Genomic DNA, 144,179 nt, shown 5'->3' with positions numbered 1-144,179 from the left:
CTGTTTCATACTTGCTTTTAGGAAGAAGATCCTCAAAATCAACTGATTAAATAAAAATTATCTTCTTGGATTCTCTTACCCTTGAAGGGCAAAATAGTTAATAAATGATCACCTTGAAGTGCTTCCCTAATTCTTTTGTATTCAATGGCATTCCCTTTTTCTAACTATAGGACTACTGTTCATAAACTTGGAAACTGACAATTCTGCTTTTTCCTGAGATTTCTAAGTTTCTATTTCATGCTTAATGCAGTCAGTGGCGAGACAGAGTACTGGATTTTGAGTATGATAGCCTTGTGATAATTACATTTTAGTGTTTGGATTTGACATTAATTAACTTCCCGGAGCTATAATACTTTATATAGATGGACACAGAGGAAACTGAAAGAATTTTACTAAAACTGTGGCTGACATTATGTTGAGAGTAAATAACTTTTATTCCAACCCTCAGAAAGAAATCATTTTATTCCATATCTTTAAAATGTGATTTTATTTATATTATTCACTCCGTATTTCTCACAGTGGGGCAATCTGGAAGAGGTCACCTTATGCAAGTGATCAAAGTGAGTATCATTTTTTAATGGGATAGGTAGAAATCATGTGACATATGGTTGGATGTAATGAAAACAACACTGAACCCACCCCCACCCCCACCCCCATGTCTGCCCTGTCAAATATTCCTAAGCTGAGTCTCATCATGAGGAAACATCATGACCAACGCAAATTGAGGGAGAGTCAACAAAATGCAATAGTACTTAGTGAAGATGAAAAGGGCATTAGTACAGTAAGATATTTTGAGAGAGAGGACACTTTCACATAACATTTATTACAGTAAATTGTTATAATTGTTCTATTTTATTACTGTTAATCTCTTATTATGCCTAATTTATAAATTACACTTGATCATGGGTATGTAGGATAGGAAAAAACATAGTACATGTAGGGTGAGATACTTTCTGTGGTTTCAAGCATCTTGTGGGGGACTTGAAATGTATTCCCAGTGGGTAAGGAAGGACTACTTACTATAATTTCACTGTAATCTGTAAAAATTTAAAACTATTTTTTTAAGTGCAGAGAACTGTTGCAGCTTGAAAGAAACTATATTACAACTAGATGCAACATTTTATTCTTGGCTGTGATATTAATGGGGTTAACTGGGTGAAGTTGACAAGGGTTTGAAGATTAGATGGCAGTAATATTCAATATTAATTTCCCAATTTTGTGTATATATTATGATTATATAAGAATGTTCTTTTGTGCCCTATATTAGATTCCAGATATAAGTGATATCATATGGTATTTGTCTTTCTCTTTCTGACTTACTTCACTTGGTATGAGTCTCTACTTCCATCCATGTTGCTGCAAATGGCATTATTTTGTTCTTTTTTATGAATCTAATATACAGCACAAATGAACCTTTCTACAGAAAAGAAAATCATGGACCTGGAGAGTAGACTTGTGGTTGCCAAGGGGGAAGGGGAAGGAGTGGGATGGATTGGGAGCTTGGGGTTAATAGATGCAAACCATTGCTTTTGGAATGGATTAGCAATGAGATTCTGCTGTGTGGCACTGGGAATTATGTCTAGTCACTTATGATGGAGCATGATAATGTGAGAAAAAAGAATGTATACATGTATGTGTAACTGAGTCACCATGCTGTACAGTGGAAAAAAATTGATATGGGGAAATAACAATTTTAAAAAGTTCTTGATTATGGGGAATTTATTCTCAAATAGCTCAAGGAAAAAAGTTCTTTTTATTGTAATTGCAACTCATAAGTTGAAGATAGTTTCAAAGTAAAACAATAAAAACAAAAATGTATACTGTGTAATATTGTATTAAAATGCATTTTGAGACATACTTAGATGATCACTTAACGTGGAATCTAAAAAAGCTGATTTCATAGAAATAACAATTAGAATTGGAATGACTAAGAGCTGGGGGGAATGTGGAGAGTTTGGACCAAAGGTACAAAGTTCTAGTTATAAGATGAGTATGTTCTGGGGAGCTAATGTACAGCCTGGGAATTACAGTTAGTGTTATTGTAGAATATACTTGTAAGTTGCTAAGAGAGTAGATCTTAAATGTCCTCAACACAGAAAAAAATGCCAGTTACTCCACATAATGGAGGTGTTAGCTAACACTAGGGTGGTCAGCATTTTGCATTATATAAGTATTTCAAATCAACATGGTGTACACCCCAAACTTACATAGTGCTAGATGCCAGTTCATTCTCAACATAGCTGAAAAAATGTCTTGTTTTTGTAAGCTTTGGGATCTTTCATTAAATGGACTTCATGCCCGTCTCTGTATACAAAAACAAAATATAAATAGAATAGGATAATTCTCCTGATAACATAGTTTATGCACAGTATTGCATTCTTTCATAGAGCAAATATTAATATAACTAAACATCATGGGATCAAATACAATATTGTGGGAACAAACACATCTACAGGTTCAGGGGGTATATGCATTTTTATAAACTTTGCAAATAGCTTCTTTCCCAATTGACTTTGCAAAGTCATTTGCCTAATCCTTTCCCATCTCTACTTAATTCTCTTTCCCTACCTTGTACCCCAATCCCCAGCCAGATTAAGTAGGGTTTAATGATGAAGGGTGACAGTTATTTCTGCTACATGAGAGCAAGCAGAATATTGACTTTAACTACATCACTGAGTAGTTTGAGAATAAAAATGAATAGGACACAATCCCTGTGCTAAAAGCCTGTCTGGTTATTGCCAACAATGTCAGCTAGAAATTTGCCTGGATTAGGAAGAGAAGTAAACATAAAGACCTTCCGTTATCTAGCATCCAGCAAAGGACACCCCAAATACTCAGGTGCTGTATCCTAATTTATAAAGAGGAACTGATTACCCCAAAATATAAAGGGAAATAAAAGAGCAATATATTAAATTGCAGAATGTTCTTCCCAGCTTGCCTCTGAACAGTTTGATCTTCAGCACATTTTCCTGGACTTTTTATCACTGCAGTTGTTAATGTAAGTGAAGTCAGTTTGTAGAAAACCTCTTTATCTAATCATGAGCTAATTACTTATAATTAGCAAATCACTTGCTAAAATTTTCCTTTCACATGTATCTGAGTGAAATCAAGAGGTAAATCAGGAGAAAGAAAAATCAATCACTATATTGATCTCCCTTAAATCTTAAAATCTTATCAGATAACATGCAGATTTTCACATTTGAAAAATTAGTTGAGCTCCTCAGTGCAATGTGTTCTCTAGAACAAAAGAGGGCTGTGGAATTAAGTAGACTCTGAGATCAGCACAGAGCCAACTCTACCTCCTGTGCCACATTGCAGCTCTTTCACCAAAGGGGCTGAATTTTGAATGTAGAATCGTGCAGGGACGGTGGCCCGAGACATAGGTCGCTGGTGTGACAACTTTGATACTAGTTTCAACAGCAGGTCATTAAGGAGCCCAGATTCTCTTGGAGCTGTATGTGCTCCTTAAATTATCTGCAGCATCAGTGAAGAGGAGTCTTACTTTAAATTAATACAGAAGAATGAAAATCTGTCTGAAGATACGGTGGTTGAATATTTAAATATACATTTCATACCTTTTTTTCATTTTGAAATATTACATTCATTTTGCAAATTTTCAGATCCAAAGTAAGACATATAGGGACATTGCATACCTCTTTTGTTTAAATTTAAATAGAAAGCAAAATGTATTTCACATGTGTGCACCTGTGTTTATTTACATACATAGAGAAGTGTTTTATACATACACATCCATCCAAAGGATGCACAGAATCACTTCCTTATTCTCATCTTTTCAAATGTTTTTGGGAGTTCCCATTGTGGCTCAGCGATAACAAAACTGACCGGTATTCATGAGGATGAGGGCTTGATCCCTGGCCTCGCTAAGTAGCTTAAGGATCCTGAGTTGCTGTGGCTGTGGTGTAGGCCAACCCCTACAGCTTTAATTTGACCCCTATCTTGTGAACTTCCATATGCTGTGGAACTTCCATGTGCCGCAGGTGAGGCCCTAAAAAGAAAAATAAGATGAAAAATGTTTTTAAAGCTTACACTCTAAATAGATTTTTTTTTTAGAACTTCAACTAGTTATTTTAGGTTCTTGTGTCAGACATTGTCATGACATCTATCATCATACATTTCCAAGCCGTTAGTATTCTATTTTTGAATATGGTAGCCTTATTTTTTATTACTATGATTAATCTTTGCTTCTTCTGTAGGGAAAAGAAATATGATGGTGCAGGGATATCACTTTTTTTGTGTGTCCATCTCTAAAATGATTATTTCCTGCCAGCACTTGGAATTGGAGAATGTCTCTGGTAAATAAACTTTCTGCGGGGGGTCTTCCTTCAGTAGTGTTTATCAGCTGCATGGTAATGAGACCATTTCTATGTAAATATAATCTCAGTATTTGATAGTGGTGAAGAAACCTTCTAGATTAAATGATTTTTTGTGGTTCCTTGATTAACATACTTTATGAAACCATTACCCTGTGCACTACCATTGCACATTTGGAAATAGCTCAGATTCAAGTCTTAGGTCTTTCTGAAGAAGTGTGACCTTCTTCCTGGGGAAAAATTAGGCATATACTCCAATGCCAAGACATTAAAGATATACTTTTTGATTCACAATTATTCATCTATTTAATATTCAACAGTTGGATGTAGTTAGCCTCTACTCGTGCAAGCTTTGCTCTGGGTGTGTATATTCCACCCCAGCTATGAGCAAGAAAAACAAGGTACCCAGGATCTCACAGAATATCTATTCTAATGGAGAAAGGAAGTCAGCCATGAAAACAAATGCTGTTATTTTAGTGACCCCAAAGAAGAGAAGAGGGTATGGGGCTTCTTTCACTGGGGTGATCAAGGGGGGGGGGGTCTTTCTGAGCTGATATATGCAGAGACCCTGTTGATCAGAAAAGGTAAACTGAGTGAAGATAAGGTGAGTGATCCAGGGAGACCGAAGAGCAAAAGCAGGGTCTGGATAGAGAATGAGAAGGGATGTTCAAGGTATCTGAGGGCCAGGGAGGCTGGAGCAGAGGATGGTAAGAACAGTGAGGACAGAGTGGGAGGCAGGGGTATAACCCTTAGGGCCATTGTGTAGGATTACTGGTGTTGCTAGACTTAGCAAGTAAAAATGTAAGAAACTGCTTATCTGAAATGAAAACAAAATTAGTATAAGTATATCCCATGCAATAGTTGGTATTTTATAATTGATATAGCAACTCTATTAAATAGAGTTCTGATATCAATTCCAAAGTAGAGAGAGTTCCCACTCCACTAAGCAGTTGTTCAGAGACCAACTGGGTGTCCTATGATTCAACTCATTTTGGTATTATCTACCCACAGATAACATCATATTCCACAGGTTAAGTTTCTGTCTTACAAGACTGCACTGCCACCTCCCAACCTCCCTCAGATGCCAGTCTCAGGTCAGATTGTTACTTTGCATCTGATGGAGAGACTGCAGTTCGGGAGCTCCCACCACCTTCTTCCTCAGACTTGAGATGTCAGTTGCAAGTCTAGGTTGTTACCTATACTTCTGACCAACTGGCTATAAAACAGAGGTTCCCAAGATCCCTTCCCTGGGCTCAATTAATTTGCCACAGTGGCTCACAGAACTCAGAGAAGATTTTTACTCACCAAATGATTGGTTTGTTATGAAAGCATACACCTTGGAAATAGCCAGGTAAAAGAGGTACATAGGGCGAGGCATGGGGAAGGATCACAGAAATTCCATGCTATCTCTAAACATGACTCTCTCCAAATTGCCACAAGTTCACCAACCTGGAGGCTCGCTGAACCCTGACCTTTCAGTTTTTATGGAGGCATCCTTACATAGTCATGACTGAGTAAATCATTGGCCCTCTCCCTTCTGCACTTAGGGGTTAGGGTGGAGGGAATAACTGAATGGGATTTAATCACATGGTTGATTCTCCTAGCAACCAGCCCTTTATTCTTAGAGGGGGTCCTCACATCATTAATATAAAAAGAAACACCTTTGTTACTCTCCATACTTTGGAATCCAAAGGTTTGGGGAGCTGTGAGTCCAGAACCATAGGCAGGGACCAAATACATGTTTTTCTTATAAATCACAGTATCACAGCTATTCTTATCATTATTGTCCAAGCTAGAATACTTGAATTACAGGGATGTTGTTAACAGCTAATCTAGAACAACAAGTAGAAACCGCATCTGACTTCAGCAGATCAGCACATGTGGTTATTGTACTTAAAAGAGTTTGTTTTTTTGTTTTTTTTTCTATTTTTAAAATTTTTCTGTGAGGCCATTGGAGAGTTTTATACGTAATTTAATTGGCTCTGATTCTTGTGTGGAGAGTTGATCATGCACAGAATAAAGATTACCCAACACCATTTAGTGGCAGATGGTGTGAGTAAAGCCTGTTGATGAATGGCAGTGGGGCAGAAGTAACAAGGATTCTTACTTGGTCATTGATAAGTTTGATTGGGATTGGTGTGTAAAAACTATTGACAAAAAAGTGCCAGTTTCTTAATGTAGAAGCTCTATTCTGTATCATAGCAAATACATTCAAATGCACACATATCTTGAAATATTTCTTTCTTTTTTTTCTATTTTGCTTTTTAGAGCTGAGATATGAAAATTCCTAGGCTAGGGGTCGAATCGGAGCTGCAGCTACTGACCTATGCCACAGCCACAGGAACACAGGATCCGAGCCGCGTCTGCAACCTACACCATAGCTCACAGCAACACTGGATCCTTAACCCACTGAGGGAGGCCCGGGATCAAATCCCACATCCTCATGGATACTAGTTGGGTTCTAAAACCGCTGAGCCACAACCAGAACTCCTTGAAACATTTCTATGTATAAGTAAACTTTTAATTAAATATATAAGTGCAATATTTTGTATTTGAGACACTTAAATACTAATATATATGCTATGTGTTTTTTGCTAGTTCTTTTTTCTCTGAAAGCATTTTTAGAGAGCAGTTTGTTGGTCCAGAGCATTAGAACCATAATATCTACTGTCAGAGCTGGAATTCCAGTTTGGCTGGTCACTTCCTCATCCTGTGCTTTTTTTTTTTTGCTTTTTGGGGCTGTACCCACAGCATATGGAAGTTCTCAGGCTAGGGGTTGAATCATAGCTGCAGCTGCCAGTCACAGCCAAGCATCATGGGATCCAAGACGCCTCTGAAACCTACACCACTTCTCATGGCAATGCTGGATTCTTAACCCACTGAGAGAAGCTAGGATCGAACTTGCATCCTCATGGATACTAGTCGGGTTTGTTACTGCTGAGCCACAATGGGAACTCCCCATCCTGTGCTCTTAACCATTGTTTGACTAAATTATCTCCTTGTGTTATTGAGTAAATGCATCTTTTTAAAATTTTTTGGCCACACCTATGGCATATGGAAATTCCCAGGGCAAGGGATCGAATATGAGCCACAGCTGTGAACTGTACCACCGCTGTGGCAACACCAGATCCTTAATTCCCTGGGGTATTATCCCTGATGCAGCATCAGGGGATAATATCAGATCCTTAACCTGATGCACCACAGTGGGAATTCTCTAGTGCATGATTTCAAAGTTTCTTTTCTTCACTTAGCCTATATTATAAATTTTGCCCAACATTTCATAATCCTTATATCAGGGGTGTGGTCCTTAGACCAGCATCACCTGAAAACTTGGTAGAAATACAAATTCTCAGCTCTCAACCCAGATCCACCAAATCACTTCCTCTGGAACTGGGGCCCACCCATGTGTGGTTCTGATGCGTGATCAAGTTTAAGAATCTGCTTTATATATTTTCAATAGTGATGAAGCATCATATATTAATGTACCATAGTTGTTAACATGTGCTCTTATTCCATTTTTATGTTATTATATATGGTGTTGGCGACAAGATTGTCCATATGCATATGGCTCTACTTTCCCATCATTCTCCAGAGTGGGATTATTAAGGTGGAGCTTAGGACCAGTTTTGTCACATTTCCTATTAAATTCCTTTCTAAAAACATGTGTTGATACTGCCACTCCTAAAATTTGTAGTGAGCAACTTTTCCTATTATAACCCAAACAACTTGAACTGTTATTCTTCTAAAATGGACCCTTTAACTGATAATCTCATAACTTCATTGTCAGATTATTTTGATTTGCATTTTTATTGATCAATTAATTTGTCAATTGACTGTTTTGTAGTTTTTAGCAATTGAATGAACTCTTTATATATATGTGTGTTTGTGTGTCTATGAGTCAATATCTGCATACGCTGCTTCTGATTTTCTTTTTCCTCTTCTTAAAATTTATATTCATAAATTCGATACAAAGTAAATTGGATTCTTTGAATAATAATAAAGTACCTTTATTTTAATAATAATAGAGTACATTTCACTTAGAAGGTACATGTGTGGTGGTTTCAAAATTCTCTGTTATGGAGTTCCCGTTGTGGCGCAGTGGTTAACGAATCCGACTAGGAACCATGAGGTTGCGGGTTTGATCCCTGGCCTTGCTCAGTGGGTTAAGGATCCGGCGTTGCCATGAGCTGTGGTGTAGGTCACAGACGTGGCTCAGATCCCACGTTGCTGTGGCTCTGGCATAGGCCGGTGGCTACAGCTCCGATTAGACCCCTAGCCTGGGAACCTCCATATGCTGCAGGAGCGGCCCAAGAAATGGCAAAAAGACAAAAAAAAAATTATCTGTTGTATCTTAAAAGGTAGGTTTTATGCCTGTAAATCAGGCTAAGCTAGGGCCAGCTGTGGTAACACATTTAACCAGAATCTCAGCATCTTCTCGTGTGACAAATATTTCTTGCTTATTCATATTACATGTTCAGCAAAGACCAACAAGATAGCTCTGCTGCTCATAGCATCAGAGCCCCCAGCTCATGGAAGCCCTACCATCTTATAGCTGAAGCATCATAATACAGGACCTCTGTGGAAGAGGAATAGCGTGTGGAGATAGCACCCTGAAATGCTCTGTTATTGCTACTTACAGATAGTCCTCTTGGCCAGTATTATTCATGTGGTTGTAATCAGCTGCAAAGGAGGATGGGAAATAGGGAAAACTCACATATTTGTTCATTTGTTTAGCAACAAATTGCTTTCATAACACGATGAGCAATCTATAATAACGCTCGGATAAACTGTTGTTGTTGTTGTTGTTGTTGTCTTTTTTAGGGCTACACCTGTGGTATATGGAGGATCCCAGGCTAGGGGTTGAATTTGAGCTGTAGCCGCTGGCCTACTCCACTGCTTCAGCAATACCAGATCTGAGCTGAGTCTGGAACCTATACCACAGCTCACCACAGCACAGGATTCTTAACCCACTGAGCAAGTCCAGGTTTTGAACCTGCATCCTCATGGATGCTAGTCAGAGTCATTTCCACTGAGCCATGATGGGAACTCCTATGATAAATATTCTGGGTGTTCATTCTTTTATTCATTCACTTGTTATGCCAGATAATGTTCAGACAGGAGACACTACTCTATTTCAGGTGTGATGAATTTCAGATAGGAATTGGCGGCTTATATGAATGTTAGAGGCTTTGAGGGAGTAAAGACTGAGGATGATGTGCAGAGATCTCAGCCTAAAGCTTTGAAGCAAATTGTTTGTACAGCTCACTGCTCTGGTTCTCCAGTCTCTGGGAAATATATACCAACTCCCTTGGTAGCATGAGGCTTGTTTTTCATGAGCTCATCAGGAAGCTTCTGTGAACTTTATTTTTTAAACTTATAGATACAAAAAGGGAGGGGTGCCAAGGGGGTGGGAAGGGATGGACTGGGGGTTGGGGACTGGCACACTGAGGTATATGGAATCATTGGCCAATGGATACCTGCTGTATAACACAGGGAACTCTACCCAGTATTCTGTGATCATCCATGTGAGAAAAGAATCTGAATGAGAACAGATGTGTGTCCATGTATACGTGAATCACTTTGTCATACAGCAGAAATTATTACAACCTTGTAAATCAGCTATACTTCAATAAAACTTCAAAAAGTGAAAAAAAAATCACAGTTGGAAAAAAAAAGGAAACTGCTGTGAAATATCTCTGCCTGCTTATCTGGCTACAGCTGCCCCAAAGGAGTAGAGATTTTTCCTTCCTTCACCTTCCAGATCTTAGAGTTGTGTTTGTTGATGGCCAATTCTAGTCTAGAACTTTGTGGGGCCAGGGATTGAGGATACAGTCCTTTTCATCTCCTTTGTGAAACAGAAGAGAACTGTGAAGGCTGATGGTGGTTCATTACCTATTAGAAATCAGATTAAAGTAGTCTGACAAAGCTGTGGGAAGGTGGTTATTGTGTACCAAGCTGACAACAGACAAGTTAGCACACGCATTCATTCGCAGTTGGCAACTAGAGGAAACCCCTAGGACTGAATGTCACATGTTCGTCCCTCTTTTTACTAAATACCTTTATGAGGCCATCAAGTTGACATTTGATGTCATTAACTTGAATAAAATACCTTCTAGCACTGGTTTGAAAAAGTCATCTTCTCTTAATCAGCTTTTCATAAATCCTGAAAACAAGGTCAGAAGTAAAACAGAAAAACTGTCCAGTCCTTACCTGAAATCTTAAAAAGCTAAAAAAAAAAAAAAACAACAAAAAAAAACTTTTTTATAAAGATAAGACTTAACACACATGAAGCAACTAGTATTTGGCATAGATGTTATATAACTGTCATGAAATGTCATACCTGAAGGCACAGAGAAACATCTGGATGAAGAGTTATCGTATTTACAGCTGCAAAGGATAGAAAAACACCTGCATTTTTAAACTGTAAATGGTAGAATAGGTATCTCTTGTTTGCATGCAGTTCACACAGGGAAACAGAAGCCATTCTTGGTATTTCAGGTCCAAAAGATATGAGATAGGGGTTAGGGACCAATATAAAATTTAGAAGGCTTGGGGAGTAAAGGTCAAAGATGCCACTACTGAAAGTCAGAATAGCCCACACAGAGATCTTGACCACGAGCTTCAAAGTAGGTGAGAGGCTGTCATGAATGTGCTAAAATAACCATTAATGAAGTAAACTAGTTGGGAATGCAGTAATGTAAATGAGCTATTAATAAGGTAAAATGCTAGCACTAAGCTGCCATAGAAAACCCACTGCAACAAAAATCATGGCATACTACTAATTTTTGAAAGTAGTCACATGAACTCCCAACCCACCCATTTTGTTAAATTATTTTATTACGGTGTTTAATATGGAATATTTCTAAGGCTGTCTCTTGGGTTGCCTATAATTGTCTCTGTATTTGGACATAACTAAACTCAGGGATCCAGGAATGGCTGCAGTTTTTCTCTGGCATGACAACTCAAGATGGCCAGTGACTTCATGGCCAAGTGTGTTAAGAAGGATTCTGAGGTGCAAGAATTCTGAGCTCAGCATGAAAGACTGCTTGGTTTCAGAGTTCCTGCTGTGGCACAGTGGGCTCAGCAGCATCTTTGCAGCACTGGGATGAAGGTTCATTCCCTGGCCTGGCACAGTGTGTTAAGGATCTGGCTTTGCCGCAGTGCAGCTGTGGCTTAGGTCACAACTGTGGCTCTGATCTGATCCCTGGCCTGGAAACTCCATAGGCTGCAGGGTGGCCAAAAAAGAAGAAAAAAGACTTCTTGGTTTGATGTATGATGGTTATCGTGATGTAGAAGTGGCTACTCTGACTTGCCTTCTACATATTTGCCGTCTGTGACTTCCCATTTGAATCCCCCTACCTTCCAAGTAGATATGATTCTTTCCTACTAGGCTCAATGTGACATGTTAATTTAATATTAGCGTTCCTATGTCTTTGATAGCCTGAACATTAATATGCCTTTGTGCCTGTTAAAGGCAGAATGCAATATAATGTCCAAGTGAAATAAGAGTTTTAACTAAGGAACAACCCCCCCACACACCTTGGCTAAAAAGGCAGCTGCAAGCCTTTCCATCTATGCTCACCTCCTACCACCCTTCTTGTAATAATGTAGCAACTATGTACCCCATGTCCAAGCCAGCTGCCCTGATAATATGTACCCAGCGTTGCTTATCAGTTCTACTTCTGTAACCTTGCTTGCTCAGTTTCTTAGGGAGGAACACTGTGCTTGGGGAAGGGGGGAGGTCCAAGATGCTTACATGGGAAAATCAAGACGTTGTAATGTATAAAAGTTGCTGAGAACAAAGACCTGGTGCCCAGATTGTGGAGGTGACTCTTCTGAGCCCGCATCGGTGCTAAATAAACCTTGCTTTTCCATATCTCAAAGTGCCATTTGTCTCCTTCCCTGCCATGGTTTTTTGCAGTTTCCACAACACAATAAACATAAGAGATCACTTTGTTTCTTAGATCTTGGAAATCTTATCTTGCACATATGACAGATTTTAGAGATAGCAACAGAGATTCCCCCCCCCCCGCCCCCCGTCATGGGGGCGGATCTTATCTGGATGGGTCTGGCCATTTGTGAGATTCAATCTTATCAAAGTGGAGCCATTTTTAAACCATATTATGAAAATTTAAGCTGGGATCTCTTACCCTCCCCATGCTGACATTCATTATCTGCTTAAATCACAGCAAGCCGCAAAACCAAAGGAGTTGATTGGAATTACTCAGTAAATAACATTTGATGAAAAGAAAATTAGGTGGTAAAGAGACCCTTGAGAAATTAGAAAATAGCCTTCTAGGCTTTCAACCTATTTATCACTGAAGAAGGCATTGCATAATACAGCAGGCCTAAGAACCAGCAGCAACCTGCTTCCAGGTCCCCAAAATACTGAATGAAATAGTTGAATAGTTCGGCTTGAGGAATTGTTCAATGTAGAGTTAAAATAAGCTTTGATTAAAGAAGAAAATAAAAGCTAATCTTCAAGTTTAACAGAAAGGCTTAAAAGATCCATTATAAGCAATATGAATTATTCAGGCTGGGGTTATTATGGCTTGCCTTTCTATACATAAGGCTTAAATGTCTGATCCCAAACCCAGTGCAAATAAATTGATTTATACCAGTGGAGCGATGCTTGCACAAGGAAAAAAAGATGAGCCTATTTTCCTTAGTGCCCTGGTTTGTTTTCTATAACACTATGTAGTGAACTTTGAGCCCCAGGCATTTTTGTTACTGGGTTAGGACAGGAGAGAAGAGATGTCATGCTACAGACTTTTGTTGGGGCCAATAAATTCTTCTGAAAATATCACCACTAAATCACTTCTACATACAACCAGAATGGAACAAACCAGTAAAATTGCACCTGTGTGCTCCTTCGAGTATGTAGCAGCATGGGTGAAAAATATTCTCTTTCCAGGCAATGATATTGAATTTTTTTTATTAGAGCAAATACCAACAGCCATCCTGTTACTTTTCTGCTACAAAACCCCATCTTTTCCAGGAAGATTTCACTAATTCTCCCCAGTATAGCTCCCTGTGTTCTCTAAGTTCTCATAACACTTGGTACATCCTTCTCTGTACTGTTCTGAGAGGCATCATGTAAGTAAACAAAGCACGAGCTTTGAAATCAATCCCACCTTCAGTTGGGTAAGTTACCTATGTCTCAGCATTTTTTTCCTTGTGTGTATAAAGGCTTTATGTGATAACAGGATTTTGCCATCATGGGATAATGGCAGTTGCCCAATATATGAGAATATTTTTCAATTAATTACATGAAGATCTTAGGAGCAGAGGACATGACTTGGTGTACATCCCACATGGGATACATCCAGCTATGGGATAGGCACATAGAAGATACTTTTTGAGTGAAGTATCTACACGGTTTGGATGTCCTTACAAGTAACTTATCTTTTTTTTTTTTTTTCAACTGTGTTTCCATATAACTTGAGGCATTCTTCTCTCAAATCCTTCTTTGCAGCATGTTTCAGAGTTTGTCTACAATGTCCTTTTGATTCTCACAAGTAGCTTCCTGAGGCCTTGTCCTTTTGTATCTGTCATATCTGACACACTGCCAATAAACAAGACTGGTCAGCTGAGTGGGAGAAGGGAGGATGGATAAATGAGGGGTTGGATAGTTAGAGGGAAAGCCTATAAGCCTAAGAAGTTCTAGTACTAAATGGAGCATGTATTTTTTTGTGCTAGTTTATCGTTTGTGCTCACTGCTCCTTTATACTTGTGCTACTGTTTTATTTATCCATTTATCAAACATTGACTGAATTCCAATGTTTGGGGTAACTTGTTAAGGATGGAGAGAAGAATCAGAGAGAAAGAGAAAGAGCTGGATTACTCAAGGATTCATAGTTTCCCAGGGAAGGTAGAATATGGGATACAACGTAATAGATTGTAAATTCAAATGATGTTATTCCACCTAAGAAATATTTACTGGGTTCTCAGGACTTCTCACTTGAGATGAAACTACTTACTGTCAACTCATGGTTCTCCACAATTTCTACCATGAATTCCTCTTCCACCTTGTTCTAGCCAGTTCCACTAACTCTCCTCCTCCAGAAACGTGGCTTCTTTGCCTCTTCCATCCTCTGTCTGAAAACTCTCCCCTATCATTCATCTCTACATAATGTCACCTTCTCCACATCCTTTAAAGGCCAGCCCCAAAGCTGCTTCTTCCTTGGATCATTCCCTGAGTTCCTCAACCTTTCTCTCCTTTAAATGGTTTAAGTACCATCTACTCTTTGTTGATAGTGGAAATGACAGTAGAAAAGATATTTAAGTTTTGCCAACTGAAATGAGTAGGATGCTTAAGTCAACAAGCAGGAAGGTGTGTGGGGAGGACTGTTTACCCACATGTAGTGGCTTTGACAAGATTCCTGGCTAACACTGGGGATTCTTGCTTGGAGCTCAGGAAAGGCCATGCCAGTGGCATTGGTTTGGGTCTCAAGAAGAGAGGTGGAAATGGACATTGGAAATGAATGGCATTGACAGGAAAGAATAAGCAGGAGACTGAGCACAGAGACTTGAGGAACACCTATTGGCTTAAAGGCTAAAAGGAGAGAAACCTCTGAAAGAAATTATAAGAAATTCCTCTGCAACATGGAATAGAAAATATCTTATAAAAAAAAAAAGGAGGAATTCAAGAAGCTGGGTTAATACTTAGCTGGATTAAGTGGAAAAGTGTGCAAAAAAAAAAAAAAAGAGAGAGAGGAGGGATTCCTGTTGTAGCACAGTGGAAACGAATCTGACTACTATCCATGAAGGTGCTGGTTCAATCCTTGGCCTCAGTCAGTGGGTCAGAAAGCCGGTGTTGATGTGAGCTGTGGTGTAGGTTGCAGACACGGATGGAATCCTGCATTACTGTAGCTGCGGCTTAGGCCAGCATCTGTAGCTCTGATTCAGCTCCTAGTCTGGGAACTTCCATATGCCACAAGTTTGGCCCTAAAAAGCAAAGAAAAAAAAAAGAGAGAGAGAGAGTCAAGAATAACTAATGCAGTGGTTCTCAGCCAAAGATGCTTTGGCCCCACAGGGGAGCAGTTTGCTGCTGCCATCTAGTGGGTGGAGGCCAGGGATGCTGCTAAAGACAATTCAAGGCATAGGACCTCCCCCCACAGCAAAGAATTACTGGTCCAATTCAACTGGCCCAATTACATTGAGAAATCCTGCTGTAAGTTGTTAGGCCTAAATAATTAAACTAAATATCAAAGAAAGCTAGGCTCAGATTAATTTGAGGTCAGTCTCAAGATTGGGAAACAGAAGAGAATAATTACAGTAATGACTAACTTTTACTAAGATGCATGCTACCTCGGATTCTAAGCAACACATCATATGATCCCATCTAGTTGTCAAAATAATGCTATGAGTGATGGGAACATAGATGGTTTGTAGTGCACAGAGGAGCTTGGATTCAACCAAGGTCTGAGGACTCTGAAGCTCAGAGCCCTAACTATGTCACAGATGCTTTCTAGATCCATGTTTCCAAGTAAAGCCAACCAAAAAAGGCAAAGCAATCAAAAGGTATATGCATATATGTATATGGAGTTCCCGTCAAGGCTCAGTGGTTAACAAATGCAACTAGGAACCATGAGGTTGCAGGTTCAATCCCTGGTCTCACTCAGTGGGTTAAGGATCCAGTTTAGCTGTGAGCTGTGGTGGAGGTTGCACATGCTGCTTGGATCCCTTGTTGCTGTTGCTGTGGCGTAGGCCAGCAGCTACAGCTCCTATTAGACCCCTAGCCTGGGAACCTCCATGTGCCATGGGAGCAGCCCTAGAAAAGACCAAAAAAAAAATAAAGGTATATGTATGTATATATATATAAACACACACATATCTACATATATCTACATACACGCATATATAGTATGTATATATATCTACACACACACATATATAATATTATATATTTTATATGTTTTTCCAAAGCAGGGGTCCACTAACATGGAACAGTAGTCTCCACTAAGTTGCTGCAGTGAAGGTGGTAGTGAAGGTGGTAGTGAAGGTGCAAAAAAAACAGTAAGAGTGGTGGGAGTCTCACCATCAAAGATATGGAAACCTGCATCTGGCTTTCCTACTTAAGGAGCAGATTCCAGACCTCCTCTTAGTGTCTATTTTTTTTTCTGGCCTCCCAGTTACCTGCCCATAGCCACCTGGATAATTTTTATATTTGGAAGAGAAATGACTAAGAACAAATAAGATGATTTCCCAGGAACTCAGATAGACAGCAGTGTGGGTGTGTGTTTTTGTTTGTTGATATGTTGTTCTTTGTTGAGGTGACCGCTGGGAATGGGTTGAGGGAGAGGGGAAGGCAGCGAGGTTAAGCATTAGACAGACAATGAAGGTCAGAGGACCATGCCTAATGTGTAACCCTCCTCCCGGATGGAAAACAAAGGCAAAAGGAATCCCTTTGGCCCGCAGTGATAAAGGGGGCAGCGTTTCTGTTGCTCTGCATTTCTACTGCTTCCCAGGCCTTTGGAACCATGTTTAGCAGGAAATGAAAGGAAACGTCAGGCAAGAAGGTAACATTGTACACACTCCATTGCTGCCACTACCCCATCTGCTTTCAGACTACTGACTTTTCCTTAATTATTTTACTCTTCCTTTGCTTTTCTCTACATGCTGTGAATGATGAGCAGTATTTGCCAGACAGGGCTCACTTTTAGACTCTGGATGAAACTCTCAGGACCATCCTCCACCGGTGATGGATTAGCTTTTTGCTCTCCCCGGCCGGCATGTAGCAGACACTGAATAAATAAGAAGTAAATCTAATAAGCCCACCTAACTCTATGCACTCCAAGGCTCAGATAGACTCTTTCTCCATGTTGCCTGTTAGATCTCCATTCAGATCTTACCCCCGATTCCCATCATACCTACAGCTTGTGCTGTGCATTCATTCAGGAAAAAAAAAAAAGTTTATGGAATACTCTAGATGTGCTTGTTACTGTGTTAGGAGCTGAGGATACAGCAATGACAGATAAAAATCTCTGCCCTCCTAGAGCTGAGTTTCCAACCTACCATATTTTCAAATGTGTTTCCAAACACTATTTGAATTTCTCTGTATTTATTTGCCTCTGCAAGTAGGCTGTAAACTTTTTTAAAGCATAGACTTAAATTCATCTGGGGGGTACCGTGTGCTTTGAATATTGTGTCTTCAGAACAGTCAGAGCTCATTAAATGTTTGTATCAGAATTCAGGAACAAAGGCATCTTCAAATACTGGCAGTATTATGTGCACAGGAAATCTGTCGTTGCTGTTGGTTGTCTGCTCTGAATGGAGGATAATTTCCACTAGTTAGCAAGTTAAAAGTACCCCCAAAGGGTGAGTTCATGAAATAAATAGTGTCATGTTTTTCTCTATATGCAGAAGAGACTTGTGGTTGCCAAGGGGTGGGGGGAGGGAGTGGGATGGATGGGGAGTTTGGGATTGATATATGCACACTATTCTACTTAGAATGGAGAAGCAATGAGGTCCTACTGTAGAGCAAAGGGAACTCTGTCCAATCCTTTGGGATAGACCATGATGGAAGGTAATATAAGAAAAGGAATGTATGTGTATGTATGACAGGGTCACTTTGCTGTACAGCAGAAATTGGCACAACATTGTGAATCAACTATACTTTAATAAAAAAATGTAAAAAAAAGCATCATTTCTAGTCTTAGAAAACACCATGGCTGGAGGGGGGAAATTGCAAGATGAGACTGGAGTCATTAGTTAATGGAGGATTAAGTTTGTGCCTGTCATTCATGTGTTTCATCTCGTGTAAACTCTAGAAGCTGGGTCTGTACCTGGAAAGTGGAAATTTGCCAGGTGAGCTGTGACATGAGTGTTACTCATGTCACATGGGATCATGTGTGGTACAAGTACAAGGTGCTGTGATTATTGTGGACAGTTGCTGTGTATTTAAGCAGAGCAAAGTGGTTTCATAATGGTTCAGGCAGCTTCTTGCACGAACTCCTCGTCTAAGAGCTGCTGTAATAGAAAAACAGAGAACCATTTGGAAAGCCCAAATCTCAGTGTGACCTTGTTAGTATCTATCTATGAAATATCACTTAGAAGGGTTTTGAGAAGAGCCACCACTACCATGAAAACCAAATTCTCCATCTCCAATTCTGCCTGCTAATATTTTAGATATGGCATTGTCCACCATTGTTTAATTAAAACAAAGCTTAAAAATGCAACTATCACTATGAAAAGTGATGCATTACCTCTAAGAGAAAAAAAGACTTATTTTGTTTTTTTTTTCTTTTTTTCACTTATTTTCGTTTCCCCAATACAATTTTTTTTCTACTGTACAGCATGGTGACTCAGTTACACATAACTTGTATACATTCTTTTTTCTCACGTTATCATGCTCCATCATAATTTATTTATTTTTTATTGTTTAATTGTTATTTCCCCATATCATCTACTGTACAGCATGGTGACCCAGTTACACATACATGTATACATATTTTCTCTCACATTATCATACTCCGTCATAAGTGACTAGACATAGTTCCCAGTGCTACACAGCAGGATCTCATTTCTAATCAATTCCAAAGGCAATAGTTTGCATCTATTAACCCCAAGCTCCCAATCCACCCCACTCCCTCCCCCTTGGCAACCACAAGTCTATTCTCCAAGTCTGTGATTTTCTTTTCTGTGGAAAGGTTCATTTGTGCCATATGTTAGATTCCAGATAGGTGATATCATATGGTATTTATCTTTCTCTTTCTGACTTATTTCACTCAGTATAAGAGTCTCTAGTTTCATCCATGTTGCTGCAAATGGCATTATTTTGTTCTTTTTTATGGCTGAGTAGTATTCCATTATGTATATGTACCACATCTTCCTAATCCAAATATCTGTCGATGGACATTTGGGTTGTTTACAGCTCTTGGCTATTGTGAATACTGCTGCATTGAACATGTGGGTGTATTTGTCTTTTTTAAGGAAATTTTTGTCAGGATATATGCCCAAGAGTGGGATTGCTAGGTCATATGGTATCTCTATGTATAGTTTTCTAATGTACCTCCATATTGTTCTCCATGGTGGTTGTACGAGCTTACATTCCCACTAACAGTGCAGGAGGGTTCCCTTTTCTCCACACCCCCTCCAGCATTTGTTATTTGTGGACTTATTAATGATGGCCATTCTGATTGGTGTGAGGTGGTATCTCATGGTAGTTTTGATTTGCATTTCTCTAATAATCAGGGATGTTGAAAAATAACTTATTTTGAAATCTCCTGCAGATAAGGCTTCATTTATTCCTGACCAGACCACCCTAGATAAATCCATGCTTTTGTCTTCTAGTTCCATTTGTATAAAAGGGAAAATATCTTAAATGCCAAATTCATGTCATGTCAGAGATTTCTTTTTAATTATTTGATAAGTATTTTCTGTCAAAAAAGAACCCATTAAATATATACCTAATGATGGAAGTTCTAAGGTTATATTTTTAGTCCCAAGTAGTATATTAAATGTAGAGTTTTGACAGATGACCATATAAAAGTTTTATATATGAATACTCTTTTTATTTGTATCTTACCTAGTTTTGCTTCAGGTATTCCCAATGAGTAACCTCTCTTTTTCCACTCCATTGACCCCATAAGAATATATTCAAATTTAATTTAGTTCCAAAATTGTTCTGGAATGCTGGTCCAGTGTTAGGTGCTGCGGAGGAATACCAACATAATTTGAGAATTCTGGTTGCTTTGAGAGAGATTTCTCTAGTGACTTAATAAACTGGAATCCAGAGCCATAAAATCTATCTTTCATCTTTGAACAACATGTTTTCAGTAGTAAAGAGGCAATACTGTGCCATCCATGTTGTTTGCATCAGATATGGTACCATGGACTTGGAAATACCAGGGATGAGAAGGAACCACAGATAGGGAGGAACAACTATAAGGTATAGGTCGATTTTCTAACCCTAGCGGGGTATGTGCCCCTAATCCCAGCATTGTTCAAGGGTCAACTGCATAATCTTGTCATGATAAAGAAATAATTGTGCTCAAAACTGATCTGAGGTTACAAAACAAGTTGCCTAACCTTTGCATTTGTGTATTCATATACTGATTTATTTTCAAATCGACCTGTTTTCACAAGTTGCCTCCTCTTAGTTCCTATTTCCTGCGGCAGTTTGCCCATATTTTGGTTTTTGGATTTATCATATTGTACTGTGATTGTTTGTTAAATAAATGTTTTAAATTACCCACACGCAAGAGGCTGTCTTTCTTCTTCCTGTTCATTTTTGCATCCACAGTACCTACTACTATATACTTGGCACAAAGGCAGATTCATTGCATTTTTATCGGATACATACTTCAAATGTCCTGAGTTCATATCTATCAATAAGAGTTCTGATCATAACTCACTTCTTTCTCACTACAAGGACAGATTCAGAATGCAAAGATCATTTTCCCACTTCTTAAATCAGGAGTAGGTTTTTGAATAAGAGTTGGTTGGTTTATGCCTATTGCCTAGAATTATTATAAGTGAAAATAGACTTTTCCCCTGACTTAGCTTCATACATTCAAAATGGAATGTCTATCGCACATCTATTTGATGTTTTCATTGTATTTTTTTCTCATCTCTTTCTCAGTGTCTCATATGTATAATAATAGGATTCCTTTTTTATTCTCCTTCCTGTGGTTGCCTTGAGCTCCGCTGACTTTAGGAGTACATTTGTATTCAGAGGTTCCAATTGTAAATAATTTCAACAGGATGAAGCTCTTTAATCCTATTTTATATCTAAAAGGCATGCTCAAGACTATCTTCTGCCATCTCTTGAGAATCCAATTTCCCAAGGTTATATTCCTGAGACAAATGGAAATTTTTCAAAACCTAGAGTTCAAAGTTAAGTATCAAAATCAAACAAAGCCCAGACAATCCAGGCTGAGACTGATTTGTGTGGCCATAAACAGCAACAAAATCTTCCAGTGGCTATTGCTATAACTATGATTATGGCTTAGCAAAGTCAAGTTTCTCTCCTCAGGCCCTAAGCATTTGGAGCTTTTTTCCTAAACAGAATTTTTCGAGAATGTTAACATCTATGATGAAAGCCACGAGAACGTGATAGTTGATATCTATGTAACTCCTAGGTAGCAAATGGTAGGACACAATTTGAGAATAAATAAATTCAGTTAGGAATCAAAATGTCATTACTGAGACAGCAAGCTAGCATCTAGGTGGAAACTCATTGAGTATAGTTAATGGAGGAAGCTTCTCATCACCTGCTGCTAATTTTTATGACCAACATGCCAAGGTCAAGGGGTCTTTTCTAAGCAATTTTTTTTTTTTGTCCATGAAATACAGAGATGAAGAAATAAACATGATTTTTTTTTTAAGTAAATGTAATGAAAATTCAAAAATAAGAGCATTCCCATTGTGGCTCAGCGATAATGAACCCAATGAGTATCCATGAGGTTGGAGGTTCAATTCCTGGCCTTGATCAGGGGTTTAAGATCTGGCATTCCTCTGAGCTGTGGTGTAGGTCGAAGACACAGCTTGGATCCCATGTGGCTGTGGCGTAGCAAAAAGAAAGAAAGCAAAAAAAGAAAGAAAAATAAAATTAAAAATTAAAAATAAATAAAGCAGGTAAAAGACCCTTAAGTGGCTGGTTTACTGAAGCTTCCAGTAATTCTAAAATCACTAATTGACCAAGACACTTTGTAATTCCTTACAAGCACCCTCACTATGTATTGGACTTTAGAAATACTTTTGGGGCAATTGGGTCTTTCTTCTTATATTTTTAGGAAGCATATGTGCATGACTGATCAGCATAACTGAAAGATCTAAATGCACTTTAGCACATTTCTGGGAGGCTATTAATCAATTTTCCTATATATCTATTTTTTATTGAGAGTTTCCAATATACAATGGTAATGAGTTAGTACAGATAGTTATTTCTGGGTCGTGTGGAAAACGAGAATTAAAATTGCCTGCCCTTCAGTATAATCAGTATAGATAAATGTAAGAATTACATGCCACAAGGAAGCAGCTTTCATTCTTGAAGTCTGGGATGAGATGTAAACCAAATACATACAAATCTAAAAACATTAACTTACTCTAGTCCTTTAGTCCCTTATCCAACCCTTAAACTATAAATACAATGGCAGGAAGGAAATAAAAATCCACATAAAATAAATATTTAATAAGGAAGTTTGGGAACATAAACAATAAGACTAAGAGGTTTTTTTCAGACGAGGTTGCTATAACACTCTGATTTCCAAATATGCAGATTCCCTTTCCTCAGGAGTTCGAAGCATCTATGTAATTAGGGATGGAAGAAAAGATGCCATTTCTGTAAGTCTCATCTAGACATAAAAAGACTGAGGAGCTATTTCTCTCTGAAAGGGTCTTGACTTTTAACTATGCCCTGTCCAGAGACTGATGGTCTTTGCTCAAAATGCATCCTGTGGAAAAGATTCTGCTGCCCTCTACTGTCATGCAAAGGAGGGGACACAGAGGAAGAGAAAACTTAAGCACCAGAGAATGAGAAATAATGGGAGCTTCTCAGCACTGGAAGGCCAGACAAGTCCATACCCCTTTCTGAGGGAAAAGACCCTTATAAAGATCCTTGGGCAACAAGCCGTCCATTCTTTCACCCTAACCAAAGGATGTGGTACAAATGAGGAGGGAGCCAAAGAACTTTTGAAAAGCCCAGGCTGGGGAATGAAGAGTCCGTCTAGATGAGCAAACTTTTTTTTAAGTTGGGCATTGTTCAAAAACTGGTGATGGGAGTTCCCGTCATGGCTCAGTGGTTAATGAATCCGACTAGGAACCATGAGGTTGCAGGTTCGATCCCTGGCCATGCTCAGTGGGTTAGGGATCTGGCATTGCCATGAGCTATGGTGTAGGCTGCAGATGCGGCTCAGATCCCGAGTTGCTGTGGCTGTGGCCTAGGCCAGCGGCTGCAGCTTCGATTGGACTCCAGCCTGTGAACCTCTGTATGCCACGGGTGTGGCCCTAGAAGAGACAAAAAGACAAAATAAACACATAAATAAAATATGTTTAAAGAGTTGGTGATAAGAAAACACAGAAAAAACGCATTCCACAATAATAAAGCAGAACAACAAGAGGGGACACAATACCATTTAACATAAAGAAAAAAAAAACAGAATAAGGGCATGTGGGGTGCCAGGTATACTAGCTACACAGAGTAGTGGGGGAATATTCCTCTCAAGAAGTCAAGGATGAGATGAAGAAGCAAACCAAGGGAATGTGTGGGCAAAGAACGTTCTAGGCTGTGGAGACAGCAACTGCAAAGGAACATGTTGGTGTATTTTATTTTATTTTATTTCATTTCATTTCATTTGCTTTTTTTAGGGCCACACCTGTGGCATATGGAGGTTCCCAGGCTAGGGGTCCAATCGGAGCTGTGGCAGCTAGCCAATACACGGCCACAGCAATGCAGGATCTGTGACCTACACCACAGCTCACAGCAACGCCGGATCCTTAACCCACTGAGCAAGGCCAGCGATCAAACCCGCAACCTCATGGTTCCTAGTCAGAATTGTTTCCACTGTGCCACGATGGGAACTCCTGTTGGGGTGTTTTAGGAAGAACAAGGCTGAAAACTGAAGTGTGGTACCAGGGAAAGTGAGAATGAGGCTAGAGGAGGTGGTAGAGTTCAGGTGTCAAGGGCAGCCCTAATGATCATAGGATGTGAGCCACATAAGCAATTTGCAAGTTTCTAGCAGCCACATTAAAAATAATTTTAAAAATAGACGAAATCAATTTTAATAATGTATTTTATTTAACCCAATATATCTAAAATACTATCATTTGAACACGCCATCAATATAAAAAATACTGAGATATTTTCCTTTTTTTTCTGTACAAAGTCCTTCAAATTTCCTGTAAAACTTACACTTATATCACACCTCCTTTGAACTAGCTACAGGTCAGATGCTCCCTAGTCAAGTGTAGCTAAGGCTCCATTGAAAAAAACTTTGTTTTATTCTAAGTGTATTTGAATGTTTAAATTCTTGTTGAATTTAAGATAATTTTCTTACATTTTGGCAGTGACTCCATGGTGATCACTAAAGGATTTCAGTAGAATTCAGTGGGGAATAAAAAAGCAGGATGCCTTGCAGCTGAAAGGAACTCTGAGCTGAACTTGAATCAGCAAGCTGGGTCTCTTTCAGTGATTTTACTTTGGGAACAAGGTGGACGGAATTAAGTCAAGCATGATCTTGAAATGTTTAGATAGGATGTTTTTTTAATTGAAATACAATTGACTTCAAAGTTTCAGGTGTACTGTGTAGTGATTTGACTTTTCACACATTACCAAAAGATCACTACAATAAGTCTAGGAACCATCTGACTCCTTACAAAGTTATTACATTGTTGTTGACCATATTCCTTATAATGTACATTACATCTCTATGGCTTATTATAAAACCAGAGTTTAGTACCTCCCAATTCCCTTCACCTATTCCACCCAAGCTCTCAAGTCCCCCCACAGCTCTGGCAATCACCTACTTATATCTCCAATTCTGTTTCCCTTTTTTGTTTGTTTTATTAGATTCCATACATATCACATGGTATTTGTCTTTCTCTTTCTGACTTATTTCACTCAGATGATATCCTCTATATATATCCATATTGTCACATATGGCAATGCTTCATTTTTAATAGCTGAATCATTATATATATAGGCCACATCTTCTTTATTTAATCTCTTGAGAGACACTTAAGTTGCTTCCATATCTTGGTCCTTATAAATAACATTGCAATGAACATTCGAGTGTATATGTCTTTTTTGTTGTTGTTTTGTTCTGTTTTCTTTTTTTTTTTTTTTTGGCTGCCCCCATGGCATATGGAGTTAACCACCCAGGGATCAGATCCAAGATGCAGTAGTGACCTAAGCTGCAGCTGTGGCAGTGACAGATCCTTAACCCACTGTGCTGGAGGGGCATTGAACCTGCATCCCACTGAGTCACAGCAGGAACTCCTGCATATGTCTTTTGAATTACTCATTTTGTTTTCTTCCCCCAGAATTCAAATGACTGGATCATATAGTAGTACTATTTTAAAATTTTAAGGAACCTCTATACCATTTTCCAGAGTGCCTGCACTAATTTGCAATCTTAGCAACAATGCACAAAATTTCCCTTTTCTTCATATTCTTAGCAGCACTTACATGCTATCTTTTTGATGGCCATTCTGACAGGCATGAAGTTGTATCTTATTGTAATTTTGACTTCCTTGATGATTAGTGATGTTGAGTATATTTTCAGGAGTCTTTTGACCATCTATCCATTTTCTTGGACAAAAAAAAATGTGTATTTAGAGCCCATGAACATTTAAAATGGGGTTGTTTATTTTTCTGATGTTGCATTATGTGAGTACTTTGTATATTTTGGATATTACCTTTTCAGCAGATACATTGTTTGACAATATCTTCTACCATTCAGTAGCCTACTTTTTCATTTATTGATGGTTTCCTTTACTGTGCAAACTATTTAGTTTGATGTAGTGCCATTTCTTTATTTTTTGCTTTTGTTCACCTTGCCCAACGAGGCAGATCTGAAAAAATATTGATAAGACCAATGTCAAAGACCATACTGCCTTTGTTTTCTTTTAGGAGTTTTAGGTTTCAGGGCTTACATTTAAGACTTTAATGCATTTTGCTTTATTTTGTATATAAGTGAAAGAAAGTAGTCCAGTTTCATTGTTTAGCAAGTAGCTGCCAGTTTTTCTAATACCATTTATCAGAAAGACTCTCTTTTCCCTCACTGTATATTCTTACCTCCTTTGTACTAGATTAATTGACCATGTACACATAGATTTATTTCTAGGCTCTGTACTCTATTCCATTAATATATATGTCTGTTTTTGTCCCTGTACCATTCTGTTTTGGTTACTATACCTCCAGCTTTATTTTTGTTTCTTAAGGTTACTTTGACCTTTCAGGGCCTTTTTTGGTTTCATAGGTAATTTATCTTTTTTTGGGGGGGGAGGGTGTGCCCATGGCACATGAAAATTCCCAGTCTAGGGGTCAAGTCAGAGCTGTAGTTGGTGGCCTATGCCACAGCCACAGAAACTGTGGCTGCATCTGAGCTGCATCTGCCATCTACACCACAGTTCATGGCAACACTGGATCCTTAACTCACCAAGCAGGGCCAGGGATCGAACTCACGTCCTCATGGATACTAGTCAGGTTCATTATCACTGAGCCATGATGGAGACTCTTGGTTTCATAGATACTTTAGAATTATTATTCTAATTCTGGGAGACATGGCTTTGGTATTTTGATCAATATTGAATTGAATAAGTAGATTGCCTTGGGTAGTATGGTCATTTTAATAATTTTCATTCTTCCAACCCATGAGTGTGGTATCTTTCCATTTGTTTGTGTCATGTTCAGTTTCTTTCATCAGTGTCTTATAGTTTTCAGAGTATAAGACTTAATTTCTTAGATGTATTCCTAGTATTTTATTCTTATTGATGCAATTGTAAATAGGATTTTCTTAATTCCTCTTTCTGATAGTTCATTATTAGTGTATAGAAATGCAGCCTTTTTCTTTATATTAATTTTGTATTCTGCAACATTACTGAATTCATTTATTAGTTCTACTAGGTTTTTGGTAGTATCTTTAGGATTGTCCGCATATAGTATCATGATATCCTCAAGCAGTGGCAGGTTTACTTCTTCCTTTCCAGTTAGGATTTATAAAATTTTTATTTTCTGAGGGATAGGATTTCCAATAATACTTTGAAAAGAAGTTGTGAGAGTGTATGTGTATGTCTTGGTCCTGATCTTAAAGGAATTGCTTTCAGCTTTTTACCACTGAGTATGAAGTTAGCCATAGGCTTGTCATATATGGCCTTCATTGGTTCAAGTATGTTCATTTTTATTGAGAATTTTTATCTAATTGATGTTGAATTTTTTTCAGTTTTCTTCTGCATTTATTGAGACAATCATATGATTTTTTTCTTTAGTTTGTTACTGTGGTATATCACATTGATTGACTTGTGGATACTGAAAAATTCTTGTATCCTTGGGATAAATCCCATTCGATCACAGTGTATGATCCTTTTAATGTATTGTTTAATTCAGTTTATTATTATTTTGTTGTGAATTTTTGCATCTATGCTCATCAGTGATACTGGCCTGTGATTATCTTGTTTTTTGATATCTTTGTCTGGTTTTGGTATCAGGGTGGTGGTGGCCCTTTAGAATATCTTTATTAAATCAATTGCTGATCTCTCTTCATTTGGTTGTTTTTCTGAGGTTTTTGTCTTGTTCCTTCATTTGGAACATATTCCTCTATCACTTCATTTTGCCTAATTTTCTATTGTTTCTATGTATTAGGGAGGTCTGTTATGTCTCCCAATCTTGGAGAAGTGACCTTGTACAGGAAACGTCCTATGGTACCCAGCAGCCTGGCCCTCTCTGGTCACCAGAGCTGTATGCTCTAAGGGTGCCCCTACGTGAGCTGCGTGCACCCTTGTGCTGTGGCAGGCTGATTATTGTATGTGTGCTAGAAGGCAAGGTTGGCCCCTTCCCCTGGCCCTGTTGGATGTAGTGCCCTGCTTTGTGCAATGGCTGTAGTCCTTCTAAAGAATGGGGCAGGGGAGTTCCCGTCGTGGCGCAGTGGTTAACGAATCCGACTAGGAACCATGAGGTTGCGGGTTCGGTCCCTGCCCTTGCTCAGTGGGTTAACGATCCGGCGTTGCCGTGAGCTGTGGTGTAGGTTGCAGACGCGGCTCGGATCCCGTGTTGCTGTGGCTCTGGCGTAGGCCGGTGGCTACAGCTCCGATTCAACCCCTAGCCTGGGAACCTCCATATGCCGCGGGAGCGGCCCAAGAAATAGCAACAACAACAACAACAAAAAGAATGGGGCAGGCCTCCCGTGCAGACCAGTAGCATTTGGCTGCTACAAGGCCATTGGTGTATAAGGCAGGCTCCCCATGTGGCTGGTTGCACAACCCTGCAGCACACAGCTGCTCCTGGCCTACTGGTGGGCAGGGCCAGGCCCCCACGTAGCTGGCCACATGGTCTGGTTGTGCACAGCTGATGCTGACTCAATTTAATAGGCTAGAGGGAGGATTTCAAACTGTAACATCCCAGCTCCGGGGTCATCACAGTAGAACAAACTCCCCCAAATGGCTGCTGCCAGCATCTCTGTCCCCGGGAGGAGTGTCAGTTAACTCCTGCCTTTTGGGGAAAAGGCTCTTTAAAATCAGCAAGTGGGTGTGACACAGGCTTCTTTCCAACAACTGCCTCTGTACTGGGACTTGAGGCTAGTGAGATTTTGTACACATCCTTTAAAAGCAAGGTTTCTGTTCCTCCAGCACCCTGGCTCTTCTCAATCTAAGTCCTGCTCATTTTCAAATCCAGGCATTCTGGGTCCTCAGCTTCACGGTGCAGTACCTCTGAGACTGGGGAGTCCAATATGGGGCTTGGACCCCTACTTTGTGGGAAAGATCTCTGTGGTTGTGGTATTCCTCCCATTTGTGTATGCCAGCCCCATGGTGTGGGTCCTGACTAGATCACATCTCTGCCACTCCTATCCGTCATGTTGTGGCTTCTTCTTTACATCTTTCATTGTGGAAAATCTTTTCTGCTAACCTTTAGGTTATTCTCTTAAATAGTTGTTCTGTAAGTAGTTCGTTTTGATCTGCTCTTAGAAGGAGAGGAGTTACAGTGTCTTCCTACCCCACTGTCTTGAGCTGACTTTCCAGGAGTCAGTTGTACATAGAGTTCAACAGAGGTTGTTTATGGATTATTGAGGGGAGAGGATCAGGCAAATGTTAAAGAGTGGGATACTGGCACACACACCCCTGCCTCAGCTTCAACCAGCCCAGTTCTAGCAGAGGGTGTGCAGTGTAATGGTGAGACGTTTATAGGCTGAATTCTGACTCCTAACTTGGCTACTTAATAGCTATGACTTCCAGTGGGCTTCTTAGTTTTTGTACCTGCCTCAGTTTGCTTATTTGCAGTGAAAGGTGGTTGCAAGGATGAAACGAGTTAATGTCAAAAGTTTAGAGCAGTGCTTGGTGTATAATAAATATTCAGTAATGATAGTTACCTGTGTGGGACATCTCTTGTCTATCACTGTAAAATGCTTTCAGCCCTGCCTTTTATCTCAACCCAACCACTAGTTGGTGACAGCTCTTTGCAGGCTTTGACAGGCTATAGTCAGGTACAGTGACACAGCTCTCCACTGGGACCACAGCCTTGTACCTTTTGCGTTTAATCCTTAGAAGCCATAGCATGGAATACCCTTTTCAACCTGCTTGACACTCACAATTTTCTCATCCCAGAAATGCAGAGTTAATCCATTGGACTATCTTTGACCTAGAAAAGACGAAAGGCAAAAGGGAAATATTTCTTTTTTTTTTCCCCATAGGTAGGCAATTCTGAATTATATTTTAAGAGATTTTTCAGAAGGTTCTGTGGAATTGAGCACCAGCTTCTGGCAGAGGAGGCCAAGTCCTTACATAAACTTCATTGCTTCCTCTTTTCCTCCTGCTTTACTGTCTGCTTGATTCCTGGGATATCATTTCCAAATAATCCTCATGCACTCGAGCCTTTGTCTTGGGCTCTGCACTCAGGAGAACTCAGAATAAGACAGTTATTTTTAATTTTCTTAGCTATGACTTTTAAAAAATACTTATCCAGTTATTTATATGATATCTCCATTTCCAGATGGCCTTGACTCTTGACTTGTCTTTGGGACTTTGACTCTCTCTTCCCTACTACCTCCAATCTCACTCCTTTTCTTGGTTCCTTCCCAGTGGAGTAGCACTATCTGCAAACTCTCTCTGTCCTGCAGAGACTTTCCCCCTCACACCACTGCCCAGTTTCTTGATAGAAGGGTCTGCCCCTACTATTTTCATTTGCTCATCTCTCATTCATCCATCTCATCTCTGGCACTAAATCCATGCTCACAACTGACTTGGCAAGTGACAGCTCCTGTCACTCAGAAGAAGTAAACTGCAACAGTTAATGCTGCAGCAGGGTGAGCTATTGGATAAACCAGAGTCCGTTATTCAGAGAGTTTTGTGAATAATGAAAATAAATACAATCCTATTTGTTAACATGAAATGAACTCTTCCAGGAACACTGCTAATTGATTTATATGCATTCTCATTTAACAGCCAAAACAAGTCCATGGGATAGGAATGATTATTCTTCCAATTTTGTAGCTGAGAAAATAGATTCAGAGAAGTTACTGTTTCAAAAAACATACAACTTATAGCCCATGCAGAGCCAGGACTTAAATCCAGATCTTTCTTCCTCAAAGTTTGACACTTACTCCACTAAGACCCTCTTAATTCCCAACCTTGAGCCTCGTTCTAATGCTAACTGTACTTCTCAGAACTTGTCTTTAGGAAATATAATTAGTTTCATTGGTTTAAAAAGCAGGAGCGAAAGTAATCTGTTAACATAGTGACACAAAGTAAATGAGAGGCTGTTTAAGGCTCTGAGTTGAGGAAAAATGGGGAATGCCTGTTAATGGGTATAAGGTTTTATTTGGGGTGTTAAAAATGTTCTAAAATTGATTATGGTGATTGCTGCACAGCTCTGTGAATATGCTTTTTAAAATGCGGTGAATTCTACACTTAAAAATGGGTGAATGATCAGTATCTGGATACTATCTCAATAAAGTTGTGATTTTTTTAAAAAAAAGATGGAGTTCCCATTGTGGCTTAAGTGGTTAGGAACTAAACTAGTATACATGAGGATGTAGGTTTGATCCCTGGCCTCACTCAGTGGGTAAATGATCCGACATTGCCACAAACTGTGGCCACAGATATGGCTCAGATCCCATGTGTAGGCTGGTAGCTGCAATTCCAATTTGACCCCTACCCTGGGAACTTCTATATACCACAGGTGTGGCCCTAAAAAGAATAAAAAATAAATTAAAAAAAAAGAGAGAGAGAGAGAATCCCATTAGAGTATTTACCTTTAAACAACCAGATACAGTACCTGTATAGGAACTGGTACTGGAAGGTAATGCCATTCATATTTCTCAAAGTCACAGCCATTTTCATAAAATGGTGCTTGGTTTTCATTTGCATGCACCTGTGGGATACAGGACTTGGGAATCCAAAAGGATTTGGTGATTTTATTCAGATCATTGCTGATCAGGTACACGGTCACTGAGACCCAGTAGTGAGGAAGTCTGCAAGTAGCTCTGGGTCTTTTCTGTTTCTTTAAAAGGAAAAGAAAGATCATTGCCATCTGAAAGAAAGGAACACTGGGTCGTATAGGTGCCTGCCTTGATTGATGTTAGTGGCCTTACTTTGGGGACCCCATCCAGGTGTTCTGGGGAATTTTGATGACCACTGTGCCTCCAGTAGATGCTCTTGTCCTAACTCCCCAAAATAGAGGGGACAAGAAAAAGAAGTGAAGGGCAATGCACTTCCATCACCAGTGTGCTGTTCATTCCTTCCAGGAGATGTTGACTGCAGGGAAGCCATACGGTGCAGAAAATGCCTTTCAGCTGTGAAATAAATTCACATTTTATGGCAAGATAAGAAAAATTTAAACATGAAAATTCTTGGCCCTTTGGTCTTCCCTCAGCCCCTGCTATGCTTTGTGTAATGTGCATTATGCATTAACAGACCTCCCCCATCAGCAGGAATACCTGCTCAGCCATAAACAGCAACATTCTCCCAGCAAGACAACTCCTTAAGAGATAACATTCCTTCCTGATCTTGTAAAGGGTTACATGACCCGTCACGATGATGCTTAGATCTGCATTATGTAAACTGTCAGTAATATGGCATTTAATGCACAGCCCTCTGTCACAAAAAAACTTAAACTGTTCTGTGACTTCTAATGGGTGGAACACTTCTCAGAGGCTTCTGAGATGCTCTTCCTGGGTTATAATTCTCAAGTTTGGCTCAAATAAAATATTCCAATTCTTTCTTGGGTCAACTGATTAATTTTTTGCCAACACAGCTTTTAAAAATTTAGACTCAAAATGAAACTTAGCTTACCTGAGGGAGGGACATCAGGCAAAAGAAAGACGACAAGCTTGGCAAGACCATTAATTATGGGCTTCCATTGGCTCTATTACTTCAGTATCTTGATTAATTTCTCCCTAAACATCAGAGCGGAAGCGAATTTCCTAATTCTCCCCACCTGTGACATTGTTAATGCATGATTGCTTAGGGGTGCCTCCTGTCCTAAAAAACCTCAACAGTTTTTCTTCTTAACCACAAAACTAGAGCTGATGCATGTAGGGTCACAAAGGGGCTTATATGGATCTTGTGTGAAGGAACTTTTTCTCAGCCTTTCCCTCACTTCCCCATCTTGTTAAGAGAATGCTGGAATTGTAGGTGGCTTTCTCTTTATGTTCAGTCCTAAGGAGACACCTTCTCTAGGAGGAAAGAGTGTCTTACAAATCTACATTATAAAAGACTGGAGAAAGCTGAGTTCTTCACTGTCTCTCAGTGAGTTAAGAACCCTACATGTTTTCTCTGGCTTGTCAAAAGCTTCTCCCCTCCCCACACTTTGCTTAATTATAACAAATGATAAACTCATATAAATACAAGTACATATTCTATGCAGATCCTAAAAGGATGTTCTTTATAAAGAGTCGTGGAATCAGTTTGTGCCTATAAAAATACAGTATTTTTTTTATCTCTGCATCTCATGGCACGTGGAAGTTCCTGGGCCAGGGATTGAATCCAAGCTGTAGCAGCGACCTATGCTACAGCTGCAGCATGGGCAGATCCTTTAACCCACTGCACCAGGTCAGGGGTCAAACCCACACCTCTGCAGCAACCTGAGCCATTGCAGTCAAGTTCTTAATCCACTGAGCCATGGCAGGAATTCCCAAAATTAAGAGTATTTTTTTTTTGTCTTTTTAGGGCCACACCTGTGGCATATGGTAGTTCCAAGGCTAGGGGTCAAATCAGAGCTGTAGCCACTTAACTACACTAGAGCCACAGCAGTGTACGATCCGATCCATGTCTGTGACCTACACCGCAGCTCACAGCAATGCCAGATCCTTAACCCACTGAGCAAGGCCAGAGATTGAACCCATGTCCTCATGGATGCTAATCGGATTCACCAACCTCTGAGCCATGACAGGAACTCAAAAAATAGAGTATTTTTTATGAAGAAGGTTCTATCAGTACCTAAGCTGTATTTACAGGGTCATGCCTTGATTTGTCTGATTTTTTCACCTGCCTGATTGAGAACCAAGAGAGTCTTTCAAAGAAGCCTTGGCCCAAAAATATCAGTCATATGAAACTGGACTTGGAGTTCCCATTGTGGCTCAATGGTTAAGAACTTGACATAGTATCCATGAGGAAGCAGGTTTCATACCTGGCCTTGCTCAGTGTGTTAAGGATCCGGCATTGCTACAAGCTGCAGCATAGATTGCAGATGAGGCTCAGATCTGGTGTTGCTGTGTCTGTGGTGTAGGCCAGCAGCTTCAGCTCTGATTTGACCCCTAGCCCAGGAACTTGCATATTCCCCAGGTGCAGCCATAAAAAGAAAGGGGGGTGGACAGAAAAAGAGATTAAGGGGAAACGGGGGAGGGAAAAGCTGGATACTCCAGGGAGAAATGGGGGTGGCACTAGGGCATGCAAGGTGCAGGAAGACCTGAGTGAGGGAAAAGGATACCAAAGAAGGGGAGAGTGTCTAGTACTTACTACAGAGGAACTCCTTAGCTTTGAAAGATACAAGTAAGGGGTTTGCCCTCCATAATTCTTTGAGGCATGAGTTTATTGTGTCTGCCTACTATGTTGAGACTCACCACCTGGGGCAAGAATTCTCCCTGGATATTCCCATTGAGAGAGAGGACTCCTTCTATCTGTCTTAAAAAGCAGTTGGTGGTGCATTTAGATAGTAAACAGAAGGTTTTAAAATCCTGAGGACAAAGTGTAAGGACAATGCATTTTACCTAAAGGGAAGTCAACTTTCTCCCTAATTAACAAGAATCTGATTTTCCAAATCATTAAGACTGGACAGGCCCAGTGACAGCTTGCTTTGTAAAGTGCTAACTCATTGATGAAACTTGAGGAATGAAGATGGAGTAAGTAGATGAAAGTATTTTTTGAAGAAGAATTTCAAATTTCTCATTACATAGGAATGTATGTAGTGTTCCCATTTGCTATGAGGAAAATAGAGAAAAGAGTTCTTGGGGAAAGAGAGAGAGAGGGCCTGAACCCCAATCCTTGACACACTTCTTAGTTTTGGGACTCTAGGCATGCCAGTTTACCTTGCTAATCTTCCTTTTTTTAATGGGTAATGAAGAAAAATATTTCAGCTGGCTTTCCCACAACACTATTACTGTATTTAATTATTACATGTATCTACTATATATAAATATTCTTATTATACATAAAAGAGAAAGGAAGAAAGAATAGCATCTCTGGATGCTATTATCCTTATTTTATAGATGAGCAAATTGATTTTCCTTAATTATCCTTATTTTATAGATGAGCAAATTGATTTTCAGAAAACTAGGGTTAGAACCCAGGCTGTCTACTTTCAAAGTCTCTTTCTTCCAGTGATCACTGGTTGATTTTATTAAATAGTAAAGTATTCTATGTGGCACAGTATAATTTAGATCTCCAGTTTTTCACTTGACAATTTCTTCTTTGTCTGATGGAAGTTTTGTGTTGTTCTTGTGCGGCTGTGGGGTGAGAGCACTGGACCCTAACCACTAGACCGCAAGGGCCAGCAGGCTTGATGTAGGTCACCAGTCCTTGTCCCGTTGGAGAAAAAAAAATTGGTAAAGAGACTGAGTAATGAGGCAAATAAAGTGTTAATAAAGAGAGAAGATATGTGCAGAGAAAGCACGGGCAGGCTTAGTGGATGGGGGTGGAGGGAGAGACAGAGAGAAAGAATAAGAGAGCACCATGTGCTTCTGAGGTTTTATAAATCACTCGTGTGGGGGCAGTCCTTCCAGGCTTCCTCTAGCCAACCATCTTGCTTTGTCTGGCCTTGAGTCCACATCGGGCCTGATTCAGGGCCCTCCCCTGTGTGCATTCACATCTTTTATCCAAGATCAATTCTAGTGCAAGAGTTTATGGGAAGTTGACAGGATTTACTGTGGTCTGGCACTCCTTCCCTTCTTTGATTTGAGGTACCTTTCTGTGCATATACAGTTCAGGAGCTCTCCTTGACTTCAAGAAGAAGAAATATGTGGTCTCTTTGTTTTTCATCCAAGCAGGACTCAGCTCCTCCTTGTTCCTGCTATAATCTTTATCCTAAAGTATCAGTCCTCAGGGGACAGATTCTAGTTGCTCTGCCTGGGACCCATCTATTTCCTGCCTCAGTGTTATAATGAGAAGTTTAGTTTCTTCAAACATCATTGTTCCAGTGTTGCTCTTGTGATAGAATTTTTCAATAACTATGTCTTAACATCTTACTGGAGTTTTTAAGGCTCTATACCATTTTTGTACAACTAGCTGAAGCATGAAAGATGAAAATCAAGTGGATTTTTGCCTTTATTGGAGCATCTCATAGTTTTTGTTTTTGTTTTTTGTCATTTTGCCATTTCTTGGGCCACTCCCGTGGCATATGGAGATTCCCAGGCTAGGGGTCGAATCGGAGCTGTAGCCACCGGCCTGTCAGAGCCACAGCAACGCAGGATCCGAGCCGCATCTGCAGTCTACATCACAGCTCACAGCAATGACGGATCCTTAACCCCCTGAGCAAGGCCAGGGATCGAACCCGCAACCTCATGATTCCTAGTCAGATTCGTTAACCACTGAGCCACGACGGGAACTCCTGGAACATCTCATAGTTAACCTTCGCTTCAGTAACTGAAAATATGCTAAATAAATGAATATCTTTCTTTGAACTCAACTTGGGTTTGTAGTGCAAAACAAACTATAGAATAATAGCATATTTATATGAACTAGTATAAAAATTTCTTTGCTCCTCTTTTCCTTATTCTTCTCAGAAAGACAAAAGAATATTTGGAGAGGAAAAAAAAAACAAACAAAAACAAAAACTTATTTGGCACTAAGTAACAACTTGCCTTCAATACGCATGTCTGAATGAAGTAAGCATGAAAAACCCCTGATAAAAAGGTTAAAAATTATTGTGTCAGTTGTTGGATGTTATCTATCAGCAGTTCAAGTTCAGTTAACAAGCAAAGTTCAAATTCCTTCCACAGCTAATTTAAGTATCTGATTAAAAAGTGAAAACATATTAAATTAAGATACTCTTAAGATGTAAAAGAAGGAAAAAAGGAGGGAAGTAGAAAAACTTTAAAGTTTTTTAACCAGGAAGAAGTGCATCAGTAATTTCTCTGTCAGGTAACACTTTCTCAAACTGACCTGAACACCAAAGATGAAATAGAAATTTCTTCATCAAACGAGAATGTGAAGGAGGGCTGACCTTTGATCAAGTGTCCGTTTGTAGTTTTGAAAAGGAAATTTGCATGGAAAAGAAAGTACGCTGGACACTTACTACATGAAAAGTTAAGCTGCAGCAATGTAAAGGGAGCCGGAGGTCAAACTTCTTAAACAGCCTGTCAGATAAAAGCTAAATTCCTTCCACTGTGCACGTGGAATTTTTTCCAAGCTGTAAAGGGTTTTTAAGGAGAACAGATGTAGTATTTTTGTTCTGGGCTTCAAGACAAAGTTCTTTGCATCTTTTCAGGCCTGCGTTTGAGCTACTAATTTTCCATCTTACACACATTATGGATTGGGATGGAGAAAAGCAAAATGGTAATATAAACAATATCGGCAACTATGTAATTTGCATTCAGTAATTATTGTGCAAGATAGTTATAAAGCTATCGGTTCCTTTTTAGTGTCTTCTTTAAAATGCTACCCAAAGACCAATAGCTATCTTTTAAGAGTTACCTGGAAAACATAAGATTATTTACATATATAAAATCATCGTGATACAGAAATATGATTATTTTTCTTATAATTCAGTGTATTTGACAGTTGGCAATAAACCTATTTGTAAAGAGATCCTTAGCTAAAGTGCTAATTCAAAATGGTGGAAATGATATACTGCAACCCCCCCCCCCAACTTCTCACCCTATGCATTTTTCATTCAATCGCAGTACAGTGTTTTAAAGACTGTATTTCGGGCACATGGTAGGCACTTAATACATACTTGTATAATGAAAGTATATCATATATAATATTAATAGTTATTTGGAAAAGGCAATCAAATGATGAGAGTTGTGGTTTTGTGTAGTAGAGCTCTTGACTGGATAGATTCATTTTTACTTTGAGGAGGCAAATAAGATTATGGATAAGTTCATGGGCTTGAGAATCTCCCATCTTAGTGCAAATCCAGGTAAATCTTACCAACTTGGACACCTTGGGTTAGTTTATTAATCTACCTGAACTTCCATTCCTTTCTTTTTAAAATGGAGATAATGGCATCTACCATGTAAGATAATATATATGAAGTGCTAAGACTTTGCACCTGTTCACTAAGTGACAGCTAAACAGCTTTTCAGTTTTACGAATGATTGCACATAAGTTCTCCACAAAGCTCCCATCCATAGCAAAACCATCTTCTGATGGATGCATGCATTTGTTTATATGTTTCCCATCCGTGTCAAAACCAGGAAGTCTTCTTTAGTTGGTGTTGCTTTTTGGTCCTCATTCCTGATGGTAAGTACCACAGCACTAAGCTTAGCTGGTATAGACAGGATGCCTGGATAGATGTTTCTATGTCTTTTGAGGTGACTTCTTCCAGTGAATTGACTGATACTGGTGCCAGTAGTCCTTAAGAGGGGGGTTTGAGTGGATTAACTCAAGGTCAATACCATCTTTTCTAAAAATCAAGAACTGAAATAAATAATTAGCTCCTGATTGTTGGTTTATTTTCACTATAGACTTCACTACACAAAACCCTTTTCCTTTCTTTAATGTTCTCTTCAAAGTACATAAGACACCTTAAAAGAATCTTTCGGCATGTGATAAACTGGTTTCTTCAAATAGCCTTAGGCTTTTCTCCTTTTTTTGTGTCTACTTGATCTAAGAAGTCAAAAAAGAAGAAAGCAGGGAAATGGAATCTGAAATTAGAGTTAGTGATCTAGGACTAAAGCTCTCCATTCATGAAACATTTATTTCATACTTATCCTTGGAAGCTTGTTAGCCAAGTGTTTTGAAAATCAGTGATCCATAATTTAGGAGTCCAGATGATCTGATCTTCAAAAGGCCAACATCTGGCAGAGAGGAATAGAGAAATGATTGAATGTGCTTCCTTGATTTTAACCAAGAGGGTGAAAAGCCTTGACATCTGGTCTTTGTCCAGAAATTCTGACCTTCTGTTGATGAACTTATAGTACATATTTGCAAAATAAGATCTCTTGTAATTTTCACAAAGATCCTCCAAATAATTTTCCATTGAAGAACATTTGCAAGGCCAGTATTTGTCACACCTGGTGAATGCTGCTTATTATGCCCAAATAGAAAAATTCTTAGAAAAACACTTTTCTGCAATCAGTAATTACTCTGAGCTCAGATATTAAATATTATTTTCTAGAAATTAATTCTGGATCAATGATTCTGAAGCATAAATATGCCAGTATCTCTCACTGCAAAAGAAATGGGAGGAAAGCAAAGTAAACTCTACACCATCAATATATTTGGCCTGACGTATCAGCTATAGGTTTTCTTAAAAATAGCATTATTGAGAGATAATTCACATATCAAAAAATTCACACTTTTAGAGTGTACAATTCAGTGGGTTTTTTAGTATATTCAGAATTATGCATTCTTTTATTTCAGGTAATTTTCATCAGCTCACAAAGATTCTTGTTATTTTCAGGATTGTTTTGGCTATTCTGGGTTCCTTCCATTTTTATATGAAATTTAGGGTCACCTTTCTGATCTCTTCAGAAGTGGCAGCTGGGATTTTGATAGGGCTTAGGATGAGTTTATAGATCAGTTTGGAGTATATTGCCATTGTAACCATGTTAAATCTTCTGATTCATAATTATGGGATAGCTTTTCTTTTATTCAGGTGCTCTTTAATTTTTTTCAAAACTATTTTATGGTTTAGGTGATAAATTTTAGGCTGTTTTTTTCTGTCTCTTTATGACCACACCCTCAGCATCTGGAAGTTCCCAGGGTAGGGGTCGAAAAGGAGCTGCAGCTGCTGGCCTATACCATAGCCACAGCAATGCCAGATCTGAGCTGCATCTGTAACCTATGCCACAGCTCATGGCAACACTGGATCCTTAACCTATTGAGTGGGGCCTGGGATCAAACTCATGCCCTCATGGATACTAGTTGAGTTTGTTACTGCTGAACCACAGTGTGAACTCCCTATACTTCCTTTGTATTTATTTATTGGTATTTTATTATTTTTGGTACAATTGTAAATGTAATTGTCTTAAATTTATTTCAGAAATGTTGATTACTACTGTATAGAAATATAATTGATTTTTAAATTGATCTTGTATCTGGTACCCTTTCTGAACTCACTTATTAGATCTAATCATTTTTAGTGGATTCCTAGAATTTTTAAATATGCAGATTATGTGATCTGTGAATAGAGATATTTGTACTTACTTTTTTCTAATATGAATGCTTTTATTTTTCTTGCTTATTTGCCCTGATTAAAACCTCTGTAACATTGAATAAAGGTGTGGAGTACATATCCTAGTCTTGTTCCAGATCTTAGAAGAAAAGCATTCTACTCTTTCCTATTTAGTATGATATCAGCAGTGGGGCTTCCGAAAATAATATTTAACAGGTTGGGGAAATTCCTGCCTATGCATAGTTTGTTGAATGTTTTACCATAAAAGGATGTTGGATTTTAGTCACATTCTTTCCTAGTTTCATTGAGACGATCATGTGGGTTTTGTATTTTATGCTCTTAGCATGGCATATTACATTGATTCTTTTAGATGTTGAATTTATTTTCTATGCCTGGAGGATAAATTGCACTTGTGTTGTGGAGTTCTATCAGTTTTTTTATAACCTTTTTTTATGTCTTGCTGGATTTGGTTTGCTAGTATTTTTTGAAGATTTTTGCATTCATAGATCATAAGGGATCTTGGTCTCCAGTTTTCTTCTCATGTCTTTGTCTGGTTTTGGTTATCAGAGTAATATTGACTACATAGAATAAGTTGGGATGCATTCCATCCTCTTCTACTTTCTAGAACAATTCATGAAATATTTATAATAATTCTTTATTAAATATTTGGTAAGATTTTACCAATGAGGCCATCTGAGCCTGGGCTTATCTTGCGGATTTTTTTGATTACTAATTCAGTCTCTTTGCTTGTTATATATCTATTCAGGCTTTCTATTTCTTGAGACAGTTTCAGCAGTTTGTGTTTCTCAGAGAATTTTCCCATTTCATCTAAGTTATCTGGTTTGTTGCTGCCTGAATATTCATAGTATTCCTTTATAATTTCTATTGTTCCTGTAAGAGTGGTAGTAACATAACTTTTTTATTCTTAGTTTAGTAATTTAGTAATTTTTCTCTTTTATTTGGTCAGTTTAGCTAAAGACTTTTGAATTTTTGTCCCTTCAAAGAGCCAACTTTCAGTTTTATTTTTTTTTATTCTCTAATTCATAAATGTCCACTGTAATCTTTATTAATTTTCCTCCCATGCTTGGGTTGGGTTTCGTGTGTGTTTTGCTTTGTTTTGTTTTAGGTTTTATGAAGGTGTGAAGTCAGATTATCATCATTTTTTACTTTATTATTATTATTTTTTTTTGTCTTTTTGCCATTTTCTTGGGCCGCGCCCATTGCACATGGAGGTTCCCAGGCTAGGAGTCGAATTGGAGCTGTAGCTGCCAGCCTACGCCAGAGCCACAGCAACGCGGGATCCGAGCCATGTCTGCGACCTACACCACAGCTCACGGCAACACCAGATCCTTAACCCACCGAGCAAGGCCAGGGATCAAACTGCAACCTCATGGTTCCTAGTCAGATTTGTTAACCACTGAGCCACAACAGGAACTCCTACTTTATTATTTCTTTATACTTATTGAATTATAGATTTACAGTGTTTCAGACATACAGCAAAGTGATTCAGTTACACATGTATTTTTTAGATTCTTTCCCATGTAATTATAGGATATTGAATATAGTTCCCTGTGCTATACAATAGGTCCTTGATGTTTATCTATTTTATATATAGCAGTATATTTTTTATATAGTGGTGTATCTCTTAATACCAAGTTACTAATTTATGTCTTCCTCTTCTTTCCCCTTCGATGACCATAGTTTGTTTTCTATGTCTGTTTTGTAAATGAGTTAGTTTCATTTGTATCATTTTTTTCCTAGATTCCACATATAAGTGATATCATAACTTTGTTTTACTTCATTCACTATGATGAGCTATTTGCATAGTTTGGAAATTAATCCCTTGTCAGTCACATTGTTTACAAATATTTTCCCTCATTGTGTAGCTTATTTTTTCATTTTGCTTATGGTTTCTTTGCTGTGCAGAAGCTTTTAAGTTTAATTATGTTTCATTTGTTTGTTTTTGCTTTTGTTTCCATTACTGTAGGAAATGGATTAAAAATACTGCTGTGGTTTATGTGAAAGAGTGCTTTGTTTATGTGAAAGAGTGCTTTGCTTATGTTTTTCTCTAGGAGTTTTGTAATATCTAGTCTTACATTTAGATTTTCAATCAATTTTGAGACTATTTTTGTATTAGAGAATGTTCTAATTTCATTCTTTTACATGAAGCTGTCCAGTTTTCCCAGCACCACTTACTGCAGAGACTGTCTTCTCCATCGTATATTCTTGCCTTCTTTGCTGTAGATTAATTGACCATAAATGTGTGGTTTTATTTCTGGGCTTTCTATCCTGTTCCATTGATCTGTTTTTGTGTCATTACCATGCTATTTTGATAACTGTAGTTTTGTAGTATATTCTGAAGCCAGGGGAATAACTCCTTCAGCTCCAGTCTTCTTTCTCAAGATTGTTTTTGCTATTTGGGATCTTTTGTGTTTCCTTACGAAATTTTTGTTTTAGTTCTAAGGTCATATTACTGATTCAAAGCTTTCTGCTTTTTAATGAAAGCAATTTAGACCTATAAATTTCCTTCTAAGCACCCCTTTAGCTGAATCTCATAAATTTTGATATGTTGTGGTTTTGTTTTTATTTTTCTCAAAGTTTTTTTTTTCTGCTTTTTAGGGCCACCCCTGCGGCATATGGAGGTTCCCAGGCTAGGGGCCTAATCAGAGCTGCAGCTGCCAGCCTACACCATAGCCACAGCACTGCAGGATCCGAGCCACATATGTGAGCTACACCACAGCTCACAGCAACACCGGATCCTTAGCCAAGTAAGGCTGGGGATCAAACCTGGGTCCTTGTGCTTTCTAGTCGGGTTCACTGACTGCTGAGCTACGATGGGAACTCCTCAAAGTGTATTTTCTAATTCCCTTTGAATTCTTTTTTGACCCATTGGTTTTTTAAGAGTTTGTTGTTTAATTTACATATATTTATAAACTTCCAAAATGTCCTTTATTAGTGATTTCTAATTTTATTGCATTGTGGCTAGAGAAAAAACTTTTAATCTTTTTTGATTTATTAAGATTTGTTTTATGGCATAACATATGGTTAATCCTAGAAAATGTTTCATGTGCATTCCACAAGAATGTATGTTCTCCTATTCTTGGATGCAGTATTCTATGGATGTTCATTAGTTCTAATTTGGTTTAGAGTGTTGGTCAAGTCTTCCTTTTCTGTGTTCATTTGCTGCCTAGTTGTTTTAACACTATTGAAAGTGAAATGGTGAAGTCTCCAAATGTTGCTGTAGAATTTTCTATTACTCCCATTAGTTCTGTCAGTTTTTGCTATCATGTATTTTGAGGCCCCGTTATTAGATGCATACATAGTTGTTATGTATTTCTGATGTAATGATCATTTTATTATTATAAGATATCTATCCCTACTAATATTTTTTGTCATAAAGTATTTATTATGACATTAACAACCACTATCTTGTCTATACTGTAGCCACAACAATGTTTGGTTACTGTCTGCTCAGTATATCTTTGTCTATCCTTTTGTTTTCAACCTTTTCAAGTCTTTGAATCTAGACTGCATATAATTGGATTATTTTTTTTTATCCACTCATCCAGTTTCTTCCTTTTGATTGGAAAGTTCAATTCATTTATACATGATAACATAATTGATGTGATCAGATTTATAATGGCATTTTGCAATTTATTCACTACATGTCATATATCCTTTTATATCCTTCTATTCCTTCAGTACCATCTTCTTTTGTATTAAATAGATACTTTATAGTGTACTAACTTCATTCCTTTTTTTTGCTTTATTATATATTTTGAGGGTTTTTAAGTGGTTTCCCTGAGAATTACAATGAACATCTTAACTCATAAAAATATAGTTTGGCTTAATACCAACCTAATTTTAATAGCATAGGAAATTTTGCTCATATATAGCTCCATTTCCTCCCTGTTCCTTTGTGCTGTTATTGCAATACAAGTTACATTTTCATACATTATAAGCCCATGAAGGTAGTGTTGCTTTATGCAGTTGTCTTTTTAAGTCAGGAGAAGGAAAGTGTTACAAATAAAAACTTAATCATGCTGTCTTTTATATTACCTTTTCTGGTTCTAGGTCTTCACATGGTTTCATATTCCTGGGCAATATCCTTTCAGCCTGAAATACTCCCTTTAGTATTCTTTGTAGGTAGAGTCTGCTACCAAATAATTGTGGCATTTAAAAAAAAAGTCTTAACTTATTCTTTGTTTTTGAAGGATAATTTTGTTAGATACAAAATTCTTAGTGGACAGATTTTTTTCTCTTAGCACTTCAAGAGAAATCCATCCCACTGCCATCTAGTCTCCATGGTATGACTAGACATGAAATCCATCCCACTGCCATCTAGTCTCCATGGTATGACTAGACATGAAATCCATCCCACTGCCATCTAGTCTCCATGGTATCCAATGAGAAATAAGCTGTTAATATTACTGAGGATATATTATATACTGTACACAATGGATCAATTTTTTCGTATTATTTACTTTTCCTTTTTCTTTTTATAGCCACACCTGTGATATATGAAAGTTCCTGGATCAGAATTGGAGCTGCATGGTAGTTCCTCTTGTGGCACAGTGGAAATGAATCCAACTAAGAACCATGAGGTTGCGGGTTCAATCCCTGATCTTGCTCAGTGGGTTAAGGATCTGGCATTGCTGTGAGCTGTGGTGTATTCACAGACCTGGCTTGGATCTCTCATTGCTGTGGCTGTGGTGTAGGCTGGCAGCTGTAGCTCCAATTATAGATTAATATTCTTAATGAAATTTGAGAAGTTTCCAGTGATTATTTATTCAAATATACTTTCTACTCATTTCTTTGTCTCCTTTTTTTCAGGGAGTCTCATTATGCATATATTGGTGCATGGGGTATCATGCTACAGGTCTCTGAGATCCTGAAAATTTTTCTTCATTCTTTTGTACTTCTCTTCCTGGACTAGATAATCTCAACTGACCTATCTTCAATTTTGCTCATGTTTTCTTTTGCCAACTCATATCTGTTGCTAAACCCCTTCTGTGAAATTTTCATTTGTTACTATACTTTCCAACTCCAGAATTTCTATTTGTTTATTTCAAATAATTTCTGTCTCCTTATTGGTAATCTCTATTTGGCAGACATCATACACAAACTTTCTTTTAGGTTTTTGAATATTGAGTTCTTAAATTCTTTGGATTGGCTTGTTTAAATTTTTTGTTTAGTATATCCAATATACTTCCTCAGGGGCAGTTTATAGTTACTGCTTCTTTCTCTCTGTATAGGCTGTATATTTTTTTGGTTCTTCATATGTCTCATTTTTTTATGAAAGACTGGATATTTAAAATATTGTAATGTTGCAACTCATAATCAGATTCCCTCTTTTCTGGATTTATTGTTGTTGATTTTGTTGGGGGTTTTTTGCTGTTTGTTTAGTGGCTTTATGAATAAATTTTGTAAAATTTATATTCTTCGTTATGTGGATCACTAAAATCCTAGCTCAGCGTAATAGACAGCTAATAATTAGGTAGAAATTTTTTCTTAAATTCTTTGAACAAATAAATCTCTCAGACTTTGATTTAAGGGTTCTCTGTGTTTCTTGGGGTGGGCCTTAAGTGCTCTAGCAGGCAGTTTGTAAGCCTGCTTTATGGTTTACTTCTTGTTTCTGCAGAGCCTCAAAATCAGCAGAGGGTGGGAAATTAGAGTCTTTTCATGTCTTTTCTGGACATATATACAGTCCTACACAATCTTCTAGACCCTCCTAAAATTAATTGGAATTTTTAAAATCCCCTTGGTACATCATATTTCTTTACTTTTCCTTTCAAGTTTTTTTGGTCCATCTTTTCTTTGTCCCAACTGATATTCTCACAAACAGCTGTGGTGTTAAACAGTCACTATTGCTTGCTTTCAACAAATGATACAGAGAAAAGACTCTTTTCACTGAGTAAGCTCTAAGCCTGGTCAAATAAATACAAGCCCCACAAATAAGTGTTCTTAGAAAGCTTCCAATCAAGTAAAAAATGGAAAACTCTCCAGGAATGAGGCTTCCATGGAACTCTAAAGTTATCCTATACTCTGCCTAGCTACTGATTCTCAAATCTACTCCAACTGTGAGACTGTTGGTTTTCAAGGCTATCATGGAGCTGGGGTAAGGAGGTGAAATTAGGGAGAGATAAAATTCTACAAAGATGGAGTTCCCACTGCAGCACAATGGGATATTCAGCATGTCTGCAGTACTGGGACACAGGTTTGATCCCTGGCCCAGCATAGTGGGTTAAAGGATCCAGCATTGCTGCACCTGTGGCATAAGTTGCAACTGAGGCTCAGATCTGATCCCTGGCCCAGGAACTTCATATGCTGTGGGGTGGCCAAAAAGGGAAAAAAACAATGCTACAAAGCTCACTCTTCTTAATGGATATTTCCATTCTTCTTGAATAAACTCCTTCAGATGTTGCAAGCCTTTTTGGTTAATTTCCAGAGTTCTGATCATTGATAATGACAATTTTTGCCATTGTTCTCATTGTTTTTATGGATGAGCAGATTTTCAGAAGCCCTTACTTTATGTCATTCTAGAAGTTCTTCACACAAGTTATTTTTAAATGAAGAATTGAATCACCTCATTCTATTTAGCATAATTATGCAGGTAAGTTGTCACGTTTTTACAGTCTCAATCCAGTTTGGCCAACAAATCCATTCATAGACCTAAAAAAGAAAGTGATTCATGAGGATCCAGGCCCTTCTCTGACAGAGTAAGATCAATTCTTGGATCAAGGAAGGATTTAGTTGTTAGTAGAAATCTTAGTGATCATTAATGACATTACAGCAGAAGAAGTTGCCTAAACAATTCCTAGTGCTTGACCTGCTGTCCCCATGGAAAAAGAAGTGTTCTTCAGCAAACGTAACTCAAGATAGCAATGTTTTCAACACCCAGATATTCAATCTTTGGTACATGTTGACTTTCTGTGCTGCATTTCTAATACAGAAGTCATCATACCTAGAAAAAAGGTATGACTAGCAACTCATAGTGCATTTGGCATCATTTTGAAGAGAATGCCTTTTGTCTTCATCTAAAGTACAAAGAAAGTGACTATGAGAAACTGTTCATTTGAATTGTTGTGGGGATATTTCTAAAGAAAATAAGGTGAAATTTTGAAAAGGTACAGGCACCCCAGTGTTCACTGAGCACTGTATACAATAGCCAAGACATGGAAGCAACCTCAATGTCCATCAACAGAGGAATGGATAAAGAAGACATGGAATATATATAATGTATACACACATACACATATACAATAGAATATTACTCAACCATAGAAAGAATGAAATAATACCTCTTGCAGCAACATGGATGGATCTAGAGATTATCATACTATATGAGGTGAGTCAGACAGAGAAAAAAAAAATATCATATGGCATCACTTATATGTAGAATCTAATTTTTAAAAATGATGCAAAAGGGAGTTACTGTCGTGGTGCATTGGAAACGAATCCAACTAGGAACCTTAAGCTTGTGGGGTTCAATCCCTGGCCTCACTCAGTGGGTTTAGGATATGGCATTGTTGTGGCTGTGGCTTAGGCCAGCAGCTACAGCTTGGATTAGACCCCTAGCCTGGGAACCTCCATATGCCACAGATGAGGCCCTAAAAGGACAAAAGACCAAAAAAAAAAAAAAGATACAAAAGAAATTATTTACAAAACAGAAACAGAGTCACAGATTTTGAAATTTTTTTTGGGGGGGGGCCTTTTTCTAGGGCCGTACCCATGGCATATGGAGGTTCCCAGGCTAGGGGTCCAGTCGGAGCTGTAGCTGCCGTCCTACACCAAAGGCACAGCAACACGGGATCCAAGCCACGTCTGCGACCTACACCACAGCTCATGGCAACGCAGGATCCTTAACCCACTGAGGGAGGCCAGAGATCAAACCCACACCTCATGGTTCCTAGTCGGATTTGTTAACCACTGAGCCATGACGGGAACTCCGAATTTTGAAATCAAATTTATAGTTATCAAAGGGGAAACGTCAGGAGCAGGGAGGGATAAACTAGCAATTTTGGATTAACATGTATACACACTACTGTATATGAAATAGATAACGAAAAAGGACCTACTGTGTAGCACAGGAAAATTGACTCAATTTTGTATAATGACCTATAGGAGATAACAATCTGAAAAAGAATGGATATATGTACATGTGTAACTGATTCCCTTGCTGTACATCTGAAACTAACACAGCATTGTAAGTTAGCCATACTCCAATGATTTTTTTTTTCAAAATATAAAGAAAATAAGATGAATATATCACTACTGAGACTTGTGTTTATGGATCAACTTTCAAGTTTGTCCAGTGTTTGGGAGATTTAGGTTTTCTCTAAGAGAAAAACATATTTTTAGATATTCTCAAGCAACCACAAGTTTCTTAAAGAACAGCCAGCACTTTTTTAAGTGGAACAGCAAGTAAATGACCTGAATGACTTTGAGGGGAAAGAGGGAGTAAGAAACAAAGTGGTAGCATTCACACTACAAAAAAAGTAAAATAGTTGGTTCTTTTAAAATGTGTGACAAAGACCTGAATAGCCCAAAAAGGGTTATAAATCATTGTGCACAGATCACTGTCACTGAAGAATTCTGTTGGTTGTAGAAATATGGAAATACCTGAAATAGAAACCTGAATATGTTTCCAAGTGGGGAGGTTGTGTAGCAGCTTTTAGAAGAGCAGAGCATTAAAAAAAGAAAAATAGAGCACTATTTTGGACTTTTTTTTTTTTAAAGAGAAAATAGCAAAGAAGGAACAGATTTGATTCAGCCAGTGCTAATCAGAGCTAAAGTAAAATGAGCCATTATAGAGGATGAGGGGGTGCCATCAGTGATATGAGATGCCCCAAACGTGAGGAACTAAGTGACCATGATACCCGGTTAGCCTTTGCTGACTTCTAATCCAGGATCCATTACAATTCTCTAATTATAGAACTCATTGCTAATGATTGAAGAAATACAACTGTTAGAGTTATTTGGAATATTGAAGTACAATACCATTTACCAAAAAGCATACTGAGTTCCTCAATACTTTGAACCTAAAACATAATTGCTGAGAAACAGGGTTACATTTTTATAAGTCCAGATGACTGTTCCTTTTCCTTCCACCCACTATTCCCTCCAGATTGCTAGGAATCTGCTCTCTTGTCTTTAACAGGATTGTTTTACACGTGTTCTTATTGTTTGTCTATTTCTTATTATTTCTACTCCATGTTTGATCCCTTTACTCATTTTAAATATGCTTGATTTACTGCCTCTATCATATTATACCTTTTCTGATGCTAATCCTTCTGGGGGTTTTGGTTGTTTTTTTGTTTGTTTGCTGAGTCTTGCTCATGCTAGATAATTGTCTCATTTTTTTTTAATGTTTGGGTTGTGTATTCATTTTATTTTTATATTTTATTTCTTTTTACAAAATTTACTTTATTATGGCATAGTTGATCTACAATGCTGTGCCAATTTCTGCTATATAGCAAAGTGACTTGACTTAGTCCTACATATATACACATATACACATTCCCTTCTTTATACAGGTTTTTTTTTTTTTGGTCTTTTTAGGGCCGCATCCATGGCACATGGAGGCTCCCAGGTGAGGGGTCAAATAGGAGCTTTAGCCACTGGCCTACACTACAGCAACACAGGATCCAAGCTGCTTCTGCAACCTACACCACAGCTCATAGCAACGCCAGATCTTTAACCCACTGAGCAAGGCCAGGGATCGAACCTGTATCCTTCTGGATGCTAGTCAGATTCATTTCTGCTGAGCCACAACAGGAACTCCCGTTCCCTTTTTTTATGTTATCTTCCATTATGGTCTATCCCAAGAGACTAAATAGAATTCCCTGTCTTATACAGTAGGACCTCATTGCTTATCCACTCCCTCCCTACCCCATGGAATCACAAGTCTGTTCTCTGCATCCTTGAGTCTGTTTCTGTTTTGTAGATATGTTTGTTTGTGCCACATCTTAGATTCCACATATAAGTGATATCATATGGTATTTGTATTCATTTTAAATAGAGCTTGTTTAGTGTAAGTAAATCCCATGGGTGTTGGGTAATTGAAGTGCCGCTTTCAGGATGGATTTTATGGTCCCTTACCAGGCAATCCAGGGGTACCAGTGGGCCATGCCAGTTTGTTACTTTCTCATTTGGGGAGAGGGCATCTGTTCTAGTTAAATAGTATACACTTTGACTAAGTTTATAAAAGGTATAAGTTCAGAGATCATTTCTTTTCCAGCTTTACTGAGATATAATTAAGAGATAACATGGTATAAGTTTGATACACACACACATTTATATATATATATATTAACACAATCAATGTCAACACATCCTTCACCTCACACAATTACCCCTTTGTCGTTGCTGCTGCTGTGGTAAAAGCCCCACTTGTAAAATTCTCTCCTGGCAGCTTTCAAGTACACAATATATTATCCATCACTATAATCATCATGCTCCACATTATATCCCTGGGCGAGTTTAGAATTTTTAGTTTTCCCAGGAAATGTTAATATAGCCTATTTCCAATCAAAGCCAAGACACAGAAATAATCTCTCTGATCACTTCCCTCGGCTACTGAGTGGAGATTATTTGTCTTGGTTGCACTGCAGTTAGACTCTAAGCACCCAGCTTTGTGGAGGGTCTTGGTTTTCTCTCCGCAGCCTATCAGCTCACAAAACATAGTTCCTATTTTTATGGCATCAAGAACCAAACTGAGAGCTGCTACCAGTTCAGAAAGCTTTCAGAATTGGAGAAAGGTCAGCTCACATGCCTGGTGCTCAGATTCTCTGAAATCTGTGTTGTTGTGGTGGTTGTTTGTTCTGTCACTTGGGGATTTGCCTTTCTTTCTTACAATATCGATCCCATACAAACTCTTAGTCTTAGTTCAGGCTGCTCTAACAAAATACCATAGACCTGATGGCCTAACCAACAGACATTTATTCCTCATAGTTCTGGAGGATGGGAAGTCCAAGATCAAGGTGCCACCAGATTCAGTATCTAGTGGGGGTCTTCTTCCTCGTGTGCAGACAGTGACTTTCTCACAGTGTCCTCACATGGTAGAGAGAAAGAACCTTAGCCTTTTCCTTTTTTATTAGGACATTAACCTCATTACAGGGACTCTATCTCATGACTTCATCTAAACTAATGATCCACCAAAGGTCCCACCTGCAGTTACCATCACATTAGGGATTAGGGCTCTAACAAACAAATTTGAAGTAGATGCAGACATTCAGTCCATAGCACAAATCAGATCATATTTTGTTTATTTAGACACACCAGCTGAATACACCATCTTGCCAGAACTTCCAGCTCCTGAGTTCCCACATTTTTCTTTTCATGCCAGTGGGCAGTATATTTTCAGATGAATGTCTTTAGTTTTAACTGGAGATTCCCACAGTATCCACATCCTTTGTGCAAGACTGAGGGGGAACACTAATCTTCTTCCCTCTTAGATGGTTCACTCCTACTTGAAAATCACATATTCAAGAAGTTCAGTGAGGCCACAGAATATAAAAGTTAATTGTATTTCTATCCCTTAGCAATGGACAATCCAAAAATGAAATTAAGAAAACATTTCCCTTTACAATAGCATAAAAATAACTAAAATTCTTAGAAATACATTTACTAAAAGGAATATAAAACTTATATACACTGAAAGGTATAAGATATCATTCAAAGAAATTAAGAAAGATCCAAAGAAGTAGAAATTACGTGCATCAGAAGGCTTTATATTGTTAAGATGATAATACTTCTATAGATCAGCAAATTCCCTATCAAAATCTTAACTGCTGTTTTCACAGAAATTGACCAGTTCATTCTAAAATTCATCTGAAATACAAAATGTAGCCAAACATCTCAAAAAGGAAAATCAAAGTTAGAAAACTCAGAGTTTTTAATCTCAAAACTTACTATATTATTCAAGACAATGTATTTTTTCATAATGATAGAAATAAAGATAAATGGAATAGAATTGAAGGTCTAGAAATAAACCCTTTCCTTTGTTGTCAATTGATTTTTCTTAAGGATACCAAGAAAAGTCAACGGGCAAAGGATAATCTTATCAGCAAAGTGTGCTTGGATATACAAAAGGATCAAGCAGAAACTCTTCCTAGCACCATAACCAAAATTTAAATTAAAAATGCATTATATGCCTAAATTTAAGAGCTAAAATTACAAAAAATTAAGGAAAAAAAGAGTAATTCTTTGTGACTCTTGAATCAAGTAGTGATTTCTTAGATGTGACAGGAAAAATATAAGAAACAAAAGGAAAAATTCACTTCATCAAAACTGAAAACTGGGCCTCAAAGGACACCATCTGAAAAGTGAAAATAAAACCCATGAAATGGAAAAAATATTTGCAAATCATATCTTATAAGGGACTTGTATCAAGAATATAAAAAGAGGGATTCCCATCATGGCTCAGCGGGTAAAAAACCCAACTATTATCCCTGAGGATGCGGTTTTGATCCCTGGCCTTGCTCAGTGGGTTAAGGATCCAGCATTGCCATGAGCTGTGGTGTAGATCGCAGACACAGCTCAGATCCCGTGTTACCATGGCTGTGGTGTAGGCCAGCAGCTGCAGCTCCAATTCGACCCCTAGCCTGGGAACCTCAAAATGCCACAGGTGCGGTCCTAAAAAGACAAAAAAAAAATGCTCAATATCATTAATCCTTCAGGAAATGCATATCAAAACCAGAATGATTTCACCTCATACTCACACAAATGTTTCAAAAAAGACAATAATGAGTATTGGTAGGGATGTGGAAAATTGGTACCCCTCTGACATTGTTGGCAGGATTATACAATGGTGCCACCACTTTGGGAAAGAGGTTGGCAGTTTATCGTAAAAAAGCATAGAGTTTCCACATGACCCAGCACTTGCATTTCTAGATAAATACCTAAGATAAATGAAAATAGTCACCTGCAGCTGAATGTTCATAGCAGCATTATTTATAACAGCCGAAAAGTAGAAACATGCCAAATTTTCATCATGGATGGTATGATAAATGAAATGTGGTCTGTGAACACAATGGAAAATCATTGAATCATTAAAGCAATTAGGTTTTGATATGTGCTACAATGTGGATGAACCTTTCACATTATGCTACGTCAAAGAAGCCAAATGCAAAGGCCACATTGTATGAGTTTATTTACACAGAGTCTGTGGAATAGGCAAATCCATATAGATTATAGACTGAAAGTAGATGACTGGTTGCCATGGACTTGGGGTGGTGGGGGGAGAGCAGAATGAGGAATGACTGCTAAAGGGTACCAAACTTCTATTAGAGATGATAAAAATTTCTGGAATTAGATAGTTATGATGACAACTCTATGCATATGCTAAAAACCGCTGAATTTTACACCTTAAAAGGACACATATTATGGCATGTGATTATTTTAAAAATTGCATTCCAACACTGTATATTTAAAAAATAAAGATGTAGATAAAAACAGCCAGCAAATCCACAATTTTAAAATTCTCCTGGGAACAATTTAAAGTTTTTCCTGCTTGCACTTTATTATGTGTATATTTTATTACTAATAATTCACATATATGTTTAACTTTTTATTCTGGTTTTCCTTTTCACTTTACATTAGTCCTAAGTGGGTATTTTTTTTTCATTTTGCTTTCTGGTTTTGATAAAAACCATTGGTGACAACCACGTAATTTCCACAAATGGGTATACCACATTTTACTTGACACTTCCTCTGTTTGCCATTTGATTTTTTTCATTTCCTTGCTATGATAAAAAGGCATCAATAAATCACTTTGTGTACATAGTTTTTTTTTGTATAGGGATTATTTCTTAGAATAGTTTTTGAAAATAAAGTTTAATGCTGTTTCAAAGGCTATGAACATTTTCTGATGCTTAGTGAGTTTTGCCAAATTTCCTTCCAAAAGTATTTTTCTGTCATTCCATTAGGTATTGTATAGCCAAGTAACTCTCCCTTACTGCTAATATATGCCCAGAGAATTTTCTGCAGACCTCACATGTGCAAATTCACCCCAGGCCTTCAAGAAATTGGCCATGTGCCACTGAAAGGATGTGAGCAAGCATGAAATTGGTTATGAACAGGTGCACTGCACGATTGATTATCCAAACCTTGGTGTCTTCTATAATTAATCATGGGCTCTTTACAAGAGTCATGTTGCAGAGAAACCTGCCTCTTACAGAGCCAGGAAGCCACGTGGTATCAGGCATTAAGAAAGGATGGTAGATAAAGATGAGCAGAGGCAGAGAAAATGGGTTGAAATGTGGTTGAAGAGCAAGTCAGTTCCTGTGGGCCTGGGAACTTCGCCTTATGGCAGTCCCCTGAACTGCTTTCTGGCTGAGCATTTAAATCATCAGACTATGAGCCTATTCTTTTTAAAGGGCTCTATAATCGCTGAGGGAACCAGTTTCCTGATCCAGGTCCCTTTAGACTTTGTAAGTCACCTTTGGGAAGCATCCGTGCCACCCTACCAAAGAGTTTTCCACAGGATGCTTTCAGAAAGTAGAGTGTGGTTACTGGTCTAAGTGTTCCATCTAGCCATGCATATCATATGGCAGCCCATAGGCTTCTTTCAGGCTCAGAAAGAATCTGTTTTCTTATTTCTTTCAATGCAGAATGTTGTCTAAGACCCAGTTCTAGGTGGTCCACCAAAAACAAATGGTGGTGTCGAATTGAACAACTGGCATCTTTTGCAACATGATCTCTCAGGGAAAGAAGCTTAAAGCAAATCACAACTGGCATAGCATTCTAATTTCTGACAGATGTATTAATCATAATCTTTCATTTCCACATACCCACACCCTCGCTGCACTCTTGCATACATAATTTATGTGCTTAGTTCATAGTGCACATTGGTGAAATCTACAGGGTGGATTTAGTTAGAATTTCAATTGATCTTTAAAGTTGTTATATTCTCATGTGTCTTTCATTCTCAGTCCAGAGTCTACATTTCTGCCATAAATGTGAAGATGTTTTGCCTGTGTCACTGCCTCCTTTGCCTTGGCGTTTGAAAGGTCTTTGCCCTTTATTGTTCTTATCATCATGGATTTTCTAGAAAAATACTTTTAATTCATCCATTAATCCCCTTTGTTTATGAACTGTCTTGTCCATCATTCTTCATGTTTTCAGAATCCACATTAAATCTACATCTTTGAATATATTCATTTGAATTTCTTCTCCAATAATCCTGTTCTAGAGCTTCTTTCTTTCACTTTGAACTTTTTCATATCCATCAACTAACATAGAATTCTTTTCAAACTCTAATACTAGTAATCACTTTAGTGATATTATGTTCCATGACATGTCAACTTATTTTTATTTATTTATTCAACATTTTAAAAATTATTTTTCTTTTTCTAATTTTCTTTTTTTAAAATTATAGTTGATTTACAGTGCTGTGCCAATTTTTCTTATACAGCAAAGTGACCCAGGCACACATATATACACTTTCCCTTTCTTATATTATCTTCCATCATGGTCTATCCCAAGAGACTGGATATAGTTCCCTATGCTTTTTGGTAGGACCTTATTGCTTATCCATTCTAAATGGAGTAGTTTGTATCTCCTAACCCCAAAATCAAAGTCCCTCCCACTCCTGCCCCATCCCCCATACTACCTACTGTGTTGCACTTTGCTGAGCACTAGGGAGCCAATGGTGAACAAAAAAGAAATTATATCCCTAGTTCATAGAATTTATAGTCTGGTAGGGGTGCCAGATAAGTAAGTAAGGATAAGATTTTTTTTTTGAAAATTGTAACTGCCATAAATAGTCTGAAGGAGAGGTATATGGTGGTAGGCAAGTTTGTAAGATGAGGATATAATCTGATTAGTAAAGTCAGGAAAGTGAGTTCCTGAGGAAGTGACACTGCGCTGGGACATGAAGGATAGATAGGGGTTACTCGTGTGAATAGGGGGGCGTGGAAAGATGAAAATTTTTCAGGCAGAGGGGACAGTATGTGTAAACCTTTTAATGGGAGCAGAAAGTATCTACAATTCTGAATAAAAGCTGTTGTGGCTGGAACACATGGAGGAGAGAAGAAGTCTGGTAGGAGATGAAGTGGGTGACAAAAACAGTGGCCATATTAATATTTGTCTTCATCCTGGGAGAAATGACATTAATTTCAATTGCCCCTGGCTTAAAGCAGCAAATGTTGATCATATATAACCATTAAAATCATTATCTCCGCAATCGATTGAGCAATATCCAACAGGAAGTCTGAATTCAAATATTTCTATGGCCTAATGCAATTACTGGTGTTATTCTTGCTTTTTGCATGTGATCTTTCTTGCACTTGATTGTGAACGTATTATTTTAAAATACCCAGTAATGTTTTCGGAAGCGCTATTTTCTCTACCTAATCATTTGTCCTAGCAGTGCCTGGCTCAGCACTTCATGCTTAGCCACCACTCAGTAAATGACTGCAGAATGGTGAGGGAGAGAAAGAGCCAGTTTGAGGTTGCCAGAGGCCCGTCTGTGAAGGAGTCATTGAGAGAGCCATGTTCTGATATTCACCCACAGATTCTTTCTGATAAAACAAAGAAAAAGAGAGGCGGTATGAGCATTCTTCCGAACTGATAGCTATTTCCCTCTGTGAATTATTACTACTCCTTTAATTGACTTCTGCCTTCTAAAATGACTCCCCTCTTTTCATACTGGGTTGGATGCTGACCAGTGTAATCAGAGTTGACTATCCACCTGCCTGTTGTGAAGATGCCTGCTGTCATAGGAATGGGAGAATGTGAAACATTAAACAGCCTTGCGATAGATTGTTCACTCCTGTGTTGGAAAATAATTGTTTCCCCAGAGTAGTAAAAGGCTTTATAATAGCTTGGCTAAAACCCAGGAACCTAGTTAGGTTCATTTCAGTTCTGCAAACCTTTGCAGAACAGTTTCAGTATGCAAGACACTATCCTATGTGAACCATCAAAGAGAAGATGGATATGCTGCAATTCCAGCCCTCACAAATTCCACACACAAATGTAATTATTATTCAAAGCAGACCTGATATTCCCACGTGTAGTAATCAGACACGCGGAAAGCTTTGGGAATGAATGTGAAAGAACTCTGTTTGTAGAGAAGGTTCAGAGTTGGTGTAGTCCCAAAGTACTTATATTTCGTCCTAATTTGTTCACTCAAGTACGCCTGAGTGCCAAATGCTGTGTTAGGTGCCAGGAATAGGAAGAAGGACCATTTCTTGCCCTTGCTGAGCTCACAGGCTAGTTATGAAAACATAAATAGATCACTGTCATAAAACATGGCAACTATAGCATAAGAGGTATACGTAATTCTAAGCAGACATAAAGGAAGAGGCCTGGAGCCCAGGGTAGACTTAGGGTCATTTTTCAATAGAGTTAGTAGAACTGGATCCTGAAGGATGAGTGGATAAGGGGTGGGTCGATAAGGACATGGAGAGTGTGGGAATAAAATGTCTAAAGACACAAAGAGGTAAAATGCGTCTTGTTTGAGGAATGAATAGTCATTCTGTAGCTTCTTTCAGCATGAGGAAATGCTGGATAAATTGCTTGTAGGAAGATTGTAAGCTGATTTAAGAAATTTGGACATTATCTTACAGGGCAACTATGAGTCATTGAAAACTTGAGTCAGTGTCATGATCAAATACACAATTTTAGAGGAGGCATATAAGAGAGGGATCTGGAGGCAGAGACCAAAATGGGAGGCAAATGCTCTGACCAAGCAAGAAGAGGTGAGGTCTGGGCTAGAGTAGAGTATCATTGTTGCCCACCTGTTCCAGTGTCCCATGCAGGCATTAGAGGAAAAGGTGTTCTGCTGCTTTTCTTTTTCTGAACTGGCTCCCATTATATACACAAGTAGAACATAGCATGTATTAGATTCTTGAGAAACTTGGTTAGTGTATTAAATTGGACTGAAATCTCTAAAGGAACCAGGATCAAACTCAACTAATTATGAGCACCAACAAGGTTTTCAGTTCTCATCAGCAAAAATGGGCATAATAATAGGACCTTCCTTATAGGGCTTGTCTGATGATGAAATGAGACGATGTCTACCAAGAATTGACCCTGTGCTTGACTCATAGACATATATTAATTGTTAGTTATCATTACCAGTTCAAAGGAGAGTTGATAAGCATCTAGTCTACACCATCAAATACTAAGCCTCATGAAGAGGACAGAGACCCTGCTCTCCTTAGTCTCACAGTCCACTTAGAGAAAGCAATGTATAAAATAATGATTGCAAGAATGGTACAAGTTGAAATAAAGAGTATGAGGAAGGCGTTAGAGGTTATAGAAAAGAATATTTACCCCTGACTAGAAGGAAAGAACCATTTTCATCTCATCACAAAGAATAAATGAAAAGGGTATTTCAAACAATTGCATAGAGCCTTTCTACTCAAAAGTTTCTCTGAACTAGCAACATCAGAATTAGCACCACTTGGCAACTTGATCTAAATGCAAAATCTTGTAGCCCACACTTACAGAATCTGCATCTCAGCAAAGTCCCCAGGCGACTCGGGTCCATTATAATGCTTGAGATGCAGTGTAAAGATGGAGAAGTGAAAATTATCATGAGTACAGCATGTGTTATTTGCTGAATCCAAATAACTCATTTTGAAAATACAACTGGTGGAAAATTAGCATTTTCCCTTACATAATTAACTTTTTGAACCAAATTACACTTCAATATGAACCTATATGTCTAAATAACCAATGGATCAGAGAAGAAGTTGCAAGGGAAATTAGAAAATACTTAAATGAATGAGAATGAAACATAACATATTAAACTTATGGGATGCAGGCAAGGGAGTTCTTAGAGGGAAGTTTATAGCTATAAATGCCTGAATTATAAGGAAAGAAACATTGCAAAATAATAACCTAACTTTCTGTATTAGGACACTATAGGGAAAAAAAGAACCAGCTAAAACTAGAGCAAGAAAAAATAAGGAAATAATGAAGGTAAGAGTAAAAATTAATAAAATAAATAATAGAAAATACTGAAACATCAATGAAATGAAAAATTGGTTCTTTGAAAAAAATCAACAAAATTGACAAGACTTTTGCTAGAATGACCAGGAGAAAAAGAGAAGTCTCAAATTACTGAAATCAAGAATGGTCAGAAAACTGTGAGGAACATTTTAGGTACACAAAATTTTTAAAATTTTGAATAAATGAATGAAAAATAAGATGCCAAAAAATATAATGAACACCATTATAATGCTAGAGTTTGAAAATGACCCTAAGTTAGCAGATGGATTTAAAAATTTGAAGTAAATGACAGAAAAATTCTGTGGAACAGGGTTATTGAAGAACTTCAAATAAATATATTCATTATGAGATGTAGATCCTAGTTCATGGGCAGAAGATTTAATATTGTTAGTATGGCAGTATACTCCAAATTGATCTTGACATTCAACAGAATTTTTATTAAAATGCTAGCTGGAGTTTTTATGGAAATTGGCCAACTCATCCTCAAGTTCATTTGGAAATGTAAAGGATTTAGAATAGTCAAAACTACCCTTAAAAAGAATAAAACTTTAGAAGTCATACTTTCCAGTTTCAAAACTCACTACAAAACTAGTAAATAAAGGAAACTCTTATATTTGTGGTCAATTGATTTTTGACAAGTGTACCAAGATAATTCAACAGGAAAATACATGTTTTTGCAAGAAAGGATTCTCCAGCAACTGCACATTCACATGCAAAATAATGAAGTTGGATCCCTTCCTCATACCATATGTAAAAATGAACTCAAAGTGGGTGCTAGACCAAAACATAAGAGCCAAAAACTATAACAATTGAAACTATTATAAGAAAACTTGGGAGTAAATCTTCATAACCTTGGATCAGATTATGGTTTCTTTGATAAGACATCAAATATGTAATTGACCAAAGAAAAGATAAACTGGACTTCATTAAAATTAAAAATTTCACTGCTTCAAAAGATACCATATAAAAAGTAAAAAGACAAAGAGAATTGTCTCAAAGAGAATAATAGAATATATTTACAAATAATATATATATATGCACAATTGGGGACTTGTTCAGAATATGCAAAGAACTCTTACAAATCAGCAATAAAGAAACAACTCAATCAAAAAAACGAACAAAGAATTTGGACATATATTTTTCAAAAGATATACAAATGTCCAATAAACACGTGAAAATATACTCAACATCACTATAAGGGAAATACAATCCAAAACCACAATAATATACTACATCACCCCTACTACCGTGGCTAAAGTTAAAAAAGTAGATAATAAGAAGTGTTGGTGAGTATATTGAGAAATTGGAGGCCTTGTATTTGCTGGTAGGAATATAAAGTGGTAGAGCACTTAGAAAACCAGTTTGGTAGTTGCTCAAAATTATGGATGGAGTGACCCTATAACTCAGCATTACCACTCCTGGATATAAACCCAAGAGAATTAAAACATACATGCAAACAAATACTTTTACATGAATGATCATAGCACCATTATTCATAATAGCCAAGAAGTAGAAACAATTCAAATGCTGATAAGTTGATAAGTAGCTAAATAAAATAGTTTGTCCATACAATGGAGTATTATTCAATAATATAGAGTAATGGAGTACTGACACATCATGGCCACTGATGCATCTTGATCAGTATCACTGATATTACATCATGGAAGAACCTTAAAAACATGATAAAGAACTTTTTAAAGAATAATATGAAGAAGACAATTTCAAAATACTACATACTGTATGATTTCATTTATATGAAATGTCCAGAATAGATAAATCTATGGGGAGGGAGTAGAGTAATGGTTACCTGGAGTTAGGGGAGACTAGAAGAAATGGGGAATGATTACTAATGGGTTTAAGGTTCCTTTAGGGGTGACAAAAATATTATAACATTGATTGTGATGATGGTTGCATAATGGTGACTATGCTAAACACCACTGAATTACTGTATGCATCAAATGAGCAACTTGTATGATATGTGAATCATAGCTCTATAAAGCTGTTTTTTTTTTTTTAAAGAAGTCCACATGAAATGGGCTCTTAATTTGATGTATGTGAACTTCTAGTCTAATTACCTGTCCAGTCTAGGCTCGTGGCTGCTATATTAAACAGTGAAGCTAGAGAGCAGTTTCAACACAGGAGGTTCATTTAGGCAGTGCTGGTCTGGAGCACACTTTAAAACTTTGAGAATATTTGCATTTTTTTCTGGGAAGAGGTCCATGGCTTCCAAAGAGGTTACATACTTATATGAACATAGCATTTTCTTAAATCACTCTGCTGAAGTAGCAAAATAAAAGGCATGTCTTATTAGTCTTGATACTAAAGCAAAATTCCATTTTATCTAAGGACCTGATTTGACTACCTATGGACAAATCCAGAGGAATAATTTTGCTAGCTCTGCATTGCTTTTACCTGAGAAATCAAAGGTTCCATCAAAACCTCCTTAAAGTATTATTTCTCTCTTCATTAAATCAGAATGTAGAAATGATCATGACCCAAAGCAGTAAAAATTAGGCCAGAGCCAGTACTTGGGAGGCTCAAATGGACACTGACCCACAAAGGAAAGTGAAAGCAAAGGTCACATTGAATTTGAACTGACATGAAAGTGGTGATAGTGATGAATGATGATGATGAGAAGAGGCACGAGGTGGAGGGCCTCCGCATGGAAATCTGAGGGGTCTCCTCAAGAGCATTCAGGAGGTCTAAGTGTCTGAGCACAGCAGCTCTTGGAAGCACCCTGCTTTGGGATGAAGTTGAATTCCAGGGGGAATCCCTCAGAGAAAGGTCATCCCAAATCCCATATAACTGTGGAGATGTAAAGGTTTGGTACCTGAAACTCTGATTTCATCCGGCTTCCAATGCCATCACCAGCTTGGCTGAAAAAAATTGAAAGTTGCCACCCCAGCTGTCCCTATGGCTGTTTGTTTCTAAAATATCAACACCTGGCACCCTGCAGTTGCTCTCTCACAAGAAGGAATTACTGCTTTGACTAAAAAGATGAAGCATAACAACAGTGAGCACATGGGACCCTGGTTGACAAATGGCTTGCGTCAGATTCTCTGGAGATGAATATGTAACCCCTCCTAAAGTGTTTGCATGGATGAATCCTCTTATGAGGAAACTTCTAGTCCAAGCTACAGTGGTAGCTATTGGAAAAAATCTCTGCTTAGGTCACCTGTAGCTTTTCTCTGTCAATGACAAGGAGCCCACATTACTGATGGTGACCTCCCATCCCTCTCAACCAAACCCGCAGGGCAACCCCAGACCCCTCAAGTCAAGTGAGCAGTCATACCTCATTTGTCAGGTCAAATGAGGTATACAGGTGGCATTAGGTGTCATATGTACATACACAGTAGAATCAATGATTGCTAACAATACCATTTAAAGGGGGGGGGGAAATGCTTTTTTCCCTTCAGCATAATATTCAGTTGATATTTCAAAGTTTTCAAGAAACCACAGTGTGCCTTCTTCTTCCTTCAGATTCTCCTAATTTTGTTACATGGCAGAGTAGTTAAAAGGATGAACTTTAAGACACAGATGTGAACCTGAGCTCTGCCACTCCTTAGCTGCATGAACTTGGGCATTAATTGTACTACTCAGAGCCTGTTTAGACACATAGATAGGTAGGTAAGTAGATAGATAGATAGATAGATAGATAGATAGATAGATAGATAGATAGATAGATAATTAATCAAGAAAATGGTGATAGAAATAGGTGCTATTTTAGAGGACAGCAAGAATCAAATCATATGATTTAAGTACAAACAACAACAGGGCATGGCACTGTGTCAGCTCCAGAGTTGACAGCTATTGCAAAGCCCCAAGAGTTGTGCTAATGAATTTCCACATATCACCTCATTTAATCTTAATTTTAATAGCAATAGATAAAATCAGAAAAAGGTAATTACTGAGCAAAGAATGTCTTATAAAATTAGTTTTGAAAGAAAAACTACATTAATATAGAAATTTATGTCTCAGTAATTTTTAGTTTTATAAGTTTTTATGTTCATTTTCATACTTGGAAGAAGTAAACTTTTCCCATCAAATATGGTCTCTAGTCCTGTTTGGTGAAATAAGCTCCAGGCAGAATTGATATGAAACCTTTGGTATTTGGCCTTTCACTATGTGAACTGACCATTTTGCTCAGCTCAAGCCCACTGACCACGGAGTTGGGAAATGATGCCATTAAATTGCAGAAGGCGCAAGCTCTAGAACAGGAAAAAAAAATAGGTCAGGGATAGCTTTAGGAAAGTTGTGGCTTTGGTGGCTTTTGGAGGTCAGAGGAGTATAAGATGAGGAAATATGATGAAAAGATAAATACATTTTAGGACTCAAACCTTATTTCAAATGAGAGATGTATTTATTTTCTTTACTCCTCTTTTAGTGATATAACTGAATCTTAAAACCATGAAGTTTGAACAACTGCCAGTAGAATAATCCAGTAAGCTTTATGATGAATTTTGCTTCAACACAGAGTTCCTTTGAAGATCCAAATTAATCTAAAACTCATTTATTAATAGCTAAGAATTAAATTACATTTGTTGCTGACCTCCTAGGAGTTGGTCCATAACTAGATTTCAGTTAAATGACAGGAGAGCTATTTAATAATCGTGACCTTAGGAGCTCTTCTCTTGAGTGGTACGATCATTATGGCAAAGAAATATACTGGGTTGTCTATAACATGCATACTGTAAGACTTCTGCTTCAGAGAGTCAAGTTGGAACTCAACTGCATCTTACTGATCCTTATGAGAAACGTGTTTTTGGTAGATGAGTTGCATCTACTCAGTTCCAGAGTAATTTCTGAAGCATATAATTTTCACTCAGTAACTTAGAAACTCTGACAAAGAGAATACTCAAAGGCCCTCCCCTCCTTAATATTATGGGTATGAAATAAGCTCAGAGAGGAAAGTAACTTGCCCAAAGACACACGATCTTTTTGTGGCTGAGCCGGTTCTACCAGTAAAGTCTTCTGATTCTTGATTCATTGCTCAGTTTAGTATATGAAATCGTTGCATAGAAAGTTTGGAGGGATTTTCTAATGCGCTATCTTTCTTTTAAGAAATATGTCCACATTGGCTTTCATCAGCAGGTTTATTTGAATCCTACTTCATCACTTCCCTTTGTGACCAACAGAGTGCTTTGTGAAAGTGACTTGATATATGTGTAGTTCAATATTAACTTGTCTGTAGAATAACTAAATATGTAATTTTGGTACTCCAGTTAGGGTTATTTGGTTAAAAGCAGCAGAAACTGGGCAATTTAGGCGCAAAGTGAATTTGTTGAGGTAACAATGAAGCACAATATTCAGAAGGGCACAAACCAGGGTCATTCTAGGTTCTGGAGATCCAGGTAGCAAAATTGAATCAACACCTTTTCCAAATGTTTATGTTGATGTTCATGTGCTTTTAGTTTGTTTTTTTTTGTTTTTATGTTTGTTTTGATGGCCACACATGTGGCATGTGGAAATTCCCAGGCTAGGGGCCGAATCAGAGCTGTAGCTGAGAGCCTACACCGCAAACACAGCAACACTGGATCCGAGCCACATCTGTGACCTATGCTGCAGCTTGTGGCAATGCTGGATTCTTAAACCACTGCGCAAGACCAAGGATCAAACCATATCCTCATGGACACTATGTTGAATTTTTAACCCGCTGAGCCACAACAGGAATTCCTGTTTGTTTTTTATTTTATCTTTTTTTGTCATTGCATTGCTGTGCTCAAGATTTGAATCCCCAAGAGGATGACTCCAAGTGGCATAACTCAGGCCACTGGTCTGCCCCTTGACATCCAAACAAGACTGTGAATCCTAGGAGAAGAAAAGATGAGATGTTTCAAAAGAGGTTCAGGGTGCTGTTAACAGTGGAAGGGCTAAAGGATGCTGGGCAGCAAAATCAGCAGCGCCACCTGGCTTCCCTTCATGGTGGTCATTCAGCCCTCTAGGTTCAGCATCTTTAGGTAATTCAGGAGTACAAGGGCTACAAGCTATGTCTTTTATGTCCTTTCCCACCATCCCCTCTTCTCTTTTCCTGGGCCACAAAAAGAATTTGCTAGGATCCATTATTTGACTGAGTTGGACTAAATCACTTCACTCAAACTGCTGAAGTAATGGGTGGCTCATAATCTCATGGAATATTAGAGCTGGGAGAGCTCCTTCATAGATAGTTGACATGAATATAGTAGAATCTGCAACACAATGTAAGCACAGCAGTTAGTATGCTAGCACCATCATGCAATAACCGGGAGAACTGAAGAGCACATATGCTCCACCCTTATTCATGGCAGCAGTAGTCACAGTAGCCAAGTATGGAAACAACCTTAAGTGTCTGTCAATGGATGAATGGACAAAGATGTGCATGTCTTTGTGTGTGTGTCTTTAATATTATTCAGCCATACAGCCATAAGAAAGAAAGAAATCCTGCCCTTTGGAACCACATAGATGGAACTTGAGGGCATGATGCTAAGTGAAATAAGTCAGACAGAGAAACACAAATACTGTTGATTCCAAAAAGCCTAACTTACAGAAACAGAGAGTAGAATGGGGGATACCAAGACCTGGGGGGGGGGTGTAAATGGGGAGATGTTGATTAAAAACTATAAACTTCCACTTAGAAGATGAATAAGTTCTGGAGATCTAATGCACAGCATTGCAATTATACTCAACCATGCTGTATTATATGTTTGAAAATTGCTAAGAGAGTAGATTCGAAATGTTCTCACCATGCACACACAAAAAGTAATGGTAAGTATGTAATATGATGGAGGGAAGTGTCAGTTAATACTGTGGTATAATCACATTGCAATATGTGAGTGTATCAAATCAATATCGTACACCTTAAACACCTCAAAATGTTGCATGTCAAATATATTTCAACAAACCTGAGATGGTGGGAAGCACATGTCCTAGAGCCAGATGCCTCACATTTGAGTCAGTTCTGCCACTAACCAGCTAAGTAATGTTAGGCAAGTTATTTAAACTCTACATGCCTCAGATACCTTATTTGTAAAACTGAGGTTAAATAATCATCAATTTTACAGTGTCACGAGGAGTAAAACAGTTTAATAAATGAAGAATTCTTAGAGCACACGGATGATGGCAGCTTATTGTTATTATCACCATTACCGTCATCGCAGATACTTTCAGTGTTGACATTTTGGTGAAGATGGGTTGCTTTTTTCAGCTTTCATGGCCCTTGTTGGAATGGTGGCAAATGATGGATTGTTACCAATCAAGACCAGGTGTAGGAAGCTAAGCACATTCAGGATTTGTGCTGAAAATTTGCTTTTCCTTCTTGTGTCTCTTAAGCACTTCCTAAAAAGTTTCCTTTGCAATTTTCACTTTCTTTATAAATACAAAACTTACAAGCAGACTCAGCTGAAGTCAAGGAGAGTCCGTCCGCATTCATTTCTTCCTAGGCATTTGAATCTGTATTTATAATGGCTACACATTTAATCACGGAATTGTTTGGTGATTATTCACTGCCCATTAATCAGTTTGCCCCCTTAAAAGGTGACAAATGGTGGTTTCTTTCAAGTTTCAAAGAGGCCGGTTTAATCTGGGCCTTCTGTTGCTTTGTTAGGGAAATCGAACGCCCAAAATTGTTCTTGAGCTTTCCCTGGTTGCTCAGAGGTCATGGGAAAGTAGATGTGAAAGCACCAGTGTGATTCATCATTGCCTGATGAAATTCTGTGCTCTCAGGGGCCCAGAGCTCTGACGGATGGTGCTCATATTCTCTGCCTCTCTGTGAAATGATCCACTCACAGGTCAATGCAGCAGTGTCTCTGAGCAGCAAAGGTAACACGTGGTCACACCTGGGATTACAGCTGTTCCCACCTGGTTTATAGAAGTTGGCTGGCCTTTTTAATTGCAATTTGGATCAGTCTGTTTCTGTAAAGCTTCTCCTCTCCTCGGGGTTTTACTTTTTCTGCATTAGCAGCACAGGCTAATATAATAGTGGAGATTAAACCTTGGAATCCATGTCAAAGCATAGACTCCTCTAAAGGAAAGTACATCAATGACCCAGTGAATATCTATGTCCTGCAGATGTGTATGTCCAGGGTAGGTTTTGCACAATGAATGAATGAACATTTACATGGTAAATGTTCTTTTTCTCTCAGAATTACTATTGGACACACTTGTCTTATTATTAGTGATCAAAATGGTGACTTCTATTTCCTTTGCTTTTTCTGGCTTAGGAGGGGGAGCCTTCCTTGAGCCCCAGAGAGGGAGGAAACTTTCATCTTAGACTCATAAAAATACCTGGAAAGTACTTGACAAGACTCTCTGGAAAATGTGTCCAGTTGGGACAACTGGAAAAATACCACTATGCTTCCAGAGAAAAGCCCCCTCTCCTCTAGAGTGTGTTTCATTCATTCATTCATGTATCCATTAATTCATTCAGCATTGGCTTACAATTTCTAGGTGTCCTCTCTGTACTATGCCCCTGGGAAATAAATCAGATTAGATCCTGGGCCCCTGTTGAGTTTGCCCAGAGACAGTTGGTGAGATAATAAAGAGGTTAGAGCCTCACTCTTCCCAGGGTGATCTCCTGGGAACCTGTTAGAAGTTCAGAATCTCAGCCCCACCTGGACCTACTGAGTGAGAGTCACCATTTTTACAAGATCCCCAGAAGATTCATATGTGCATTTAAATGCTGTCAGAGGCATGCGCAATCCTCGATGCAAAATCCTGCACAGGAAGACAGGGTAAAGGAGGGTTAGGGCATGAGCCTTCTGAACTCTGGGGGCTCTTTGCCACCTTGCCCTTTACACTCCCAGAGCCGTCCTGCTACCTGGTTAGCATTGTGTCCTCAGGACACTCAGCTGACAGTTACAAGGTGCTACGGGTGTGGGGCAAAGTAGGTGGGATTTGCAGGCTGCAGGCCCCAATGCCAAGGAGGGTAACTTGTACATAGCCCCTTTGGCTCCACATCATGTCTCTGAGACAAAAGAATATGCATTCTGTTCTCCTCACCCCTCATCTCTGCAGAGGGAAGGGGAAAACTTAGGTCATTGATCAAAGGCCTCTGAGTAGCAGCTGAAGCAAGGTTAATCTGATGGTATGTTTTTCTGCTTTTGCTCTTTTGATTCTAACTTTGAGAACCTGATGAAAGCTATGCATCTGTTTCCCCAACATCACATGGGGAAGATATAAGAATTTGTACATTACTTTGACTCACAGATCCCCTCAAGGCCAGACTCTGTCCACCCCTCTTCAAAGTTCATATTCCCCAGGTTAAGAACCTCTGACACAGAAATAGTAGACAAAATTATAATTGCATTTTCTATAACACATCGAAAGGTTTTGCTCCATGCCAAGAATTTCACTGAGGCGTTGACATGCATTATATTGCTTGCTCTTTGAAGCAGTACTATCTGGTAAGTCTTGACCATCACCATTTTACAGATGAGAAAACTGAGAGAGGGAGAGTTTTAACTTGTCTAAGGCCATACACCAATAAGTGTCAGAAGTCGAAACTAGATGCCTGCCTGTCTGACTCCAGCACCCATGCCCTTACCTCCTCCCCCTTCCCTTCCCCCTCCCCTCCCCCTCCTCCTCCTCCTCCCCAGAGTAAAATACTACCTTTAAAAATAAGGTGCCAAATGGACTTAATGCGACTAAGTTGTACACTTAAAATGGTTAAAATGGTAAATTTTATGTATATTTTATCACAGAAAATAATAAAAGAGGGCAATGACCAAGAATATATACCCCATGCAGAATAAGATGTTTAGAACGGCTCAGTGTTTACAAGTTCCTCTAGACTCTGATTCACCATCTCTTTTTCTAAAAAGTAATGAAATAACCAAAACAAAATTCAGGTGAACTTGCCCCTCATGACCCCATTTGGAAGTCCTAACTGCATGCTGCTTAAACCACAAAACTATCCAAAGTCCATCAAGGACTGTTTTCCACATAGACTTTCAACTGCTGGTTTCTCTCTAAAGTGCCACAGATTTGATATATTCTTACAAGACCCTGCAAAACACAGAACTTTTAAGAGATATCATCGTTCCTTAATTCTATCTTTAAGTACCAATATGAAAAATTGTGTCAACTAACAATCTTTAAGCATCATCTTCCTAGCGTTAAAAATCACCTGGAATAATGCTTCAAGAACACAAACTCTAACTGGTTCAAATCTTGCATCTCTTCTTTTTTTGTTCTGTGATCCAGGGTGGGTTTTAATCATTTTATGGCCTTGTTTCCTCATCTGTAAAATGGGGAAAATAGTAACATACACCTTCTGAGGTAGTTCTGAGGATTAAATGAGATGATATAAGTAAACGTTTTTGTAGAAGGCCTGGTTCATGCAGAACAAGCACTGAATAAATGCTGGTGTTGATGGTGACAGTGATGGTTAAATATTCTTCAGAGTCTAAAGATTCTCCTGTGTCACTTTGGTGTGGTGTCTCATGCCATACTATTTTTGATAATCTATTCCCATGACTGTGACTTTAGTAGTATCTTTTTTTTTGTAGGATTTTTTATTTTTCTATTATAGTTGATTTACAAAGTATCTTTTATTAATTTTAAATTTTTTTCTAAATGTTTATTTTATGGCTGCACCCGTGCATGTCAAGGTTCCAGGCCAGGGATTGAATCCCAGTCACAGCTGGAACCTATGCAGCAGCTGTGGTGATGCCAGATTTTTTAACCCATTGTACTGGGCGGGGGATTAAATCCACACCTCTGCAGCAACCCAAGGTACTGCATTCAAATTCTTAACCCCATGTGCCAAAGTGGGAACTCCTTCAGTAGTATCTTTATGATTGACAGAATAAACCTTTTTTCAGTCTTTGGAGGTATAATTGAACTACGACAAAAATGCACACATTTACAGTTGAATGACTTGATGAGTATTGACATGTGTATGTACCCATGCAACTATCACCACATGCAAGATAACAAACTTACCTATCACCCCCAAAAGTTTCCTTGTATTACCAAATAGAAGCTCATTCTGCCTGCCACATGACAGGTGAATAAATCCGAGATGAGTTGTTGCAGCAAGAAGGAATGACTCTATTTGGAAAGCCAACAGACTGAGAAGATAGCAGTCTAGTGTCTTGAAGAACCATCTCCCTTCAGTCAGAATTCAGGCTTCTTTTATACAATAAAGAGGAAGGGAGTGACTAGTTGTTGAAAACTTCTTGGTGCAGAAATCCTTTGTTTTTGTAGCTGTCCATGTAGGTTAGGTCCCGATGTTCTTGTAAACCTCCAACAAAACAGATGTTATTCTCAGTTCTGCAACTCTTTATCTGAAAATTTTATACTCTTAAAGGTCATAGCCTTAAAAAATAGGCTATCCTGTATATTTCAGGCTATAGCCATCATCCTTTTGCAAAAGGTGCAAAGCCAGGGTGACAAAGTACAAGGGACAGAGGACAAAGGTTAAAAGGCATATCTAATATGGAGTCAGATTGGTTCTTCCCTGTTACACTTGTACCTTTCTCATCACTCTCTCCCTTTCTCCACCATTGTTTCTCTCCAGGCAATCCCTTTGTCACAGAATCATACTGAGGCATATTGAGACATAGTGGGGGCACAGGGTGTGAAGGGGGTCTTGTATTTGATATTTGAGCATATCATTTTGCTCTCCTCTAAAATTTACTATATATTTAACTTCTCTTAAAAGTGGAAGAGATTTTTGATGCATAGATGTTCAGCACCAATGTAATGGCTTTTGAAGATAAGTCAGACATGCCAAACTTACCTCACTTTGAGCGCCACTGAGTTATCCTGTCAAATAAGGCAGATCCTACTGCCATTGTTTGCATTGCCTACTATGCTGACATAATCCTTTTCTTACCCAATACATTTTTGTTTCACTATTTGCAACACAATTTCATTTTAGAAGATCTTTTAGGCAACTTGTAAGCATTCAGGTCTTAGCTGAGATTCAAATGATAACCCTAAATGAGGTGTAACTTCTATAAATGAAATCAGTTCACTTAATACACAAAGGAAGATAACTGTGTCACAATTTTTCCTTGAAGGTTTCTTTTAACATTAGTTGTAAGCTACATCTCAATTTCTAAAATGTTAAATGTGAGAGGAAATAGTTGAATCTTAGAAAGCCAATAAATATGGTGACTATAAACAGTTGGGATTGTTCTTTAACTTTTGTATTGCTTAAATCATTTTATTCCTGTTGAATAAGAATAATTACAGATCTTGTGTGTTTGTGTTCCATGCAAGGCCTAGCCTAGAGCTCAAGTATGTACAGACACACAGAATTACATGACTCCATACCCAGAAAGGAGGTCAAATTTTATTTAGTCTGTTCCTCTCATATTTCTCATGTGGAGAGGCACGCAAAGGAGAAATATGTTGCCCGGGTTCACGTAGTCTTTCCAGAGTCAAGATTTGATTCCTGGTTACCTGGTGCTCTGTCTGGTGTTTGGTTTAGTAGAGTACGTCATGGCAGAGTGGGGGTGGGGTGGAAATGGACATTTAAAAATCTCCCCAGGTAATTCTTACATGCATTACAGTTTGGCTTGCTGTACATGAGACTGTCAAAATGTATACTCTTGATCTTTCCAATTTAAAAAATTGATGTGGTTGTAACAGGAACATGATTCTAATTACTTAGAATTTTTCTAAGTTGCTTAGTGGAATTATGGGCCACAACACTAGTATATGGACATAGGTCAATTACCTAGTGACTGAGGCTTATCATTACCCCGTATCCACACTTAAACTCAGCTTCCTCCTTCCCTCCTCCATCCCTCCCTCTCTTCTAGTCACTCATTCATCAGTCATTTATTAATTCCCATCTTTTATCAGGCACTGTTTTAGGATTTAGACACTCTTAATGAAGATTCAGTGCTGAATTAGACTGGCAAGTTTTCTGGCTTCTCGTGTGGAAGAGCCAAACTATAAACAAGTAAACAAATATTTAATTAAACAAATTGTGCTACAGTTGCAGACTTTAATAAAGATTATGAAGGAAAATAACAGGGAGTTGTATTTTCCTGAGGCCTGAAGGATGAGCACAAACCATAGGTATAGAATAATTCCTGATAGCATAATCTCGGTATTTAATTTGGACACAAATTGGATGTAATATCAATATTTAATCTTGATTCCTATCCCATGGTTTTGAAAACTGGAATTTATCTAGTGCTTTTATTCTGGATGTCATATTCCTGATGCCCAAAAGACTCTGAGCAAACATTTCACAGATGCCTTGGAAAGCAATGAAATGTCTTTGACCGGGCATTGCTCATGTACAGAATCCATTATGGTTTCCTCTGTAGTCCCACCCTAAGCACAGCCCTGACCCAGCCACTGTGAGTCTGGCAACTCTCCTCAAGTGCCTTAAGGAGCCCCTAAGTGTGTTGGTCGCCTTGACTTCATGATAGCGAATATGGCATTCAAGGATGGAGTTTAGAAGGTTTCAGCCTCTATCCCTTGTGGGGGTTGAGGATTTGCTATAATATTCATGTGCCTTTCATGGAGTTTCCTTGAGTTTCTTCCCAAGGAAGATGTTGTCTTTCACTTCAGCCTCCAAGCATTTTGCCTCACATATATTATCCTTTTAACCATAACCTTTGTCAATTGTGTTAATTTTGTTCTCAGGAAAATATTTGGATAGGTGAGTGTAAATAACAGTGGACCCTTGAACAACACGGGTTTGAACTGCAAGGGTCTGTTTAGGCATGGATTTTTTTTTCAAAGCATTTGTACAGTACTGTACCATCTATGGTTGGTTGACTCTGGAACTGCAGATATGGATATAGCAAAAGGGTCCAGTCACCAGGAAGGTATAATAAACATGAATGTAAATATGCCTAATAAGAGGTCATCAACTGGCAGGACATTGTAAGTCAACTCTATGCCAATAAAAAAAAAAAAAATTTAAAGAGAGCACCAAAACACGTGAAGCAAAAATAGAATTAAAGACAGAAATAGGCACATCTGCAGTTTGTAGTTGGATATTTTAACACTTCTCTTTTAGCAATTGATAAAACAACTACATCAAAAATCCAGTAGAGATGTATAAGGTCTGAGCATAATATTAACCCCTTGACCTATATGACATTTATAGAGCACATCACCCAGCTACAGCAGAATTTATATGCTTTTCAAGTGCACATGCTCACACGTGTACCAGGGCCATATGTGAGGTATAATTTAAGTCTTAAATATAAAAGTATTTCAATCATTCACTGTTTTGTGGCTTAACATATGATATTGGAGCATGTTCTGTGTGCATGTGAAAAGAACGTGTATTCTATTAATATTAATGTTAAATATCTATAGGTCTATTGGATCCAATGCATAGTTTAAGTCAAGTATTTCCTATTGATTTTCTTTGTAGATGATCTAAAGTATACTTTGTTCATTTTTGCAGTTCACTCTTTTCTGCTAGGTCCTCTTTCTGTTTATGCATTGGCATTTTCTTTATAAACCTTACCTGTTAAATCCAATATCCAAGTCATCTTGAAGTCTCCATAGATTATTTTTATTCTCTTGAGTGGATCATGTGTTCTCATTTTTTTTTAATCTGTTGAGTAGCTTTAGGTAGTATTGTAAATTAGATCCAGAGAGAATCTGCATTCTGTTATGTTCCTTTGAAGAGTATTGATTTTTTTTTCTTTTTTCCTTTTTGAAACAGGGTTGAACTTAACTGAACTCCAGTAAAGTCTGTCTCCTCTGCATTGGGTTATAGCTGAAATCCTCATGAATTCTTTTTGTAGCCTCATTTGGCTTCTTGGAGTCTGGCCTTATATGTACATAGTTCAGAGATCAGTCAGAGATTTGGGCAGAATTTATACATAGAAATTAGCCTCCTTCTCTGAATCTTTTCTTTTGGAATTTCCTCCAGCATTTTCTGGTACCCGTAGTTGCTCTGAAGTCTGTCCTATGGTTCTTCAAGCTAGTAAGGCTACAGGTATTCTATTTTAACTTTAACCACTCAGGAAAGCACAGAGTAAAGTTTGCCATTGGGCCAAAAGCTACAAAAGATCAAGAAATTCACCATCATTCCCTTCTTCCAAGTTGTGGTTTATTCCCAAAAATACGACCGTTTTTGGTCATTCTTCAGTGCCTCCAGATACTTGCTTTGATATCTATATTCATGCAGGAGTGTTGATCTATTAGAAGCTACTGGTCATTATTAGAATCAAAATCTGTGTTTACTCTTGATACCATTTAAAATTTTTCTTCTCTTATTAACTTATCACTGTTTTGAGAATCTATATGGCATATTTGCTTCTTCCCCATGTTGTGGCATATAGTTTTATGTTATTTCTCTAACTTTTACAATATTCCATGTAATAACTTCCAAACTTCCAACAGCCCAATGAAATAATGATATTTTCTCCAGTTAAAAGTTAGAAGTGGATATTTAGATAGTTTTTTTGGTTCAGATAATGTTTTAAGTGTACATAGCCTTACTCTTTTGACAAGCCAAAAAGTATAATCATGCCTATGACTTCTGATGGAAATAAATACCTTTTGGTATCAAGCAGTTGAGTTCCCAAAATCAGTGTAAAGAGTGGTATGAAACAAATGAACAACCTATGGAATGGGTAAAAATAGTTTCAAATGATTCAACTGACAAGGGCTTAATCTCTAAAATATACAAACAACTTATGCAACTCAACAGCAAAAAAGCCAACAACCCAATCAAAAAATGAGCAAAAGACCTGAATAGACATTTCTCCAAAGAAGATATGCAGATGGTCAACAATCACATGAAAAAATGCTCAACATCACTGATTATTAGAGAAATGCAAATCAAAGCTACTCTGAGATACCACCTCATACCAGTCAAAATGGCCATCATTAACAAGTCCACAAGTAACAAGTGCTGGAGAGGGTATGGAGGAAAGGGAACCCTCCTACAGTGTTGGTAGGATTGTAAATTGGTACAACCACTATGGAAAACAGTATGGAGGTACCTCAGAAAACTAAATATAGAACTACCATATGACCCAGCAATCCCACTCTTGGGCATATATCCAGACAAAACTCTTCTTGAAAAACACACATGCACCTGTATGTTCATTGCAACATTATTCACAATAGCCAAGACATGGAAACAACCTGAATATCCACTGACAGATGAATGGATTATGAAGGAGTGGTATATACTACAATGGAATACTACTCATCCATAAAAAAGAACAAAATAATGCCATTTACAGCAACATGGATGGAACTAGAAACTCTCATACTAAGTGAAGTAAGTCAGAAAGAGAAAGACAAATACCGTATAATATCACTTATATCTGGAATCTGATATATGGCACAAATGAACCTTTCCACAGAAAAGAAACTCATAGACTTGGAGAACAGACTTGTGGTTGCCAAGGGGGAGGGGAAGGGAGTGGGGAGGATTTGGAATTTGGGGTTAATAGATGCAAATTACAGCCTTTGGAATAGATAGGCAATGAGTTCCTGCTGTATCTAGTCACTTATAATGGAGCATGATGGAGGATAATGTGAGAAAAAGAATGTATATATGTATGTGTGACTGGGTCACTTTGCTGTACAGTAGAAAAAATGATAGAACACTGTAAACCAACTATAATTGAAAAAAATAAAAATCATTTTAAAAATAAATAAAACTATAACCAAAAAAAGAAAAGAAAGGAAAAGAAACACAAATGAAGATGGAGTTAATCTTTGAGTTCTGTCTCTTTGGGTTGTAAGTTTTGTGACCTCAGATAAGTGGTCCTGGGCCTCAGTTTTCTCATGTGCAAAATTAAGAAAAATTAATGGTTCTTACCACTAAGAATACTGTTGTTAAATGTTAGCTGTATATGTATTTTGTATTTGTGTAGCTTGATTACACTGATGAATGTGGTTTAGTAGGGAGAATTGAATTATGTGATGATCTGAGTTGAGAGTCTGTCACACACTGGAGATATGATATATGGTGTGATATGATGATATATTATTACTAAAAAATTAAAATAAATTGTTTCCTCCCATGCAGAATAATTTATCTGTCATTGGAGACCAAAAGGAAGAAAATTGCAAGCTCTTTAATATATTTTCTCTCACTGATTCAGGGCCAAATCCCTGGATGAAGAAGTTCTCTGTGTTGGGTCTGTGCTGTGGAGCCCAGAGTAATCCTTGGTCTTGGAAATTTAGATGTGACAAACTGAGCCTTTTTAGAAGCTAGAGAGTGCTATTGGGGTTATCACAGAAAACAAAGTACCTAGGGTTACCTTATGTGACTTCCTCCATCCCGATTAATATTTTAATAAGATATTTAAGTTCTAAATTAAATAACTAAATTGTGGCAGTTGTATAATACTAGTATACATTTCACATTCCCTCTTTTAAAAGGAAACAAAGAGAACAAAGATCAAGATCTCTTAGTTCTTGTAAATTAAAAATTTGGGGAAAATAGAGGACATTTTGCCAAAACACTAATAAAAATCTAACCTCCATTATAAAATAATTTCTGGAGTTCCCATCGTGGCTGAGTGGTTAACGAATCCAACTAGGAACCATGAGGTTGCAGGTTCGATCCCTAGCCTCGCTCAGTGGGTTAAGGATCCAGCGTTGCCGTGAGCTGTGGTGTAGGTCGCAGACAAGGCTTGGATCCCACGTTGCTGTGGCTCTGGCTTAGGTCGGCAACCACAGCTCCGATTGGACCCCTAGCCTGGGAACCTCCATGTGCCGTGGGGGCGGCCTTAGAAAAAAAAAAAGACAAAAGAAAATAAAATAATTTCTGATATTAACTTACACACTTATAACAGGCTGCAGATCCACTAAACAATCACTAATGTTATGTTATAATTATATTATTACCTGTTTTGTTTTAAATGGCCACACTGACAGTATATAGAAGTATCCAGGCCAGGGATTGAATCCAGGCTGCAGCTAGGACCTATACCACAGGTGCGGCAATGCTGGATCCTTTAGCCCACTGCACCTGCCAGGAATCAAATCTGTGCCTCTGCAGTGACCCAAAACACTTCACCCACTGCACCACAGTGGGAACTCCTGCTACCTGTTATTTTATAAAAGACTGTTAATAATCATATCATACATTTTTATTGTATTTTTCAAAGTACCTTCTTAAGTTAGTTCCTTCTTACAACCTTGAAAAGTAAATAGAACAGGTATTATTAGGACCGGAACTGGCACATAAGGTGACAGTTGATAGTGGTTTTTTTTCTCTCATCCATAAAGCAGACTCAGTAGCTGACCCAGGTCTGGGATAGCCTCCTTAAATTCAGGTACAATCAAATACTGTCTCCTGAAGAGATCTTTGGTGTCTACCTTTTTTGTAACTCTTTTAAAAATTTTATGTGATAGCATTCAGTTTTTCTTAAGAGAATGGTAATAAATGCTATGTAGAAAACACAAAAGAACACAAGAAAAAATAACTTGCCTATTATCCAAGATAAATTTTTTGCTTTCTAGGTGCATAAATATAGAGACATATAAATTTTATTTTACTGAACTGTAATATTATGTAATAATATCTTTTCACTGTATTAAGAAAATTTTATGATGTCACTAAAAGCTATAAAACATGACTCTTAATGTCTCTCTAATATTCCATCATGTGATTTATGTAATCTCTGTTGTCTTTTTAGTCTCTCCCTACCTTTCATGCTATTGTTGGTAATGTATTATTGAATATCTTTAATGCATATCTCTGATGCTTGCCTTAAAATAATTTTATAGAAGTCATCAGATTACCATATCAAGAAGTAGAGCATGAAAATTTAAATACTATCTTATATGAATTTACTAATAAACAAAGATTTGAAGAGTTCACTAGCTATAAGATCCAGGCCTTTCTAATCGTTTATAAAATCCATTGGCTGGAATGCTATCTTTCTGGCTATGTAATTCTCATGGCAGGGGGAAGGACTTACATGACATATCATTATACTTTATGTATACATTACAGATATAAATTAAAATGATTAAATTGAAACTAGATGTGTTCAGAATTTTTCCTAGCATTCCTTGAGACAGTAGGTGACACACATACCGAAACCAGGTTTGAGAATTGTTGGTCTAGGGCCCTAATAGCACCAGAGGATTTAGACTCATGACCTTGCTAAAAGATTTATAAAACTGTTTCACACTCTATTGCTCTTTTCAAACTACTGTCACATTTTGGTAAAGTATCAGAAGCAAGCATTAAACCCTCTGCTGCTTTATAAACCTGGTGCCAGTCCTCATAGCTTAGGCACTTCTGTTATCATTGGAATAGTTTAATATGATAAGAGTGCCAAAACCTCTAATGTGACTGGGTAATTTCACAGGATAGATGATGGACATTAAAAAATTATGGTGTTTATTTCACTTGAAACAAAAATGAGTGACTAACGGAGAGGTGAGAGATGGAAATGACATTGAAGTGGCCCATTTCTTCCCTAACAACAAGAGCTTGTTCTGTTTTCTGCAGGCTGAATAGTGTGTTGTTTGGGATTTTAGTTAAGCACAGAAGAAATGCTCTGACAATAGGTCAAGCCAAGAGCAAAAGATCATCATAAGTGATCATGATGCAGCTGACCTGAAAACCGAGCTAAAATCAGAGTCTCCAATACCACAAGGAATCCTGAGAGTTTTCTCCATTTCTAATTTCTTTGTATGATTTGTGTCTTAAGATGATACTATTGCTTTTTGTATTTCTACCACAAAGCAGAAAATGACCGCCAACATTATCTAGGTTTACATTTCTGCCATCCAAAAGACTAGACAAGGAGATGGCTTAATCCTTATTTTAAGTATTTTTTAAATGTGATTTTTATTTTTTCCATTATAGCTGGTTTACAGTGTTCTGACCCAGTCACACATACATATATACATTCTTTTTCTCAAATTCTCCTCCATCATGCTCTGTTATAAGTGACTAGATGTAGTTACCAATGCTACACAGCAGGATCTCATTGCTTATCCATTCCACAGCCAATAGTTCACATCTATTAACCCCAGATTCCCAGCCCATCCCACTCCCTCCCCATCTCCCTTGGCAACCACAAATATATTCTAAGATGAAATTTGCAGTAGCAACAAAAAGAATAAAATACTTAGTAATACAGTTAACAAAAGATGTATAAACTTCTCTGAAAGTAATTAAAGATCTAAATATACGGAAAGACATCTCATCTTCCTCCAAATCCTCGTAGATCTGAAGATGTAATATTTGTGAATATGGCAGTAGTCCCTAAATATACCTACACATTGAAGATAATCCTGTCAAGATCCCAGATGCCCCTTTGCAGAAATTAGTAAACTCATTCTAAAGTTCATAAGGAGATGCAACTGAATAGGTAAGGCCCAAACGGTCTTGAAACAGGAGAATAAGGTTAGAGGATTCCATTTCCTGATATTGAAATTTATTACAGAGCTACCGTAATCACAACAATATGGTACTGGCATAAAATAGACATGTAGGTCAATGGAATTCAATTGAGAATCCAGAAATAAACCCTTATACTTAGTCAGTTGACTTTCGGAGTTCCCGCTGTGGCTCAGTACTTAACGAATCCAACTAGTAACCATGAGGTTGTTGGTTTGATCCCCGGCCTTGCTCAGTGGGTTAAGGATCCGGTGTTGCTGTGAGCTGTGGTGTAGGTTGCAGATGTGGCTTGGATCCCGCATTGCTGTGACTCTGGCGTAGGCCGGTGGCTACAGCTCTGATTCGACCCCTAGCCTGGGAACCTCCATATGCCGTGGGAGTGACCCAAGAAAATGGCAAAAAGACCAAATAAATAAATAAATAAATATGTAGTCAGTTGACTTTCTACAAAAGTGTCAAAATGATTTGATAGGGAAAGAATAATATTTTCTGTAAGTGGTACTGAGACCCTCACATACAAAATAATAAAGTTGGACCCCAACATCAACACTACACACAAAAATTAACTCGAAGTGGATCTATAGGCATAAATGTAAGAGCTAAAACTATGAAACTTTTAAAAAAACATAAATAAAATACACATATGTTCATGACCTTGAGTTAGGCAGTGGTTTCTTCAAGAAACACAAAAAGCAGGAGTTCCCGTTGTGGCACAGCAGAAATGAATCTGACTAGGAACCATGAGGTTGCAGGTTCAGTCCTGGCCTCACTCAGTGGATTAAGGATCTGGCATTGCCATGAGCTGTGATGTAGGTCACAGATGTGGCTCAAATCTGGCATTGCTGTGGCTGTGGTGTGGGCTGGCAGCTGTAGCTCAGATTAGACCCCTAGCCTGTGAACCTCCATATGCCTTGGGTGTGGCCCTAAAAAGCAAAGAAAGAAAGAAAGAAAGAAACACAAAAAGCATAGTGACAAAAGAAAAAAAAACAGATAAATTGGACTAAAGCAAAAGTTAAACTCTTGTATGAAAAGAAAGAGAAACAACCTAATAAATGAAAAAATATATGTGCAAGTATTTATCTGATGAAAAAAGTGTATCAAAACTTGATAAATAGGAGTTCCCGTCGTGGCGCAGTGGTTAACGAATCCGACTAGGAACCATGAGGTTGCAGGTTCGGTCCCTGCCCTTGCTCAGTGGGTTAACGATCCGGCATTGCCGTGAGCTGTGGTGTAGGTTGCAGATGCGGCTCGGATCCTGTGTTGCTGTGGCTCTGGCGTAAGCCAGTGGCTACAGCTCCGATTAGACCCCTAGCCTGGGAACCTCCATATGCCACGGGAGTGGCCCAAAAAAATAGCAAAAAGACAAAAAAAAAAACTTGATAAATAACTATAATCTTAAAAAAGACACAATCAAAAATGGGAAATAAATTTATGTAGACATTTATCCGAAGAAAATAAACAAATGGCCAATAAGCAATTAAAAGGTGCTCAATATTACTAGTTCTTAGGGAAATGCAAATCAATACCACAGTAAGAAACCACTTCACACTCACTAGAATGGCTTAAATAAAAAAATATGGAGGAGTTCCCATTGTGGCTCAGTGGTAATGAACCTGACTAGTATCATAAGGATGTGGGTTCAATCCCTGGCCTCTCTGTGGGTTAAGGATCCAGCATTGCCATGAGCTGTGGTTTAGGTCAGAGATGTGACTTGGATCCTGAGTTGCCATGGCTGTGGTGTAGTCTGGCAGCTACAGCTCCTATTTGACCCCTAGACTGGGAACTTCAGTGTGCCATGGATTCTGCCCTAAAAAGACAAAAAAAGGTGGAAAATAACAAGTGTTGGTAAGGATATGGCAAAATTAGAACCCTCGTTCATGTGATAAGAGTGTGAAATAGTGCAGCCACTTTGGAAAACAGTTTGGCAGTTCCTCAAAACATAACAACCTAGCAATTCTACTCCTTAGATATAGACCTAAGACAACTAACTAAAAACATATGTGCACACAAAAATGTATATATAAATGTTTATAGCAAGCAGCATTATTCATAATAGCCCAAGAGTGGAAACAACCCAAGTGTCCATCGGCTTATGAATGGAAACAAAACATGGTATATCCATACAATTATTTATCTATAAAAGGAATGAAAATACTAACGCATGCTACATCATGGATGAATCTCAGAAACATAGTGCTAAGCAAAAAAAAAAAAAGTGGTCATAAAAGACAAATATTATATGATTACATTTTTTTTTTGTCTTTTGTCTTTTTTTTTTAGGGCCACACCCATGGCATATGGAGGTTCCCAGGCTAGGGGTTGAATCAGAGCTGTAGCTGCCAGCCTGCACCACAGACATGCATGATTGGAACTGTGTCTGCAACCTTCGCCACAGCTCATGGCAACACCGGATCCTTGACCCACTGAGCAAGGCCATGGATCAAACCCGCAACCTCATGGTTCCTAGTCAGATTCGTTTCTGCTGCACCACGATGGGAACTCCTATATGATTACATTTTTATGAAATATCCAGAATAGGCAGGTCTATAGAAACAGAAAGTAAAGAGCAACTTGGGGACAGGAGAGGAGGAGGAAGAAAGGGCAGTGACTGCCAATAGGTATGGGGTTTCTTTTTCAGGTGTTAAAAATGTGCTAATTTGTTTATGGTGATGGTCGTACACTCAGGGAATATACTCAGACATTGAAGAAAATGAAATTCCCCAAGAAAGGATTCTGAATGCTTGTACTATATCTCTACTCCTGGTTCCATCGACTGTGGCTAGAGGCAAGAAATCATGTTTGTGAATATAAGTATGTGGATGGAAGAATAGGGACGGGGAAGGGGCAGTTTTCGGAAAGGATCTGCCTGGCTGGATGGAGGAAACAGCAGCTAACACTTAACAGAGTATTCCCGCAAACAAAGCACCCTAGTAGATAAGTATGACACATAGGAATCCTTTTATTAAACATAGCTCCTTCTCTTTGATTTGGTCCTTGGGGAGGGTAGCTAGAACTTGCTTGGTAAGAACATGATTGAATATAAGAAGCAATACCTTATCTTACAGACATGCTTGACTCTGTATTTTTTTCTTTGTCTCTGAATAGACCTTTGAACCAAAGGTTGTTAGTAAAGAGGAACTGACATTCGCTTTATTTGCCTATCCTCTCCAAACACAAATACTCGTATGTGAAATGCCACCTGGAGACAGTGGCCATGGCCCATAAATTTAATTACTAACCTTTAATTCATTACTGGCAAAATCAGTTCTTAAAGCCTCTAAGCTAATCAGCCTTCTCTGACAATGCTAATCAATCGTTCAGCAGTCCACCTTTGGCTTAATTACTCTTGCACTACATTACATTTTCAAAATGTCAAGAAGCCTGTTCTGGAAAAGCAATAAATCATTCCTCCACGATATGAGTAGAAAGCCTGTTATTCCCTCACACTTGACCTTGCCTGCATGAAGTTGAAATTGATCATTTGTTGCAGAGGTACATTATAGAGAAAGGAGGTTCAATAAAAATCATAACACACATGCAAAAAAAAAAAAAAAAAAAAAAAAAACAGAGAAGTTTTCAGCACATTTTTCCTTCACCTAAAGTGAACCAGCTGCTGTCGGATGCTGTTTTTAAGTGTTTCCATGTCCACTATAGCACTTCCTGAAACAGATGAGCTCTGACACTTCTTACACTTACAAATTTCTGCCACCTAAGAAGCATAAAAACCACCATGTCAGCAGAAATCCAATTAACCTCCTGCTGTAGATTCAATTCCAAAAATGAATACTCATTTTCCTGAGATTTTTCTCCAAACTGAAAAAAAACACCATCCACAAACACTTCTCAGAAAATGAAAAGAAAGGCATAAAATAAGAGAAATCTCCATGTTGAGATTAAGTAGCAAATTGACAGCTGGACCTGGGTTTGTGTCCTGATCACACCACTCTCTGTACGCCTAAGGCTGGGCAAGGTATTTAACCTCTCCTTGTTTTCCTTTTTTCTGCCATGAGCATAGTAACTGGTTAATGCCTTTGAAGCAATGGTACTCAGTCAAAGACAGTTTTGACAGCAAGAGGGACATTTTGCAGTATCTGGAGACATATTGTCAAAACCAGCAGAAGGGTGCATCAAGTGAGTACTGGCCAAGGATGATGCTAAAAATTATACAGTGCACAGAACAGGCCTTATTACAAAGAAGTATCCAGCTCAAAATGCCAGTAGTGTAGGAGACGAGAAACTGCTCTCTAAGGTGATTAACACAGATCTTAATACCTAAGAAAATCTCAGTGAATCATGACTATTACAATTTTGGTTTGTTTGATTGAAGTAAAGCCCCTTAAGGAGTTCTCCTGTGGTGCAGCAGGTTAAGGATCTGGCGTTGTCACTGCTGTGGTCTGGATCACTGCTTTGACAGGGGTTTAGTCCCTGGCCTGGGAACTTTCACATGCAGTGAGTGGGGCCAAAAAAATAATAATGATGATGAGTAAAGCCCCTTTTATCACAAATGCAAATTTCTTCTTCTCTCTCCTTGGCCAATTGCTCCCTAATCTTGAAATGGAACAGTTACTGTATCTGGAGCTAACATTGGAATTATTTTCTCAGTAAATATATCAGAACTTTTTCTTTCTGTTAGTATCTGGTTTCTTTGAATAATCTCTTCTCAAAATGGTGATTACTTCTCAGTCTATCCACTGTGGATGAACATACAAATTATCTTTTAAAATCTCATTTAGCCTTTTAAGGGTACATTATTTTTCAACTCATAGAGTCTTGGCAGTAAATCATAGGATAATAAAAGTCTTAGACCTTATTGGGTCTAGTCTGACACATAACAGAGCTCACTTGGCTTTAAAATAATGACTCTCGGAGTTCCCGTTGTGGCTCAGTGGTTAACGAATCTGACTAGGAACCATGAGGTTGAGGGTTTGATCCCTGGCCTTGCTCAGTGGGTTAAGGATCCTGAGTTGCCGTGAGCTGTGGTGTAGGGTGCAGACATGGCTCAGATCCCGTGTTGCTGTGGCTGTGACATAGGCCAGCAACTACAGCTCTGATTTGACCCCTAGCCTCCATATGCCACGGCAGCAGCTCAAGAAATGGCAAAAAGACAAAAAAATAAAAAATAAAATAAAATAATGACTCTCTTACCCATGCTAGATCCATGGCTCTGTTCATGGGCTTTTTAGTTTAGTGGTGCTCGGGTTAAGGTGGATGCTAGAGAAGACAGAGTTGCCTTGGTTTCCCCTGTTCAGTGGTCTTACCTGATCACTACCAGTAAGTTTAGTCAGGGGACTGGATAGACCCCAGTTGCCATGCTGCTTCTGCTCTGTGTTTCAGGGCCTGCTTTTGTGTTCTGAAGTCACCAGTCTCCCTTGCCGAGTGGCCCCTGGCTACATTAGCCTACTATACACACTGACAGGGGAGAAAAGGAAACACCAGGGTGGGCTTCTCTCTCTCTCTCTCTCTTTTCCTTAAGAGCCATCTCCTCCATGGTTCCATCTCCAGGTAGGTTGGCTCCTGGATTCTGGTAACAAGCTTCTCTTCACATTGTCCCTCAGCCCTCAGGACAAGGTTCTTGGGTTGTCACACCATCCCATGTTCAGATCCAACATCTTTTTTGGCCAGTATCTTTTTTTTATAAGATAAGCTGATGTTTCCATAATAGATGTCCTTCAGTTTTGTACTTGTGTTATTTAAGAAAAGTCATTTCTGCCACAGAAAATGAAATAAAGAAACATGTGATAAAGAGAGATGAAATCAAGTATAGAAACAAGTATCGTGTGACTTGGGTTAGTCATAGAAAATGTAGGTAGAGCATATAGGTATGTTGAAGGATGGAGGGACCAAGTAAACATTAAATACCCATGAAGCATCAAATAGTGTCCCTACACCAATAACACATGAGGTCTTGGAGGTGCTCAATATCCATGATGTCTTTAGTTGGCCACCCATCATTGACGTGCAATTTGGCCCCTCATTTCCTCTATCCAAGAAGCCCTCAGGCTAACTGGTGAGCCAAATCTGTGGTCAGGTGTACTTCGCCCTGTAAGTGGTCAAGAAATTTTGTGGTGGCTGTTGGCACCCTCCTTCTGCCAAGTGCCTTGCTCACACCTCAGCTTTGGTCATCATGACCAATGGGGAAAGCTGATGTCACATAGCACATGACCAATGGGGAAGAAAGAAACCTGACCTAGAAACATGGCCTGTCTCTGGTGTGGCCCATCCATCCCATTTGTACCCCATTCTAAGTGTGTTAACCCATCTGCCTTCTTGCTTCATGGTGCATGTGGCTTCATGGTATAGGTGATTGCAGCATCTTAACTAGGTCTATGAACCCCTCTTTTCCAGGACTTTTGAGAGAATTCAAAAGTGTACCTGGACATCACTCTTCCATCAAGGCAGTTTCCTACACATCATTTTGAATCAGGCTGTCTGGAAGATCTTGATATGTTTCTAGTACCTGTATATTTACCTTAGGAATCATCTCCCCCAATCTGAATGAGGCATTTTCCATCGCCTTTCTAAAAGGTGAAATCTCAGAACACCTGAACTTGACTTGGGCTTTGTTTATCTTCTCCATTTAAGCACAGTGAGCCTCATCTAGTAGCGCTTTTGACAACATGGTCTAAAATTTCAAAAGTATCAACACAAACAGCATTAAAACCTGAAGCTATTCACCAAAATAACATACATGTCATGCCAAGCTGGCCAATAGTTTTCAAGTCTTGATAGGAGTCTTTATTGGTAAAATAAGATAGACATCCTAACTGATAACTAAAGAGACAAGTTCAATGAGATTAACATCACACCAAAAATGTGCACAAATGTGTAGTGACCTTATGTATAATTATCTCCTTTAATCCTTAAATAATTCCCAGAGATAGATATTATGACCCTTAGTGGAACATATGAGTCTTTGGAGGACCATAAAATTACTGGTCACAGTCACAGAATGGAGAAGTGGGCAGTTAGCAATTAGCAGCACCAACTATGGAGCCAGGCCTCTGGGTTCCATTCCCAGCCTTGCCACTTTCCAAGTAGGTGATCTTGGATGCCTCTTGATTTCTTGCTTTCTTCATTTTCAAAATGGAACTAATTACAGTTCCTACTCAGAGAGTTGTCATGAAAATGTGAAGAGTTTATCTTTTTAAAGAGCGTACAACAATTCCTATCCTAGAGTAAGAGCTAAAAAAAGCATTGATAAATTTTTTAAAACCCAGTCTGCTTTATCCCAAGTCCACTACACCCTGCTTCAGCAAATTCTAGAGACACTAGATTTACTTCTCACAGTATGGCTTGCAAATGTTTTAAGTAGGTTTCCTAGAACCAAAGCCTACAATGGCATTTCATAAAGAAGTGCAAGGCAGTGCTCTGGAGGAAACCTTTTAGGAAGAGAGGGAAGCAGATTAGGCTAAAGGTGTGGTTTCAGGTGAAATCTAACTTCAGACTGATTCTACTCTGCCCAGAAGCTCTGAAGCAGAAATTGCACCCATAGTGTGTTCCACCTTTTGGCAAGCAAGATTGGCTTTTGTTCCTCCATATTTGTGAGTGACTGGATATGACTGCAGAGAATTAGCATGGGCATAAACAATAGCCCAAGGGCAAACAATTCTTCAGAGACTTTATCGAAAGGTAACATAACTGACACATGAATACACCAAATCTGGTAAAAGGAATCCCAGGGAGCTTGGGTGAGTCACTTGCAATCTAGACTGCTCCCTTAAAGGAATCAGTAGTATTGGCATCATCTGTGAGTTTGTTGGAAAAGCAGGACCACTCTGGGACACATCCCAGACCTCCTGGATCAGAATCTGCATTTAACCAAGTTCCCTGGTTTTTTGCACATTAAGGACTGAGAAGCTCTGTTCTAAAGTTTATATATACATTGTGTGTGTGTGTGTGTGTTTAGTATCATCATCTATTCAAAAATCATCTCTACCAGAAAGTTTAAATTACTGTTATTCTAGTGTTTTAGAATTTGGCAAACCACAACTACAGGGTTCCCCTCGACAAGGCAGGTGAAGAAGGCAATAGATATAGTATCTTAAGAGCAAACAGGGAAACGAGAAGATGACTGGCTTTAACAGCCCACGGCTAAAGTTGGCAGAGTTTTCTAGAGTTGGAAAGTCTCCAGGGGTTCAATGGTCCATGTGAATAGAACATGTCCTGTTCCAGCAAAGTGCGTGCTCTCCAGGACCTGGTCTAGCCTGGCTTTGGGGCAACTGTCCATGAGCTTCCCAAATATTTGTATTCATTTTATTAGAGGCACAGTTCTCCCTGATACAGAGCCAGCTGAAAGCTCCAAAATGCCCTGGGAAGAGAGATCCAATTTAGAGTTATGATGGGTAGAACTTTACAGACAAAGCAGGTGGCCAATATTTTGGATCATTAATGTTTGTAAAGTTGGACTTGGGGATGTAGAATGACCATATTAAAAGAGATGGATTCATAAGCTTTCTGCATTTCTTGCCAAACCTTCATATTTTAGTAACTTTTAGTGGAACGAGCATTTGTCTTCTTATCTTCTAAACACCCAGAATGCCTCCACACTTCTTATAGTGATGTTTCTTGGTGCTTGTTGGAAACAGGTATGCACATGTGGAAGAGGTTATAAGTGCTCATCCATGTCCATTTCTCATTTTCTTCTTGGGTGCATGAAAGGATTATACTTCCCACATCCCTTTGGTCTAGATGGGGCCACATGACTAACTCTAGCCAATGAAATGCCAGTGGCAGTAATGGGTAAAACTTCCAGGCTGAAGCATGTAAGAATTGGTGTAATAAGCCACCTATTAACATGATAGTAGTTCAAGTTGAAGAGAGTCTAGTTGTCTGGATCATTGAACAGATGGAGTCTCCGCTTAACCTACTTGACTTCACATAAATTATGTTTGCTGAACCACTATTTCAAAGTTGATCTTTTGTAGAATCTTGCAGTTACCTTGATCAGTACAACATAAGCAATCAATATCATGGATTTTTTTTGGCTAAATTTATAGAGTCTAAAAGCATTGGATTTGAAGACAAGATTCATGTCTTTGCTCCAACACTTACTATCGCCAGTCTTAAGTAAAATTAGAATGAACTAAATAATCTCTAACATCTCTTCTTTTCAACTCCAGTATCCTATAATTCTTTGTAGGCCCATATCATGTTTTCTCCAGCTTGTCTAAAGCCTCTCCCCTCCCCACACTTTGCTTAATTATTGTAAATGATAAACTCATGTAAATGCAAGTAAACATACTATGCAGATCCTAAAAGGATATTCTTTATAAAGAGTTATGGAATCAATTCATACCTATAAAAATACATTTTCTTATGGCTGAACCCAAGCATATGGAAGTTCCCAGGCCAGGGATTGACCCTGAGCCACAGCTTCAACCTACACCACAGCTACAATATTTTTTATGAAGAAGGTTCTATCAGTACATATTCATGCCTTATATTTGTCTGGTTTTTTCATCTGTCTGATTGAGAACCGAGAGAGTCTTTCAAAGAAGCTGTCACGGTCACATCGAGGGATCTGCCCAAAAAACTCACTCATCTGAAACTGAGCTGTTTGTGCTACTGCTAAATAGATGAGTTTCCATTTGGGTTTTACCCCAGTCCAGACTCCAACTGGAATACTGGATACCATGGTAGACTGCACCTGCGAGATTTAATCTCTGAAATTTTAGGAGTTATATGATCCTTTGGGGCTGCGCTTTATGAGTGAGTTCTGTGTAGATTTCATAGGGAGCCCTCAAGTTGCTCCAGCCTCTTCTTTTGTTTTGAAGGCACAATGCTGTTGCTGGTGACATTCACTCTTCCCCTTCCCTCCACTGATCCACTCGTGGCCTTTTCTTTTTCTCTGGCTTTGGACATGTCATGTTTTATGCTACCGAGCTTGGACTGTAGTAAAGAGTGATACTTTTCATCCGCCTCTGATTAAAAGAAAGAACTCAGGAGTTCTCCTGTGGTACAGCAGGTTAAGGATCCAGTGTTGTCACTGCTGTGGCATGGATTTGATCCCAGCTTCTGCATACCATTGGTGTCCCCCTCTCCCACCCCACCCCCAAAAGAACCAAACTCTCCAGATTTGATTGAAAACCAAGCTTATTGTAGGTTTTTAAAACAATGAGCTCTGAATATTGATCTAAGGGGAAATACCAGAGGACTGGAGTGGAGGAAGGGAGAAAATTGGGGTGAGAAGGGCACATACGGAATAAGTGATTACTTCAGATGGTGCTTTGTTCTTTGTGAAATAAATTCATCCTCCCAACTTGGGCCATCTTTTCGGAGTTCTTCTGAAAACAAGGGTGTATTTTCTTTCTCACCACCTGTCTGCTTCAGGTTTGTCCTCTCTGGAGCTATTCCAGCTGCTGCTGCCTCCACTCCTGCTATTTCCAGGCAGCCATTGTGCTGGGCCCCTGGCTGCTGATCAGGACCAAATCAGAGGGAAAGTCTTTCTCTCTACACCTTCATGGGCTTTCCAGCTCAAGTGCACATTCTGGAACAACAGAGAATAAACTGCTTCCCATCTACCAAGAAATGCTCTTTTGCTACGGGGCAGGGAGAAAATAGATTTTTCTCATTTTTTCACAGTGGGCGAAATTCTATGAGGACAGGCTTTAAAATAGGAGACGGCAGAAAATATTGGTGGGGTGTTTGCCTGTTTTTAGTTTGCATTTGGTCCTTTTGTTTTTGTATTTCAAAACTAAACTGGAAACCTAGGTGTGTCTCTGTTCTTCCTTCTCAAGTATGTATAAATAATAATTATAATCACTTATGAAAATCAAAATTTTTTCATACAAATTCATACTGAAAGGAACATTACTTAAATTTTATTTGTATGTTTTGCAGTAATTTATTCTCCTATACTCCTAAATTCATCAAAAGGAATTCTAAATTCTACTGAAATCTTAAGAACTGAAGTTTAATATTATCTTTACTCTTTGGTTTCAAATGCACACTTGCCCTGATTTCTTCTTTTCTGATACTCAAAAGACTTTGAAGTTATCTTTCTATCCCTCCTGCTTTCTTCCAGCTGTTTGTCTACCAGTGAGTTTGCTGCTTTTCCTGTCCTTCTGTAGATATCTCCATTTTTTTTTCTTTTTTGAAATAAATTTTGTTCTGTCTGCTAGTTCCATATAGGCCTATTCCCCCCCCCCCTTTTTTTTTTACCTTTTTTAATACCCAATTTCTAAAAGAATCCAAATTGATTCTACTTTCTTTTACCCAGTGGTCAAGAACTATAGTAGTTTGTAGAATAACAAATAAAACATTGGCTTTCTTGTTTACAAAGAAATTAAAATATATGTTTCCTGTAAGGGTGACATTCTTCCCATGCCTTGGTAGCATCAGGGAAGGGAAATGTCATTCCACAAAACCATACTCACCATGATCTTATTCCTGGTAAAATACTGGTAATTTCACTTTATGGTACATGAAAGCAGACAAAATGTTTGATAATTTGCTTATCTAGATGGGGAAGTTGCCTCTCCTTGAACCTAGGTAGGTTCCATGACTGTTTTAACCAATAGAATTTGATGGAAGTTGGACCATGTAGCTTGAGTGTCCAATCCTGAAGAAACTGCATCTCCACATCCTCTTTCTCAGAATATTCCCTCTGGGAGACTTGCATCACTATGACAAAGCCTGATTCCTCTTGCCCATACTGGAGAAGTCCCAGCTAAGCTCAGCCTGCCTGCCAAGGCTCCAGGCATACACCATGAAGCCATCATGAACCACCCAACCACCCTTTCTGTCTACCTCAGTCAACATCACCAAGTGCAGAAGAACCATCTTGTCAATATATACCCAAATTCCTCACCCACAAAATTCTGGACAATGGTGAAATGGTGTTGTTTTGGAGTGATGTCTTACATAGAAGTTAAGAACTGGAGTGCCTTAAATGCTGCCTGATTTCATCATGGGCTAGTGGGCCTGGAAGGACCCTCAAAACATGGTTCCCTTCTTGGGCCAACATGGAGCCGGAGAAGCAGCTGATCACACTTCTTCCTGGCCATTTGTGCCAAAGAAAAATATCCTGCTTAGCCTGAAGCTACTCTACATAATTTGAACCCCAACCTATAGACTCAGTGTGTAAGAAATTTAAATTTCTTTTTCTCAAACACCCTCTGCTTCAAGTTTTTATTCCACTTGACATGTGTCATCAAAAAATCCTTCCTTTTCACTGGGATCAGCAAACCATGGTTTGTGGCCTACCTGTTTTTGTTTGTCCTGTACCCTTAGAATATATATATATATATATTAAGGGTTTTTTTTTAAACAATACACAAAGAATATGCATCAGAAACAAAACATTGCATGCAAAGTCTAAACTATTTGGTATCTGAGTCTTTACAGAAATAGTTTGTCAGTGCTTAGTAAAGGTAAAGAGTTGGAGTAGCTACCACTCCACAGTTGCCATCTTTTTATGCTTAGAACCTCTGCACTATTTACTCTCCTGTTAGATAGCAGACATCAGCCAACACACAATTTACTGCTGTTTCCATCTAAAAGCTTCCTTTAGGTCCTGGAGTTCTCCCTGCTGTTTCCATCCACAAAGGGCAATTTTTATTTATTTATTTATTTATTTTTTGCTACTCCTGCTCCATGCATGGAAACTCTTTGGATACTGTCCAAAGCCCTCTGACAATTTATTCCTTCTCAGGTCCACAAATATTATTCATAGAAACCCCATGTAGTTTTATCAAATGCTCCCTACCTAGACTGTGCATTTCTTCTCTAGGATATGCTGCTAACACAATGCCCTGGCCAGGAAAGGGGACATGGGTCCCCTCCACTCACATATCCCTCAGTCCTCTGTGCCAGTCCTGTTTTCTCTCCCCAGGATTCACCCCAGATGAGAAACAGAAGAGGCCAGGACATATGCATTATTTATTGAGCTTCCACTAAATGGCTTGCACTGTGCTGAGCCCTGTGATATACCAGTGAACAAAATAAGATCCCTCTGTCATCAAAAAGAGGAGGCAGACAATAAATAATAGAAGAAAATAGGCAAATTTTCTATTTACTAAAAGCAGGAGTTCCTGTTGTGGCTCAGCAGGTCAAGAATCTGACTATTATTCATGAAGATATGGGTTCTATCCCTGGCCTGCTCAGTCAAGCTGTGGTGTAGGTAGCACATGCAGCTCAGATCTAGCATTTCTTTGGCATAGGCCGGCAGCTGCAACTCCAGTTCGACTTCTAGCCTGGGAACTTCCATATACCACAGGCATGGCCCTAAAAATAAATAAATAGATAGATAGATAGATAGATAGATAGATAGATAGATAGATAAAATAGTGCTAAAGTATATACTAAAAGTGCAAAAGAACAAATAGAAGACAGTAAGAGGGTTGAAGATGGATAGCCTCAGGGAAGACCTTATGGAAGAGAAATACCTGAAGGAGGGCACTACCTGAGCCACATAGATATCCGTGAGTATTCAGAGGTGGTGAAGGAAGCAGTATGCCTGACCTGTTCAAGCAACATGCAGGGGGCTAGTGTGCATCGAAAGGAGTGTGATGAAAGGGAGAAGGATATGTGTGTGGAGTCTTATAATCCTTGTTAAATTCTTTCTGGTTTTGACTTTGAGTACCTTGGGAGCCTTGACAGGTGGGAGTGGGGCAAGAGTAAATGCACCTACACTTGTTGGGAGGCTATTGCAATAATCTAAGCATGACTTTATAATAGCTTGAATTTAAATTGACAACATGGAGGAGTTCCCATTGTAACTCAGTGGGTTAATGATCCAGCTTGTCTCTGAGGAGGCACCAGTTCAATTGTGGAGCAGCACAGAGGGTTAATGATCCAACATTGCTATAGCTGTGGCGTACGTTGCAGCCAGGCTCGGATTCGATTCCTGGCCTGGGACCTTCCATATGCTGCAGGGGTGGCTGAAAAAGAACAAAATAAAAAATAAAGTAACAGCATGGAGAAGGATAAAATGCGTTAATGCTCACCACTTCCAAGATTCCATCATTTCACCTTCAAAGTTTTTCTCCTCAGCCCAAAGATTATTTTATAGATTAATGATTTAAATTTTGCTATTAAATGCAATCTCCTAGGTCTTGGACTGTTGCCCTTCCCTTGAAGACCCAGGTGTTGACATCTCATAACCTGGGAAGATTTGCCTTTTTCTCTGCCTTCCAGGAAACAAATCCCTTCCCTGCATCTATGAGTTTAGAATAGCCTCAATGCAACTTGATTAATGAAAGAAGGCAGGAACAAATGCAAAGCAGGAAAGATGAGGAGAATTCCACCAATTACTGTTTCAGAAATAGTACAGTCCCACTCTCACTTTGTTACATGACAGATAAGATTGTTCCAAGACATGCTTGTTGTGAGGGAATGTACATTATAAAATCATTTCACTTTGATGGAGCCACTTGTCTTTGGTGGTCTTTGGCTGGCCTCAGGAGACCACAGGATAATGTAAGCCCATTTAGATGGGAGAGAACCTTCCAGTACCCTGGTGAATGAGAATATGGGATCCAGAGTTAGGAATAAGTATAGGTTAACCAATCTCTCCCTGATTTCTATCTTTTTTTAAATTCCAAAGTCCCATTCTCTCTTCCCCATCCTTCTAATGGTCTTGCCTTCTTAAGGACTCTGTGAGCCCAAATCTGCTGTGTAACTGAACTCATTTACTCCAGGTCATATGGATATTAAGCAGCAGAGGGAAGCTTCAGGGAAAACTCTCACTGAGTCTTCACTTTGAGGCATTAATACTGTATCCCACTGTCATCAGCACTTTGACCATGATGTGCTTAAATATTGTATTTGTCCTTTTAGAACTCACTGACTTCATGAGTCTAAAACGTATATGTCTCACCAAATTTAGGACAGGTTGAGGTATTATTTCTTCAGATATTTTCCTGCTTCATTCTTTCAACCTTCTTTTGGGACCCCAGTTATATACGTGTTACTTATTTGGCTGTTGTTGGACAGATCCCTAAGGGGTCTGCTCACATTTTTAATCCTCAGATTGAAGACTTCCTATTTATCTATCCTCCCATGGGTTGGCTTTTCTTTTATCTCCAATCCATTGTGAAGGCTGTTAAGAATACAGTTTATTTTATTTATTTTTCAATTCTAGGCCCTTTCAGTTCTAGTTCTTTTTCAGTTCTAGGATTTCCCTTGGGTCATTTTTAATGGTTTTTATTTTGATGCTGATGTTTCTTATCTTTTTTTAATCACAGAAGGCCTGTTTTCCTTTCTGTCTTTGAGTAGAGCTATTGGAGATGCTTTAAAATCCTTGTCTGCTATTTCAGTAAATGGTTCATCTTTTGGTCTTAGTTGATATTCTTTTCTCCTGAGTGTGAGTCACACTTACCCATTTCTTACAGACCTATTGTTGTCAAGACAAAGAAGGGAGGCAGTGGGCTGGGCTGGGAGTTTGAGGATAGCAGATGCAAACTATTTCATTTAGAATGGATAAATAACAAGGTCCTACTGTATAGCACAGGGAATGCTATCCAATCTCCTTGGATATATATCTGAGTCACTTTGCTGTACAGCAGAAATTAGCACAACCTTGTAAGCCAACTATAATTTTTAAAAAATAAATAAAAATAAAATAAAGAATTAAAAAAGAAAAAGAACAAAGGAAATTTGTATTGTATCCTGAGTATTGAGAATGATTATATCAAAGAGGCTCTGGATTCTGTTATGTTCCTTTGAAAATTTTGATGATTTTTGTAATCAGGAAGTTAACTTTGCTGAAATCAAACTAAATTTTACTCCCCTGCCATGAACATTAGCTTGAAATCTTTTCAATGTTAGCCTTAGCTTGATTACTTGCAGTTGTCCCATGCATATGTGACATGGCAGTCAGCCACAGACTGGGTCGGGACTTATACACAAAATTTGGGGCTCTGATTTCTCCCCTCACTTTGCAGTCACTCTACATCCTGAACCTGACTTATTTTCAAGCCACTTCATTGCAAAGGATTCTCTTGAGTTTTCATTGACTCGAGTAACAGAGTAGGCACTGCCCTAAGGCTAAGGCTAAAAGCCGTCAAAATGGAAAATTCACCAAAATGGAAAAAAAAATTTTTTTTAGGGTCCATTCCTCTACATTGTCTGTTTTCTTCCAGTGTTCTCCTGTGCCTTTAGATAATAATTTCCTTTTGTTTCTCTAGAGTTTGTAGGTGGTATTTCCAAGAATGTTAGTCAAATAAGAATTACTCAAACATTACTAAAAATAGAAACTTCTCCATTTTTTGGTAAGTCTCCAGTTATTCATCTCTCTTCCATTATTTGAGAGCCCATTGTGAGGCTATATTTTGTCCATCACTATTTCTGATACCAGGAGTGTTGAACTTAGTACGTGGTCCCTGGACTGGCAGCATTAGTATCACATGGGAATGTTAGTGCAAGTCTCTGTGCCCAATACACAATGAGGGATGTGAACATTGGGAGTTTAGAGCCAATAAAGGTTTACTGCATAGCCATGCCAGGGGCCAGGTGGTATATGCCCCCCAAATATCCCAAATTCCTTGAACCAAATTGCAAAGCATTTTTAAAGGCAAGGTGAGGGAGGGGCATGGTTGATTGTTGCAAACTTCTTGGTACAGACATCCTTTGCTTTTTTAGCTCTCCAGAGAGGTCAGATCACCATGTTTCCTGTAAACCACCAACTAGGTACATGTTATACTTCATAGAGGAGCTAAAGCATAGGACATGAGGGAAAGCCCTGTCCTGGGAAGGCCCCATAGGGTTCTGCTGGATTAAAGGAACTTGTTAGAAATGTAGAGTCTCCAATATGTACTGAACCAATGTCTGCAATGTAACAATACCCCAGGTGATTCCTAAGTATGTTAAATCTGATCAGCACTGGCATAGAGCACACTGAGGGCCACATCATGGGCACTTGGCAAACTCTAATGGAAAGAGGATTTCAGCTGGCATCTTTACCTCAACATTTATGATGAAATGGGGTGTATTTGCCTTGAGAAATCATTTTCCTCTCACATTTTAATAACAACATCTGGTTTTGTATATTTCCCTCCTAGAAAAAGCTCTTCCTAAACTGATGGGAGATTTGTTTGGCAAATATGAGTCTGAATAGTACAGGAGAGGTATTTTAAAGGGCCATCAAAAAATAGAAGCTATCGCCAATGTCACCACTGCATTTATAGGAGAACCAGCATCATGTGTGGTTGTAGTTAAAATCAGGAATTTTATCAATTACATCTTCTGTCTACTTTTTAAAAAAGCTTTTCCCCCAAGCCTCCAGGGTATAGATGAAAATCTCCCTCAAAAAAGAATTTCCTACCCCCATCCCATGCATAAATTCATCCAGATGAAAGCATTCTTCTTTATTGGCAAGCAAAACTGATAATAATTATGGGACCTGGCAAAGTAGATCCTGTCATAAAAATATTTCTGATAAATGTTTATAGTTTAGAAAACTAAAAAATAATTTTCAAATATAGAATATAGAAAAATCTTGACACAAACCAGATAATTTATTCCCTTTACATTTAAAAATAATTCTACTTGATTAAAATTGTTTTCAGTCATCTTCAGCTAATGGTAAGTCAATGTAAATTTATATGCATTGTATTTTCTAAAGGAAAATCATGATTTAAAAGCATGCAAATGGAAAACAATGCTAGTGAACAAAAGAACTGTCAAATAGTAAAAAGTTATAAATAAAGCAGTAAAAAAAGGATCATCAAGAATTTGTAACACATACTAGAGAAAGAACAAAAACTTGTTTGTGCACCGAGACAGTGATATTTATTCTTCCTAGATATATGAAAATAATTTCAAAATTCTTACCCTTAACAAAATTAATCTAACATCTCTCTTTGCATGTGATCAGAAATTCTTACTACTGCATAGTAGGTGAAAACTAAACAGTTTTTTTTTTTTCCCCCATTCTGGGCATACGATGTTCTTAGGTAAACGCCGATTTGTGAAAACAACACTTCCAAATAAGAATAGAACAAGACGTTTAATAATATACTCTTTTAAAAGTGTGATTTTCATTTGAATGCCAAAATAAATTCCCTTCTTGAAAAATCAATGATGTCGCTATCAATATTTAAAATCAGCTGATAATGATAGCTATGAATTCTCAAATCAAGGAAAATCAGCAGTGGAATTACTACAGAAGTGAAGAAATAGGCATCAACATTAAGAAGACATTTTCCAGTTTTCAATTGTTGAGTGTTAGGATTGGCGAAGAATAGCAGTTATCTCATTGGACTAATTTGGTGCAAGCTTCAGCCTGATCCCAGTGGACCAAGGGCTCTGCATCCCTTCCCCAGGCTCCAGCCGAATCACTGCTGATCAAGGTGAGAATCCACCTCTGTGCAATCTGCTTCAATGAATGATCATCACAAGCATGATTTCTAGGACCAAACACACCCTGGTTTCAATCCTGGCTCTACTATGTCCTCATGCTGTGATCTTTGGCAATTGAATTAAGTTCTAAGCCTCTGTTTCTTCATCGTTAGGATGAAGAGGTGTTATCGTCTCCCTTATGTCATAAGACTGTTTAAAAAATGAAATGAGACAATTCATGGAATGTCATTATTATAGTATGTGACAGAGAGTTCCTTCACTTCTTCCTTCTCCTTATTCTGTTCTCACCATAAATGGATTTTCAGGGTGTAAAGTCTGCTGAGTGGATGAAATGTGGTGCCATCCACGATTCTGAACTAGTTAAGGTCTAGAGCAGCACTGTCCAACAGATTCCACTTGATGGTGGACATGTTCTAATCTGTGCTGCTCAATATGGCAGCTGCTAACCAACCACCTGTGACTAAGGGGCACTTGGAATGTGGCTAGTGAAACTGAGGTGCTAAACTACGTTTTATTTAATGTTAAATACACATTTAACTAGCCACATGGGCTTAGTGGCTATTGTATTGGACAGTGAAAATCTGGAGCAAAGACCACAAGCTTAAGTGTATCCAGGGAGCAGATAGGTGACAGAAATCATTGAGTTGAGTTGATGATAGGGTGCAATGGGCCTTGTAGAAATTGTAAACATGTACCTCGTCTAAAGGCATCAGCCAGTACAAGTCTCAGCCAGTGCTTCTGGGTATGTCCAGCTTTTCTAATATTTTAGGAGAAGCCAGAAATGCAAGTTTTTATGCAAAGTCTTCCCATTCTTTAATGTATCAACTAATTTTAAAATTCAGGGAGCATTCCAGGGCAAAAAAAAATATTCACTAATATTCATGTAGGCCATGAAACATCAGTCTGCAGCCTATTGTTTTGAGTCCTAAAATCCTGGCAAAGTCTCCCAATTAGACTGTCCAAAGGAAGAGCAGGGAACATCAGCCTTGTTACATGTCAGATAGATGTGCAGATAATAGGACTTCTTGGGAACCCCACTGATGATGTCTTTATTGCCTACATCAAACCTTCGGAAGCTACCTCAATTCTGGGTCCTCCATTCCATGTGACTTATGTGCTGAAAGAAGTTAGTCTAAGAAAGAAGAATGTTGTAAAGACATTGGTGTTTTCTGGTCCAGCTCAGCTCCAACACTTGGTGTCCATTGGTATAAGCATCTCACCCAAAGAGGACAGTGACAGGGACAGAAACCGGATCTCACTTTCATGTTCTAAATTATTAGGATTCTGGCAAGCCCCAACTGATGGAAAAATGAAAAAGATTCTGTCCTGCTTGAGCATGAAGTTCTCTGGCATCTGATAATTCTGTGAAGCCAACAAAGTTTTGCCCCAGTGTATTCATTCATTCCTTCATTTATCATACAAATATTTGTTAAGTAGTTCTTATGTTTGAATCACCACAGCTACTTCATTGCCCACCACTCAGGTGTGAAACATTATAGAATCAGCTTTCAGCTTAGTCCTCAGGTAGCCCAAGACATAAAAGAAACACAAACCCGGGTTGAGAGCATTATCTTTGGCCTCAGGCCCAGGATTTAGATTGTCCACTATCTTTGTGGGCTTGAGACTTTTCTTTTTTTCTTGTCTTTCTTTTTTGGCCGCACTTGAAGCATGTGAAAGTTCCCAGAACAGGGACTGAATCCAAGCCACAGCTGCAACCTATGCCACAGCTGTAGCAGTGCTGGATTTTTAACCCACTGTGCCTGGCCAGAGATCGAACCCACGCTTCTGCAGTGACCCAAGCCACTGCAGTCAGATTCTTAACCCACAGCTGGAACTTCAAGACTTTTTTTTTTTATTAGGGCATTGAAATTTTATTTCACTAAATTTCTCTTAAGATCCCATGATGTCTGTTCTATTTTTTTAATTGAAGCGTAGTTATGTTGTGTCTAGTATACAAATATATTTCATATAATTTTTCATATTCTTTTCAACTATAGCTTATTACAAGATACTGCATATAGTTCCCTGTGCTGTACAGTAGGACCTTGTTGTTTATTTTATACACTGTAGCTGAGTAAGAAACTTTTTCATTCTTAGTACCTCTTCTACAGAATAGGCAAAGTACAAGTATCTTATAAATTGGTGAGATTAGATGACAAAAGCATGTCAAGGGCTTAGCATAACTATAGCAAGCTCTCAATAAAAATACATTTATAGATAATGGATTACAGCTCTGCTCTGTACAGTAGCATACCAAAGGGAGGGTTCAGCGGGGGTTATCTGTCCCAGCCAAGAGAATTATTTTATCATTTCTTCAGCATCAGCTGGTTCAGGCTGATAATTAAAAGCAGACTGACTTTATGTCAGTTTTACTATTGTTTTAAAAAACCTTTATATTTGTGGTACTCCAATATTATCTGCTCCCAGGGGAAGTGCTGCTACGGCCTTCCCTCCCCCTACCCCATACACCCCTAGCTTCATATTAATCCCTTCTGTAGACTTGCTCTCTGAATATCTTTTTTTAAATTTAATTATAGTTGATTTATAGTGTCATGTTAATTTCTGCTATAGAGCAAAGTGACCCAGATATATATATATATATACACACACACACACATTCTTTTTCTCAGACTATCTTCCGTCATGGTCTATCTCAAATAATTGAATATAGTTCCCTGTGCTATGCAGTAGGACTTCATTGCTTATCCATTCTAAATGGAATAGTTTGCATCTACTAACCCCAATATCTTAAATACTGGTTTTAGTTCCCCTTGGAATCATAGGTGAGTTGTGTATATACTGGTGAGTTTAAAACAGATTCCATGCAAACAAATATTGTGCACTTATGACACAGGGTGACCAACTTGTACCAGTTTGAGCATTGAAAGCCCCATGTTCCCTCAGTCCTGTGCAACTAGGGGACAGCTGGTTACCCTTGACATGCCAGGTGTTAATATGGCAAAAAAGGTAAGAAACCAGGTTGTAATACCAGGAGTTTGAAAATATCAATTGGTGTTACACAGTGGAGAATGAACAGTTGACCCTTGAATAGCAGGAGTTTGAAAGGTGCAGATCCATTTATACACAGATACTTTTCAACAAATAAATGCAGTGCCACAGAGATCCAGAGTCGATTGACCTCTAGACTTCACAACTGCGGAGGCAGAGGAACTGCAGATGCCAGGGGAACTGCGCATGTACTGAGGGTAGACTATAAATTATAATGATATTTTTGACTTAGGATGATTTGAGCCCTTAACCTCTGCATGGTTTACAGGTCAACTGTACTTACCAAAGACACACACACACACACACACACTCTCACACACACATTTAAGAGTTTGGCTAACACAAGCCTTTCCCACATCCCTGCCTTTGGCATTACGTAAATGTCTGCTTCCATGAGCCGATTGCCTCCATGTGCCCACACTGATTTAACCTAACCAAGAAGTACAGTTAGTAACCAGCTCTTCATGCCCTTTCTTGTCTCCTGTGTTTTGATGTGCCTGCTCAGGGAATGTTCAACACACTCTAAAGGAGGCCACACAGACATGCAGCCCGGGCCAAACCGATTGTTGCATAATTGATAATAGGCCTTTTGTATTCACGTTCTATTTAGATTATTGTACGAAGCAGGTGACAGGTGTTCAGGGAACATTACCCAAGCTGCCCGTTGCTGAGAACATCCTGAGACCAGCTGGGGCAGGGAGCCCAGAGGAAATCCCCAGAGTAATTTCATAGTTCACAGGGCTTAGGGTTTGTGCGGATTACAACGAAGAATTAAAGTGATATTGACCACCCACTTAAGGAGGGCCTTTATATGCATTTCCCTTGATATTTCTACACTTATTATTTTTATTCCCAAGGAAACTGCCTTGGGGTGACCTAGATGAAAACTTTTTTTCTTCAAAATGTTGTATGTTGCCACTTATCACAAGAAACAGTGAGACAGAAAGAATCTAATAAGGGAGAATCTTGCTTTGAAACACACAGTATTGGGTCTGCCAGTTTGGGGTTGATGGAGGTTGCTAATTTCTCTTTTCAAAAGATTTGTACCAGAGTCAGATGTTTAAGGAAAATTGTAGATTGCAACTTTCAGGACTAGAAGTTGGTTCTCAAACAAATCTAGGCAGAACACTTCCCTTGATTTCTCTTTCTCAGAATTCATACTCTAGGTTCACAGCTAAATTTTTCAGTTAATAGAGCCACTACCTTGCTCTTTGTTCTAAGATTTACTTTCAATTGGCCTGCTCTTTTGAGTGTTTCACCCATTTTCTCAGGCAGTTTAGTTATTCAGAACAAGTTTGGGTCAGAATTCATGCATTGGCTCATTCCCCAAACATTTTCTAAGCCTGCCTACAACACACTATGTGAGATGAAATTCATTTAATATCTGCCCCACAGATTCTTCTGTAGTATCTGCTATGTAACAAGTACGAAGAAAGGCAATGAAAACATGTTCTCTCCATGCAGCTTGCTTTTCAGAAGGGCAGACAGTGCCATGTGGTGAAGCTTGCTGTGGACAAAAATAGGGTGGAATAAGGAAAAGGAGAGAAGTGCTGGAGTATGGGAGTGAAAGAGACTCCTTGAGCAAAAACTGGAACATGCTGAGTGAACTTGCCAAGTGGACATTTGGAAACAGAATGTTCCTGGCAGGGGAAACAGGCTGTGCAAAGGCCCTGTGGCAGAGGATACTTGGGAGGCTTGAAGATAATGTAAGGACTTGAACTTCACTCTGTGTGAAATGGGAAGTCTTTATAGTGTTTTGAATAAAGGGGTATGGGGATCCAAGCCAGGTTTTAACAAGATCACCCTGATTGCTGTCTGAAAAACAGTAAAGACCAAGAATAGATGTAGGAAGACTTCTTAAAAGGCTGTTGGAATTTATTCTGGAAAGAGGAGGTAATACACAAAAGTCAACAAGCATGTGACGGTTGGGGAAAGAGATCTTTGCAGCATTGTATTTAAAATGAGGCATAGTGGAATAAGAAGCAACCTGAGGAAAGGGTGATTAATTACCTCCATTAAGGAAGACTTCCTGGAGGAGGTGTCTGTAAAAAGATTTATTTTTCTTCTTTATTTTTCCTTTTTATGGCCACACTGGCAGCATATGAAAGTTACTGCGCCAGGGGTCAGATTGAAGCTGTAGCTTCTGGCCTTATGCCACAGCCACAGCAACACCAGATCTGAGCCATATCTGTGCCCTATGCCACAGCTTGCAGCAACGCCGGATCCTGAGCAAGGCCCAGGATTGAACCCACATCTTCACAGAGATAAGGTCAGGTCCTTAATCCACTGAGCCAAAACGGGAACTCCTCTTTCATTCTTTAAGACCTCCTTCTTTCTCTTACTTCTTCCTGCTGTCTATCTTCCCATATGCCTGTCTCTCTTTGCCTTCCTTTTGATAATAGCTTTTTTCATGCCTTAGTAATTGTTAATCATTAGCTAAAAGCTAATCTTTACAGTACCTTCCTTTTACAACCCTTAAATCTGCTCTAACTTCATTTTTCTCACCTCAGGCAAATAGAATTCAGTACATTGAATACTATTTTAAAGAAGGTTTTTGATATTCAAAATATGACACTTTATTAAACTGATTAAAATATTATTTGAAATGAAGGGGTTGGGAGCAGAGAGAGAAGGTGAGATGAAATTAGACTGGCAGAATTTCCGTAATGGCTGGAGCTGGGTGGTGACAGATAGGGAGGTTTAGCATGCCATTCTCTCTACTTCTGTGAAGCTTGAAGTTTTCTCTGGTAAAATATTTAAAAACCTCATTAGATCATCCTCATGACAAATTACCCTTTGTGATATTAAATGTTTGGTAACTTTTAGAAATGGTTATCTTTGAAAGTCTTTGAACTGAGCTCTGAAGAGAAGGTTTTTAAGAGTAAACATTTCGGGAAGTAACTGTTTTAAAAGTAGAAGCAGACTCGTGCAGATTTTCCTGTTGTACCTCTTGATGTACCAGTGTATCAGTGTACCAGCCTTCGTTTTACCCTCTTAGTTCCATAGTATTGGCTTTCACTTTGCTTTTTTTTTAAGGGCCCACCCACAGCATATGGAAGTTCTCATATGTCGAATGGGACCTACAGCTGCTGGCCTATACCACAGCCACAGCAATGCTGGATTGCCCAACTGAGGGCAGGGATGATACTAGTCAGGCTTGTTTCCACTGCACCACAATGGCAACTTCCTGGTTTTCACCTTGATAATGTGTATCAAACAGAGGTCATTTGAAACAGCTGGCATGGTTTGAATCAGTTTTAGTATAAGGAAGACCTTTGTCATCCAGACTTAGAACGTGGTGTAGGTGTGTAACCAGTATCTGTGGAAGTGATTGCTGAAGCAATTTATATCCAACTGTGTATTCACAACCAGAATTAATTTACTAATGCTTAAAAAAAAAAACACTAGAGGGCAGCCTTCACATTGAGAAAGAATGGCAATGTACAGCAGGTGACTAGAAGTCGTCATACTGACATCTCTAAGTAGCCTTTTAAATTGAGAGAAAATTATGTTAGAATAACCCACACATATTTTATTTAACGTTTACTAATAGTGTAGCTCAAAAATATTAAAATCATTTAGATATGCCTTATGTATGTATATATGTATTTACCTTTACATAGAATGTATGGTAAGGATTATATCAAAAATTTGATTTTTTTAGAACTTAATCTAATGAGATACCCTTTAAAAATCTTGAAAACATAACTTAGGAGATAGGACATTGAAATTCAAACTTAAATTGTTTAATTAAACTCCTTGCAAATGGACGCTCCAAAACCCAGAGCAGTTTAATTGCTCCGCAGGGACTGGCTGCTTTTTCTACCTCATTGGAACTTATTTTCCTTCCCAGATAATGACTATAATGAATACACAACCATGGATTCCTCAGATTCTAGATAATCAGCCTTTTACCAGTTGTTTTCCTGCTACTGGATTCTTTTTTCTCTCCAAACACCCCATTTGAAATTGTATTTATTCATGATGCATTTTCTTCTCTTTGTACAGACAACATCTACCGGCAGAACCTTTACTGTTCTGCTAAAGCTGAGATAGCATATTAGAGTCATTCAAAGTAATTTCTCACTCTCTTCTAAAACTATTTCCCTAATAATATCCCTCAAAGGAAAAAAAAAAATGTGTTTCTATTCTATAGTTACAGATCAGACTGAAAAAGAACACTTTTAAAAGCAATAAATGTAAATTAGAATAAGAAAAAACAGGAATAATACAGTAGTTACTTTAATTCATCAAAAGGACACCTTTAAAATTTAAGGCAAACTTTGGCTCGGGGAAAGCCTACGTAAAGCAGGTAAAAAGACAAAGCTACAGACTGAGAGACATCTAACAACGGACTGATATCTAGAATACAAGAAGATCTCTCAAAACTCAAGAGTATAAGAAAATGAACAGTCCAGTTAGAAAATGGGTAAATATGTGAACAGACATTTCACCAAAGAGGATATACAGATAGCAGATGAAAAGATGTACATCATCATCAGCCATTAGAGACAATACAAATTAAAATCAATGAGTTATCACTACAAACCTATCAGAATACCAAATGCCATGGAGCATGAGGAGAAACTGATCACTCACCTACTGCTAGTGGGAATGTAAAATTGAACACTACTTCTAGTAAACGGTTTGACAGTTTCATGTATAACTAAACATGCAGTTACCTTGTGGCCCAAAAATTACACTCTTAGGCATTTAAGCTGGAAAAAAAATTAAAATTTACTCTTATGTACTGAACATGTGTATTGACCAAAATTCCTAAGTTGAAACACTACTCCCAAATGTGATGGTATTAGGAAGCAGGGCCTTGGGGCAGGGGGTAATTTGGATTAAATGAGGTCATGAAGTCTGAGCTGTCATGAATGGAATCAGTGCTCACCCATCTCTGCTCTTTGTCATGTGATGACATGGCAAGAAGACAGCAGTCTGCCACCTAGAAGAAAGCCCTCACCAGAACTCAATCATGTTGGCAACTTGATCTCTGACTTCCAGCTTCCAAACTGTGAGAAATGAATTTCTGCTTTTTACAAACCACTCAGTCTGTGGTACTCTGCTGTTACACAGCAGCCCCAAAAGGACTAAGACACCTATCTCCACACAAAAGAAGATATGTGAATTTTCTCAGCAACTTGATTTGCAATTGCCCCAAACTGGAAACAGCAATGGCCCAGATGTCCCTCAACAGATGGATGGTGAAATAGCCTGTGGTACATACATACCAGGAAATACTACTCAGCAGTAAGTTGAAACAAACTATCCAAATGGCAGCAACTTGGGTGAATCTTCAGGGAGTTATTCTAAGTAGAAGAGGGGGGAATCAGTCCCAAAAGATTACACATTGATGATTCCATTTATATAACATTTCTAAAGTAACAAAAGCTTAAAAATTGAGAATATTTTAGTTGTTGCTTAGGGGATTAGGAACCACAAGAGGAAAGGAAGAAGGTAGAAGGAAGTTGAGTATAATCATTAAAGGGTGACTTGAAGGATACTTGTAATGATAAAATTGTTCAATGCTTTGAATGTGGTGGTGTAGACGCAAGCCTACACAGGTGATAAACTGTATAGAACTAAATGCACACATGGAGACAGAAACAAGTCCAAGTGAAACTGAAGAAATCTGAGTATGATTGGTAGATTGTCTCTATGTCAGTGTCTTGGTTGTGCTATTAAAATATAGTTTTACAAAACATTAACACAGGGGGAATCAGGTAAAGGGTACATGGAACTGGTTTCTCTGTATTATTTGTTTAAACCAAATATAAATCTTCAATTATCTCAAACTAAAATTTCCCTTTCTTCCTTCCTTTCTTTCTTCTTCTTCTCCCCCCCTCCCCTTTTTTCAGGGCTGCACTGGAAACATATGGAAGTTCCTGGGCCAAGGATTGAATCAGAGCTGCAACTGCAGCCTACTCCACAGCCACAGCACACCTACACCACAGCTTTCAGCAACACTGGATCCTTAACCCACTGAGTGAGGCCAGGGATCAAACCTACATCCTAACTGAGACAACATCGGGTCCTTAACCCACTGAGCCACAACGGGAACTCCTCAAACTAAAATTTCAATTAAAAGAATATGTGAAACAATGGTTAAAGAATTCAGGCAATACAATTGCTCAATCCATGGAAATTTATGTATTCAGGCTCTACCTTTTTTTTTTTTTTCCTCATTTGTTTGGACTAAATTTTCTAGGAAAATATCAGTAAAGTGTTTTTTTCTAAGTCCTAGCACTATGGCTAATGAGTCGGTCAAAATAATATGAGACAACAGTTCTCTTAGGCAAAAGGGGGAAAAAAAGTGATTTCTAAAGTAGATTGGCTATGTGAACAATTGCCACAAAAATTACAGTATTGGAGAGAAGAATGGTAATACTGGGAAAGCACAAATCTTTCCTCATTTCTCATGCTTTCAACATATTTTGCCAGGTTGTGTAGGTTAAACATGAAATGAGGTCCTTAATCTGTGTGTTTGTTCTGTTCATGTGGCATCATTGGTAATAAAAATCTTTTTTTCTTACCACCCTATACATACTAAGTTCTTCTCTGATTCTTATCACACTGTTATCGGGTCTGTCACTGCCACATGTCCTGGGGCCTTCACTTGTCTGGAGGCCTGACTTCTCCAACCTGAGTCCAATAACATAAACTATTGTGTGAACACCTAACAGCAAAGAAAACAGTAAAGATGTCCACACCTGCCACCTCACCCACAAAACCCAGAATCTCCTCTGATCACCAGATGACCAGTGGAAACATTTTCATCCATGGCTTCTGGCAAAGCATTATTTTCCAGGAATCAGCTGACCTTTGAGGTTGACCTAAGTGAAGGGGAGATTAGGTGAAGGAGTCAGGGTAGGATAAGCTCTGCTGTGGAAACAACCACCAAAACTTACAGTGATGAGATATACTCTACATGGATTCCAATTGCATAGACACACACCCCACTCCCATCACCACACACTCATGAGTACTTGTGGAAATGGAGAAAATGGAACAATGTCTAAAATCTAGCTTGACGGTCTTGTGCCACTCGCAGTTCCCTGGAATGATACTGTCCTATAGTTATATGTGACATCACCCTAGGAGAGGCTGGATGAAGGGTTCAGGGATGCTCTATACTATTTCTGCAAATTTCTGGAAGTCCACAATGATCTCAAAATAGAACATGCATGCATTTCTTTCTCACCCACACCACCTGTCCATCTTTGAGGCAACTAAGGGCTCTTCCCTGCATTGTGGGTTCAGGCAGACAGAGCAGCTCCCATCTGGAACATTGCCAAGGGAAAGAGATTTTGGGAGCCCTGGCATGTCAGTGTCCCAGCCCTGAAGTGACACACAGGGAAGTTTCTAGGTCATGTGGTCAGACATAGCAGTCATGCAGATGGCAGAGGGGAGGGAAGGTGTGGGGTCAATGAAATCTGTCCAAGTGCTCGGAAAGTGGAAGCCTGGGAGTTCCCATTGCGACTCAGTGGTAACGAACCCGACTGGTATCCATGAGGACATGGCTTCAATCCCTGGCCTTACTCAGTGGGTTAAGGATCTGGCAGTTGCTGTGAGCTGTGGTGTAGGTCACAGACAAGGCTCAGATCCCGGGTTGCTGTGGCTGTGGTGTAGGCCGGCAGCTTCAGCTCCAATTCAGCCCCTAGCCTGGGAACCTCCATATGCCGAGGGTGGGGTCCTAAAAAGAAAAAAAAATAAAGAAAGAAAGTGGAAACCTGGAAATACTTGGGAATTTGTGAGTGACTCTCACACTGAAGCAAGCAATTAGCTGCAAAACAAGCTGTCTCTCGTGTTCTAAATACAAATTCAGGGCTTCTAACCTAAGACTGAGGAAGGATCTATTCACCTTACTGAAGAATAAATGTTTTTCCCCTTAGGTAAATTCAGGCTCTGAGACTTATTATGTTATGTGATGTTGAGCTCATTACACCACCTCTAAGCTTTGGTTGGTTCGTTTGAGAAATGGGTTTGTTGAGAAGATTAAAGGAGGTGATGTATGCAAAATGTTCTGTGTGGAGTGTATATGGAGGCACTGGGATAGCAAATACAAAACACATGTTAGCATTACTGGTACCCTTACTATTTCTGCTGCTACTGTTTTGTTGTTATTCAATGTCTTCACTATTATTAACCCTTCCAAGAACTATTAGGGCTCAATCTATCAAGGCTATATGTTGAAGGAGAAATAGAGGGTGGGCATGCCGGAAGTTAAAGTGCATTTAACTATTGATAATTCCATTGAACACTTACTCCTATTGGATCTTGATTATCATCTCACCCATCCAGTCCAGTCTTGGAAGTGCTGTGAACCTAAGCATATCATTAAAATTATAAGGGAGAGTACAAAACGCCAGTTTAAGAGGAAAGACTCTGGCTTCTGACTACCTGGGTTTGCATCCACTGCCATCATTTACTAGCTGTGTGATGTTCAGCAATTCACTTAACCTCTCTGTGCCTCCATTTCGTCATCCAGAGAACTGGCTGTTGTAGGATTCATTTCAGTTTATATTTTGTGCAAAATACCAGAAAAACTGTGTCAGTCACAGAAGACATGCAGTGTCCTTCTCCTCTCACAAACCAAATAGGCAAATATTATGAAAACATAAACTTGCTCATATGCAATGGGATAGTGGTGTTTATGCCCCCCACCCCCAAATTTAAGAACTCCAATTTTAGGCAGAGGGATGAGCAAAGATGTATAACTCATTGAGTAAAAAGAAGCTCCTTTTATAACTTTGTGCGTGTGATCTGCTTTATTGTGATATTCATTTTATTTTTTTATTGTAGTTGTCTTACAGTGTTGTGCCAATTTCTGCTATATAGCATAGTGACCAGGCATACAAATATATACGTTCTTTTTCTCATGTTATCTTCCATCATTGCCTGTCCCAAGAGATTAGATATATTTCCGTGTGCTGTACAGTAGGACCTCACTGCCTATCCATGCCAAAGCTATAGTTTACATCTACCAACCCCAAACCCTAGGGTTCACTCTGGGTGGTTAATATTTTCAGATTTAACACTGTCTCCTTCTTTGGTTGATGATGTGATTCCTTCCTATGAGGCAGCAATGACCATCCTTATTGCAGAAGAGGGACCTCTCTTTCCTTGACATTGTGCAGAATAAGTCTTATCATTAGCTGGTAATGCCCCAGAGACTTGTTAACTTTCCCATGGCTGCTGGCGAAGTCAGGGACTAATCCCAGAACCTTTTCTAAGGATGACATTGAAAAAACTATACCCCCTGTGCTCTTGCTCCATTTCACCAAAGGGTAAGATGAAAACCTATCTAATCTGTCTGAAGCGCCAATCTAATCTGCCTTATTAACTTTGTTTATGGAGAAAAATGGTTTGTAACATTATATATTATAAACTCAACTCATGAAGCTGATGTAAAATGTTCCTGAAATTGCAAGTACTGACCAATGTCTTTTTCTCCCTAATCAGATAAACTTGAGACACACAAAACACATCATTTGTTATCAAAGATTAATAGAAATAAACATGGTCAGACTGTTTATCCCACCATATCTACTGCCTAGAAATATTTTGTAATAAAGCATATTTTAATTCACAATTATGATCTTTATTTCTGGTTAACATAGAGATTTTGGTCATGCTCCCTTGTGTCTTTTTTTAATTTATTATGTTTATTGAAGTACTATCGATTTTCAATGTGTTCATTTCTGCTGTTCAGCAAAGTAATTCAGATATATATACATATCTTTTTTTAAAAAATACTCTTTTAAAAAAACACTCCTTTTTAGAAATATATTCTTTAAAAAAATAATAGTCTTTTCTATGATGGTTGATCACAGAACATGGAATGCAGTTCTCTGTGCTATACTGTAGAATCTTGTTGATTATCTTCTCCATGTGTTAGAACTTACATCTGCTAACCCCAACCTCTTACTCCTTCTCTCTCCCAAACACCCCCCCAGCCCTTGGCAACTACAAGTCTGTTCTCTATGTCTGTGAGTCTGTTTCTGTTTTGCAGATAGACTCATTTTTGTCATATTTTATATTCCACATATAAGTGAAATCATATGGGTTTTTGTCTTTCTCTTTCTGATTAACTTCATTTAGTATGAGAATATCTAGTTGCATCCATATTTCTATAATTGCATTTTTCCATTCTTTTTTTATGGCCGACTAGTATTCCATTGTATATATGTACCATGTCTTCTTAATGCATTAATCTGTTGGACATTTAGGTTGTTTCTATGTCTTGCTATTGTAAATAGTGTTGCTATGATATGAACATAGGGCGCATATATATTTTTGAATTATAATTTTGTTCGGATATATGCCCAGGAGTGGGATTGCTGAATCCCAGTCTATCCTTAGTTTTCTGAGGAACCTCCATACTCTTTTCCATAGTAGTTGTACCAACTTACATTCCCACCAACGGTGTAGGAGGGTTCCCTTTTCTCCACATCCTCTTCAGCATTTGTAATTTGTAGACTTTTTAATGATGGCCATTCTGACCAGTGTGAAGTGGTATCTCTTTATAGTTTTGATTTGCATTCTTTAATAATTAATGATGTTGACCAATTTTTTTCATGTGCTTGTTGATCACTTGTATTTCTTCTTGGAGTAATGTCTACTTCAGCCTTCTGCCCATTTTCCAGTTTGGGGTTGTTCATTTTGTTGTTGTTGGTTTGTATGAGCAGTTTGGATATTTTGGAAATTAAGTCTTTGTTGGTTACATTATTTGCAAATATTTTCTCCCATTCTATAGTTTGTATTTTTGTTTTGCTTATGGTTTCTACTGTACAAAACTTGTAAGTTTCATTAGGTACAATATATTATCATTTGTGGTTTTTTTGTTTGTTTGTTTGTTTTGCTTTGGAAGACTGACCTAGGAAAATTTAGTACAGTTTGTATCAGATAATGTTTTGCCTGTGATCTCTATTGGAAGTTTTATGGTGTCATATCCTATGTTTAAGTCTTTAAGTCATTTGAGTTTATTTTTGTGCAGAGTGAGTGGGTATATTTTTAATTGACTGATTTACATGTGGCTATCCAACCTTTCAACAACACTTGTTGAAGAGACTTTTTTTCCCATTGTATATTCTTGCCTCCTTTGTCAGAGATTAATTGACCATAGGTGTGCAGGTTTATTTCTGGACTCTCTGGTATGTTCCATTTATCTGTATGTCTGTTTTTCTGCCAGTGCCACACTGTTTTGATTACTGTAGCTTTGTATTATTGTCTTAAGTACAGAAGAGTTATGCCTCCTGATAAAGTGTATTCTTAAGTATTTTGCAGGAATGCAGAAAAAAATTAATAGCAGTAATTCTTACTTTACAACCTGAATATTTAGAGAAACAAAAACATTCTTAGGATAATTTGAAGCCCTCTTCTTTTTTTAATTTTTATTACAGTTGATTTACAATGTTCTGTCACTTTCTGCTGTACAGCAAAGTGACCCAATCATGCATACATATACGTTTTTTATTCAGAGAGTCTTCTATCATGTTCTATCCCAAGAGACTGGATATAGTTCCCTGTGCTATATAGCAGGACCTCATTGCTTACCTATTATGTCTTTTTTTTTTTCTGTCTTTTCTAGGGCTGCACCCACAGCATATGGAGGTTCCCAGGCTAGGGGTCTAATCGGAGCTGTAGCCACCAGTCTATGCCAGAGCCACAGCAACACTGGATCCAAGCTATGTCTGCAACCTACACCACAGCTTACAGCAATGCCAGATCCTTAACCCACTGAGTGAGGCCAGGGATCGAACCCTCAACCTCATGGTTCCTAGTCGGATTCATTAACCACTGAGCCAGGACAGGAACTCCATATACATTCTAAATGTAATAGTTTGCATCTACTTACCCCAGTCCATCCCTCTCCCAAATCCCTCCCCCTTGGCAACCACAAGACTGTTCTCCATGTCTGTGAGTCTGTTTCCATTTTGTAGATAAGTTCATATGTGTCATATTTTAGATTCCACACATAAGTGATATCATATAATATTTGTCTTTCTCTTTCTGACTTCATGTAATATGAGAATCTCTAGTTACATCCATGTTGCTGCAAAAGGCATTATTTTGCCCTTTTTAATGGTTGAGTAGTATTCCATTGTATATATGTACCACTCATCTGTTGATGGATATTTTGGTCATTTCCCTGTCTTGGCTATTGTGAATAGTGCTGTAATGAACATAGGGGTGCATGTATCTTTTTGAATGAATGTTTTGTCTGGATACATGCCTAGGAGTGGGATTGCTGGATCATATGGTAGTTCTATATTTAGCTTTCTGAGGAACCTACATACTGTTTTCCATAGTTGAAGCCCTCTTCTTATTTGCCTCCAGACAACTGCAGATATTGTAAGAAATCAGGATGTTGGAAGATAAATTGCTCTGCACTTAGGAGAATGGAAACTTTTAGAAGTGAAACTTCCAGTAGTCTTGAGGCTCAGATGTGTTGCTTATTTTGGCACTTTAAATATTCATGTAGTCAAGTACATCACATAGCCTCAATTACGTTTCCCATACCTCATATTGTTTCTTAACCTCTAACCTAATTTCTCTCTGAGTAACATCTATGCATCTGAACTACCTGGGGAGCTTGTTAAAGATGCAGGTTCCTAGGTCCCACCCAGACCCACTGAATCAGGTCTCTGGGCTTGGGACCCAGGAAATGACATTTTTAACCAGACTTCCATGTAGTTTTGGAATTACTACAGGCCTGCCAAATCAAATCTTTAATAATATATTTATAACTATGGTTTAAATACGATAAAACCACATTTATGTAATAGATTGATTTGTACTATATTGCTTTTTAAATATTTTTCTTTTAACTATTTCAGGTGTTGATAAGTCTCCACAAACATTCTCTTTTATTTGTAATTCCTTTTTAGGGTTACATACTTTAATTTATGGAATACATAAATATAACTGATTAATAGAGGGATAAATATCTAACTTAAAAATTCCCCATAGTACAAATAGTAAATATTTTTCAAAAGACAAAAAAGAAAAGTCAGGTTTTTGTGACACCCGTGAAGAGTATACATTTTTTCAATACAAGGGACCAAAGGGGAGGTGTGATTTTTAATTTTACTTATTTTCTAAATCTCTATTTTGCTTTACCTAAGATATTTTCTCTAATGGGTAGCATAGCAGTTTTGAAAATATTGAAGTGTTAAGTAGGTTCCTTAACATTAAAATGCCCATGTCCATAAAAGGAGAGAAAGGCAAATATCATCCGTAATTTTCTTCTTAATAACAGCTTGAGCCTGATGAAAGAGTCATCCAGTGCTTTCCAGAGCCTTTTCTAAGAACACTGGCCCCATGTGATGCACCTCGAGGGAGGGGTTCCATTTTTCCAAATATATTTGTGAATGGCTCCAGGCTCTCTCTCCTGTGCCGCCCCAGTGCTTCAAAAAGTGCATTTTCACATTAAAGGCTCAGAGGAGTCCTGCGGGAAAGGAACTTGGTTGACTTTGATCAGCAAAGCATTGTTCAAGCTTATTTGGCCTTGGACCCTCCCTCTCATCTTACTTTAAATAACTTTTATAATTTCTCCAGCAATTCCTCAGAACAGGCACACATGGAGCTCTAATAAACCACCCTGAAGCTCTCTGTTGGGTCATTGCTATGGGGTATCATTTCATTCCTGTACCTGGCAGTTGGATGTTTACCCTCCCCCTTCATCTGAGCCATGGGTCATGTAAACCCAGGACATGTAAACCCCTCCCCCCGATTCCCACCGCCAGAGAGCAAGCTCAGCCCAGACCCCAGTGAACACCAACACAGCCTGGCATCAGCAGAACAAGATGTCAGCATGGTGCTTCCAGACTGATGGCTAGTCTCCCTTTAAGGATCCCCTGCAGAGGTGATTTCCCAGGTTCCTTTCCTCAAAGATGTTATCTCACCTATCTCGTAAATCAGAGATTTCTTTCTCCTTGTGTTCCCTGTAATCTGTAGTCGCCTAGGGCAGTACCTTCCAAGGCCCCATATTTGCAGTTCTGGAATGGCTAAGTTATGAAATACCACACATTGAGATCCTTTCAACATTGCAGTGTAAAATAATATTTCTTCTTACGTGATCAAGCTGCTCTATGATCCAACAGCAAAAGACTTTCCCTTACTGACACCCCTCTGAGTTTCTGGTTGTCAGCACAGCTCATTCACCACCACCCCTAGTGCCTAGGACAGTAATGGAGGCCACAATGACACACAGTGGGTGCTTGATGAATACTTGTAGGAAGAGTAAATTGGGCAGAAAGCTCAGTAATGACCACAGGTAAAGGAGCCTTGGTATAGAGCCTCTCTGAGATCAACCCACCCAAATCACGAGGCCTCTGTCCAAATGAATGAAATGGGTTCTTGGTCCATCAGTCACTAAAGGCAAACCACCAGGCAGAATAAGGGATTTCACAGAAGAAATACAATCCAGCTTAGAGAAATGTGCACTGAGCTGCCTGCCCAGAGTTCAAAGTCTGTTTGCACGTGAACTCTGGGTCATGCCCATGTCCAATGTTGGGATCCAGCTATATGGAACTTGCCAGACAAACTCAGAAAGGAGCCCCCCGCATTTTTTTTTTTTTGAATCTAGGCTTTTCAGCTTCCTCCAAGAGGACTCTTCTCATAGTAGAATGGAAAGTGGCACAACCAAATGAATAACAGACCCAGTCGCACAGGGACTCAAAGAGCTCGGGTAGGGCATGTTGACCTTTCCTCCAGTGATGTCCTGGAGGTGCCCTCTGAGTGCACATTCAGATCTTAAACAGAGGGGGGCTGTGAATAAATTCTGAGAGTATTTTTTCCCTAAGTTTTGGGTCACATTTGTAGTTGAGAATCCCTCTTGGGGGCCTCCCTCACGCAAACGGAGCATCACAAATGGGACACCTGCACAGTGTGGTCTCAGCAGGGTACTCCATTTGCAGCAGAACAGGGATAGAGCCTGGTTCCCTGAGACGCAGTCCAGACTCCTTGTGGATCCTGGATTCAGGGAGCCAGCACCTGTAAGCTCCCTGATCAGATCAGTCAAGACTAGTGCTTGAAGCTACTCAGATACTAAAGGGGTGAAAGTGTTCCCTCAAATGCTTATGGGCAGAATTTGGGGGACCCTGGAGGTCCTTTGTGTGAACATGTGAGGGCCAGAGGATAAGGGGGTCTGTATTGCAAAATCAGAAGTTGAATATGGGATGACAGAACCACTAGAGCCAGTGAGCTTGGGCTTTTAGGACCTACTCCTCTGAGACATCTTGGGCCTGTCCACACAGATTAGGAAACAAGCATTTTATCTTTTTTTTTTAATTTCATTTCATTTTATTTCATATTTTTTGCTTTTTAGGGCCAATCTTAGGAATAAACCAGTCACTTATTAAAGATGAGGGTCCTCGGGTAGTATGAGAGGTGGTGAACCTGCAGCTCAAACAGCTTGTATGCAAAAGCTCAGGGGTGACAGAGGACATAGTAAATTCAGAAACAGACTCACAAACTTTGAAAAACTTAGGTTACCAAAGGGAACAGGTTGGGGGGAGGAAGGGGTGGACTGCGGGTTTGGGATGGAAATGTTCTAAAATTAGGTTGTAATGATGGTCGTTTAACTATAAATATAATAAAATTCATTGGATTATTAAAAAATTTAAAAAACAATTCAGAAATCTGACCTATTAAGATGATTTAGGTGAAGAGAAAGAAAAGAGCATAGCAATGGGAATCCCGAGACTGGGGATATATTAACAGTGACTTTGAATAAGTCACTTCTTTCTAGCCTCATGTCTTCGTGTGTAATACAAAAGGATTGGTGTAGAGGACAGTGGGGAGTCAATGGTCATAAAGCCCCTGCCTCAGTGATGCTGGCTCAAAGGTCCTCTGGGGACTCTTGCTGGAAGGGTCAGGACAGTCACCTTGGTCTCAGCCTCTGGAGCCACTCCATGCTCCCGCAGTCATGTGGGAGGAAGGCACTGCGGAGGCACTGGAAACATTCTTGGGACTCGGAGCCACTGAAGTCGCCACCAAGTCCTGTTATCACAGGGAGACATTTGTATAGTCCTCATTCTTTGATAGTCTGTGTCTGAAACTTTGTTAAACCTGGAGAAGGGCAAATACTTGGGTGTGATTGCCTGGCATACAGAAAGAACTTCCATTGTTTAATGAATGGAAAACAAATACTGATTGGTACTTGTTAAAATTATGGTATACAGAATAAGGAACAATGTTTACCAAGGTTCTTAGACTTCTCCTGCATGTGGTTGGTACTTGAGGGATGATTTTTGGCTTGATTTAAATGAATACATTATATGTATGTATGTATGTGTGTGTGTGTATTAGTCATAATATTACATGTTTGTTTCATGGGACTTATTATTTTATTCCCCCCCCCAAAAAAAAAACTAGGTAGAGGCCAAGTTCTTGAGATGTTCCCACATGTACATGATTCTCTTCTGATATGAAACATTATCTGTTGCTGTGGTCAAACAAATGAGAGTCAAGGTAAATCCATATCATCACATCAAAACATGTTGTAATCAAAGTCACAGACATAACACGTGCTTTATCTTCATCTGCTAAGGTCTTGGTGCCGTTTAATATAACTGTTATGAATATTGGCACACACTGCTTAAGGTCAAATAGAATGAGTATTGATTAGTCCACAAATGATAAACGTACTAATTGATTTCATTTTCAAAGGAAGCTACTCTCTGGGTTAAATAAACATGAGATAAGAGCCCCTTGCAGAGCTGTAACCCATAGTCTTCTAAACTGCGCATGAACCATTTAAAATACATTGGTAGGTAAGACGGCATAAATGAAACAAAGTTGAATTTGGGAAGGTTGCAGTGTGGTTTCATGAAAACACGTCAAGCTGTTCAGCTGACATTGACACCTGGTATAGATGTCCCACTGCCATCAGTCAGGCTGTGTGTCATTTCATCTCCACTCACCCAAACGGGAGGTGTGACCCAAGAAAGATTTGTAAGGTGGGGAGAATTCAGGTAAGAATTCCAGTGCAAGAGAATTTGAAAGCAGCCAGCGTGAGAGTTGTCCAAAGAACCAAAAATCAGTGAAGGCCATGTGCATTATTTTGACCAGGTTTGTAACATGAATGTCAGCACCCACTTTTCAGTTTGATACTACTATTCATCTCTGGATGGATGATGTCTTCTAATCCTCAACTGCCTGTCTGATAGCAGCTCCAGAAATCACCACAAGGGGGAGCATTGACTGGTGAGTCAAACCACAGTAGTGGGTATCAGGTGAATCCCAGTCTGGTGTCTTGGCGGCAAGACACAAAGCTGACCCTTCACGACCAAACTTCCGGCTATTAACATGCTCAGTGGGTACACAGGTTTCGAGGTATCCCTCCCACTCTGGAGGGACAAATACCTACCACCTTTTAGAATCCAAACCAGCATCTTTTGCCACAAGTCCCTCCCAGGGGTCTGGAAATTTCTCAAATGAAATGTTTTCTTATGTCCCCTTTCATGAGCATTAAAGTGTGCAGCATTGCCTCCTAGAAGAGACTGCATTAAAGGCCAGCAAGCCTTCTTAGAAAGAGGCATATCTGTCCTTTGAACCTTAGAGATAATTTCCCTTCCAGATGCTGACTGTGGTGACTCCCCAAGCTCATTTCTTCTAGAGCAAGAACACTGAACAATTTTTAAAACCTTTCCCAGGTATTTGCCACAATCCATTCTAGAAATCCTAAATCAAAAACTCTGTTTTCTCCTTTATGCTTCGTGTGAGAGTAGCACATTTCTGCCTCAAATAAGTTTAGGGTCTGGTCTGATATTTCCACTTACTTGTTTGTTTGTTTGTTTTTTAATTAGGGTATAGCTGATTTATAGTGTTGAATCAGATTGTGCTGTGCATCATAGTGACCCAGCCATGCATTCTTTTTCTCATATTATCTTCCATTATGGTCTATCCCAAAAGACTGGGTATAGTTCCCTGTGCTGTACAGTAGGACCTCATTGCTTATCCATTCTGCATGTAGTAGTTTGCATCTGTCAACCCCAAACTCCCAAGAATATATACTGAAGGAAAGATATTTTCTTCAATAAGTGGTGCTGGGAAAACTGGACAGCTACATGTGATAGAATGAAATTATAACATTCTCTAACAACATACAGAAAAATAAACCCAGACTGGATTAAAGACTTAAATGTAAGGATGGATATTAAAAAACACCTAGAGGAAACCAAAACATAGGCGTAACACTCTTTGACATAAATCCACTAGATTCTTGAAGGTGACTGACCAAAGAAGGAAGAGAAAGGAAAACAATCCATGAGCAACTCCAAATCATTAGCAGGTGCTCCACTGTAATGTCTGTGCCTTCTCCTACAAATCTCTATGAATATTAATTCCTATCATTCGTATGCAAGGATCACCCAAATTTAATGTGCTGTTTGCTGTGGCCGTCACATAACTGGCTGTGTGTACGCTGGCATTTAGAAAGAACTGCAGCTTTTACATGTTAATAGAGCATTTTTCTTACAGCTTTTTGAATTTTAATTTTTGACTGAGGTCTCAGGTCCTTGGTGATAAGACCAATACAGTTCATTTTTGTGTAGAAGCTTACACTGATCTTGACAGTTCACTTTTCCTAAGCCAGACAAAGCAAAAGAAGAGTTTCTGAAAGCCTATCAGTGTGTAATGTCCAAGCTTCGGAAACAAGGATAATTTAAGGATCTTGTTAGACCCCCACTGAGATTCACTTTTATGGCTATTAGTACAGACACTTTGGAGTAAATAATTTAACCAAATGACCTAGGAATCTAAGAGATTCAATAGCCTAAGCTGGGGATTAATCAAAGGAAAAAGGTCCTAACTTTAATGTTGAAACCTCCCTTCCCAAAATCTTCTAAGGAAGAGCATTGTCCCCTGAGGAATAGCAGGGGATAGTGATCATTTCGGTCTCTGACACTCTTGGTAACATGCTACCTTTGCATACATGATAACTTTTGTTTTTCAAAGCAAACCAGAGAAATGGGCCAGGGATCAGTTACTCTTCTTTACAAACAAGGACCATTTAGAGGTCGTGCTTAAGGTCACCCAGATAACTGGCAGAATGGGTACTGACACCCAGAACTTTCCATGTGAAAATTTAGTGCTTCTTCCTTACCCTTACCCCCATCACAACTTTCCAAGAGGCAGAAAATAGCCTCATTAAATTGTGAGGCCTTTCAAGAATCCCTGTACTTGCAGACAAATAGCATCTTCCATATCGGGCCGCCTACTTCCTTGCAAAAGGAGTTCATAAAATGGGCTTTTTCTCTTCACTTTTACTGTCAGCTGTGAGACATAAAACTTGAAAATGCCTTAAAGGAATAAGCTAGAATTCTGATGCTGTGAGCCTTTGAAATACCCCATTGTCTCTGAGGAGAGGGACAATCCAGGCTTTGTCCTGCTGCACATTTTTCCTCAATCCCTGGTCCTGGAAGGCCCCCTTTCCTCAGAAGAGCTGTTGTGTTTTCCCTACCACAACATCACTGTGACATATCTCGCACTTAAGACGGCAGCCTACTCAGGCCCATTCATGGATTCCTCTGGAAATTAATGTCAGCTCACCACCACCCCCTCAAAAAAAAGGAAGAAAAAAAAAAAAAAAGGCTCTGGCTTTGTCACAAGAGTTATTGGAAATGGAACTTGTGAAAAACCCTTACTATGCAATGTGAATCCAGACAATAATGTTTTGTAACAGTTCTGTTTGATGTGTACTGACGGGAATTAATCATTTTAGTTAACAGAATTGCTCTTTGTTATGTAAACTTTGCAAAGTCCGCCTCCTCTGACCTCTTGCACTGGGGAATCCACTGTTCAAAACTGTCATCTTTCTGTGGGCAATGGGATCTTTCTGGCAACTTATGGAACCAAATTACACTTGACCTTAAAGTGCACACTGCCACTGGGTTGGCGGCCAAGCCAAGCGAAGACGAAGATACTGTTAAAATATGTCTACACACAAGTCCCATTCCCCAAGAATCAAGTGGAATGAGTATCTGTGGTTTCATTTCTCCTTTTTATTCGTTGGTATCTCACATAGGCTACCTCTATCAAAAATGACCACAACCCTAAAAGGACACCATTTCTAGATTAATGCACTTTTATTCATGTTTTTAAAAATTATAGTTGATTTACAGTGGAGTGCCAGTTTCTACTGCACAGCAAAGTGACCCAGTCATATATATATACACACATTCTTTTCTCCTATCACCTTCCATATTTTTCTATCCCAAGAGATTGGATATTGTTGCCTCTGCTAGATTAATTCACTTCTCTTCACTTTAGATACATGTTGTTGGTGTATGTATAAATTTAGTCCATTGAAGAAGATAATTTGCCCTGGTTTGTGTGTTTTTAGACTAGATATGTAAGAAGCAAATATATACCACATTTTCTTAATCCATTCATCTGTCAATGGACATTTAGATTGTTTCTTTGTCTTAGCTATTGTGAATAGTGCTGCAATAAACATGGGGTGGGTACATGTATCTTTTTGAATGAAAGTTTTGTCTGGATATATGCCCAGGAGTGGGATTGCTGGGACATATGGTAGTTCTATATTTAGTTTTCTGAGGACAATGGAATACTACTCAGCCATAAGAAAGAACAAAATAATGCCATTTGCAGCAACATGAATGCAACTAGAGAGTCTCATACTAAGTGAATTAAGTCAGAAATAGACAAAAGCCATAAAATATTACTTATATGTGGACTCTAAAATATGGCACAAATGAACTTATCTACAGAATAGAAACAGACTCACAGACATGGAGAGTGACTTGTGCATAACCATCTCAAAAGCCTACCAAGACTCCCATCACAGCTGAAAGACTTTGTCTCCTAAACTGCCAGCCTCCTTGGCTTGGTTGTGAAAGATTCAGTACCTTTGTTTCCCCCAAGTATGTACCCAATAAGCCAACTGATAGCCCCACATTGTTTAGCTCTAAATCTTCCAGGAGTGACAAGGGCAATAACAATACATGAGTAGAGCACAGGGAGAAAGCAAGCAGGAAAGAAAGCAGGCATTCAGAGTAAAAAAAGATCTGAGGGCAAGCCCCACCTCTGCTACTTACATACCACCTGTGTGACGTGGGGTGGGTTTTCAAACATCTCAGGATGTATTTCCTCTCCTGTAGAGTAAGAATGATGGGTGGTGGAAATGAAATGCCTTAGTGCATACTAAAGCAGGAGTTCAGCATGTGGCACATGGTAGGTATTTGACAAATGGAAGCTGCTAAAATTACCATTGTTACAGCAACTACTAAAATAAAGTCCCTTTTCCACATAGTGAAAATTAGGAAATCATGCCAGGAAATTCTGGATTTTTTTCCTCTATCCTGCCCCAGGTTTTAAGATAAATAAATCTTATAGATCCACTTGGGAATGCCTGTTACCTACCATCCATAAGAAACACATGTGAGAATTAAATCATGTGCTTTTTAAAAGAAAAGGATAACCTAGTGGAAAGGTATAGAAGCAAAGCATTCAGTCTCTAAGACTCCTTTCTTTGGGGTAATAGAAAACACCCTTACTGGTTTCACTCAAGCTTTTATCTGCCATCTGAGTGGAACAAGATTAAAGTTCTGACCTGTACATTTAGCACAGTTGATAATACCCTGACTGTAAAAAAAAGAAAGGAAAAAAAAAAAAAGTGTGGTAGTGTGACGTTTGTCAAGCACACGGTTTTCCTTGTAACCCTACCTGGATCTTCAGTGTTCACCATCCTTATCAGAAGCTGATAGGAAAAACAGCACGCTTGTGTGTGCCAGCTGCAGGGGTGTACGGTGGCCCTTCCAAGAAAAGGACATGGCAGGCATAGTCCTTTGAAAACTTATCTGCCAGGCTATCTGCAAGCCCATCAAATGTTCGCTGGTAAATAGGTAATCTGAACTGGTAGATTCCTGCAGACTGGGAGTGCCTGAGGTTCTCTTGCCATGGAGGGAGAGAAGAGTTTGCCCATTTCAAAGTGTGGATGCTGGGCCTCCTGGCCGCTGAACAGCCTCTCATGAGAAAACAGGGAAGATTTTGCACCGGTAATGGAAAACCTGGGCCCGTGGGTAGGGGGCCCTGCCATGTCTCCCTTGCCAGGACAGCTGAGCCCAGGCCGAACAGGTCAGAGTGCCATTGGGGCCTCCCCAGAGGAGAGCTTCACCACCACCCCCCACCCCGCCTTCTCTTCTGAAGGAAACATTCAACATTTATGATGATGTGGAGGTTTTTCTAACTCTGTTGGCCATAGCAATGTGTAAACAGCTGTGTTTGAAACATATGCGTGGGAAAGAAAACTTCAAAATTGAGTTGATTTTCACTGCTTTTCATCACCTGTATTAGTTCATTTGTTAACACTGGGAAGTAGAAAACCAGTGGTCTATAATCTCACTACCCCAGGATACCTTTTGACATTCTTGAAACCCTTATTCCAGCCCAACACACAGACAGGAAAGCAAACACTCTGGAGATAGACAGCTTGATGAATTTTCACAAACTGAACACATCTTTGGTATTGGCACCAGCCCTCCCAGCTTCCAGATCAAGATGAAACACCCCAACCTCTCCTTAGCCCCTTCTAGGAAGTTACCCACCTCCAAAGACAAACGTCATTTGGACTTTCATGGCAGAGATTAGCTTTACTGTGCCATTTTTTTCCATTTAATTAAAACAAATAATTAAGTGTATAAGATCAGAAAACTTTTTAAGTACAGAAACATAAACTGGAAAGCAAAACCCTCTCTCTCTCCTGTTTTCTCTGAACTTCCCCAAATAGATTGTTGGTTTTGTGGTTTGTTTTGTTTTTGATTTATTTCAGGAAAAAATGTTTATACCCTTTGACATAATTATTTCCTCTCCTCCCTCCTCTCCTCCTCTTCCCCCTTTCTCCTTCTTTATCTTTTAATTTATACCCAGCAGATGATACATACATATTGTCCTCTTGTTTCTTACCTTCCTTGTAGCATTTTTTTCTTCCAGAAAGGATGTTTGTTCAGATGTCATATTACTATGTTAAAAGTGCTTTGGCAGTCAGGAAGAAAAGGGAGGAGGGTGAGAAAGATATTTTGTAGCTGATAACCAAATAAATTCTATTCTTGATTAGCAGGAGGGAGGGTGGTACAAAAGCCTTTTTCCTTTCTGTAAAATGGTACTTTGGGTCTCCTGTGGTCATCTCTGCTTCCTCTCCAGACTTCTGAGTGCTTCTATAACAGAGCTCAAAAAGAAAGCCCCCAGCACATGAGAGGAGCCTGCCAGGCTTATGCCCCAGGAAACTCAGCCCCCATTAGAAGTGGCCAAGTGACAACTAGTAGAAAAGCCCTTTCTAAACTATTGTGTTTGTTGGTCTATTTCATTATTACTTAATTTTATTTTAAATTTTTATTTCATTTTCTTTGTATCCAGTTGAAAAGTGAAAGCTTTTTTCTGCTTCTGCTTCTGCTTCTAAAACAAAATACCTAGAGCTCACCTACCATTCGTTCAGCGAGCTGGCTTTGCTTTGTTTTTCTTGGGACAGAGGAAATTGCCGTCGAGGGAGACATTTTCCAGTAGTGCAACTTTAAGCCTGCAACTTTATTTTTTATTAAAATAGATCTTTCCAATAGGTGGCACTAATGTGTTTAGCTAGAGTTAATACATCCCCAGTGGGGGGAATGGTACCGGTTAAAATAGCTATTCTTACCACTTCTCATCAAGTTTCTCTTACACTCTTAAAGGGTGTCTTAACTTCTCAGCACCTCAAACCAGGACATGCCTCTCAGAAACTGGCTCTTGACTCTTGATGAGGAATAAAAGATGACAGAAAGAGAAGAGATTGCCCATGAAGAGTATTCCTTTTTTCCTTTAGTTCCTTTGAGGGAATATGAATACCTGAAATTCAAAATCTAGGCGTGAAAATTTCCATTCCTAGATAACTCAACCCTAAGGAAGCAGCCAAAGTCTAACAGGCCTACAAGTCACCTACTTGAAATGCTGGCTTGACATGAATGTCAGGAGGAAGCCAAGAAAACAAATAAATAAATTTAAAAGCTTTTGCACAGCAAAGGAGACCATCAACAAAAAGAAGAGAGAAGGGGTTGTTCTCTGTTGAAGGTCAGCTTATATTATGCCCTCAAGAGGACTTTAATTTTCACCATTCTTCAGCAGTATTCCAAATGGAAAATGAGAATTATCTTTGTGTGTCACAGAATCTGGGATAATTCAAGATGAAACCATCTGTGTATTGATTATAATCCCAGTTCCTTCTTTTCTCTACCAGTATCATCACAGCAGAGTCAGCTACGCTCTTTTCTTATGAATCCATCTGTAAAATGGAATTGGATAGAATAACTTCTTTATTGCTTAAGGTTGAAAAAAAGCCAGACAGTTTTAAAGCACAAGGCTTGAGTTGTCAATGCAGTTTTATTTTTCATTCTGTTTTTCATACTTAAACCAATGGACAACTAAACATCAAATAATTCATTTTTCATAAGCATCACTGTGTTTGGAAGGAAAGGTAAAATATAAATTCAAGATAACTTTATAAAACTTTAACTCATCATAAGAGTGATTGCTGAGAATTATAGCAAAATTGGAAAATTAGGAAAAGTGGAAATGAGTGAGGAAGACCTTTGGCTCTAGGGGAGATACACACAGTTGCTCTGAGCCTTAAAACTTCTGAAGAGTGTGATTAGCATTTTTTAAAAGGTTCCTGTTAGAGTGTAGCAAATCACTAAAATAGGACTGCTTCAGATTTCAGAAACCAAGGAGCACAATCAGCACCTTATACATTCACTTAAGTTGTTGAGAAGTTTACACTGGATAGAATATTCAACTAGATAAACTCCTAAGGTCCTTTCCAGAATTGATTCTCTGTTGTTATACATTAGTTCAACAACTATGTTTGAATACCTCCTACACAAAGGACACTGTGCTGGGTACTAGATATGCAATGATGAGAAAAAAAAGCAGGCAAGACAGGCATTAAGCAATAAGTCAGGTAATTCATGACTTGATTACGAACATAATAAGGACTGTGAGGTTGTCGTGAGGGAGCAGACAGGGTATCTGCTAGTGAGAGCCAGGAAGCTGACCTTTGAACACTAAAAGAATGTTCTTACAAATGTAAGAAAGGGGATGGAGAGGAGGGAGGTGTGCAAAGGTCCTGTGGCAGGAAGGGGCCCCATGTCATCTGAAAAGAGAGCACTGTGATGATAGTCGGGAGAGGTGTCACAGATGGGCCAGAGGGTTGTCAAGGGCCTCTGGATTAGGAGCAGCCTCTTCAGACTAACAGTGTAGTTTTTTTCCAGAATATGGTGGGATTCCATTGAATTTTTCTTTCAAAGTGAGTTTGTTTTTTAAATTGAAAGAAAGTTGATTTACAAGATTATGTTTCAGGCATACAATACAGTGATTCAATATTTTTATAGATGGTACTCCATTTAAAGTTATTAAAAAGAGCTTCCTTTGTGGCTCAGCAGGTTAAAGACCCCACCTTTTCTCTGTGAGGATGCAGGTTCAATCCCTGGTCTCGCTCAGTGGATTAAGGATCTGGTGTTACCAGAAGCTGTGGCATAGGTTGCAGATGCAGCTTGGATCTGGTGGTGCTGTGGCTGTGACGTAGGACTGTAGCTGCAACTGCAATTTACCCCTAGCCTGGGAATTTCCATATGCTGCAGGCCATAAAGAAAAAATAAATAAATTTATTACAAAATATTATCTATATTTCCCTGTGCTGTATGATATATCCTTGTTGCTTATTAATTTTATACATAGCAGTTTGTATCTCTTAATCCCATACCCCTTTCTTACCCCTCCTCTGCCATTTCTCTCCCTACTGGTAACCACTAGTTTGTCCTCTGTATCTTTATTCTGTTTGTTTTGCTATATACATTTGTTTACTTTTTTTATTTCATATATACATGATAATATAGAGTATCCTTCTCTAACTTATTTCACTAAGCATAATACCCTCAAGGTTCATCCACATTATCGCAAATGGCAGAACTTTGTTCTTTTTTATGGCTGGTAATATTCCATTGTATATATGTACCACATCTTATTTACCTATTTATCCGTTGATGGGCACTTAGGTTATTTCCATGTGTTGGATATTACAATTAATGCTGGTGTGAACATTGCAGTGCATATGTCTTTTCCAATTAGTGTTTTCTATTTAGATTAGAACATTTATTTCCTAACACCACATACAAAAATAAACTGAAAATGGATAAAAGACCTAAATATAAGACTTGAAACCATAAAACTTCTAGAAGAGAACAGAGAGAGAACACTCTTTGACATAAATCATAGCAATAATTTTTTGGATCTATCTCCTACTACAAGAAATAAAAGCAAAAATAAACAAGTGAGATTTAAGTAAATGGAATAGCTTTTGCACAGCAGTGGAGACTGTCAACAAAAATAAAAGAACCTAATGAATGGTACAAAATATTTGCAAATGATATGACAAAAAATGGGTTGATATTCAAAATATATAAATAGCTAATACAATTCAATATCAAAAACCCAAATAAACCTAAGCCCATCTGTTTAGGCAGATGACTTGAATAAACATTTTTCCGAAGAAGACACACAGGGAGTTCTCTGGTGGCTCAGTGGGTTAAAGATCCAGCATTGTCCCTGTTGTGGTGTGGGTTCACTCCCTGGCCTGGGAATTTCTGCATGCCAGGGGTGTAGCCAAAGAAGAAAAAAAGGAAGAGGAAGACATACAGATGGCCAATAGGCACATGAAAAGATGCTCAGCAGCACTGATCACCACAGAAATGCAGGTCAAAATCACAATGAGATATCACCTCTCCCACCTGTCATACTGGCTGTTATCAAAAAAAATACAAGTCACAAACACTGGAGAGGATATGGAGAAAGGGGCACAGTTTTACATGGTTGGTGGGAATGTAAATTGGTACAGTTATTGTAGAAAACAATATGAAGCTTTCTCAAAAAAAATAAAAATAGAACTACCATACAATCCAGCAATTTCATTCCTGAGTATATATCCAAAGAAAACATGCACCCCATGTTCACAGCAGCATTATTTACAGTATATATTGAGTTTAGGGCCACACCCGTGGCATATGGAAGATCCCAGGATAGGGGTAGAATCAGAGCTATGTCTGCCAGCCTACACCACAGTCACAGCAACGTGGGATCCGAGCCGCTTCTGTGACCTACACCACAGCTCATGGCAACACTGGATGATCCCCAGTCCACTGAGCGAGGCCAGGGATTGAACCCACATCCTCATGGATACTAGTCAGATCATTTCCTCTATGCCACAATGGGAACTCCCCATTGAGTTTTAAGCAGGGCATGCCTGCCAGATTGGATTTCCATGTCGAGGCTGAATTACATGATGATGGGAGTGGTTATGTATAGAGCCTGGGTCTGCTGAAATAGTTCAGGTATGACATGATGGTGGCAGCAGCAGATGTGGAGAAAGATACTCAAAAGTAACATCAATAACACTTGATGCACATGGCTGGAGGGGGAAGGTAGTAGAAAGGGTGACCTCCAGGCCAAATGTATCAAAGCAGTTTGTTGATGTATATATTAAATTTCAGGGAAGGTGACTTTTTTCACTCAACAGACATATTAAGCCCCTGTTACATTTTAGGCCCTGTTCTAGGCCAAGGAATACAACAGTGAGCAGAGCTGACCAATTCCCAAAGCACCTATGAAACTATGTTATAAAAAAATTTAGACCAGGTGTCAGTTAACTGCAGCCATGGCCAAATCCCGCCTGCTGCCCGTTTTGTAGTAACAGTTTCTTAATACACAGCCATGCCTTTTCATTCACGGGTTGTCTGTGGCCGCGTTCACCCAGCAATGGCAGAGGTAAGCAGCTGCAACAGAGACAGCTTGACCTACAAAGCTAAGGGTGTTTGCTATCCAGCTCTTAACAGCAAGCTTGCCAGCCCCTAATTTAGATGAACCATGTATTGATCCTCCCTTTCCCTAAGATTTTCTTTGTAACCTTGAGAAAACTAGTTAACCTCTCTGACTCAGTTTTCTCAGATGTAAAGAAACTACGCTATCCAGGTAAACAAACAGAAAATACCAGTGGTGGTTTGGATGAGATAATTTATGATCTGATAAAAGGAGTCTAGATCCATCTATGAGAGTGTGCTGTTTTGATTCTCATCTTCTTTTGCCTGGTCCCTGACCTCCTTTTCCAACCTGATCTAGCTCCAACTTCTGAAAGCATTTTCTGCTCCAGCCAAACTGAAAACTTTCAAGTCCACACCCTGTTCTCTTTTTCTTTAACTCTTTTTCTTTAAGTTTACTCAAATCCAGCCTTGCAAAAGTAGCACCTTATTAATATAATCTTATAAAATGAGTCAACCAGATGGCTCTCTTCTGTTTGAATATACATTCTGCTAGGGTGTCCCCCCCTTAACATCCTATACCACCCCCCATTTGCTCCGTGTTCCTTTTATTTGTCTGATTCTAACGTATGAGATAGGAGGGAAGATAGGCATTGTAAGTTGATCAAGTCTGCAACCCTGCAGTGCTTAGCACAATGCTTTGTCACAGCAGAGGCTCACCACTAGCTGCTGACTTAAATGTACACCTAATAATGACTTCAAGTTTTAGATTGTGACCATAGCTTCCTCCATAGGAAGAAAGCTGAGTGGAAGATGAGACTTCCCAGCAGCCTAAAGACAAATGCAGTAATAGTTGATTCCAGCCTACAGACCTATTCTTTTTGACTCAGGCAGAGTTATTATTTCTTTTTTCTTTTTTTTTTTTTTTTTAGGTCCGCACCCATGGCATATGCACGTTCCCAGGCTAGGAGTCGAATTAGAGCTATAGTTCCCAGTCTACACCACAGCGATAGCAATACCAGATCCGAGCTGCATCTGTGACTTACACCACAGCTCACCAGATCCTTAACCCACTGAGAAAGGTCAGGGATGGAACCCACATCCTCATGGATACTAGTCAGATTCATTTCCACTGAGCCATGTGAGAACTCCTATAATTATTCCAATTGAGCTACCAACCTCTTAAAATAGAGAAAATTTCACTAAAAAAGTTCTGAATTTCTGCTTTCTTTTCAAAGAACCCTGCATTTCCTCATGGCAGTCATCTATAATACTTAGTAGAAACTATAATCTTTAGACGGAGTGTATGGTTTGAAATGTGCAGTAGTCGTTCCCCTGGCCCCCGCCACTCCCTGTTGTATGTCTAGTGTTGTAAGTCCGACACATTGGCCATTTATCATTGTGCTTGCTCCACTTCTATCCATCCTCGCAGATACAAGAATTGAATAATATGAAATATTTATTTTGCCCATGTTTTAAATAAAAGTGTAGAATTAAAAATGCCCTAAGGGGAGTTCCCGTCGTGGCACAGTGGTTAACGAATCCGACTAGGAACCATGAGGTTGCGGTTTCGGTCCCTGACCTTGCTCAGTGGGTTAAGGATCGGGCGTTGCCGTGAGCTGTGGTGTAGGTCACAGACGCGGCTCAGATCCCGCGTTGCTGTGGCTCTGGCGTAGGCTGGCGGCTACAGCTCCAATTCGACCCCTAGCCTGGGAACCTCCATATGCCGCAGGAGCGGCCCAAAGAAATAGCAAAAAGACAAAAAAAAAAAAAATGCCCTAAGAACTAGAGGTCTGACTCAGGAGTCAGACTTGTCTAGGTTCAAATTCTGGTAGCCCCTCCCACTTAGGGCTACCAGGTAAAATACAGGAAATCCTATTAAATCTGTATTTTAGATAAACACTGAGTACACTGTCCCATGTGACTTGATTTGCTAAATCTGCCATCTCTACTTCTACTTGGTATATGACCTTGGGCAAGTTACTTAGCTTCTCTATTCTTCAGTTTCCTCATTTGTAACCTGGGAATAATAAAGAGATATTGTGATGACAAAATAAATGTTAGCTACTATCATTATTAGTTTCTTTAGTTTTTAAGTTGTGATACAATTAGCATATAACCCTATATAAGTTTAATGTCTAACATGTTGATTTGAGATATTTACACATTGTGGTATGATTACAATTGTAGCATTAGCTAACACCTCTATCACATAATTATCATTTCTTTTTGTGGTGAGAATAATGAAGTTCTAGTCTCTTAGCAATTCTGAAGTTTATAGGACAGTATTGTTACTTAGAATCACTGTACTGTGCATTTGATCTCCAGGACTTACCTATGAGTTGCAAGTTTATACTTTCAAATAATATGTCCCCAGTTTGTTAACCAAAACCCCCAGTAACCATCATTCTATTCTGTTTGGTGGAGGTCAAATTTTTTAGATTCTGCATATATACAAGACATACAGCATTTGTCTTTCCCTGATTGACTTGTCTCATCTAGTATAATGCCCTCAGGTCCATCCATGTTGTTGCAAATGGCAAGATTTCCATCTTTCTCATGCTTGAATAATATTCTATTACGTACATATACCACATCTTTTTTATCCATTTATCCTTTGTTGGATACTTAGATTTTTTCCACCTGAGCTAATCTAATAGCTTAGATTTATCTTGGCTATTGTGAATAATGCTTAAGTGAGCATGGGGGTGCAGACATCTCTTCAATATCCTGTTTTCATTTCCTTTGGCTATATACTCAGAAGTGGAGCTGCTGAATCATATGGTAGCTCTATTTTTGATTTTTTGAAGAACGACCATACTGTTTCTTTAATGGCTGGACCAGTTTACATTTCCACAAACAGTGCACAAAGTTTCCCTTTTCTCCAATATTGTTAACACTTGTTCTCTCTTACCTTCTTGATGATAGCCTTTCGCAGATGTGAAGTGATATCTCATTGTCATTTTAATTTGCACTTCCATGCTGATTAGTGGTGGGTTGAGCATCTTTCCATGTACCTGTTGGCTTTTTGGATATCCTCTTTGAAAACATGTCTGTTTAGTTCCTCTGAGCATTTTTAAATCAGATTGTTTGGCTTTTTGTTGTTGTTATTGTGTTGTATGAGTTCTTTATAAATTTCAGATATTAGTCCCTTATCCAATATATAATTTGCAAATATTGATTTTTTAGGAAAAATAGAAGACAGCATATTCTATCAAAGTAGTGAGGAACATGTCTGTAATTTGATAAACAAGCTATGTCTGTGTTCAGACATACAACTTAGGATGTTGCATTTGGGTAATGTTAACTGGAACTCTGGACAAAACTTGAAAATCCCATTGTCCTAACTGATGATTTCTACCTAGTATATGGTAGAATGTAGACCAGGAGACATCTCCTTCTTACATCGTGGCCTTGAAAGTTACCACAGCTTTGGAAGAAGCAAGTAGAGGAGGCTCACCAGCTCTTAACAACCTTGATCCAAATACAAGCAGCTTTTGTGCATAGGTCATGGGTCAGAACTAGTTACGTGACCCTAACCTAATTGCAAGGAAACCTGGGAAATACAAGGGAAGAAATAGAATATTTGGTGAGTAGAAACTATTTCAGTCACAGGTGCCATTATAAGACAAACATGGCCATCTTCACTTTTTATATTATTTGCCTGGCTACAGAAGACAACTGAATTTGCCACTCTAGCATATGCAATGGTTGCAAAGTCAGAAGACCTGTGTTCTAGTTTTGTTCTTTCTTGAGCCAGAGAAATATAGGCAGAGGATTTTCCTTGCCTGGGCAATTCATCTCCTTCTCCTACCACAGGGTAGGCAAAGAGATGTTTTTCTCTTTCCATCAAGAGCAGCAAGTTGTTCTAGGTTGAACTGGTTACATTTCTGACTTGGAAACTTTGAAACAGAACTTGAAGTCAAGCCAAGAAAAGAAAGGAGGAAAGAATTATTCTGATTAGGAACCCACAGATAATCAGTAGTAAGGCCTTCTCAATTTGTAGCACATAAACAAGATCTCATTTTCTATTTTCTATTTGGAGCTACATAAACCCTAATGTATTCCAGAATTTGAAGGCTAATTCTCTGAAGATAGGAAAATGTCTGCACAAGTCCCATCAGCAGAGTGAATCCAGGTGTTGTTCTCTTGGAATGGAATTTCATCAAAAGCAGAGTGCAGCTTTGAGTTCAAAAGATCATCACGCCGATCAATACAGCTGGACACTGGACTCACTGGCCAGTCTGAGGGACTGAAGCCAGTGCTGGCTGCTGAGGTGAATGAGGCAATGTTTTTGTGACCTCCTCTTAAACAGGCTCCTGTGCACATAGGTGTGCACAGAGAAGGAGGGAGAGAGAAGTGAGCTGGGAAAACAGCCTGTGATGAGTGATGAGACTTTGTCAGTTCCACCTAACCTATACCGTTCATAAATCAGAGACTATTTCCTGATCTGAAAATCTGGATTTCCAACTTTGGTGATTATTTTCAGATAAGTTCTGTGAGGTTGCAAGTGGGGACTTGAATACACAATCAAAATCCCAGAGCAGATAAGCCATCTGTATATGCTCGGGGAAAGAGACGTGAATTTAATTTTATACTCTTTGAAAAAGGAGGAAGGTACAGTTGGCGGGCCCATAAAATATGTATGATGGTCAGGGTGGCAGAGACTCAAAGTCAGATAGAGAGTAGTTTACTCAGTGTCATCATTCTGCCTGGGGTCATCTTCTAAAGTTACATGAGCTTGGTCCCAGGGCCAAAATAACTCTGAAAAGAAAAAACTCTTTTCTCACAAAGATCACAGATTTGTTCTATGACTTATCATTATCAATACTGGAAGTTGTTTTTAAGATGTTTATTAAAATCAGGGAGATTTATTAGGCAATTAAGTTCTTTGGAGAACTATGATGATCCCTTTCACCTAGGCTTTGCTTTGCTTCTTTCCAAAATCCAAAAGATTCTGACACCTCCATGATAATAAGACATCCCAAATAAAACCTTCTAACAGACCCTCAAGTGAAAATCAAACAGACCCTTAGAATTCATTTTTATCCTCAATTATACTAGGCAGTTAAGAAACTTTAAGTATGTATTCAGTGAGGTTAACACTGGACACTGAGTATTTAACAAATGAAGAGAGACTTTCCTTACATTTTCAGCTTTTTTCTTCTCTCACCTGTTAACATAGTTATTATCTGGTTAAAGTATGGTTTTGTGATGGGTTCCTTGCTTTTAGATAGTCTCAATTTGTTACTGTCTATTTTCTAATACTAGTTATTAGTCTTTTCATTGACTGTGATATTGCTAACATCCTCACCCTAATTTCCTTTTTTGCTTAAATCAAGTGGCTTCTGTTGCTTGCCACCAGAACTTCTGTTAGGTACATTAACCATTCTCCCTGGTATTAGAGTTGTTTGTGTTTCTGTGTAGCTTCCCAAGGAGACTGTAACATGTTTCAGGATGAGTTAACCTAATCTCTGGCATACGTAATAATGCCCAGTTTAGGAGTTCAGGTTGTGGCTCAGCGGGTTAAGAACCCACCATCATGTCCATAAGGAGGCGGGTTCAATCCCTGGCCTTGCTCAGTGAGTTAAGATCTGATGTTGCTGCAAGCTGCAGCTCAGATCCAGTGTTGCTGTGGTATAGGCCTGCAGCTGCAGCTCCAATTCAACCCCTAGCCCAGGAACTTCCATATGCCACAGGTGAGGCCATAAAAAGAAAAAGAAATGCCCAGCACAGAATTGCACAGACAGTTAAAAGTGTGAAATTCACTGGAGCTGCATCACCTTGGTTAAAATTCTAGCTTCTCTCTTTATGATCTCTATGCCCTTCAGTAATCTAACAGCTTTTCCAAGTCTTAGTTTCCTTGTGTAAACTCAAGAGCACCTAACTCCTGGCCCACTCTGTATTAGCTTAGTAGAATTAACCATTACAAACACATTTGACCCATTCACAGTATTTAAACAAAGAATTTGCATTTCTATACCTTCTAGGAGATAGATTCTTTTCATGTTCCATTGTATGCAGGAGAATATTTTGCTGGTTTGAAAGAGTATGATGCATACAGTTTTCTAGCAATTTTCTTTGTTTCTTTTTACAGCATTGTCTGTGCTGTACTCTTGCTGATGGCTGCTAGATTTTAATTTATTTGTTTCCCTACTTGATTAGTGATTCTGATTTCAGTTTTTCATTTGTTTTGCTTTTGTTTTTTTTCCCTAATGTAACATTGGTGAAGGATCCAGGAATATGACACAAAGGTGGAATAAACATTAATTTTATGCAAAAAAAAAGAGCACCTACTTATTTTACAGCTTAAAACAGATCTTGTCACATAAAAAACATTTCCTAAGTATTAGCTGTTATTAGTATAATAATGTTATTTTATTATTTTATTTCTTGTTTCATGTTATGTTCATATTATATATTATATTTAATGACACACTTTATATTATGCCTATGTTATATAAATTATAATATATTACAAATTATGCATTATATGTATCATTGTTATATTACAGCTACAATATTTTTATAAGCATTCAAGGAAATAAATGTTTGAGTTTAGAAGTTTACTTCCAGTGGACACTATGAGGTTATTTGTTTGTTTTAAGGAAAGTTTTCCTACCCTTGGCCTTTTAAAATTTATGCTAAAAAGTTTCCCTTTGGGGAAGTAATAATTTTTAATATGTAGGTTATTAAAATACTAGCAGGATGTTTTTCATAATGTGCTAAATTTCTCAACCTCTACCCAAGAAGACTTCATGTAATTGAAATATTGTTGAATTTTTTTCTTAATGTCATGGTGTTTTTCATAGAGAGTCTATGCACTTCAAATGCTGAATGTAAGGTTTCCCTGGAGCAGCTGCATTTTCCATGAAGTTGTAAAGCTGTGAAGTCATCACGTAAAAGTCCAGAGCCCTTTTTCCTGATCTTAGTATGGCACTTGACACTGAGGTTATTCTGTTCCTTCTGCATTTCTGGAGGATTGTCCACTTTCTTCAGAAAACCTGTAAGTCAGTTTGATTCCTAAATCTGAGCTCTCTAACAACTGGCAGTGTTTTCATGGCACTTCCTTCTTGATGTTGCATGGGATTCTTTTGAACTTCACTCCCCCTGACATTCATGCTGATGTCAGAAATTTTGTTTTGTTGAGAAGTTTGCATCCTTGGGTTGAAGTGCTGGTACCTCAATTATCGTATCATCAAAATGGTAAGCAGAGATTGGTTTTGTTTTTTTCTTTATTTTTTGGAAACTTCCAGTTCCCAAAAAGAATCTCATTGTGGAACTGCTGTAGATAAAATAGAATCAGTTCATCTGTTCAACAGTTATTAACTGGGGACTTACAATGGGTAGGATATGCTCAGAAAGTTGACCTGCTTTGGAGATGAATTTGGCACAGACACCCATGTTGTAGAGGTAGATGGTCTCAAAGAATGAACTTCTCTTCAGAAGATAAATGCTCACCTTTAGTTCATATTAATTACACCTGTCCTTAACTGCGGTGCAAATACAGGGAGTTTCCCATAGACCCCTGTGGATAGAAGAATAGGGGAAGGGATGGAGGAAGAGAGAAGAAGGTTATAAGGGGAAAATGTTGATTAAGCCTTACCTGTTACCTCAAGTCCTAGAAGGCTTCTCATCCAATTTAATAAATAAGGAAATAGGAGCTCAAAGAAACCTGGTTCCACTCCCATGATCACACAGCCAGAATGTGCCAGAGCCCTTTGCCAGTCTGGGAAACCCATGCTCTTCCTTTCATCAACCACACTGCTCCACAAACAGGGAATAGAAAGTGATGGGTGACAAACTAGGAGAACACACAGTTCTAACTAGTTGTGAGGCTCCTTATTGCCATTGTTCCAGAATTTAAGATAGAGTTGAGGAAAGAGTAATTGAATGATTTTTAACTCCTATTCATTGTTACTACCTAATTAGAGGGCATTTGGTACAGTCTGTTAAATTTCAAGATGTGTCTATCCATTCATCCAGCCAGCTTACGTCTTAGAATCTACTCTAGAGAAATATCTCCATATGGATAGGAAGAAGCATATACATTAATTGTGGAAATGTATGTAATGTGCGCATGTTGCTTATAACACAAATGCTCATGGATAATGGAATAATTAAATTCTGCCAAATCAATACCATTACATGCTGATAAGTTAGATCTGTGCACATAGAACTAAAAAGATCTTCAGCAGGAGTTCCCACTGAGGTGCAACAGAATAGGCTGCATCTCTGAGAATACAGCTTTGATCCCTGGCCCCAGAGTAAGTTAAAGGATCCAGTGTTGCTGCAGCTGTGGCACAGGTTGCAACTTTGGCTCATATCTCATCCCTGGCCCGGGAACTCTACATGCCACAAGTTGGCAAAAAAAAAGAAAAAAAACGACCTTCAGGATACATTAAGTGAAGAAAAAGATCAAGTAGCAGGAACATGCATGCATGATCACATTATGTAAAAAAGTAAATTCTATATTTCAGGAAGGGGGTGATGAGTTAAGAAGAAGAAATAATAACTTCCAAGTTTGGAAGAGAGCAAGCACAGATTGCTTCATGTGGATGTGATATTGGAATTGAAACTTTTAAAAGAAAATTTAGAGTTGATTCACAATGTTCTGTTAATTTCTGCTGTACAGAAAACTGATCCAGTTACACAATACATATATTCTTTTTCTCACATTATCCTCTGTCATGTTCCATCGCAAATGATTAGATATGGTTCCCTGTGCTATACAGCAGGATCTCATCACCTGTCCACTCCAAAAGCAAAAGTTTGCATTTACCAACCCCAATCTCCCTGTCCATTCCACTGCCTCCTCCTCCCCCTTGGCAGCACAAGTCTCTTCTCCATGTCCATGAGTTTGTTTCTGTTCTGCAGAAATGTAAAGATGTAAGGATTTATCCAGGACCACCTAGCCAAACAGGGGAGTTGAGCCAAGATATGCACCCAGTTCTGAGTCCAGAGCTGCTGCTTTAACTAAGATTTCTCTCACAATATAAATTCTAAGCATCAAATATAAGATGTAGGTAAAACTTACATACATAGGTAGAGGATATGTATATGCTTTAATTAATTATTTACTTTGTGTCAAGTACCCTAGTAGAGGTTGTGTGGAATATCCCAATGAATTAAGAATTCCTGACCTTAATAGCTTGAGGTCTAGTAGGGGAAAGAAGATGTATTTACAAGAGGGACACTAGGATATCATGGAGGTAGTAACTGCAGGAAGCTTGCCACCAACCCAAGTGTGGGGAGAACAAAGAAGCTGGGGTACAAGTTAGTGCTGGCATCTCATGAGAGTTTGATACCCCTGTTTTGGTAATAGGAAAAAAAAAAAACAAAATAAAACAAAACTACAGCCTGGAACCAGATCCTGCTACTGAAACCAATGGACTCTTAAACTCATTGCTAGAAAGATGCTCACAGCAACAGCAAGCAAAACCAGCAGTCAAGACAAATCCTTTCCCACTCCTCCATCCTTCCAGCTCCATCTAGTGCCCCCTGTTGATGAACCTAACAGAAAGCTTCTATCAAAACAGACACAGATATCATATGATGTTTGTCTTTCTCTGTTTTACTAACTTCACTTAGTATGATAATCTCTAGGTCCATCCATGTTGCTGCAGGTGGCATTATTTCATTCTTTTTATAGCTGAGTAATATTCCATTGTATATATTACCACATCTTCTTTATCCATTCCTCTGTCCATGGATGTTAGGTTGTTTCCTTGTCTTGGCTGCTCTATATAGTACTGCAGTGAACACTAGGGTGCATGTATCTTTTCAAATTATGATTTTCTCAGGATAGATGCCCAGGAGTGGGATTGCTGGATCATTAAGATTATAACAGTAAATGAAGTTAGTCAGACAGTGAAAGATGAACACATGATATCACTTGTATATGGAATTTAAAAAGATACAAATGAACATATTTGCAGAACAGAAACAGACTCAGACTTTGAAAACAAACTTACAGTTACCAAAGGGGACAGGTGTGGGGGAGGAATGGACTGGGGGTTTGGGACTGGCATATGCATGCTATTGTGTAAGGAATGACTGGCCAATGGAGACCTGCTCTATAGCAGAGAGAACTCTACCAATATTCTGTAGTAATCTATGTGGGAAGAGAATCTGAAAGAGAATGGATTGTATACATATAAAACTGAATCACTTTATTGTACAGAAGAAATTTCACAATACTGTAAATCAACTATACTTCAAAAAAAACTTTTAAAAATGAAGGAAAAAAACCCAGATATGGAGCAGAATTCCCTGGTAGTCTAGTGGTTAATGATCTGGCATTGTCACTACTGTGGCACAGGGTCAATCCCTGGCCTAGAACTTCTGCCTGCTGTGGGCGCAGCCAAAACAAAAGCAAAAACCAGGCCTGGAACTTGCAGAGTTCTAACCCTCACATCACATAGCAGAGTATATAGGATTTGGAGCTAAAATAGCTTACTAACCAGCACATCATTTTATTATTATTTTTAGCATATCTTTATTAAATAGAGATAATAATAGAACCTACCTCATAGTGTTATTTTGAGGTTTAAATGAGACAGATCATAAGAAGTGATTAGCAGTGTGCCTAGAGCCTAGTAACAGGAAGTATTAGTGGACATTATTACTACTTACTCAACAAGTATTCATTGAGTGTCTGTTATATGCCTAGCACAGGTCTAAGGTCTGAAAATATAGTGATGACTCAGATAGACAAATTCCCTGTCCCTGTGGCATTCCCATTCTAGTGAGCAGTAGCCAATAACAAATAAGATCATTTCAGAAAGTGGTATGTGGTATAGAGATAATAATAGTCCTGCAGTTGAGAGTTAGAGGCACAAGATAACAAAGAGCCAATGATCACCAACTGAAAAAGTAGAAAGACAAGCCACAGACAGGGAGAAAGTATTGACAAAACTCGTGTCTGATAAAGAACTTATATCCAGAATACAAAGAACTCTCAAAACTCCATCATTAGAAAACAAGTAATCCAGAGTTCCTGCTGTGGCACAACAGGATTGCCAGTGTCTCTGCAGCACTGGGACTAAGGCTCAATCCCCAGCCTGGCACAGTTAAAGGATCTGGCGTTGCCGCAGCTATGGTGTAGGTTGCCACTGTAGTTTGTATCTGATTCCTGGCCTGGGAACTTCCATATGCCTCGTGGTGGCCAAAACGGAAAAAAAAATAAAAAAGAAAATAAGTAATCTTTTTTTAAAACCGGCAAAAGTTTTGGACAGTCCAACAAAGAAGCTATACAGATGGCAAATAAGCACATAAAAATATGCTTAAGATGAAAAGATGACTATTCGCTGTTAGTGAAATGAAAATTAAAACCACAGTGATATTCTACCATATAGGTACTAAAATGCCTTTTTCTTTTTTTTAGAAACTGATGATACTGTTGATGAGGATATAGAATAAATAGAACTTTCAAATATTGCCTATGGGAATGCAAAATGGCACTGAGTACTTTGGAAGATATTTTGGCAGTTTCTTTGAAGTTAACCATGAACAAACAAACCCATTCCTAGGTGTTCAGAGAAATAAAAACTCAGCACATCAGAACCTATATGCAAATCAATATTTGTTATAGCCTTTGGATTGATGCATAGTGACTATATTCATAAAACTGGAAATAACCTCAGATTTTCTTCAACCGGTGAATAAATGAGCTGTGGTATATCCATACGGTAGAATGTTATTCAGCAACAAAAGGAACTAAGTACTATACATGCAGCAGACTTGATGAACCTCAAATGCAGTCTGCTAAATGACTGAAGCCAAATTTGAAAGGCCGTATTCTGTATGATTCCATTATGATGACATTCCAGAAATGGCAAAATTTGAGGGACAAACAAAGGATCTGTAGTTGCCAGTAATTGAGCATGAGGGCCATAATTGACCCCAAAGGGGCAGGAAGGAATTTTGTGGGAGTGAAGGAACTATTCTATATCTTGATTGCATTAGTGGTCACATGACTTAGGCATTTGTCAAAACTCATAGAATTTTACACTAAAAAGAATGGATTTTGCTATATTGCAATTCCATCCACAGAATGTTTATATCCCATTGAAAATTTATGTGTTGAAACCTCATCCCCAATGTGATGGTATGAGAGCTGTCATGAGTGGGATTAGTGGTGTTTTAAAAGAGGTTCTAGTGGAGTTCCCATTGTGGCTCAGCAGTAACAAACCCAACTAGTATCCATGAGGACACAAACATGGGTTCAATCCCTGGCCTTGCTCAGTGGGCTAAAGATCTGGCATTGTTGTGAGCTGTGGTATAGGTTGCAGCTGCAGCTCTGATTCAACCCGTAGGCTGGGAACTTCCATGTGCCACAGGAGTGGCCTTAAAAAGCTCCAGAAAATCTTTAAGCAGAGAAGCAATGAAAAATCTTCCAGACAGAAGAAAGCAAGGAATGTGGAAGAAAGGCCTGTTGGACTGGAAGAATAGAGTGATATACTATGCGCAGAGCTCCATCAGACCTACCAATAAATAACTGACCCTCAGTTAAAATGGAATTTCAGATACTCTGTAAGTCATTTTTAGTATATGATGTACGGTATTTGGGATATACTTATACTAAAAATACTCTGTTTCCTAAAATTTGGATTTAACTGAGAGTCTTTTTTTTATTGGGCAACTCTTTACCTAGAACATGGTAATAATTTAGGTTTCTCCTCTGTCTTCAGTGAGAAACTAATGGTAGGGTTTTAAGAGGCAATGGGAAAAAATATATGTGTTACTAAGGTCATTCTGATTACTATGCAGAATGGGTTATAAAGAGGCCAAAGCATGGCCTTTCCAGTGGTCCAAGAAAGAGAAGATGGTAGCCTGATCTAGGTAGCAGTGGAGAGTGAGAAAAATAGATGGACTGGGGAGATGTACTTTGAATATAGAGATGTAAGGACTTGTTTATAGATTATGTATGGGACAGAGTGGGGGAGGGGAAAGAAGGTAAAGAGGAAAACGAAGGTTGCTCTTAGGATTCTGGCCTCAGCAACTGGGCAAATTCTCTACTACCTAATAATAGCGAAGACTCAAATAGCACTGTCAGTGGACCATGTTCACTTCTAAGCACTTTACAAATATTAACTCATTTAATCCTCACTAATATTTAAGCACTTAAGACTTATAGGGAGAGTTATTCCCAACTCACAGGTGAGAAAAACCAAGGCACTTAAAGGTTAAGTAGTAGTCCATGATCACACAGATACTAAATTTCAGAGCTGGGTTTCTAATCCAACCAGGCTGGCTTGAGTCCATACTCTTCGTTGCCATGCTCTACTGTTTTTGTGGTATCAATCACATGATAGGTACTCAATAAAGAATTGCTGAATGAGGAGTTCTCATTGTGGCACAGCGGAAACGAATCTACCTAGTAACCATGAGACTGCAGGTTTGATCCTGGCCTTGCCCGTGGGTTAAGGATCCGGTGTTGCCATGAGCTGTGGTGTAGGTCACAGACATGGCTTGGATCCTGCATTGCTGTGGCTGTGGTGTAGGTGGGTAGTTGTAGCTCTGATTCAGCCCCTAGCCTGGAAACTTCCATATGCTGTGAGCACAGCCCTAAAAAGCAAAAAGCAAAAAAAAAAAAAAAAGAAAAGAGGAATTGCTGAATGAATGTATCAGTGAGTGAGTCAATGGAAGGCTGGATCTACAAAGTTGGGTTCCCACAGATGTCTTATGTGTATTTTTATCCAGGGTGGCCACAGTGTCCTTATGTGTGCCAGGTAGACGTTATCTGGATGCTTTTCTCCATTCTCCACACAAATTTTAATTTTCCTTCCATTCTTCTGGATGTCATCTCATATGTAGATGTTGGAAGTCATTAAAAGAATTCCTGCGAGGTGTTTTTAAGACTTAATCTGTTATTATATAGAGTTGAGACATACTCTTTGCCAATGCCCCAAGCAAATTGGCCTACATAGTTTAGTCTGAACTCCAAGGAAGCCACATCGTATCAAATTCACATTGTCTCTATTGCCAACTGAATTTGTCACCCAGATATTCTCTAACCTGCAGGGCATAATGTGCAGGTGTATCATCTCATGGAGAGGAACTCAGTACATCCAGCAGGAGGTCACTTAGCATGGTAGTTAAGGCTGCTGCCTGGGTAGTCAGAGATGTAAATCCAAATAATGACTCACTCTGTGGCCTACAGCAAGTAAATAAACTTGTCGGTGCTTAGCTTTCTAGTCTGTGAAATGGGGACAGTAACAGTGCCTGTTTCATAGGATGATTGTGTGGGCTGAGAAGAGAATGCTTTTACCTGACTAAATAAAATGCCAAATGAAAGTTGGCATCCATTATTTTTATATTGATATATACCAGACATGCTCAAAACATCCATAGGTACAGGATAAGTTCCTGGCCTAGAATTTGCCCTGGTTCTCACAGTTCCACTGAGAGCATGAAGAAGGATCAGAGACATTTTTCTCTGTCCATCTCTTACTGATCTTGCTCTTCCATTGTCTTCAGAAGCCATGTCAGGGAATCCTTGCCACTTCTCCAGACAAATGGGCAAGTGTATGTTCGGAGGTACTTCATGATTTTCACAAAGCCTCTCAGGCCTCTTGTGGCCCCTGCTCAGATTCCATCTTGGCTTCAGAGCATGTACACACTCAGGAATTTGTCAGATGACCACCACTCCCCACATCAGACTCCACATTCCCCATCCAGTTCACCAAATCTGTAAGTGAATTGAATGGGACTAATCAAAGAATATTCAGCTATTAAATGCCAAGCAAGGACGGAGAGTGAGGTGGTTTGTAAGGCTGGTGATCTTATTTCTAAGAGATGATGGCATCTGGGTGCTGAACCCACCAAACAAAACTGTTTTCCAAGGAGACATGTCCCAGTAATTTGCTTGCACAAATTAGTGGAATATAAATTCTTCTTTACAGCAATATTATTGTGAAAAATGACCTCCAAGAGCACCATATACCCAACAGAAATAATTCTTTAGGAAACAGGTTAACTTACTCTTAAGAAAATCCTCCAGCTCTAAATACACACGCCTTTTTTTGTGTGACTGATTCTCTTTGCTGTACACTTACATTGTAAGTCAACTATACTCCAATAAAATTAAATTTAAAAAATAAATAAATAAATACAAGTGCTTAAAATGTGTAAAAATTGGGGATGTTTGTGCAGTTCCCAAGAGGAATTTTTTGAGATTGAACAGGCAAGTTTTATTATCAAATGTAAAAATTCTACCAAAAACTCAGTAGCATTATAGTCTTACTGCCTATCTTAAAGTCTTTCAGAGCTTTGATCCGACAGCATCTTAAGGCAACAAGTATCAAGAACTATTTTTTCTGATCTTGGAAGTACACTAGTTTTCACACAAAATGTTTTTTGGTTTTTATTTTTATTTTTTTGGACTTTAATAAGAAATCCCATAGTTTTTAATATTACAAAATTGAGAATATTTGAACAGTTTATTTCAGAAAGCAGTATACTAACTGAAGTGAATTCTTAGGTATATTAAGATAGCCTTAAACCTTTTTCTCTAATGCCTTAACTGTCAAATCGTTGAAACTGTCATAAGGAATTTTTTAGGTACAAAGCAAACTTTTTTCCCTGGAATTTGGTAGAGTATGAGCTACTGAAACACATGTAAAATGTGATCTGATTCGCAGGAAAATTTCCCCTTTACATCCTGCTTTTTACACTGACCAACTCAATCACCATTTCTCTCTGATCATTGTGTCCTGCTTTGCAAAATGAGGGGTTTAGAATGAATAAGTTCAGAGTCTCATCTGGGAAGAAAACCCTCTGTTTATGGGACTGGAGAGTAGTTTGACATGCTACTTTATTTTATCCTCTTTATATACATTTTTCCTTTGCTCTTTCCCTCACTTAAGCAAATAGCAGGCTCTGGGCTTCGGAGCATCCAACAGATTTGTGGGGTGAGGCAGAAAGTGAAGAGATCCTATCTTTTTGAGGGTAGCAGAGGCAAAGAGGGTTGGGGTTGAGAATGGAGTTGGAGAGGCTTGGAGGGAAGACAGCTGTGGCCCAGCAGAAGCAAGGACTGGGGTTCAGCTTCC

The sequence above is a fragment of the Phacochoerus africanus genome, chromosome 1 (genome assembly GCF_016906955.1).
Source record: "Phacochoerus africanus isolate WHEZ1 chromosome 1, ROS_Pafr_v1, whole genome shotgun sequence".
NCBI classification, from domain to species: Eukaryota; Metazoa; Chordata; class Mammalia; order Artiodactyla; family Suidae; genus Phacochoerus; species Phacochoerus africanus.
Note: the sequence above shows the minus strand (reverse complement) of the source record.